Consider the following 144179-nt stretch of genomic DNA (forward strand, 5'->3'; position numbering starts at 1 on the left):
TTGTGACGATAGGGGGTTGTACTTGTAGGTTAGAAGGTTCCCCCTCGATTCTGAGGCGTGACAGTTACCTCATTCGTATTGTTGTGTTCATTGCTAGGAGTAGGATAGAGCCCCCCAGTGCCGGTGTTTGGACTTGAGGTTGACGTAACCAAGCCAGCCTTCTGAATGAGAGTTGTGTGGGGACCGAGTTTGTCTGTCATGACTAACTCAGTGGTGTCCCATGAGGCAATTGCCTGGGCTGTTTTCACGTCATTGGGTGCTTGGGTCCCATGGATAATCACCTGAATTGTGCCTGCTTCTGCAGGTGCCTGCCCAAAGAGTCCAGTAAGTTTTTGTTCTTGGTCCGGGACAGAATGGGTTGGATTATTTCTTGTGTGGAAGATTAGGGAGGCTGCCAGGTTATGAGCCTGAATTAGATTTTTTTGCGGCCCTTCCTTTTTTGTGCTGTTTTATATTTGGACTCCCCATCAGTTGATAGATGTTCCCTGCTGGATTCCTGAGTACTTATTGATGAGGCTGGTGTATCCCGTGGGTCAGTTAGTATAGTCTGCACATACTGGTGGTTGCCTTCAGTGGAGCTGCACCTCAGATTTCCATGCTGCAGGTCCTCGACCTCATCTATGGTTGCCTCAATTATAACATCTCTGTGCCCTACCTGGTTTGCGTGTTTGGCATCAGTTACCTCTTGCGATCATCCTATGTCCTTTTGGGACCGCAGATAGACCACTTCCTTCAGGTCACCTAGTAACTTGGACATCATTTCTGGGAGTGTTATTAACTTGTCGTTTTCCCGGGAACAGTTGCACCCCAAACCTGGCCCTTGTAAATCCTCCTGTACTCAATTTATCAAGTTGTTATGGTTGACAATCTTTTCATCGATACCTGCTACGTACACTGCTAAAGTGTTCAGGCGGCTGATCTGTATGTCCATTACCTTGGCATGGAAGTTCATTGCCTCCACTGAGCTCTGCAGGATTTTGAGCATGATTGACCAGAGCAGCTCTTGGGGCCCTCTGGGTTCCTTTTTGCCATTTATGATGGGGCTGGAGTTTGTTGGTGCTACATTGGAGTATGAAGCCAGCATGTTCTCTCATTCCTTGGTGTGGAGATATGAAAGGTCTTTCAAGAGGGATTGTGAGTCTTCCTCGGTTGGGGCAATTTGATTAGCTGTGTTTTCCTATGATTTCTTACTCTCTATATGATCTTTTTCCATGGATAGCGGAGTTGCTCCCAAGGAGGCCCTTTGCATACCCGGGCTGGTCCCGCTGAGTCACGCAGTGTAGGCCGGGGTAACCCCAGCCCAGGTGGATTGCACTTTTTTCCTTTCTTCTCCTCCCAGTGATGAACTGAGCTGAGACTGCATCAAGTTTGCTACTCCAAAAGGTTTGAGGTTTGGCTCTGTGGCTGTTTCCTCAAGCATCTCTAATTTCTCTTGGGGTAGATGACTGAGAACGTTACTTGAACAAGTTTTAATAGCCACCTCCACATCCCTGCCCTGAAAGGCATTGTCACATCCTTTGGCTGAGTGGCCTTGATTGACTTCAAGACTCTTAGGCTCCTGGCAGCAGTATCCTGGGCTCCCTTCCTGCTGAGGGGGATTCATAGCCCTTGAGCATATAACCACAGTGGGGCTTAAGGGGACAGTGAGCCCCTTGATGTTGCTTTTGCTAGAACAAATGGCTGCCCCTGCATCCTTTAGCAAGTTCAATTCAGTTGTGATTCTTGGTTGAAAGTGGCTTGTGTTTGAGCCTCTTAGAGGGCAGGTCTCGGCCACGGATGAGACTGTTGCTGGCTGCAGTGCAGTTGTTGAGGTTGGTGGTAGGATCTGGTCAGGAAGGGCAGAATAAACTGGTTGGTCTGTCCCCTTTCTTCTTCTCTTTTGGACCGCTACTGGTCCTTGGGGTTTGCCAGATTGCCTGACGATCAGTGCATCTCAGTGTTAACACTTTAAGTGGTCTGAAATTAACGGATGTGCGTGAAGTAGAAGGCTTCTGGGTAATTACAAGCCATACCATACTAACTCCGGCCGCTTCTGAGCCTTCCCCCATGGACACCAAGGGCAACCAAAAAACCAATAACATATTGTCCAGGCCAGTGCTTTAGTTACAAGAACACACTTTAATCTCACACTAAACAAAATATTACACTCTTCAGTGGAGTAAGAGTTACAGGCTAGTGACCTCACATGTGGGTCTAGTGAAAAGTTACACCCACTGCAGTTCCCTCTCCCCACCCTTGGAAGCTATCCAATGTCTATGGTAACTTATGCAAAAGTACTGAAAAGGGCTTAGATTAGACACAGGTGCAGATCACAAGCAATTATCACACTGGATATTAGCAGTTCAGTTCAATAGTTCTTCAGGGAAAAGCAAACTGAAGTGTCAATATTTAGCACTCTAACAACAGGTTCCCCTATGCACAATTGAAACACCGTCTTTTAGTTGTTATGAGTTCAGGGCTTGTGCTACCAGCTCAACAAAAAAATGTGTCCCATGTGGCACTCAATGACGCAGGTGGGGATCTCTCACCTTCAGTCTCAGCTCCAGCGATGCAAGACCAGGGCTGGTGGCCTGGCTGCTCATTCAGTCACCTGGGTAACAAACACAGCAGACATTCTTAGCAGCGAGCCGGGTGCAGATGGATACTCGTCTTGTAGTTGTGGCCTCCACGCTCACTGTAGATGGTTGGTTGTCTTTTGCAGTTACGTTTTGGAGGTGATAATAGCTCCTTACATCTACCAGTGGCAGCTACATCCCTTAGGCTTTCTTCAGAGGAGCCACATAGCACAAAGTCATTCTGGCTAATTGCTTCTTTATATAGGTCACTGAACAATCTGCACTGAGAACCCGGAAGACCCCTCAAGACTCGTTTCACTGGCTTCACTCCCACTGATAGTCAGCTACTTCTTGGTGCTCTACATGCCCAGGACAATATAGACTTATCCTTCTGGATAGTCTCTTTTCCTGTAGAACCAAGCAATCTCCTTTCCACTCCAAACAGTCAAACAGGCTGTATTTTAGGAACTAGGCAGATCCTCAACTTCTCCAGCAAGTTGTGCAGACTTCAAGAGATGTTTCCTTACCGTGAAAGACTGGCTCCTCATGCGAATACCAACCCTTGTAAGACATCAACCCATGGAACTGGCACAAAATTGGATGGTTTGGTCTCAGTTTTACCCTTATTTTCAAGACAGGCCATGTAGATCCACTGGCTCAGGTCCCAGTTGCAGAGGAGACAGTCTCACTGCAATATGTTTACCCATTCACTATCCAACACTTACCCTACTGTTGCACCCCCCTGGAGTTAGAATAGTAATTTTTACCCCTACACTATCCAATACTTACCATACATGCAATGTAATGGTATGCGTTGTAATGGTATGCGTTGTAAATGTAGTATGCGTTGTAATGGAATGCGTTGTAAAGGTAGTTTTAAAAAATTCATCAGGTAACGATGACGCTAGCTACATGAATACGTTTTCTAAAAGATAAGGACAATGAAATGTGAAGCCTCTGCTCTGTATCTGGTTTTCTTAAGCTTTATTGAGGTAGCCATCAAGGAGAGACAAAAGGACAGGTCCTGCCTAAAGATGTCACCCACCTTCATTAATTTAAACTGCTAACTCACCATTCACTCCCCTACAATCCACCAAAGACTCAGGAAAACCTAATCCGTAATCTCTTCCTAAAAGGTCCTCATAAAATCCGTAAGGATTGCTCTGTCTCCATCCTCCCTCACTTGAGGGTCTGGGTCTCCACCAGAGGAATTACAAAAATGCACTTGAAAGCCTGGGTAAGCTGTATCTATCCGCCGTCTTTTGCATTATCAAACCTGGGGCATCCAAAATGGATCTTACTGGTCCCAGCAAAAGTACTCTCATTGCAAACCAAATCTTGTTGTCATATATACCCAAACACACACTAAGCACTCACACACTCAACGTGGACAAGGAATGTCAGCAAAGGGTCTGGGTGCCTAATTGAAGTGGATATTTTACTGAGTCGGAAGGTAGGTGTTAGATTTGGGGGTCTCCAGTTGGCACAGGTAGGTACTTGTGACAAATAGGGTCCCTTGCCTCTAGTCTGGGTAAGGGGTACACTCCTAAAATAACCCCTGCTCACCTCCTTGGTAGCTTGGCACAAGCAGACAGGCTTATCTCAGAGGCAATGTGTAAAGCATTTGTGACCACATACAGTAACCCAGTGACAACGCTACAGATGGACACCACACAAGGTTTTATATAAAAAATAAGTATACTTTATATAGATTTACCACAAGACCATAAATGACAAAAATACACAATACTGTTACTTTAAGATGGTAGTTTTAGCTTAGTTCAGTTCTTAAGATGCAACACGTTGCATCAATGTACCTTACGATGTGTTGCGCTTACATGACAAGCAATGTTGCCGCGATGGAAATGCGGCAAAGTTCCGGTGCAAAGAAATAAAGACGTGAAGATCTTCCAGATGTGGTACACTTCTCTGGGGATAACAGAAATTCTCAGTTCAATGCCTGGACTGCAGCGGCAACACCCTTGTTCAGAAGTGCAACGGCAAAAGCTTCAGCTGCGACACTCTTCTCCCGGTTTGCGTGAAGCTTCCGTCTGTATTCCCTGAAACTTCAGCAGGAGGCAAGCTCTTTTCCAAGCCCTTGGAAATCCTTCACAAGTTGAAAGTACAGCATACAAAGTTCTTTCTCCTCTCCTTGGCAGTCAGGCAACCACTGCAGGCAAATCCCCTAAGCAGCACTTCAGCTTAGGAAGAGTCTCTCCTCAGTTTCTTCAGGTTCCTCTCCTCAGCAGCGGTTTCTTCTTGTAGTCCAATGGTGATCTAAATTCTAGGGATCAGGGTCCCAATACTTATACCCCAAAATCCATTGTTCTCTGAGGGGAGAGGGGCCTTTGCCCAGTCCAAACCAGTTCTGGAGCACTCAGTTTACATGCTCCTTCTTTCCTCTCACAGTGCAGACCAGAAACATCAGACGTCCCACAGGAGGTGGAGCCAGCATTCTGGAGGGAAAGCACAGCCCTGGAGCACTTTGTTGACATGATTCCTTCTCTCCTTTCACAGTGTAGGGCAGAGAAATCAGACGCAGCACAGGGGGTGGAGCCAGCACTGTGGGGGGCAGGCACTGTCCTAGTCAGGTCCCAGGTGCAACTCCTCCCTCCCATCTAGATGCAAATCTCTCTATTCACCACTGGGCAGACTCACTCTGTCCCCTGGAATCCCCCAGCCCTGTCACTCAAACTGCAGACAAGGAAAACACAACCTAGCAGAGGCAGGTATGGATAAGTTAGACAATAAAATACCTACTTTCTAAAAGTGGTATTTTCAAACACAGAATGTTAAAACCAACTTTACTAAAAGATGTATTTTATCATTCTGAGTTCAGGCATACTAAACTCGAATTTCTGCCATGTTACCTGAGTCAGTTAGGATTATAAAATATTATAATCTAACTGCCCATTCTGGCCTATAGAGAACAGATAGCCTTGCAATAGTGAAAAACGAAAATGGCTGTAATTCACTATTAGGACATGCCACACACACCAGGGCATGTCCCACCTTATTTTTACAGTGCACCCTGCCCTTGGGTCTACCATAGGGGTGTCTGATATGAAGAAAAGGGAAGGTTTAGGGACTGGCAAGTGGGTGCACTTGCCAAGTCAGCACAGCAGTACCAGACTACGCACAGGCTCTGCAATGGCAGACCTTAGACACACTTTTACAGGCTGCTTCTGTGGGTGGCACAACCAGTGCTGCAAGCCCACTAGCAGCATTTGGTTTACAAGCCCTGGTCACTCCTGGTGCACTGTACTAGGGTCTGACAGGTAAACCAAACCAGCCAATCATGGAATCACTAATTAGGGAGAGCATATGCACTTTAGCGCTGATCAGCAGTGGTGAAGTGCCCAGAGTCATAAAACAGCCATCAAAAGGTCAGAAAAAATAGAGGAGGAAGGCAAAAAGTTCAGGGATGAACCTGTAAAAAGGGCCAAGTCCAACAGTAGGCCACTATCATCTCTGACACAGAAAAAGATCTGTTCAGGACTATTAATTTAAAAATCTGTACACTGTCACCACTGTGTCAAATCCGCAACCAAGGACTTGGAAACTAGTCCTGTGTTTGACAAAAGAGAGCTCACTTGGTGCCGCCATCACGGCCCATATACCATGCAGGGGGCATCCCAGTAGCAAAACAACCTGATTCTAAGTTGTGCAGACTACTGGTTGTAAATACTGCACCCAGAAATTAATGCTAATCAGAAATGGGTAATTTATCGGGTGACATAATTGCCTCCTCTTCTGAGTTTGCCACCTCCGAAAGAGGCCTAATATGTGTACTATATGGTTTACAACACTTATCACCACGGTTTGCTCTTCTTAGCATTTTCCCCAATAGATTTTGCCAGGTTTTTCCTATTAAAATATAGCAGAGGAAAATTGTGGAGTTTGGTAATTGGTACAAAACTCATAATTCCATCAGTGCTCAAACTTCCATTTGTGCATGAATTGGAATTTAAAACATAACTTGGAATCAAGGGATGAAGGTTAGAGAAGACAGAGACACATTCTGTTATAGAGAATTGCCTAGCTCTGTGTTGCCATTATTATGGCCTCACAATGCCCTTGGGTCTGAATGCGTTGTGTTGCAGTTGTACTAAAGCCTCTTACTCCTAAAGAGGTGCCAAAGCAGATTTCAAGGTGGGTAACATACTACTAAAGGGGAGTAACATGAATGGAAGGATTTGTGTTTTGCCATGAGATTCATGTGGTTTGTGTTATAACAGGTCGCTCAAGCATCAGTTGTTTAGGTGGATTTAAGCATGTGAATGCTGTGTGGTCTATATTGGAAGTGTTTTAGTGTTGTGTATGACTGAAACGCTGTCAGTATCCTGGAATTCCTTGTGAATGTGTCAAAAGTCAGAAATTTACTCCACTGGAGGGGCAATACCACAGGAGTCGATTTCTGACTTTCCCAGCTTTGAGTTTATGCAGGACCTTAGCCCACACATATGTAATAACCAGACTGCCACCATCTTGTTATAACATTGTTTTGCTACTACTAGACTGATTATTACCTGGGGCATTGACTTATGACAGGCTGGGACTTTAAACAAGTGTAGTCTTTAGTGAAACTGGAAGGAAGGCATATCTGTGTCTCGAGAAATCAAACCTCCATGCATGATAATCGTCAAAAGAACCTACCTAGCTACCTAGTATGTTTGTTTGCATAGGCTTAATTTAGGGATGTAATATTTTAAGCTTGTACTGAAATTAATGTTCGTAGAGCGCCTTTTTGCAGCAGCCTCTTAACTGCTTTTTCATTAACCCCTTCCACGCTCATGACGAGCTGGGCTCGTCATGGCGTAGCCTCCTCGCACGCTGATGACGAGCCCAGCTCGTCACGTAAAGTGCGGTTTTAAAAAACTCAGCACAGGAGCGGAATTGCGCTAGCGCGCCTGCGGTTAAGAAGAATGGATTTCAGAAAAAGATTCATGAGCATCATTTACTTTATGTTATGCAAGGAAGAAAATTTATGGGCATATGATCAAGAACGGCTTTAAAATTATCACCGCTTTAGCGGCAGGAAACTGCCGCTAAAGCGGAGATAATGAGCTTGATAATATGCCCTTGTGAATTCCCATAGAAGCCCAGGTTCACACCAGAACCCGGGCTTCTATGGGAATTCACAAGGGCATATTATCAAGCCTCTTATCGGCACTTTAGCAGCAGTTTCCTGCCGCTAAAGCGGGACAATTTTAACGTCGTTCTGCCCCAAAATGTGTTGACAGGTGTCGCAGGCGCCAAAAACTTTGAACCTTATTTTGCACCTGGAGTATATGTCAATGGGGCATATATTTTCAAGAACGGCATTAAAATTATCACCGCTTTAGCCGCAGAAAACTGCCGCTAAAGCAGCAATAATGGGCTTGATAATATGCCCTTGCGAATTCCCATAGAAGCCCAGGTTCTGGTGTGAACCTGGGCTTCTATGGGAATTCACAAGGGCATATTATCAAGCCCATTATCACCACTTTAACAGCAATTTCCTGCCGCTAAAGTGGCGATAATTTTAACGCCGTTCTTGAAAATATACCCCAATATCCTTTAAAGGGCTTCCTCCCATGTTCAGTATCATTGTCATATTTATGAATGGAATTATTCAGGTGAGTGGGCAAATTTAAGGCAGAGGGGCTAATAGGAAAGATCAACTGAAGGACCTGTGAGGTGTTGCATTTAGAGCATGGGTGTGACAGGGTGGAGCTTAAATTGGCATGAGTTTAAAATGGTCTAATCTGTAACCTACGTCCTCTGTTGGCTGTGTCTGTGCATTTGCGCGCGGTCAACTTTTTCACTGCGCCCATTAATCCTTTGAAAGCATGCGTGCCGCCTCAAGCACTGAAAGACTTTTCAGCATCTTGAAAATAAAACCAGATGTGGGGCTGAAATGTCTCCTTTGGAGCAAGGTGAGAATATTCACAGATCTGCACGTCCGTGGACTATGTCACGCAGGCAGAGTAAGTTAGCCGAACTACTCCCGAAGGGTAAATAGCGTTGCCACAACAGCTCTTCAGATGCGTGTACATTATAATGTCCCACCTCTGCGATTCTTAGTATTCAGCTCTTCAACTGCAATGATTTGTGAAATAAAAAAAAGAATGCCGGGCATCAGCTGATTTCCAGGTAATCACTATTTATTTTTGTGGAGAAATACTTTCTCTCAGTAGGTGTCCAGGAGTCTACACAGTTGGACAAGCAAACCATTATAGGAAACAAAGAAAATAAGTTGGCCACCAAAAATAGAAAGGTTTTCGGAAGTAAATTTGCATGACCCTACCAAACATAAGGAAAGTGCAGGAAATTGTGTTACTTATTGATGGTTGAACCCTACTCAAGCAGCAAACACAATCCTTGACAGGGTGAAGTCACAAGCAAACCCTAAATGAACTTGTGCTCAACCCTCTGGTTACTTGGCAGAGAGCAATCATCCTTAATTTGGAGGCAACATGTAATGTATTTGTGCAACACTTTAACACCCACATGCATCATTGTTACATTTTGCGATTTCTTCATTGTGAAAATTAAGGAATGGCAATTAAGAAATCGCAAAATGCTATGCATTAAGAAATCACAATATTTTTTGTGATTCCTTAATTTTCCTTAATTGCGATTCACAATTTGTGAAACACAATTAAGGTATACCTTCCCATTGATTCCTATGGGCCTAGAGGCCCATAGGAATGAATGGGAAGCCATTCTCATTTTGCGATTCGCAATTAAGGAATCGCAAAATGAGAATGCTATTTCAAGGGTGCAGGGGGGGTCCCAAGGTCCCCCCCCTGCACCCCTGAAATTTAACTTTAAGAAAAATTTTCACACACACATGCCCCAATGGGCATGTGTGTGTGTAAAATGAAACTTTCAAAAATGCACTTTTGTGCATTTTTGAAAGTTTTAGGTAATTTACCTCTTCCTATTTGCGAATTCGGGAAAAAAAATATTCATGCATTGCATTTAAGAAATCACAAATTGCGATTTCTTAAATGCAATCGCAATTTAAAAAATGGCAACATAATTGGGATTCCTTAAATTGCGAAAAAATAAAAAAACATGATGCATCCCAAAAAAGGAAATTGCATTCGCAAACGGCCGAATTTTGCGATTCGCACCGTTTGCAAATGCAATTTACCTTGATGCATGTGGGCATATATGTTCATAATGTAAAAACATAACAATAAAACACCCACATAAAATTAGAGAAGTAAAGTACATTTTATTAAATAAATCAAGATCAAAACAACAAAAATACAATCAGTAGAACCAGAGAAAAGCAATTTAAAATATTTACATGAAAACAGCACCAAAAAGCACAAAGGGCCAACTGTGGTTATCTGGTGTGCCGGGTTGGACAAAGTCATGAGTTCAGGCCCACTGCGATGGAGAGCAGGCCAGCTTCAGGGACACGGTTAGGGCCGCTGAACAAGAGTACCTTAAGTCCTGGTTGCTGATAGATGTGGAGTCCTATGTCAAAGATGTATCATGCAGCAGAGAAGATGGGAGGTCGGGCGTGGAGATGCATCACACATCAACAGTTCCTGTGAGCTCCGAAGTGTGAGGCGATGACCGTGTGCGAAGAAGTGTCATGTAGTGGCAGTTCTGAAGTGCTGCATTGTGCTCAGAGATGTCCTGGTGTGGAGAAGCGCTGGCTCCAATGGGTTGCCATTGGCTGCAATGGACAATGCAAAGTCCTTACGTTGCGTCATTTCCTAGGGTGAAGCGTTGAAGTTCAAAGGCGATGCCCTGATTCTGGAGAGATGCACCATGGAGGTGATGCATTGATTCCGCTAGATCCACAGATGGTCTTGCAGAGCACCCTCAGGCCCACTTTCTAGAATCCAGGACTGGGGTGGCAGCACGTGTGACAGCAGGACTCACAAATGCGGGAGTCCAGGAGCAGGGTACAAGGTTGTTGGAAGCCGTTATGTCCCTGAGGCTTCTTTTTTTTTTTTTTTTAAATTTTTTATTGAACATAGCAATGGATAATCAATGGTACAATGCATCTTTACAGTTTTAAATAAATAAGTAAAGAAGAAAGACATCTATATACATATATATATCAGACATGAGAATTAGGAAAAGGGGAAGAGATTCATCGAGCACAGCAAAAAAGGAATACAACTAACGATTTAATCTAGAAGGGTCTGTGCAAAATCCGCAATTTATAAAGTGTCATTGCAAAAAGGTGCAAAAACCTGCAATAAAGTGCTACTGCATGTGCAAAAAAACTATGATACAGCGATATCCAAAAAAAGTGCTAGTGCTTTTAATTGCATTAACCCTTTCTTTATCTTTATCCTTCTTTTGCTGCTCATCCCTCCTTCAGTTGTTCCAAATCCCCAAAATATTTCCAATTCCTTTCAAATCTCTTAATAGAACCTACTCTACCCGCATATGCTTTTTCAAAAAGACAGGTTCTCCTCATCTTATTAAACCATTTTATAAGTGATGGAATTTCCCTTGATTTCCAGTTTTGTAATATTAAAGAGCGAGCGATCGCACATGATATAAATATAAATACCTCCTCCGATTTGTTGATATTGCTTCTATCCTTGCTTATGCCAAACAAGGCTACTTCTACCGTAGGCGGAAATGGTTTTCCAATGGCCAATTCAATTTGCGTAAATATCTCTTTCCAGAAAGACTCCAACATCGGGCAGGCAAAAAAAATATGATACCATCCTCCCTGGCCATGTGCTGAGCATCTAAAACACTTATTTTCTGTTCCAGGAAACATTCTTTCCATAGCCTCAGGCGTATAATAGGCTAGCCAACGAGACAGAAAGGCCATCCTCTTGTAGTTGGCAGCACGCAAGGATTTGTTTCCCAGTAGACAGAGAGCCTCCCAATCTTTCAGAAAAAAGCACTGGGTCGAGAGACTTACTTTATTCAGATGTTTAACAATGAGTGGGGATTGGCCAGAGCTATGGAGCAACTTATACCACTGTCCTATCCCGCTGCTCTTTCTACCATAAAGGTTATTTAGTAAATTGTTAGGGGTATTCAGCAAACCACTTCCTTCCTTTTTAATAAAATGAGTGATCTGAAGATATTCAAAGAAGGACAGTCGCCTTAAAACGTTGGTTCTAGTTATCACCTCTTGCCAACTAATAACCCTATTTTGGACTAGCAGGTCTCTCAATTCCCGAAACCCACACAATTCCCATTTTTTAATCTTCGAGAAACTTAACGGAAGTCCTATTTTACTACATTCAATCAAACTTAGATATTGGGAGCCATCAGAACCATGTTTTTTAAACAGCAGCAATATGCGCGTAGTATATTCTTTCAGCGTCTTATACCTCGATTTTTTGGGGAGTTTTGCGGTCTTTAAAAAAATTGGGATTTGAGAGCCTGCTTCTTGGACCATCTTCTCCAAAAAAAAATTGTCTCTTGTCTGATACACCCTCAAAAGACCTGCCACTATATCAAAAAATGCAGCTTCGTAGTATGTTTTTAAGTGGGGTAACGCTAACCCTCCTTGATCTATTGAGAGTTGCACCACCGGGAGTTTAACTCTAGGAGTTTTATTACCCCAGATAAATCCTCTTAACATTGTTTCTAATTCTTTAAAAAAAGACAAGTTAATTTTTAACGGTACATTAGTAAACAAAAATATAATTAAAGGCAGAACTGACATTTTAACCATTGACACCCTACCAATCACTGTCGGGGGTAGCAAGAGCCATTTATCTAACATATGCTTGATTTTATTTTTCATTCTCATATAATTTAGTTCTAAAAGCATATCATACTCTGCAGTTACAAAAATACCCAGATATCTTATTGGATCTTTTTTTGCGGCTTGAACTTGCAAGAAAGTAGGGAGAAATCCTGTATCTGTATTTAAAGCAAGAACTTCAGTTTTTTTAGCATTTATCTTATATCCCCCAATCTTTTCATAGGCTTTAAACTCTTTCAATAAGTTCTCAACCACCTCCTTTTCAGGAGCAAGATAAAGAATAATGTCGTCAGCAAAAAGTTTTAGTTTTGACATGCCAAAGATGGGGGGCGTGATAGCTGCATTATCCCTGATCCTTGCCACCAAGGGCTCAATAAAAAAAGTAAAAAGCAAGGGAGATAAGGGGCAGCCCTGCCTAGTGCCCCTGGTTACATTGATCCTGCCGACCTGTTGTGCATTAATTATTACCTGAGCAGAGGCTCCAGAATATATATTATGTAACATCTTAATTATCTGAACCGGGAATCCAAATTGTCCAAGGGAATAAAATAGGGCGTCCCAGTTTACCAATTCGAATGCCTTTTCGGCATCGACCATTAAAATACAAGCTGGCAGCGAATTGGTGTTGAGATAGTCCAATGCCTGAATTAGGTATTCCGTATTTGTGGCCATATAACGTCCTGCAATAAACCTGGTCTGGTCATAATGGATTACTTCCTGAGCTGCCAGAACAAATCTTTCTGCCCATATTTTCATAAGTATTTTATAATCGGAGTTCAAAAGGCTAATTGGCCTGTATGAATTTACATCATCCTTTTTTTAATCTTTTTTTAAAAAGCATATAATTGTCGATTCTTTGAAAGCCCCTGGAACGGTACCTCCTGATTTAATATGGTTAAATAATTTTAATAGAGGTTGTTCTAATTCTGCCAGAAATATTTTATAAAACTCTATAGGGTACCCATCCTGGCCACAAGCCTTTCCCCCAGAGGTTGCCTTAACACTTGTACGAATTTCTGAAACAGTTAATTCCCTGTCTATTTGTATCTTCCGAAATTCCGAGATTTTAGGAATCTCTAAATTCACAAAATACTCATGAATCTTTTCTTCCTCTACCTGGTAGTTTGTGGAATAGATTCTCTTAAAGTGGTCTAGGAAAACCCCAGAGATCTTCTCATTTTCCACCACTTCGATCCCACTCAGAGGATCCTGGATTTTGAGTATATGAGAAGACTCCTGTTTTTTTTTTGCAGAATTGGCTAGTAATTTCCCAACCAGCTGACTGTCTTCATAAATTTTTTGCTGGAAAGTTTTTGAGTTGTTTATTTCTTCGAGAATAAAAAAATCCCTTAAACATGCCTTAGCTTGCTCCAAGTGGTTTGGTTGAGACTGGAGCTGTAATAAATACTGCTCCTCGACAGTAGATTGTAATTTAGCTATTTGTAGTTTCCTTTCCTTCGCCTGAGCGCTTGTGAACGCAATTATCTTACCCCGTGCTGCTGCTTTAAACCCACCCCAGACTGAGAACGGTTCAGCTGAGTCTTGGTTTATTTCAAAATATTCCACAATCCATGATCTAAATCCAGATACCCAGGTTTGGTCCTGAAGCAAAGTACGATCTAACTGCCATCTTGGGCGCTCTCTAGCGGTCCCTCCCAGAACAAGATCCAATTCGATTCTGCCATGGTCGGAGAAAGGATTGCATCCAATCAGATTATTTGAGATCTGCAAAGATCTTGATATCAAGAAAAAATCTATTCTGGATGCAGTCCGGAAACGATGAGAATAGCATGTGAACAGCTCCCTCTCTACATTCTTGGAGTGCCAGGGATCCCGAAATTGGTATTCATCTAAGAATGTTTCGAGAGAGCCTTTAGTTCTGGGCTTCAACTGTTTTTTATTTTTATTTGAAGTGTCCCTTTTCAGATCTTGGATAAAGTTAAAATCCCCTCCACAAATAATTTGTCCTGGGGCTCCTCTTAATACCTCATGAATTTCTTTCAAAGCAGAAACATCATCAAGAATTGGGCCGTAGTAGTTGACAAAATTTAGGGCCTTCCCGTGAAGTTTAGCTGTAACCCAAAGCCACCTTCCTTTGGAGTCCCTTCTGGTCTGAATAAACTCCCAGTGTAGATTCCTAGAGAAATACATTGCTACCCCTCTCTGGGCAACCCCCGCAGATGAAAAAACAGCTTGACTAAAGTATCTCGGAATAAATAAGTTAGGGTCGTTCGTTTTCAGATGTGTCTCTTGAAAGTATACTACTTGAGGATTTAGTGAGATTACCCACTTTAAGAGAGCCCCATACTTTTGTTTGTTCAACATACCATTAGCATTGATTGACAGTATCTTACATATATCATGATTCATTTAAAATGCAGTGTCTTATCCTTGTTAAGTACCATATACTGAGAAAATAACTATTACATCCATTGCTTATGTATCTTTTTACTGCGTTTCTCACCCCCTGCTCCCCCCCACCCCAGGAATGTGGCAACACCCTGCACTTCTACGCTGACCACATTCCTCCCTCCCTTGCTTCTCAACTGGGTGTCTTCTTCCTACACCCTGGGTGACCCGACTGACTGGACCCACCCTGTTTTTTACCCAAAAAATGTGTTTTCTCTTTTAAAGAACGCTAGCTCACCCTTTGCCTCTTCCTTCCCTACACGAAGCCCACAGGATTCCAGGAGAAGACGAAGAGAGAGAAAAACCATTGGGCTAAGAGGGGAAAGGAAAAAGAAGAAAAAGAACGCCAAAGAAAAGAAAAGAAAAAAAAAGAAAGAAAATTCCTCTCGCTCCGTTTCACTCCCTACCCCCTGATATCTCTTTCAAGAGAGACTGTGCCTCATCTAGATCTGAAAATAAGAAGAACTTCCCCCTGACCAAAACTTTCAGCTTTGATTGCTGAGCAATCGAGGCTTGAGCACCATTTGCTTTGAATAACTGTAGAAGTTTTACAAATTCTTTCCTTCTTTTTTGCAGCTGCCACTGTCATATCGGAAAATATCCTACATTTTGTAGTCTCAGTCACTGCAAATTGATGTTGCTGATAGGCCTTCGAAAGAATCCTTTCCTTGATCCTGTAATCTGCAAAGTTCAGTAGAATAGTTCTTTGAAATGGAGAGTTTGCAAACCTCTGTGCTGGAACTCGATGGGCCCTGGTTATGGTCAGGTCCCCTTCAAAATCGGGTAGAACTGATTTCTGGATGAATGAGTTGACCCACTGGACAGTGTCAGAGCCTTCTGTTCCTTCCGGAACCCCCACAATTCTTAAATTTGATCTTCGAGAGTGATTTTCAAGCTCCTCCAGCTTGTTCTCCATGATGATCCTCTTCTTTACTGCTTCCTTGGCACCCTCTGAGGCTAGGTTCATACGATCCTCGAGGACAGAAATCCTCCCCTCTGCCTCTTGAATCCTACTCGGGAGCACCATGTATAGCTCTTCAAATTTATCCATCCTAGCATGGAGAGCAGCTATCTCGGTTTGCTGGTTGTTCTTTATTTCCCGAATTTCATCTAGGATCAGATTTAACATTTCACGGATATCTAACTGATATCTTACTTCCGTGGGTATACTAGCAACTTCTGCCTCTTCTGCTCCAGATGTTTCATTCTGTCGGGTCTCCCCTTCCATGGCTGGCTCCTCCCTTGCCAAGTGGGGGGTTTGGGGGGTTTGGGGTCCAGATGTCAAAAAAGCTTCAGAGCTTTGGCTCCCCCCCTCCATTAGAACAGAGTCTCTAGGATCAGCAATGTCAGTAGAGACAATAGAAGATTGTGGAGGAGGTGGTGGCACTAGAGATTTCGGGGAAACTTTCTTGGCAAATAGAGGGAAGTGTCTCAGTTCCTTTGCTCCATTATCAATCTTCCTTATTTCCTCCGTTATCTGGGATGGTGTTGAGACTGAGATTAAGGCCTGGGTAGGGGTAGGAGTGGGGTTCTGTTCTTGACCCCCTGCCTGGGGTTGATCCAGAGAACCCAGACTTTTACACCCCTCTACAGCTATTCTCGTGTGACCTTCAATGTGCTCGAGTTTTCCCATCTGATAGCTAAAGAAAACAATACTGCTCCATAGACCAGCCACAGTCCATCCAATACACGGGGTGAGAGGAAAAGAAAAAGCTGCAGCAGCAACTTTATTTATTTTTTTTTCCTCTCCTCTAACCTCCTCCTAGTCCCCAAAGCGTATTTGCTGTTCAATTACTCTGTCTGACCTTAACTGGGAGCTCCGGTCGAGGACGCGTGATGACAGATGACTGGAGGCTGGAGACTGGACCGGGGCTTTTTCTCTGCGTTTTTACACTTATCCTTCACCCATGTCCGATGTCTTCCGATGTCAAGCATAGCAAAACGCCTCTGCCTGGATTACAAACGGATTTGAGCGGGGGAGCTCCGGACAAGATCAGCTAGCATCCCGTCCCGCTAACGCGATCGCCATCGCCATTGAGGGGGGTGGAGTCCAGACTTCGGGTCACGGGAGACTACGCAGAGGCTTCTGATCAGGAGGCAAGCCAACTATCCCCTAGAGTCACTCTGGGTTCTTGGGTTTAGAGATGCAGGTCTAGTCTTTCTCAGCCAGAAAAGAGGGCAGCAGATCAGAACAGGGCAGCAGTCCTTCAGAGCAGCAGTGCAGCAGGGTGGTAGTCCTTTCAGCAGCACAGCAGTCCTTCTTCCTGCCAGAATCCACAGGCCCAGAATCATACTGAAGGGTTGGGGTCGGAGGTCCAATATTTATACCTAGTGCTCACTTTGAAGTTGGGGAAGCTTCTAGAGGTGTCAGGCATTCCCTTACTCACTGTCCTGGCCCTAGCTTGTATGGGCTCACAGTAGATTAGTGTCAAGGCCTTTTTGAGTGTGCTCAGGCAGAGCCTTTGTGATGTGCAAGTGTGGTAGGTGACAGCTACTCCCTCTCCTTAACACAAATTGGCCCATCCAGCCAACAACTATGTTCCCTTTGTCTCACTGTCTGGGAGCAATACACAAAGACAAACTGCCTGCTACACTTAGTCATGTGACCCAGGATCAGACTGCAGACACAAAAATAGGGCAAGAAAATGCCAACTTTCTAAAAGTGATTAGATGAATGGGTTTAGTCCACAGACGACTGGGTAGGGCCTTACAACTTTTTAAACAACAAAGAACCTAGCCGTCATTTAGAAAGCTGCTTTTTACTTTAAAAGACTCAAGCCATTCTATTAATTAAATGGTCTGCAGTATTTATATACTTCTCATTGACTCTTTTCAATATTCATATCATTTTTCAAACATGTCCTTCTGCAAGACAGACCTCCTACTTCTATTTCTAAACATACATGTGGATAAAGATTTTGCGGTAAACATAAAAATCACAATACAATACATACAATGCAGAATGTGAAGAGAATTACAATCGTCATAAATCCAGTCAATATTCAAAATTAAACAACAGCCGATATCTTACTTAATTTTCCAGTTAATCTTTTGTTTGTCTAGAAGGCTGCTGACAACCAAGGACACCTTTGCACCCCGTCGTGGCAGGATTATGCACCAAACCGCACCCTATGGGAAAGTGTGACTAAGTACGTGTGTCCCTCCAGTGGAGATTAATGAGTACGCGTTTCGAGCCCCATGGCGGTTATCGGGGTTCTGGACTGGATAGGACCTGAAATGAAAGGCCCAGAAATGTTTAATTGTAGCTTTCAGTACTCTCCTATTATGTTATGTCAGGCTCTACAATTTCTCTTTTAAGGTGTTAAATAGTTAACAACAGGGTACCTGTTGCAGTTCACTGTGTGCCTAAATGTCCTGTGTTTTTGTTAATGATAAAGGAATATTCCTGTCAAGTTAAGGATCTCCGTCTGCAAGTGAAATGGGAACCAGATTGAATATATACGCCAAAGTAAAAGGCAAACTGAGTGGCATTCATTGTAAAGTTATGCCAGAACGTGACTTACTTTCTTTTCTTTTTAGTTGGTGTTGTCTTTATAACAAATGTGCATGATCGTTAGTTGCAGCTTGTGGGTTGCTGCTGTCTCATCAACAGGTGGTGAACGTCAAATTCGGGCCGAATTAATTGAGTGGCACGTACATTTTGATGGGATGCTGAAATGGATCGGAAATATTTAATGAATTTTACAAAGTATCCCCGTAGACTGAGATTCTTCACACATCACTTGCGGTAGCGTTACACTCACTTACTTTCTCAGTCTCTTGTCTTCATCGTCATTTTCTATGCTTCCAAACTGACAAGTACGGAGTTTCCGTTTTCGGTGTATTTGACCTCTCATCTCCGTGAATTATCAAGGAATGCATTCTGGGAGTTATGGTTTCCAGGATGTGAAGTCGGATGTGCGGTGGATAATTCAACCTTATGCACAGTACAGCTTGGTCGCCAGAGGCACAGTCTTTAGTTGCTTCTGGGAATTAGGAGTTTAGTCCTACCAATTTCTGACATCTCATTTAGGCCATTCACAGTGCTCTTAAATTTGAGTATCAAATAAGCTTCTTTCTTTAGCAATGATGTCTCAGTATCTCCTCCTCTGGGATTGGGTTTTATAATGCACAGTATAGTCGATTTGAAATCCATTTCGCTGTTGTTCTTTTCAATGAAGTGGCTAACCATCGGGAGGGGACTACTTTTGTTTTTATCCTTGATCGGTGTTGCACAAGTTGTTGTCTTATTTCTTGGATCGTCTTCCCTATGTACAATTTTTGGTATGGTCTTTCCACTTCATATATTACTTTTTTTGTTTTGCAGTTCGAGAATTCTTTCTGCATCAACTTGATGTTGTGGTGTACAAATTCATTGCCCATGAAAGTTGTATCGCATACTGAGCAATTGCCACACTTCTGGTGACCCACAATGAGTTTGAGGTTCCACTGAGCTATGAGATCCCTTGTTCTTGTTGTCGGAGAGATCTCTGTACTATTTGTTGGCCTATACTGGTATTCTTTTTCATGGTGAACAGTGGTGGTTGTAAGGGACGTTCCAGATTCTGTAACAAATGCCAGTTCTTAAGTATGATTAGACAAAATGTATTTGTGTGAGGTCCAAATGTGGAGACGCAAACCAATTTATCTTCATGTTGTTTGGCCCTTCTTGCTAGTAGACATTTTCTGGCCAGGTACCAGGCTCTTTTCACTGCATGTTTAAGCAGCTTCCTTGGGTATCCTCAAGCTTTCAATTGGTCATAGAGGGCTCCTGCATGTATTGAATAGTCGTCTTTACGGGTGCAGTTCAATCTGATTCTTAATAGTTGCCCATAAGGAAAATTATCCTTGAGACTTCTGCGGTGAAAACTCCTTTAGTTAAAGTAGAGTGTTCTTGTCTATGGGTTTCTTGTGCATGGTAGTAATCAATTCATTTAGAATCGGTTTAACTTCAACGTCAAGGAATGTTAAACTGTTTTTGCTTTTGGTAAGAGTGAATTGAATATTGGGGTGTATGCAGTTCGGTCATTCAAAGAAGATGTCCAAATCATTTTCCGTACTGTTCCACACACATCAGAGATCTTCTGTGTAACAGTATAACTGTTTCAAGTGTTCTGAGTGGGGGTTGTCGTAAAAAATGTATTTTTCCTCGAATCGTGCCACGTACAGTATGGCCATCTCCGATGCGAAGGGAAAATCCATTGTGGACCCCTTGGTTTTACATAAAAGGTTTCTTCGAATTAGAAATAATTCTTCTGGAGTGCTGCTGCTGCTAGTTTCAAAATTAACTCAGTGGGTACACGGTGATGGTGAATTCTTGATTCCAGATAGCATTCTATATTCTCTAGTGCTTCATCCTTCGGAATTCGTGCGTACAGGTTTATCACATCCAGGGATACTAACCATTTCTGTGAAGGATCAAAGTACGTGCCTTCTATCTTGTTTATGAAGTCCATGGTGTCTCTTAAGTATGATTGTTCTTCCTGGAGGAAAGGTTTCAGGAAGGTATCCACACATTTCGAAATTGTATCCATAAACATTCTAAAAGTGGTATTTTCAGAGTTGTGACAAAAATTCAGCTTTTCCATTAAAGGCGGATTTTACTTAAAATTTGTTAGACATCAAACTTGCCTTGTCTAATTGGAAGTTAGAGCTTATTAAATGTAATAAGGTAACTCTGATGTTGTTCTATGGAAGAGGTAGGCCTTGTGTAATGAAAAACAAATGTAAAAGTTTTTCACTACAACAACATGTAAAACTTACATAAATGTCCTACTTTTTAAATACACTGCACCCTGCCCTCCCAGCTGTTCATAGCCTACCCTAAGGGTAGCTTATATGTACTACTTGCAGGATGAGAGGTGTAAGGACACTAAGGACCTTCTGGAATTGAAGGCATGTTTTAGTCTCCCACAGATGTTCAATGTTCCCACACATAGCGCAGGACAGACCTTGGGTAGAATACTCTCCAATGATCCACGACTGAAGCTTAGTGAAACCCTGCCGCTTAGTTGGTCATACCACTATGCAGTTGGTTTCTCACTTTCCTGGCCTGCTAAGCAAGTAGACCTGAAGAGTGATAACAATAGGGCATGTAGAAGTTGAAAGGGTCTATCATAAGAGTCTCTCTCAACGGCACTTAGTACCATCAAGAGGACTGAATATGAGGAGGTGGAACCGGCCGCTGTGGAGTTCTCATCCTGGCCACAACTGCGCAGTGGATGTGATGGCCCGTCTCAAGAAAACCCAGATGCACAGGAAAGTGCCATCAGCTCCCTGGTTTACCGAGTGGCTCAGAGTACTGAGGCATTCTTACCGACGACAAGAATGCGCATGGAAAATGAACTATGACAGCCTGGAGAAAGACACATGCAATACTTTTATTTGGGACTATAAAGCTGCAATCAGTGAAGAGAAGGCAAACGTCTACACTAATAAGATTAACTTGGGCAAATCTATGAGGGAACTTTTCAAGGCCATAAACCTTCTAGCTGCCTACAAAAACCCTACTAACGCAGCGGGATCCTAGGACTTTTGCAACAAACTGGCAGACTATTTTCAATCCAATCTTCTTACAATTTACAGGGAATTTGATCTCCTCTCTAAGGAAATAAGGATGGATTCCCAGCTGGTACTACCAACCAAGACTAAAGTTTCAGGGCTCAGAGATGAAATAGGGACACATACAGCTGTTGTAACATCGTTAACATCATAATAGTGGGAAAAAAGGAGCATTATATTCATGGTTTAAAGTCAGGGTCACCTTTTGAACCTTGGCCTCCTAATATAATGCATCTAGTAGTGAATACTATTGCTCCCACCTTGACTTCTATTATGAAAAAAGTCATGAGAACAGGATGCTGTCCAAATACATGGAAAAAAGTGACAGTCAAGTCCTTACGGAAAAAGCTGAATCTGGATCCCAGTGACTTAAAAAAACTACCATCCCATCTCCCTGTACTGGAAAAAATCTTGGAAAAGGATACAAATGTACAGCTTATGTCTCATATTAAACAACACAATAGGCTAGATGTTTCTCAGTTTGGATTTAGGAGCAATCATGGCACAGAAACAGCACTGGTTGCTGCTGTGAACAGTATTAGATCCATGGCTGATATGAGTCCGTCTTTAGTACTAGTCCTTTTGGACCTGTCTGCTGCCTTCAATGCCATCTCCCCCTCCATCATAATACGTTGACTACAAAGGTCAAAGGTCCTACACTAGACCTACTAAGATCCTTTCTCACAGATACATTGCAGATGATGACAATCAACTATTTCAAGCCGGAATCTTTCACTCTGCCAAATGGTGTTCCCAAAGGATCTTACCTGAGTCAAACTTTATTTAATATGATTGTTCCCCACTAGCAAAACTGATCCATAAATTTGGATTACAGGCACTATTATACACCTATATAATATACACAAATAACTGTCTCTGTCACTAAAGGCAATGAGTCCATCTAAGCCAACTTCAACAACTGTATGAAGACGTGGGTAAGTGAGAGTTAATTACTTAAAACTAAATGAAGACAAGACGGAGGTCCTAAAGATGTGAATGTGTGAATATCTGTGTATATACAATAGTGCTAAAATGGGGCGTCTAAATCCATGTGTTTAGGTAGTAAATGCAGATTATTGTATAAAACAAGTTGACAACCAGATGAACAAATCATTCTATTGTTAATAAAACTAGATGGGTTTACAGTTGTGGCAGAAATAATTTGTTTGGAAGTCAATACCTAATTTGATTTCAGGTAAAACTACAGTTAAATCCTAGCAAACGTGTGTTTTAGTACCCTTTAAACGTATCAGAAACAGCCACAGGATATTTTCTTTCAAGTCAAGTCAAAGATCTTTATTCGGATTAAACATCCATAAAAGTACATAAAATCCCAACATCGTACAAAACACATAATCCAAATGATCTTCTTGATTTTAAAAAGAACTAAAAAAATCACATAATAAAATCATCTAATTCATCATAATGTGTATTTACAAATAACTGCAAGGGTAGAAATATCAGCAGATTTTGAGTACACATTAAAATACACTACAATTGACGACTCTTCAAGATAATTTCTATAGTATGTACAATGGGCAACTACTTGTGCAAAATGAGCAATGTGCAAACTAAGCAATTCAAAGTGCAAAACTTTTCAAGCCATGTTCAATGACGCTCTTGAGCGGACAGCAGATTTGAGAAAACAAATGACTAAAAATTACTTCATCAGAGCTCAGCCTCAGCAAATCGCCGAAAGCTAAATTAAAATCAGGCTGGACAGTTTTACGAAAATATGGCATTAAAAAATGTTTAGGGTATTTAACATAAAAGCCACAAAAAAAGCGTAAAGTGTAAAAGGCTTTGTTTGCCACCATGGACACAGGGACAGTTTAGGTTTTCCAAATTTTTGTTAAATCCTATTGGGAAGCATAATAGATTTTTAATGCTCCCGTCCCTGAACCGAAACAGCAGGCTTCTGTTCCATTTACTCATCTTTCTACACAGGTAGCCTTCAGGTAAGTTAAAAGGCCTGTCACTAGATATCAGGAGGGTTAAGTACCTTATGATGGCCGGTTTTATAAGATCTATCTTTTCCCTCTCGCAGTTGTAGAGGTTGTACAAGGCCCTTTTTACTAGATTCTTGTGTGAGCAGTCTATTATGTGGGGAGATCTAAATAAATGCCCCTGCTCCACACTCACTAGACTTTTTTCCACCGCCCGAGCCATGGTATGTGGCTGGCCCTGTCACATTTTAGACAGTCCATAATGATGTCACGGGTCAGTGACGTGGCTTGGTTCATCCATATTTTCAACCAAAACAGAGCAGGTCTAGATCTTATAAAATCCTCTGTGTACTTAAGGCTCAGTTTCTCGGTGGCACAAAAAAGTTGGGGCAGAGATAACCCCCCCCCAAATATTCCTGCAAAACCTGTTCTCCACTGTCTGTATATTGGTACAATTCGTATAACCCCATACCTCAGCGCCATAGGTTCCTGTGGGTAAGCATTGGGTCTTATAGATTTGTAACATTGATATAATGACCTCAGCATTTTGGGGTTGACGAAGAGAGGTAACTTACCTGAAGGCTACCTGTGTAGAAAGATGAGTAAATGGAACGGGAGCCTGCTGTTTCGGATATTTTCTTTCATTAGATGTGCTCAGTACATTGATTGGTAGTTTTATTCGGAAATCATGAATGTTTGTGTCTCGGCAGTCCTTGTACTACAGTGGGTACAGAAGTTACAAAATCGGTGTGAGAATTAAGAAAAGCAAAAGTGCATAATGGATTTCCCCCAGTTTGCAAGGTGAGCATTATGTTCAAAGCTTTGTGCCTTGTTCACAAGGCGCTGCACAATTCGGTCCCTGAATTAATGAGGACTATGTTCCACTGGTATGTCCCCACTAGACATCTTCAATCAGCAAATCAAAGTTTGGTAGTTATCCCCAAAGTTCAAAAGGCAAAATGGATGGGTAGAGTGACCCTTTTCACAGTTGCTACAGCCAAGTTATAGAACTCTCTCCCTCAGCAAGTCTATACCTTGGAAACCCATGCTTCCTTTAGAAAACCACTGAAAACTTGGCTTTTCACTTTGTAATCTTCAGACATAGCACATAAAATTCATACTTGTGCATTTCTCATCTGAATTATCTATCCTTTAGTCCCTTGACAACCTCGACTATATGTGCACTTTGATAAATCTCATGTATTTATTCAGTCATTACAAAGGAAGGTTTGAGCTTCACAAAAAGTTTATTTTGCCAGGTCAGAAAGGCAGTTTTAGAACTGTTCACACAAGCTGTAATGGAAAGCCGGAGACATGTTTAAATGGCTACTTAAAGTGAATGGTAAAGTCAGTTCTTTTGGCCCACTAGTAGCATTTAATTTAATGACCCTGGGCACATGTAGTACCAATTTATCAGGGACTTTCAAGTACATTAAATGTGCCTATTGAGTGTGAGCCAACTTCTACCATGGTTTAAAGGAGAGCGCACAAGCACTGGTGAGCAGTGGTAGAGTGTGCAGAGTCCTTAAGAAAGCAAAGCTAAAGTCAGCAAACAGGAGGCTTGGAGGCAAAGGGTTAGGGGTGAACCTCACTAAGGATGAACAAATCATTCTAGTGTTAATAAAACTAGATGGGTATATAGTTGTGGCAGAAACAGTTTGTTTGGAAGTCAATACTGAATTTGATACCTGCTAAAGTTACAGATGAAACAAAGCATGCATGTGTTTTCTTGAGGAAATACCCCTTAACCCAATCAGAAACAGCCACAGGACTTTTGCTTTCATTATATGTGTTTAGTACATTGATGGGTAGTTGTATTTGGACATCATGAATGTTTGTGTCTTGACAGTCTCTGTACTACATTGGATGAAGAAGTTTAAAAATCTGGGTGACAATTAAGAAAAGCAAAAGTGCATAATGGACTTTCCCCAGCTTGCAAGGTTAGCCAAAGCCATGGCATCAATAGTGCTTCTACCTTTATCAAATGTATGAATGTACAACCAAACCAGAAACAGCACAACCCAACACACACTAGAAAGTGTGTGTGACGCACCTCCCTATAGGAGTATGAAAGCACACTTTTTTCCTAGCCTCCTCAAGTATCGTTGAAAGTCAAGCCTTTCGCTCTCTCGGTGTGCAACCCCACTGCCCCTGCCGTTCCCAAGGGGCGATCCAAATGATCAATGTAAGCTTTTACCCACTGTAGGTTGCACCTCCTAAATTCAAGTTTTAAACAAACAGTCATTTATGATGTCCATCCAGTAATCAACAATGTTCAAGTTTCTTTATTCTTCTTTTGTATTTGCGACAAAGCACCGGGCAGCCAACGCGTTTCATTGTTTTTAGAAAGAACTTCATCAGGGCAATAGATTTGCTAGTAGATGTTTTTATTTTGAAGACGCATATCGTAGGTTGATTCAATTACGGGCCCTCCTGGCATCACTACCTTGATTCCAACATCACAAAATACATGTAACGGCTCTCGTGCCTACTGTATTGAAGTGCCTGGTATAATTATTTTCCTCCTGACAGTGTCTTATTACTTGGCTGTTGTGCCAGCGGCATAGTGTGTGGAGTAGCAGATAATCAGTTCACTCAGGTGCTCAAGGGATGAATGTGTCCACACCAGGTAGCGGTCAGGCTCCACTGGCAATGTGGCTGATGGGGCAGTTGATCTGGTGATTTCATGGACTTCAAAATCAGATAAAAAACCTAACAGAGCACACTATGTCAATATAATCTCTAGACACTATCCTTCACCCCATAGACAACACTTTTTTATGAAAAGCTGCGAGAAAAACAGGCTATACCCTTAATATTTCCTGTTTCTCTTTGGATTGTACTTTGGTTAATGAGTGGGGTGGCTAAGTGAGCTAAAGAACGATGATGGATTCAACCCAGATCTGTGACTGGGGGTGAGTGTCTAAAAAGCTTCAGCACTCTGTCCATCATCTCCTTTTTACTTGGTTTAGGCGTAGCATGAAGAAACCTTCATACACTGCACTTGATAAATTCAGCACAGCTAAAAATAGACAACTGAAAAGAGAATGGGCATTCATCTTTTACCCTCAGATAGTAGCCAAGATTCAAATGAAACTCAATTGACATGTGCCCACTACATAGATGGATGGTGAGCCGTAGGCCACAAAGACTGTCCACATTTCTCTTGCACTGAGTACTGCTCCATACATCAGGAGAGAGACGTCACCAACGGCTTGTTTAAAAAACAAGCATTTTCAATGCAATAGGCCTTGCATTTGAGAGAGTATAAGATATTGGCATTGTAAATGACAATGCCTTTTATTGATGTGTTTGTAAAAGTAAAACATAAAGAAAGGCATTGTCATTTCTAATGCTGATAGCTCAAATTCTCTTGCAAATGTGAGACCACTTTCATAGTAGCCACGCCCCTTTCTTTAGACGCTGCTCGCCATATTCAGGTTGCCGTGATCAGCTTCTAAAGAAAGGGGCGTGGTCAACATTAAAGTTAAAGCACAGTATTAGACGCTTTCACTTAAAAAAGAAAAGCACGTTTCTGTAAGGTAGCTGCTAAAAGTGAAAGCGGACCGCGCTGCAAATTAATTAAATAAAGAAGTGCGGCCACAAAAGTGAAAGCAGACTGCACTGCAAATGTAAAAATAAATACAGTAATAATAACAATGTAAAATCGGGCAGCGAGTTGCAACATCGTTGTGGAATAGGGGAAGACCATTAAAGAAAATAGTACTCCCCAACTAGATGAAACAGACTGTGTAACACCATAAGTAAAAAGTCCAGTCGTTATGGGAGGTTACAAATGCAGGCAAGGCGGAACCAAGGAGGGACTAGTAAGCCTATTCACAAATGAAAAGCGACCATTTTGAAATGACTGTAACAGGAGCCAATTGAAAAGATGTGCGGGAAATGGGAAGAGCTTTTATTCAATACTTCAATACAGCATGCCTCGCAGAACAGTGCATGCGCTGCCCATGCTAAACCCAAAAATGAGTGTACGAAAACTAGTCTTTTGGCCACCTGCTACATGATTAGTTTTTGTGCCTTTTCTTATGCTGGAGGAAACAGGAGCACTCACAACTAGTGGACAGGAGATATGATGATGGAAGCAGCTGACTCTATCCAGCACTGCTTGCTCCAAAAATGTTTGTGCTGTCCAGCAGTGTTGTCATGGGGCCAACACACATGGGAGGTAAGTTTTCAGTTTCGCTTGGAATGACAGTCCATAGTTTCTATTTGCTTACATTGTATTGTATCATATTATGGCATTTGTTTAGCACTTACAACCTCTCTGTGGGATTCTGGCTCACTTATCGACCCAGGTAGCATGCTACAGTGTGTGGGGTGTGGTTGGAGGTGGTTTGCCATTTTTTGAAAGGTATGTGGCAAATGTATCCATTTTTTGGGTGATGACCTTTGAGGTTTGGTTATTGTGGTGCAGGGTGCAGTGCCTAGTGGTGCACTGAACAAGGAATTATGAGGGATAGACGCACATTTTTATATTTATGGTATACTGGCATGCAACTGTGATTATCTTTGCAAATCCCTTGATCCTGTTGGTAGTATTTCTTCTATGTTCTCAATCTCTGCTGATGGTGACAGAAGGTTGTCCGCTCTGAGATCTTATGGATCTGGGATAGGTAAGAGGTGTAGTGAAAAAGTGAGGGGAATCAGTGATCTGCTTGAGCAGACTGTGCTACATTCCTCCTTTACGTAGTTGCCATTATCAGAAGTCAGATAAGGAGAATTTGGTAAGGTGCACCACATTATAATCATCCTTTGTAGTTAATAACTTTGTTGGTGCTGAGAATCTGCAACCATTTTGGACATGCAGGGTGGAGTTGGTTACTTACTTCCGGTGACCAGCAATATGTGGCAGATCGCTTCAGAGTTCGCAGGCCTGGCCTGATTTCATGTCAGAATCAGAGAGTGACACTTTCTCCCTCACTTCTACTAGTCTAAAGTTAAACATGCAGAATTAATCAAATGACACTTAAGTACTTGCTTGAACCCAACTAATTATGAAAGGAAGGAATCATTATGAATCCTTTGACCACGCGGAAAAACCTTGCACACACATTGCCATGTTGGTTTGTCAAAAATGAGACAAGAACAATTGGATAGACATGATCCACAAAAGTGTCTTTTACATGCATCAGAAAAGCTCAAATGCACTTTTTGCTTTCATAACATACAAATCTTGTAAGTAGCAACAACCATTGTTTATGGTTGCTTGCAAAGCGAGTTGCCGCTTGTCTTTGGTGCACATAACCTTGTTTGCATGGCACAGACTCCCTTCATTGCTGCTCATAGGTATAAGTAATTAGAGGGAAATTTGACTGCAACAGTTGGCATTTTGGAAGGTAATGTTTGCCTGTGTTTCTTTCTTGTTCCTGTTTTTATCACCGCACTCCACGAAAATAGAGTTCACATTGACCTCGAAGGGCTGAAACAAAGCTTATTAGACTGACATGTTTGACATAGAGATTACACACAGCCCTCGACGGCGGATACATTAAGCCACTGTCCTCTCTCGTTATGATGGGAACATGTGGGCAGTAAAGTGCCTGCAAGTCGTCTTTGAAGAGGGTCCATTATCCACTGAGATGTTTTACTGGAGTTTGAACCTGTGACCTGCAGACGACTCATACCTCTCTGTAGTCAGTTGATTAACTCACTGACCTATACCAAGAATCCCAACAAGGGGCCTCAATTTACATACAGTTGTTTAGTATAAAAAAAGATTAAAACAATTACAACATATTAACAATAATATATTAATCATTGCTGGATGCTTATATAATAAACCAGCTGTTTAAAAAAGCATTGGCATAGCCTATCAGTCTCGCTTTGTGATTGTGAGCATATGAATAAATGTGCGTTTTGAATGCCCAACTATTTGAGAAGTATAGAAAATACTTTACAATACTTCCAAGATAAATGTCAAATTGCTGTGTTGTATCTTTATGTCTCATCACTTAACATAGTAATCATTTTGAAAGTGTTTGCATGTGAAGCAATTCAGTGGCCATCACGAAAGTATACAAAACATTATTTTCTATAAGTACTGGATTGCTGCAGCATTGCATGATGTGACAGGATGATGCAACTCATGCTGCGTCAGGCAATGACTCGCATGGGCTGAAAATTCGTTCCGCTCACGGAATTTGCGGATTTTCCGCGATTTCGTGATCCGTGAATCTTGCGAAATCGCGGTAAAATCCGCGAATCAGCGGGACGAATTTTCAGCCAAGCACTTACAGGGTTACAGCAGCAGGTGCAAACGTTGAAGCTAATTTTTTGTAACCTTTTACAAAAGGGTTACAAAGAAATTAACTTCAACTTGGGCACCTGCTGCTGTAAGCCTGTAAGCGCTTCCTGGTGCCTCGTTGCCTACTTGCAACTATTCTCTGACCCTGCTCTGACCCTTGAAGCAGGGTCAGAGAATAGTTTCAAGTAGGAAATGAGGCGCCTGTCACGAAAATTAAACCTTAACAGGAAGCACTGACAGATATAAAAACAAGCATTTGCAATGCAATAGGTCTCGCATTAGGAAAGTTTGAGCTATTGGTCTTGTAAATGACAATTTTTTTTATTTATGTGTTGGTTTTGAAAATAGCTAAATTAATAGCTTTGTCATTTACAATGCCAATAGTTATAACTTTCACAAATGTGACACCTATAGCATTTGTAATGCAACATGTTTTGTATTTACGTGACTTAGATGTATTGATATTACAAATTACAATGGCTTTTAATTTTTTTAAATAATTAATACTTAAATAAAAGTGATTTTAATTTATAATGGCAATAGCTTAAACTTTTGTAAATAACTTTTGTGAAGATTATGTTCAGTGTATTTTATTGTGCCGAAAATCCAATAACAGAAGTGAAATATTAACATCTTTTTGTGACATTTGTAATAAAGCTTGAAACATTGAGCGAACATATTTGAACCAGTTGTTGTTGAATGGTTGCGCAGATTGATGCTGGGGTGGCGCTGAGTGGTGCTGTGGTGGTGCTGAGTGGTGCTGTGGTGATGCTGAGTGGTGCTGTGGTGGTGCTGAGTGATACTGGGATGGTGCTGAGTGATGCTGGGGTGGTGCTGAGTGATGCTGGGGTGGTGCTGAGTGATGCTGTGGTGGTGCTGAGTGGTGCTGTGGTAGTGCTGAGTGGTGCTGTGGTGGTGCTGAGTGGTGCTGTGGTGGTGCTGAGTGATGCTGTGGTCGTGCTGAGTGATGCTGTGGTGGCGCTGAGTGATGCTGTGGTGGCGCTGAGTGATGCTGTTGTGGCGCTGAATGGTGCTGTGGTGGTGCCGAGTTGTGCTGTGGTGGTGCTGAGTGATGCTGTGGTGGTGCTGAGTGGTGCAGTGGTGGTGGTGAGTGATGCTGTGGTGGTGCTGAGTGATGCTGTGGTGGTGCTGAGTGGTGCTGTGGTGGTGCTGAGTGATAATGTGGTGGTGCTGAGTGATAATGTGGTGGTCCTGAGTAATGCTATGGTGGTGCTGAGTGGTGCAGTGGTGGTGCAGAGTGATATTGTGGTGGTGCTGAGTGGTGCTGTGGTGGTGCTGAGTGATAATGTGGTGGTGCTGAGTGATAATGTGGTGGTCCTGAGTAATGCTGTGGTGGTGCTGAGTGGTGCAGTGGTGGTGCTGAGTGATGCTGTGGTGGTGCTGAGTGGTGCTGTGGTGGTGCTGAGTGATAATGTGGTGGTGCTGAGTGATAAAGTGGTGGTCCTGAGTAATGCTGTGGTGGTGCTGAGTGGTGCTGTGGTGGTGCTGAGTGATAATGTGGTGGTGCTGAGTGATAATGTGGTGGTGCTGAGTGATGCTGGGGTAGCGCTGAGTGATGATGTGGTGATGCAGAGGGCAGAAAGGCACAAAACCAGTCTAACAGAAGACAGAAGGGCAGAAAAACAAGGGAAAAACAAGTCTAACAGAGGGCTGAAGGGCACAAAAAACGAGTCTAACAGGGGCAGAAAGGCACAAAAACGAGTCTACCAGAGGGCAGAAGGGCACAAAAAACGTGTCTAACAGAGGGCAGAAGCGCAGAAAACAAGGGAATAACAGAGGGCAGAAGGGCACAAAAATCGAGTATAACAGAGGGCGGAAGGGCAGAAAAACAAGGGAAAAATGAGTCTAACAGAGGGCAGAAGGGCACAAAAAATGAGTCTAACAGGGGGCGGAATTATTCCCGCCCTGCGTGTTTGTCCACGAAGATGCCACCATTTTGTGCAATACCTCTACTCAACTGGAGTACTTTCTACTGTCTAATCAGTAAGTGCTCCCTCGTTGGCTAAATGTATAGGGGCAGATTTACACTAACTGGTGCATCCCCAGGGATGCGCCAGTTATTGTGCGCCGCAGCTCCGCCACCCATGGTCCGCCGCATTTACAATGCGGTGCACCATGTGGCAAAAACGGCACAGATGCGTCACGCATCTGTGCCGTAAAAGCAGCGCATTGCTGGAACTGCGTCGCAAGTGCAACGCAGCTCCAGCAATGCTCTGGGGGGCCCTATCTCCCCAATGCTGCATCAAGCCTTGCGCCTGCTTCAAGCAGGCGCAGGGTTTTGACACAGCAGATTTCACTCAGCCACTTTTAGGAGGCCTTCCTGCGCAGGAACGCCCTCCCCTGCGCCGGAACGCCTCCTGATGGCGCAGGGCTTTACAACGTGATGCATCTCTCAGATGCGTCACGTTGTTAATACCCAGCACCATGACGCATCTTTTGTGCTGCCGCTGCGTCACAAAAGTGACTTGTAAATCTGCCCCCTAGTGCTTTTACTACACTGTAGCTGCGTAAAGGGCCAGAAGATGTGTCTCCAGTGACCATGTGTGCCTGTGCCTGTGTTACAGGCACACATGGTCACTGGAGACACATCTTCTGGCCCTTTACGCAGCTGCAGTGTAGTAAAAACACTATACATTTACCCAATGAGGGAGCACTTACTGGATTAGCCAGTAGAAAGTACTCCAGGGCAAATTGCAGAAAAATCCACGATTTCGTGGGAAAATTCGCTGATTTTTTTGCGATTTCGCGGGGAAATACGGGAATTAGCGGAACGCGAATTCGCAAATTTCGCCCACGCTTAGCAATGAGGAGGCCATTTTGAAAGTACAGAGAACAATGTTTTTTTTTTTGTTCTTTGGACATGGCTTGTCTCTGTTCTTGGCCTTGCCAATGCTTTTAGATTTTAAAAGCCTCTGGCACTGGCAAAGCGAAAAGTGGCAACCTCTATGAAGTGAGAGAGGGGAATCCAGGGAGAGTTGAAAAGCTCAAAACAATAAAAAAATATCAAATGAGTTCAATTACATCAGCAGTGAAATGATACGTAAGACAGCAATCAACAATACTGTTGAAAGAGCTATGCTCCATTGGTGAAACAACAACAGAATACGGAAGAAAGCAGCCAGTCCAAAGCACAACATTAAAATAGGCAAGAGAGCCATTAAATGAGAGTCAAAAGTACATCCAAAGTATAGAATCGAGTGCTGTCTGCAACAGACGGCAAAAGTTGACCGAAGTGAGATCACAAAAGATAGAGAGAAACAATAATTTTTTTTATCATCACAATTATATGATGTTGGAAAACGAGGCAGTATCTGTGAGACCTGCGCAAATAACGTGTCACATTTGTCCTTCACTGGGAACCAAACACCCTAGTGTAGCGCCTGACTCTCAAAGGGTAGCGTTGCAAAGCAGTCTAAGGCTTATTCAAGGGAGGTGGTGTGGGCTAGTAATCACCATTACTGGTGCGCAGAAATAACACTCAATAATTGATTGTCAAGTCTGTACTTTGCTTTATAAAAGTAAGAGTACATTTATTAAACACACACACTACTTAATACTATGCACCAATATAGAAATATACATAAGCTGTTGGAATTACTTTGTGACATTGTATAACATCTCCACCCCTCCCTCAGGGGGGGTGGGGTCTAGTACCACCATTTCCATGTATGCACATCATCTTGCCCCGTAACGCAGTGGGTTGAGACAACCTGGAGCAAGGGCCCTGCCAACGGGATCCATCCCAGTGGCTATCCATCCCATCATCTCAACAAGCATTACAAAATAGGTACAGCTGCTCTGGGGACACATAACCCTGACTGAGCCTTGTATACTGACCATACAGTATGCACCTCTACTTCTAAGTAGCTAACAGTCTGGGTTGTTCCTCCCCTGACGCCGTAGCAAGAATACATGTTTGGGCATTACTTTAAATGAAGTACTCATCATAGTTGATAACAATTATAATGCATTGTGTTGGACTTGGCCTTTTCCCCAAAATTTTTCGCTTTTTGCCCCCCTAATTTGAATGCCTCCCTCATGGTATTAAACATATAAGGACCATGTGTGGTAAGAGTTGCCCTGTTGTAAAATTAAATGTGTTTAGATGGTGTGCCGAAAATATTCCCCCATGTTAAAAATGCACCTGACTGAAATGTACTGTGTTTTTAAAATGGATGCCCTGGCCCTGGGTTTTGCCACCTGACTGCGTTAGGTTGGCGGTCTAGTTATTAATACCCAGCCACTCCTAGCTTTTGGAGGGAAGCCTGGCACCCAGGGTGCTCAACCCCTCCCCTTGAGCCAGTGTGAACCAGTTTTCCCCAACATTCCGGAAGGTGCTGGCTCTGTGAGGGAGGAGGGTATAAGTAGGGAGAAGTGCCACCAGAAAGTCAGACAGAGCTGGGACAGGGACGTGAGGGGACCTGCGGCAAGGAGTCACCGCCACATGGGCCTGTGAGCTGGGCCCTGCATCCATTCTATCCTGCCTCCACTGTCCCCTAGGGCTTGCCAGCCCCACTTCAGGAGATCAAGGCTGTTGTGTGGGAGGAGGGCCACGCTGCAGTGGGGATGGTGCAAGCCTGCCACCCTGCCTTGATGACGCCCCCACCACCTGCTGACCTGGCCCAGTAGTGTGATTGCTTTGTCCCCCAGGGCCCCTGACAAAAGGAGAGCCCCCTAGGTCCCTGACGCTGTGGGACCTTGGACTACGCCAGCGCTGAGGGAACGAGGCGCCCAGAAGAGGAGGAATGCTGTGGGCTTGAACCCCCCAGGAGGTGAGGAGTGAGCCCCTGGGGCTGGCTGTGGAACTGTTCGACCCCCCCTCCGTGAGGTGTGCCTGTCAAGCGCTGTTTTGGGAAGGTTGGTGCCCCCAGGAAGCTGTGGCCCCTTTAGAAATGCTGCTGCTGCCTAGCCCCTTAAGCGCTGGACTGGGAGGAGCTGCGTGTGCCTAGAAGCCTGTACTGCCTACCCAGCGCTGTGGGAAGAAAAGCGCTGTGTGGCCGGAAGATGCAAATGGCCTTAATAGCGCTGACGGAGCCTACCCCTCGTTGTGGCGCGCGTCCCGCGTGAGGAGTGACTGACCAGAAGGGAGCCTATCCCTTATTGCTGCCCCGCGCCATTGCGCTGACCCCATGAAGTAAATAAATAATTACAATGGAGCCTATCCCTCATTTCAGCCGCAAATCACCGCCGCGGCCCGGTGCCAGCGTGGAGGGATCCCCGCCGTGTTTATGGTCGTCGCGGCGACCCCCGGTGCCAGGAGGGGGCCACCGATGAGGAGAAGAGGGCCGCGATAGGCCCTGAAGCCAGCGCGTCCAGCATCACGTGGCTGGGGCGCCGGTGACGTCTTCGCCGCGCCCCCAGCCACGCCGCGTAGGGATTGGCTGCCGGCCGGGCAGCCTAGAGTGAGCCGGAGGAAGAAGCTCCGGCCCGGAGGAAGGAGGGAAGACGGAGGAAGGCCGGAGCGGGAGCCTACCCCGCCGGTCTGCGCCCGAGGATAGAAGTGGCGGAGGAGGCGGGGCCGGGGCACACTATCGGTGCCAGCCCCGCCGCCACAAGAGAAGCACCGCCGCCAGACCGGGAGCCTGAAGTGGCGCTGCGGGGCCCCCAGTGAGCTGAGGGAAGCCTCGCACATCGGCTCAGAGAAGCCCGGGCCCCCGCGAGGAAGAGGAGGGGCCCGCGTGAAGAAGGCAGGGGGCCGCGAGGCACTCTGTCGGTGCCTGCCCTACCCCATGGAGGCCCTGGACTGCTGGTGAGTGGGGGCAGCGTTAGACTGAGAAGGGTGGAGAGGGCAGCGGGACACAGGGTCGGTGTCCGCCCCCCCCCCCCCTGGTTAACTGGCAAGGGCCTAAGTGTCCAGGAAATAAGTAGAAACCACAAGAGACTACTAGGGGGATAGTTCTTTACAGACTACCGCTAGGCCCCATTAAATGAAAGGTATTTCATCTGAGACAGGGTTTACATTCAAGGACATGTTTCACAGTAAAGGGAACGTTATGTCCTCATCTAATGCACCGCTGATTCCCTCTGAAGGAAATTGGCTATTCTGGCATAAGTCGTTTTAGTGCTGCCCAGTGTTTCCATGTTACCTGTCAAGGTGTGGTGCGCTTCTGTGCCTAGTTTGAATTGTAGGCTGATTACCCTGCTAATGTGAATATGCTAATGTTATGCCTACACTAAGGTTATTGAGGTCCAGGTATACTGTTGTTTTACACTTGATGGGTGTTTGTATGCTTTTGTGCCCTTTTATTGCAGGTGTGTCCCTATGCTGGCCTGATGAGTTATTTCAGGCCCCTGTTTATGCCCCAGGTTTATGAGCTGCTGTACTGATCTATTCCAGGTGTTCCTGTATATTGTATACGGTGATAACCTGTTGTATTCCCTTACAGGGGTGGGGGATTGGTGTATAACGCATGTGATGTATGTGCGCTAATGTGGGATTTTGAAATTACAGCCACCCCCTAAGGAAGAGAGCCTGAGTTGGCCCCGCCAGATTGGCCCCAGGTCTACTGAAAACTTAATCACAATTTTCTTCATTTCAGCTATGGACTATGGACTCAACCCTTTTGTCCCATGTAAATAATTCCCCCTGATGTACTTGGCTCTGGCGCCAGTTGGCGCCTTATTGTGATTACCACTATTTTGTTCCTTTTTACCTTGCAGGTTGGAGATATCACTAAATTTATTCTTTTTCCAACCAAAGCTGGTGTCGTGACTCTTTTGTAGTGTGATTGGTGTGTCGTCTGTGGATACTGCGTGAGTGCTTCACATGTCCTCGAAGTTTGGCCTGCCCACTTTGTGCCATGCTACCCCCTTGGAGATTTGGGTAACCCCCATTTCTTACACATTGCAATCGCACCCTCTAAAAGGCATTACAGGTAAAATTACAGGATTACGCAAATACAGCCAGACACCCTAGCAGGGATGTCCAGCAACATAACCCCATTTGGCTTATGACATCACCGTACACAGGTACTTCACATTACACATTTGCCTTTCTGTCCCTCTAAAAAGAAATAACATGGCTAAATTCATTGGTGGTGCAATTACATCTCTTCAGCTCCAGGGGATGCCCTTCTCCAGACATCCCCAACTCAGCACTTCATACCATGAGACAGTCCCTAAGGCACCCCCAGCTGTAGAACAAAAGTTCACACAATGGGAATGCTGATGACGCCTAGCTGAGCCCTTGAGGGTTATTCTTTGTAAGTCCCCAAAGACTTAGGGAGGGATGTACCATTCTTGTGCAGGGGGAGACTACTTTGCTCCTGCAGCTCCCCCTGCACCTTCCAGCCAATGGGGTGACCCCCTCCTCTGGGGGCCAACAGACGCAAAAAACAGTAGATTTCCCCATGTCTTGCAAGGTATTATGGGGGGGCTCTGTGTTCTTTGCCGTGCATATTATAGCAGCGGCTCCCCCGCTGCTCCCGGGAGAGCTGCGCTGCCCCAGGCGGCCCTACACTGCGTCTTGGCTTGGTTGCAGGACCCCCAGGTGAGTCCTGCAACTCAGGGAGCCTACCCCCGGCTGCTCCAGCTGTTTTTAGGAGCCCGGTCCAACCAGCTCCCTTCGCTCCTCACCCTATTTTTGGCGGGGGCACAGTCTTACTGGGGCACCCCCTCGCTCCTCCGCTGTGGGGAGCCACCTGGGGAGCTCATTCCCGGTAGCTCCCACTGGCTCCCTGCCTCAGCCCACAACCTCTGGTGCGGCCGTGGGAGCTGGAGAGTCAGTTTCGGTCTGCTCGCTCCGGCGGCCAGACGTGGAGTCTTCCGCCAGTCGGGCGGGACTTTGGGGGAAGGTGTGGCGGCACTCCCCGTCCTCCCCATCAAATCGGGGCTCGGGGATGAGGTCCCAGGCCCCCAGGGGCCATACTAACCTGGGAGCGCAATGGCCCTCCCCCACTTGGTTTTCAGCATCAGGTCCGGCATTGGTGTCCCAGGCTCCTCAAGAGCCTTCACGGGGAGCGCGATGGGGCTTCCCAGCGTTGCTTCGTGTGTGAGGGGGGTTGCGCGACAGTGCGCCCCCTCCTCTCCAGCACCATCACCGGGGCCCGGAGTTGGGTTCCCGGGCCCCCAAACCTTCTTTCAGGGGGGGCATGGCAGCGGACCCCCTCTCTGCATGACACCAGGGACCAGGGTTGGCTCCTGGCACCCCACCTGGGCAGATTCACGGGGAGCGCGACGACGCTCCCCGGCTTTACTTCTACCGGGGGCAGCCCCCGAGACCTGACCCACCCCGGGGGCACATCCTGGACCGGCAGCGGAGCCCCACACGCTTTGTCGTCGGTCCTAGCAAAGGTTTTAGGTCGCCTACCTTCTGGGGGGCATATCTCAGCCCCAAGGGGACCGATCTTCGCGATTGTGGCCTCTTCTTGCTCCTGGCGGTGCACCCCAGCCACTGGGAGCACTTTCCTTTGCGCTCCTGGTTTCACGGAGGGTGGATTCAGCAGGGAGCTGTCTTCACTGGCTCCCTGCACCAGCCTTTCGCCTGGCTCTCCTCCTGGGAATCTCTTCTCCCTGCACTGAGGCCCAGGCTTCTGCGCACTGGTCCCGGACTCTCCTCCTGGCGCAATTCAGGATCCTGGGACAGTTAGGGGGTTCTTCCTTCCAACTGCCCATGGTGCCAGGCTCCAACACAGTCTTCCTCAGCAGACCACACCCCAGAGAGAGGTCCTCTTCCTGTGCAAACTCTTTTCAAGAATTGGGGAGGGGGCTGGCAGGAAGTCTTTGTTTGCTCTATCACACAGCGACACATCACTTCTCTGCCCCTGCTCCCTCCTTCCTGCTCAGGCCTCTAGGTTTGTTAAAAATGGCGTCGTCCAGGGGTCTCATGGGACATGGTCTCTGAGAGCCCCTTCTCGCCTCACTGCCTTCTCCCCCGAGCAGCTTGGTGCCTGGCACAAGGTGACAGCTGCTGATGGATGAACCTGTAGCTCCACCCATCTACTCTTCTTGGAGTGGACGCCTTCGCCCTTGGAATGCTTGTTGTGCATGGCTGGACCTCTGAGGCTACAGCTTGGTGAGGAAGGTCATTAATTCAGCCTGGCAGGATCAGCCCCAGCCATGCCCTGGTTATGAGCTGACTCAGAGAAATATGACATTTCTGGATGACCCAAAAGCCGTACAAATATGACTTTGGACTCTGCAGAATACTACTTCTCACATATGTTACAGGGAACTTTGGTGTGTGTCTGGAATTTGTAGGCCCTAAGAAAGTAAAACTAGCCCATGTGCTCCCCATCCTCATAGGAAAATAATGGAATAAAAACAGTAAATCACACTGACTTTCCCTCAAATCTTTCTTCCCATTGTAGAAAGCCTATTCCCTGTCACCACCCAGTTCTGCATAAGTCCTGCCGCACCATTCACTTTGTAGCTGCTCCTGGAATCTCTCCTGCGCAGCCCTTACACTTGTGCACATGCATATAACCACGTGTCTGCATGTAACCAGCCTGGTGCCCCTTACTCTGGCAGCAGCGCAATGGCCTACTTGCGCCACGGGGACCCTGGTAAAATACACATGCAGTCCCTTTCAACATCAGTTCACCGTGGTTCAATCCTAACTTATGAGGCTCTCCCACAGTAAAAGCTCAACAAATAGGTGTTTAAAAAGCGAAAAATCCGGGTGGCTCAGATGGTCAGAACCACCTTCTAACACACAAGTACATTCAAATGTTTGTCTTGTCACTTTCAGGCTCACTAGTGCTTCCCTGAGCAGTTACCTGCAGATTAATGTATTTGCAACAGGTTCATTAATGCCCTATGGCAGGGGTACTCATAGTACGGCCCGCGGGCCAGTGGCGGCCCGGCAAGCCTTCCCTGGCGGCCCGCGGACCTTTCAGACATCATACCCGAGTTTTTTTTTTTTAATTAAAGGCTGTCTGCAACCAGAGCTCGACTCAGAGACTCTGCTGCCTGTGGGGCCGGGCCATTTCCGCCGTAGTCAGAGTGGGGCTGCAGGGGCCTGAGAGGTGAAAATAGCCTCATTTACATGCAAATGGTCTTACTAAAGACCTGTGAAATGCTTTGATGCGGCTGTGTGAGCGTGCCTGGAAGCTGTCAAAGCCCGGGAGGGGAGGGCACACAGGCAGGGTCACCCTTTTGGCCATGTCAGAGCAGTGGAGCACTGCGCAGTTCTTGACGCCTTTGGCCCCGTCAGTGCTCGGATTACTTAATCGGACAGAATCCCTCCGTGAATTAAACACTCGCGATTGAGACATGCAGTGATCTGCAGGTCACAAATTCGAATCCTCGCAAGGCTGCCTGGGACTTCTAACCTTCTGGTGTCGTTCAATGCAGTTCTGTGACTTTAAATAATAGAAACATCTTTTAATCACGGCACTTACAAAGAATAGATGTGTGGCTTGATTTGCTGTATACAGGTCTTTCAAAGACCATTTGCATGTAAATGAGGCTATTTTCACCTCTCAGGCCCCTGCAGCCCCACTCTGACTACGGCGGAAATGGCCCGGCCCCACAGGCAGCAGAGTCTCTGAGTCGAGCTCTGGTTGCAGACACGCTTTAAAAAAAAAAAAAAAAGGAGGGAGACGGAGGGAGGGAGGGAAAGCGAGGGAGTGGAGGAGAGTGAGGGGGGAGGGAGAGCGAGGGAGGGAAGGAGAGCGAGGGAGGGAAGGAGAGCGAGGGAGGGAAAGAGAGCGAGGGAGGGAAGGAGAGCGAGGAAGAGCGAGGGAGGGAGGGAGAGCGAGGGAGGGAAGGAGAGCGAGGAAGAGCGAGGGAGGGAAGGAGAGCGAGGAAGAGCGAGGGAGGGAAGGAGAGCGAGGGAGGGAAGGAGAGCGAGGAAGAGCGAGGGAGGGAAGGAGAGCGAGGAAGAGCGAGGGAGGGAAGGAGAGCGAGGGAGGGAAGGAGAGCGAGGAAGAGCGAGGGAGGGAAGGAGAGCGAGGGAGGGAAGGAGAGCGAGGGAGGGAAGGAGAGCGAGGAAGAGCGAGGGAGGGAAGGAGAGCGAGGAAGAGCAAGGGAGGGGAGGAGAGCGAGGAAGAGCAAGGGAGGGGAGGAGAGCGAGGGAGGGAAGGAGAGCGAGGGAGGGAAGGAGAGCGAGGAAGAGCGAGGGAGGGAAGGAGAGCGAGGGAGGGAAGGAGAGCGAGGAAGAGCGAGGGAGGGAAGGAGAGCGAGGGAGGGAAGGAGAGCGAGGAAGAGCGAGGGAGGGAAGGAGAGCGAGGGAGGGAAGGAGAGCGAGGGAGGGAAGGAGAGCGAGGAAGAGCGAGGGAGGGAAGGAGAGCGAGGAAGAGCAAGGGAGGGAAGGAGAGCGAGGAAGAGCAAGGGAGGGGAGGAGAGCGAGGGAGGGAAGGAGAGCGAGGGAGGGAAGGAGAGCGAGGGAGGGAAGGAGAGCGAGGGAGGGAAATCGCCCGGCCCCACAGGCAGCAGAGTCTCTGAGTCGAGCTCTGGTTGCAGACATTCTTAAAAAAAAAAAAAAGGAGGGAGACGTAGGGAGGGAGGGAGGGAAAGCGAGGGAGGGAAGGAGAGCGAGGAAGAGCGAGGGAGGGAAGGAGAGCGAGGGAGGGAAGGAGAGCGAGGGAGGGAAGGAGAGCGAGGGAGGGAAGGAGAGCGAGGGTGGGAGGGAGAGGGAGGGAGGGAAAGGAAGGCAGACAGAGGGAAAGGAAGGCAGACAGAGGGAGCGAGACAGGGAAGGGAAGGAGAGCGAGGAAGAGCGAGGGAGGGAAGGAGAGCGAGGGAGGGAAGGAGAGCGAGGGAGGGAAGGAGAGCGAGGGAGGGAAGGAGAGCGAGGGAGGGAAGGAGAGCGAGGAAGAGCGAGGGAGGGAAGGAGAGCGAGGGAGGGAAGGAGAGCGAGGGAGGGAAGGAGAGCGAAGGAGTGAGGGAAAGCGAGGGAGGGAGGGAAAGGAAGGCAGACAGAGGGAGGGAAAGGGAGGACAAGGGAGAGCGAAGGAGAGTGAGGGAGGGGGAGGGAGGGAGACAGAGAGAGGGAGGGAAACGGAGGGAGTGAGAGAGTAAGAGTGAGTGAGACAGAGGGAGAGATGGAGACAGAGGGAGAGATGGAGACAGAGGGAGGGAGTGAGAGAGTAAGAGTGAGTGAGACAGAGGGAGAGATGGAGACAGAGGGAGAGATGGAGACAGAGGGAGAGATGGAGACAGAGGGAGAGATGGAGGGATGGAGACAGAGGGGGAGAGGGAGACAGCGGGAGTGAGAGGAAGTGAGGGAGTGAGAGAGTGAGAGGGAGTGAGAGAGTGAGAGGGAGTGAGAGAGTGAGAGGGAGTGAGAGGGAGTGAGAGAGTGAGAGGGAGTGAGAGAGTGAGAGGGAGTGAGAGAGTGAGAGAGTGAGAGGGAGTGAGATAGTGAGAGGGAGTGAGAGAGTGAGAGGGAGACAGAGAGTGAGAGGGAGAGTGAGAGGGAGTGTGAGAGGGAGAGTGAGAGGGAGAGTGAGAGGGAGAGTGAGAGGGAGAGTGAGAGGGAGAGTGAGAGGGAGAGCGAGAGGGAGAGTCAGAGGGAGAGGGAGAGAGAGAGATGTGTGTATGCCGGGTCTGGTGGCTCAGTGGACGAAGGCATCCGCTGCAGGGACCTATGATCAACCTCATGGTCACAGTTTTTTTTGTTGCTCTAGCCCCGCCCCTTCCCCACTGACCCCGCCCCCACCGGTGCGGCCCTCGGACACAAGCCACACTGTAAATTTGGCCCCCGAGAGAAAGTTTGTGAGTACCCATGCCCTATGGTATCTAGTTTGGAGGTTAATCTACAACAAACAGTTCCTCCTCATTTTTCTATTCTTATCTTTCTTTTTTCCTATCATTCTGACACCTCTTTTCAGGCTTAAGTTTCTTTTTTCTACAATTCATTGTTTTTCACCTTGCTTAATATGTACCTTAATTTATTATGTCTTTAATTTCATTATTCCTATTGCTCTGATATTTTTCACTTGTCTGGTTCTGTTCCCTTTGTTTTCCATGTACAGTCTCCTTTCATCTAGCAATCTTTGTGGGCTTTCCTGCTATTTTCTTAATAGTCGTGTTGCTTTCTCATTTCTTTACTTTTCCACACCCTTTTTCAAGTCATTTATTTTTTGTGTTTTTTAAATATGTTTTTCTCCCTTTTGCATTTTCTGCCATTGTTTCCAGTTCTGCCATTACTTGCTGATTGTTCTTGAATTCTCTCCTTCTCTGCCAATTTCATGCTCTGCCCTCTTTTTCTAGGTTTTTACTGTTGCTATTTCTTCCAGCTGCTTCATGGTGTGCAAGAGGTCTCATCATGTGCAAGAGTGCTCATGTGAAAAGCAGTAAATTATCTTAACTGAACAACTAATTCCAAGTAGAGCCGTGCAACGATTTGAATTTTTTTCACAGAACCTTCAGAAAGGTCTAGGAAAATATCCGCTTTTTCATAAAATTGCAAAGTTTTAAGCTTCCCCCAATTTTGCCTACAATTTTGACTTTTGCAACAATTTGTGTTGCAAAAGTTTACATTGCAGTGAAAAAAAATTATGCATTCAATTGCCATTGTGCATAAAAAGCTCTTCAGAAAGTAAACATGAAGAGAAAAATCATCCATGCAGTTTTCATATTGGCCAAGTTTGACTAACAGGAAAAGTATTTCATCATAGGGTGAAAATGATATCGAAAACTTTGCACAGGAAAAATTTGCTCCGAGGGACCGGGCACCTTGTCAAAAGCAAAAAATCTGAAACTTTTGTATTCTGAAAATAGGGGTAAGTTTGCAGATACTTAACTCTGAGCTTGTAAACTTCGCTGTACAAAGCACTGAACCGGCTGCTGAGACGATCACGAGCTGCTAGGAGCTGAGAGCAGCCACCCTGGCCATAAAGTCCAGTGGACTTTATGGGAAATCCGCCTATGATTCACATATTATAAGTATAAACAATATTACATTAGGATCTACCCCCGTTTACTGCCTCCCTTCACAGCAAAAACATTATTTCTGGGGAAGATGCCGGCCTTAACATTTATTTCACAATTCCATCATTTTTATAGCTGCTCGTAGTTGACTTGTCCGTTTTATGGCGGCCGTGTAACTGAGACGCCTGTGCTCTGCCGCCGAGCCACTTACAATATGTTTCACGATCAGTCCATGCTAATAAACCGACGTGGCAGCAGCATCGTTCATTTTCTTTGCTGATTCTAAGCCAAGAAGGGAGCGCTTCTTTCCTGTCATGACAGTAAATTATTCTCTTTGGAGAAACCGCGAAGAGGCATTTTTAACGGCTCTCTCGCTTCATTCATGATTTGCAAACGAGTGGGTGTCATGGTGTCTGCAGTCTTTGCTGCTGTTTGTTCTCTGAAACAACATCCGCTGTGACGCATACTGATATAGAGCAACCAAGAAAACATGAACAGCTATATAAATGCATACCTTGATTTTATGAGATTTAGAGGGGGTACAGGGATTCCTTTTTATTATGTTAAGGTGTGAATTCTATACCTATGAATTCATTCCAATACAATTTGTGCAGAACTTCGATTATTCTGGGGGGCTTATTTACAATCCCCATTTTCCCCACGTTAAAAATGACGCAAATGTGGCGTAAGCGGTTTGCAAATAACCCCCTGGGTGTTTTAAGTAAGAGATAATTTCTAAATTATGTGAAATTTGTAACAACTACACTTTGCAAACCTAATAGGTTTCGTCTTTCAGTAGGTTACCCGACCTTTTGTGTTTGCTAATTTCAGTCAGTGCAGTCGGCATCAGCCAAACGAAAATAAAACCCTGCTTCTCATGAGCAACAGCACGGCGAAACAAAAAAACAAGCATTGGAAATGCAATAGGTCTCGCATTAGGAAAGTTTGAGCGATTGGTATTGTAAATGACACTTTTTTTATTTATGTGTTGGTTTTGAAAATAGCAAAATTAATAGCTTTGTCAGTTACAATGTCAATAGTATTAACTTTCGCAAATGTGACACCTATAGCATTTGTAATGCAATGTGTGTTGTATTTACGTGACTTAGATGTATTGATATTACAAATAACAATGGCTTTTAATTTTGTAAATAATTAATACTTAAATAAAAGTTATTGTAATTTATAATGGCAATAGCTTAAATGTTTGTAAATAACTTTTCTGAAGATTATGTTCAGTGTATTTTATTGTGACGAAAATCCAAGAACATTGCATTTGCACCTACACACACACAGAGGCACACACACACACATAGATGTGGTGGTGGTGGATCTGGGGGATATGGTGGTGGATGTGGTGGTGGATGTGGTGGTGGATGTGGTGTTGGTGGATGTGGTGGTGTTGGTGGATGTGGTGGTGTTGGTGGATGTGGTGGTGGTGGATGCGGTGGTGGATGTGGTGGTGGTGGATGCGGTGGTGGATGTGGTGGTGGTGGATGCGGTGGTGGTGGATGCGGTGGTGGTGGATGCGGTGGTGGATGCGGTGGTGGTGATGGATGTGTTGGATGTGGTGTTGGATGTGGTGGTGGTGGATGTGGTGGTGGATGTGGTGGTGGATGTGGTGGTGGATGTGGTGGTGGTGGATGCGGTGGTGGTGGATGCGGTGGTGGTGGGTGTGGTGAAACTGGTGGTGGATGTGGTGGTGTATGTGGTGGTGGTGGATGCGGTGGTGGATGTGGTGGTGGATGTGGTGGTGATTTGGTGTTGGTGGATGCGGTGGTGGTGGTGGATGCGGTGGTGGTGGTGGATGTGGTGGTGGTGGAAGTGGTGGTGGATGTGTTGGATGTGGTGGTGGATGTGGTGGTGGATGTGGTGGTGTTGGTGGATGTGGTGGTGGTGGATGTGGTGGTGGATGTGGTGGATGTGGTGGTGGATGTGGTGGTGGATGTGGTGGTGGATGTGATGGTGGATGTGGTGGTGGATGCGGTGGATGTGGTGGTGGATGTGGTGGTGGTGGGTGTGGTGGTGGTGGTGGTGGATGTGGTGGTGGTGGATGTGGTGGTGGTGGATGCGGTGGATGTGGATGTGGTGGTGGATGTGATGGATGTGGTGGTGATGGTGGATGCGGTGGTGGATGTGGTGGATGCGGTGGTGGATGCAGTGGTGGATGTGGTGGTGGATGGGGTGGTGGATGTAGTGGTGGTGGATGCGGTGGATGTGGAAGTGGTGGTGGATGTGTTGGATGTGGTGGTGGATGTGGTGGTGGTGGGTGTGGTGGTGGGTGTGGTGGTGGGTGTGGTGGTGGATGTGGTGGTGGTGGATGCGGTGTTGGTGGATGCGGTGGTGGTGGTGGATGTGGTGGTGGTGGTGGTGGATGTGGTGGTGGTGGTGGTGGATGTGGTGGATGTGGTGGTGGATGTGGCGGTGGATGTCATGTCTAGCGCTTGGACGCCTCCGGGCAGCAATTCGCGCTGTATAAATTCACATCCTATCCTATCCTATCCTATGTTGGATGTGGAGGTGATGGTGGATGTGGTGGTGGATATGGTGGTGATGGTGGATGTGGTGGTGGATGCGGTGGATGTGGTGGTGGTGGATGCGGTGGTGGTGGATGAGGTGGTGGTGGTGGTGGATGGGGTTGTGGATGTAGTGGTGGTGGGTGTGGTGGATGTAGTGGTGGTGGGTGTGGTGGATGTGGTGGTGGTGGGTGTGGTTAAAGTGTTGGTGGATGTGGTGGTGGATGTGGTGGTGTATGTGGTGGTGTATGTGGTGGTGGATGTGGTGGTGGATGTGGTGGTGGATGTGGTGGTGGTGGTGGATGTGGTGGTGGTGGTGGTGGATGTGGTGGTGGTGGATGTGGTGCAAGTGGTGGTGGTGGATGTGGCGGTAGATGTCATGGTGGATGTGGAGGTGATGGTGGATGTGGTGGTGGATGTGGTGGATGTGGTGGTGGTGGTGGATGCAGTGGTGGTGGTGGATGGGGTGGTGGTGGTGGTGGATGTAGTGGTGGTGGGTGTGGTGGATGTGGTGTTGGTGGGTGTGGTTAAAGTGTTGGTGGATGTGGTGGTGGCGGATGCGGTGGTGGATGTGGTGGTGGTGGATGCAGTGGTGGTGGTGGATGCGGTGGTGGATGTGGTGGTGGTGGAAGTGTTGGTGGACGTGTTAGATGTGGTGGTGGATGTGGTGAAAGTGGTGGTGGATGTGGTGGTGGATGTGGTGGTGGTGGTGGATGCGATGGATGTGGATGTGGTAGATGTGGTGGTGGATGTGGCGGTGTATGTCATGGTGGATGTGGATGTGGTGGTGGATGTGGTGGTGATGGTGGATGTGGTGGTGGATGCGGTGGATGTGGTGGTGGTGGATGCGGTGGTGGTGGTGGATGCAGTGGTGGTGGTGGATGGGGTGGTGGTGGATGTAGTGGTGATGGGTGTGGGTGTGGTGAAAGTGGTGGTGGATGTGGTGGTGGATGTGGTGGTGTATGTGGTGGTGGTGGATGTGGTGGTGGATGTGGTGTTGGTGGTGGATGTGGTGGTGGTGGTGGTGGATGTGGTGGTGGTGGTGGATGTGGTGGATGTGGTGGTGGATGTGGCGGCGGATGTCATGTCTAGCGCTTGGACGCCTCCAGGCAGCAATTCGCGCTGTATAAATTCACATCCTATCCTATCCTATCCTATGTTGGATGTGGAGGTGATGGTGGATGTGGTGGTGGATGTGGTGGTGATGGATGCGGTGGTGGTGGATGGGGTGGTGGTGGTGGTGGATGGGGTTGTGGATGTAGTGGTGGTGGGTGTGGTGGATGTAGTGGTGGTGGGTGTGGTGGATGTGGTGGTGGTGGGTGTGGTTAAAGTGTTGGTGGATGTGGTGGTGTATGTGGTGGTGTATGTGGTGGTGGATGTGGTGGTGGATGTGGTGGTGGATGTGGTGGTGGATGTGGTGGTGGTGGTGGACGTGGTGGTGGTGGTGGTGGATGTGGTGGTGGTGGATGTGGTGCAAGTGGTGGTGGTGGATGTGGCGGTAGATGTCATGGTGGATGTGGAGGTGATGGTGGATGTGGTGGTGGATGTGGTGGATGTGGTGGTGGTGGTGGATGCAGTGGTGGTGGTGGATGGGGTGGTGGTGGTGGTGGATGTAGTGGTGGTGGGTGTGGTGGATGTGGTGTTGGTGGGTGTGGTTAAAGTGTTGGTGGATGTGGTGGTGGCGGATGCGGTGGTGGATGTGGTGGTGGATGTGGTGGTGGTGGATGCGGTGGTGGTGGTGGATGCGGTGGTGGATGTGGTGGTGGTGGAAGTGTTGGTGGACGTGTTAGATGTGGTGGTGGTGGATGTGGTGAAAGTGGTGGTGGATGTGGTGGTGGATGTGGTGGTGGTGGTGGATGCGATGGATGTGGATGTGGTGGATGTGGTGGTGGATGTGGCGGTGTATGTCATGGTGGATGTGGATGTGGTGGTGGATGTGGTGGTGATGGTGGATGTGGTGGTGGATGCGGTGGATGTGGTGGTGGTGGATGCGGTGGTGGTGGTGGATGCAGTGGTGGTGGTGGATGGGGTGGTGGTGGATGTAGTGGTGATGGGTGTGGGTGTGGTGAAAGTGGTGGTGGATGTGGTGGTGGATGTGGTGGTGTATGTGGTGGTGGTGGATGTGGTGGTGGATGTGGTGTTGGTGGACACTTACCTCGAAAGAAACAAGAGGGAGGGCATTGCTGAGGGGAGGGGGGAGGAGAAATGTGACACGGCCGCAGCAGGGGGCGGAGCAGGGAGAGCGGCCTTTGAAGTGCACTTTACACGGCCGGCCGGCAGTGAAACTGAAAGCACGGCTGGCCAGCTGTGAAAGCCTTTGATGTACAGTCTAATGTACTGTGTTCTTGCAGTGTGGACTGCTTGTCAGTTTCTCAGATTTACAGTACAGTTGCAGTTGATTTTCCGCATAAACCTTTTAAGTAAAATGTGGCAAATCGATATATAGTAAATGGTTTCTGAAACGTGTGGCTAAGCTCTGGATATGACCCATCAATGCAATATACACTCTGCCATTGTAAGTGAGAGCCTGAGCCTGCTGATGGCTAAAACTGGCTTTTTTGCTTCTTTGGGGCATGCAATCAGGCATGCAACCGGGAATGCAGTCGATGAACAAAAGTCCACGGATGATGCAAATGCAAGGACAGCCTGCGTACATGCACCCGTCTGGCATGATGGCAGGAATGGGCCCTGGACAGATGGGTCCTGGAGGCATGCCACCCTCTCAAATGATGCCTGGCCAGATGCCGCTTATGCAGCCGGTGAGTGCTTCTTTGTGTGCTGAATTGAGATTATTTTATTTTCTCCAGCTCACAAAATGTTTATCCATGTACTTGCCAGCCTAGTTAGAGTATTTCGTTTGCAATCACTATCTACATGGCCATCTTTTATTTGTATATCTTGGAATTAGAATAGTTTGAGCATTACATGCCATGAAAGTTGTTATTTTCTTGGGTCGAGGATGAAAGAGATGCTCGCTAATATTGAGGTAGGGAGTTTCCTGTTTTGGGCTGCATGCTTTTCTCTTTGCTCCTTACCGTCTACAGATTAATGCATTTGTCTCATGTCGAGCACTTACAGGGGGCGGAGCAGGGAGAGCGGCCTTTGAAGTGCACTTTACACGGCCGGCCGGCACTAGCACGTGGGTTTTCCAATCAACTAATGACGGAGGGGTGGATTTTAACAATAATGGAGTTCAGTGGAGTGCCAGTATGGCTTAAAAGGAACAAAATGGAATCTTAAGACCAACCTCCATATACTTGTATGATGCCTGAAAAATATTCGAGGGCTACAACTTCCACAATGCTATGTACTTTTGTACTTATGACTAGTCACAACAGCCCGTGAAAATGCTTTAACTGTTTAGGCCACTGTGACCATTTGGCTGAAGAAGCAAGGAGAACGGTTCAGCACCTATACACTGTACACAAACATTGTTAATTCTAAAAAATGTAAAGCATGCTCAGAAAATCGGAAACGAAGTGAACGCTCATGAAACAGATTTAACTGGGACAGGAGAAACCTATATCTGAAATGCGCATGGCTAACTTTGAACAAGTATAGTGTGTACATGTAGCTGGCAAATTTTTAAGACTAAAACAAAAGACATTGGCAAAGTCAATAAGTTTTGCCTCCGTGAGACCTATTAAGTGTAAGGTACCGTAATTTTGTATTATGCATGATTAATTAAAACCATTGCATATACATTTTGCATATAGTGAACAGGATTTATACAAAGTTATAAATAAAATTCAAAATCCTTATTTAGTCTATAATAACAGATTACGAGAGATTTGAGCTTAAAACCAAAGGACAGCGTCTCTGGATTCAGATTCTCAATTTCATCCAGTGGTTTTATTTTGGCTACGAAGGAAACCTTCAAAAATGTCTTGTGCAAGTTACCACAGTGCAAAATAGGCTTTCTAAAAGTGTAGGACCAAGTTCCCCCATGACTGTCTTGCGCCCACTGTCCTTGTCCTATTGGCTCGAGGTTTGCAGTTCAGCTCTTTTTGCTGTAATTAATGGTGTTGTGTATTGTGCAAATTATCTGATGTGCACAGCTGGCAAAATGATGCAATAAAAGGTTGCGGGTGGCTCATACTTATCAAGCTTGTATAGTCTTATGTTTGTGAGACCTACTGGTGTTGGCAATGCTTTTTAATGATGTTGCACAGCAGCGCCGGCAACATTTACTGCTCCATAGCGCTGTTTATGTTTACTTTAATCCATGTTGCATAGCAGTACGAGCTGTGTAACATGTAAATAAAAACCAAGAATTCCAAAACCTTCAGGTTGATTTTGCGCTATATAAATGTGAAAAAAACCCAGCAAGAGGCTGGGAAACAAAGAACGTGTAGCTGGAGGGGGCGGAATGGATTACAGAGAAGGACGACGGGTGGGAGAAATGTTCGAAAAAAGAATGGAAACCAGTGGAGAGGAGGTTTAAAAGACCAGAGGAGCGGGGATTTCAGGGGTGAAGGAGATTGAGAGCAGAGGCATGCACTTTCTAAAAGTGTGTGCTGAAGAGTAAAACAAGAGCACTTACAGGGGGCGGAGCAGGGAGAGCGGCCTTTGAAGTGTACTTTACACGGCCGGCGCACAGCAGGCGAGCCCTAAAAAATGAGCCGTAGCCGGCATCGGGCCAAGATCACAGTCTGAGAAGGGGGGGGGGGAGGAGAAATGCGACACGGTGGGCAGGGGAGGGGGCGGAGCGGGTAAAAAAAAAATCAAGACGGAGGGAAGGCAGAGAAGGGGAGGGGGGAGGAGAAATGCGACACGGCGGGTGCGGCTGAGGGAACAGACGGCGATTTGGTGATGTGCACGCGCATTTTAGGTCAATGCGCTTGCGCATTGACCTAAAAGCCACGGGCACAGCACCAAATCGCCCAGTTAGTTAAACTTTGTTTAAAGCCCTATATCCTCGCAAGCTCGATGCGTGCACATCGAATAGCGAGACCTAAAAAGCCACCACAGCATAACAACGCATAGGCGCTTAACTCTCACATGGCCATGGATGGTGGATATTTGCCATGACGTATAATTCCATCATTTCAAGATATGTGCAATTCAATCGTGGGGCCCCACACAAAAAATACTACGAGAAAACGCATTTCAAAGATAAATGAGAGACTCAATTGCAAACAGCAGCTGCTGGGCCCTCCTAAAAAAAAAACTTTTTTGTTTAACCCCTCCCACGCTCATGACGAGCTCAGCTCGTCATGAGCCATGGTTCTCATGTGCACATGACAAGCTCAGCTCGTCATGACCGTTAGAACGCTCACCCGCCGGGCTAATTCCCCTGCTGTTCTGGGTGTTCTAAGGAACGGGCGTGGTCGTGACGAGCTCAGCTCGTCATGAGCACACGAGAACCGTGGCTCATGACGAGCTGAGCTCATCATGAGCATTGGGGCGCTGTACGAGCACCCTCCCCCCAGCACAGCGGGGGAATCGGCCCCGCAGTGAAGGGGTTAAATAAGAATGCAACAACAGAGTAACTAAGAAGGAGTGGGTGGGGATGTGCAAGTCAACTCTGTGTCAAGAGCAACGTGGTTGGCGGGGGGGGGGGCCCATAGAGGCAACTGAAGTGTTTGTGAAGAGTTTAATAAAAATACCAGAGAGGGAAATTAATGAATTAGGGAGGCAGGGGAAGAACACATGGAGAGTGCTGGGAGGAAGGGAGGCAACGAAACATAGACACTACCATGGCTATGGGTTGCTGACAGCAAAACTAGCTCCCTGATGCGAGACCACGGAAGGAAAATAAGCCATTAATTCAAAAGGATGGTGAAGAATATGCTCCAAGGGATACACAGAAGAAGAGGACCGCTATGTCTACAAGTTCGATTCTAGCAAACCAAGCAGAACACGTTCTGTACTCCAGGCTTGCACCATATATCATCAGACCACCTTATCAAAAGAAACCCATAGGAAGCACTGCTTTCTCAGTACAAGACATCAAGCTTTAAAACCTAATATCAGTCATCATTAGAAGCACTCAGGAGCATATACACTTCTGAAGACAGTTAACAAAGTGGCTGTTTCCTAGAGGCCTGCAGCACCCGGATCCCACCCGGAGAGCCCAGAAAATAAGTGCACCCTCAAGCGCAATCCTCAGCTTTGCAACCCACGAATTGCAAACAACTCAACCAGCAAACTGCTTCGTTATGCAGGTAAAGCAAAAGGACTGACCTATGGTTTGCTGTGGCATTATATAATTATATGTTTTCATATATAATAGTACAGCTCACAATAATACTAAAAGCATAATATGTAGCAGTCAGCAACAAACTGTGACTGATACCTCTTAAATTCACACAAGACATATCTGCTATGAGGCTTGTCAATCACCAGAACTGTATCGCCAAAAACACAAACATCACCAAATGAAAAGACGTGGAATAACTGATGAGCTCTGTCACCCGTTACTTGATAATTTGGAGGACTTTCTTATAGTCTGTTCACTGCAGGACCCAAATATCTATGCAATTTGACCGCTTCTTTATATTTTGCAAAGACACTCCGATATCGGATACTAATAAAAAATGTCCAATTCAACAGATCTCCCTGCTTTTCTCTCCCTCCAACCATGCCAGCTTAGGACCACAACTATATTTAAAATCTCAGATTGAGCAACCCAGCACAGTAACCAGCTATGTAGCCTATGTTTTGGAAAATACCACAAAGGTACCCGCAAAGGAGTTCAAAGCTACCAGCATACTGAAAACCATAAAACTGCACATCTGTCTCTTACACTTCATTATCCAACACACTGCTACATATTGCCTCTCATAACATGATAACCTTGCCTTGGTAGTCATCACACATGACATAGAAACACTTTCCAACTAGGATCAAAACAAAAACAGCACCCTTCCAACCCCACACCACACATGGTGTAGCATGAATCCAATGTTTGCAAGCATTTCAGTGCCACTCATAGGGGTAGTAAGTGCTATATAATCACTGCAATAGAGTACAATAAAAGAGAAAGGAAAGACAGTGAATAACATATAGCAAATTAGACTGACAAGAAAAACTAAACAAAGTCAGCATTAGGCTGATCCAAGGCTCATCGTATGGACATGGTGCTGTCCACAATAGATCTTCAACAACAGACAACAAAAAAAGCAGTCTTTTGACCAAGACCTCAAAGCACTCATTGACCAAATCAATAGCCCAGGATTTCTTAATAGACATGCTTTTTCACCCTCAACAAGGCACCGAAGGCCAAGAAGGAGCTGTCACTCTTAAAACCGAAGCAAAGACCAAGGCTTTCAAAGCTAAAAAGGCTGTTCTAAAGGGGGTACATAATCACAAAAAGAAGAAATTGTGGACAGCCCCCACTTTCAGGAGGCCAGGGTTCTTGAGGTTAAGGAGGCAACCAAAGTATCCCAAGAAGAGTGCTCCTCTTAGGAACACACTTGACCATTATTCTATCATTAATTTCCCACTTAACATGGAACCTGAAATCTGCCATGAAGAAGACAGGACTAGTCTTCATGATTGATCTGGGAGAGTTCACTACTCTGACTCAGAGAACAATATCTTGCCTCTGAGCCCAGCAAAGGTCTATGGGCAGTAACTGCTGACCACTTAGCAGGCAGGCATTAGCTATCTGGGAGCGGACAGAAACAGTTGTCAGAACTGATAGATTGTAATTTTCCTGTTACAGAATGTCCTAATGATGTTGTGAATATGTTAGCCTAATGTGTCTAACCCATATGCAGTTACAGCTTATTATTCCTGTGCTGCAACCCACTGAGCTATTTTTGTAATATGCAAGCTTCAGTTGGATAGAATTGTTTCTGTAATGTGTAAGCTTTTGTCTTATTATTGCCTTCTAAGTTAGAAAACCTGATGTGGTACATTGCTTTCCCTTGGTTAGGTTCCCATTATTGATATTTATGTATACTTTCCTATAAGAGAGAGAAGCTTGTCTATGGCAGACAGACTTCTGATGCTGACATTTGCTCTGCAGCTCCAATGTCTCATGGTACAGTTTTCCCCCTCCCTTATGAGCAGAAAATCCCTGTTTCAGCATTTCTTGCCTTGAGTTAGTTTTGCAGAAATGTTTCCATGCCCTGGAGTAGCAGAGCCTCGGCTCTGTGGCCTTGAGGGGAGATAACAGTGTTGCCTTCGCAGGTGCAGATGCCTCATATATGAGTTAATTGTTCACCCTCTGCTGAGCCCAGTACTTTTCCAGTCTGGGCGTGGTTTTACTCTGCCATGCTATGTTATAATGTATTGCTGTGATGAGATGAGGCAGTCCTCTCGGTGCACTCCCTGGGGTGTAGACCTGACGGGGCCCATCTGCAGATGAATATTATGTCCTAATAAATATATTTCTAATTCTTCTCCACTGCCTGGCTGGCTTATTATATGAGAATGATAGATGAGTGAGGTAAGTCGCTCAGGTGGATTTGAGCCACGCTTATCAGATGGCGCCCGAATAGGTACCCCGCGATAAGGATCTTTCTCACCCGTAAGTGGGTAGCAGAAGGCCGGGGACCCGCTGGTCGGCACGGTGGGTTCGGGTACCCACTTTGATGCCGAGCTTGGTTCTCGCAGCGCTGCCCCACCCTGCTGATCAGGAGAGGTCCCGGCTCATGATCCTGCGCCGGGGTCCAGAAGGCGGAACTTTGGAGCTGACCGTGTTGGTCCCAGCAGCCGGCGGTGGAGAACAGTGGATGTCGGGTTCCGCGAACAGGAGGTGAGTGGTCTGACTGGTGATTGAAGGAGCTAGGGTGCTCCAGAGACCGGTGTGTCTCCAGTGATTAAGAGGCGGGTGTGTCTCCGAGACCGGTGTGTCTCCAGTGGTAAAGGAGCCGGTGCGCTCCTGGGGCTAGTGTTCTCCGGGGAACTCAGAGTGCGAGTGGTGCTCTGACAGACTTAACGGAGGTTGGGAGGACGTTTGTTTGTGGTCATCCGACCGGGTGGTACTGTGGTGGAGGCGTGGCTCATTGCGGGTAGGCTCCGGAACTCACCCCGAACCCCTAGGGTGGCGGTTCGGCAGGAGTGGGTCCTAGGTCTCCTGTGGTAAAGTGCGCAGCGATCTGTAGTGCCGCCCGGGTGGCGGATGTGTCCTCCAACCTCAGAACGGTTAGTGTACTGTTCGGTCTGCGGTAGGGTCCAGGTTCTCCAGGACTTGGTCGACGGGCCTTGTCCCATTATGGTAACACGTGTTTGGCAGGGACTCAATGCATAGGAGGTGCGTGTGCGTGTGTAAGTGGTTGGGTGTGGAGATAGTTGCTTGGTTCTTTTGTGTCTGGGTATGTGTGGGTTCTTTGGCGGTATCTGATTGAGTGAGTTTGGTGGTGTTTGATTGAGTGTGGAAGATGCTGTGTTTCAGTAAGTTGCTATGTTTTTATGTGTTGCTACAGTTCAACTGATGTCAGATTGGCCGAGAGCCAACCCGCTCCTGTGGAAGACTCTTTTAATTTTGAGATGTATGTGAATATGGATTTATCCTGATTTTGTTTAATATTTTTGATGCAGCTAAGATAGATTACTTGCAGGAGAGATTGTTTGCTAGGCACAGCTGTCAGAGCATGTTTCATTCCCTAAGGTTGTGGCAGAAAGAGGTACAGCAAAGACAGATAAGAGGATAGCCCAGAGTATGGACAGATCAAAAGTTTAGTTTTAAAAGAAGACAAAATGTGTACATTTGGAATTTGCAGGTTGTTCCCATTTAAAGTAGCTTTTAATGGCTCAGGGAGCCAATGTGAGCAATGATTAAGAGGATGGGGTATGCATTTCATGTAATATGTTTGATTTGGTTATAATTGGTTTGGTTTGAGAGCAGTCTGTGGGTTGCCTTTTGTTTGTGTAAATGTTTGTTTGAATGAAGTGAGTGTGTCTTATTGCATGAGTTAGATTGTCTGGTCCTTGTGAGCTACCTGAGATGGTTGTGCCTGGCTATCAGTGTGTTTTTCATAGAGTTTAAAAGTGCATGCAGGGCTGTGCTCTATGGAAAAGAATTTGGTTTCTTTCATCCCCTTAATTTGTGAACAGTAGAAGATGAAGAAAAGAATAATGATTTGATTACCAGTATTTAGAATGTATATTAATAGAATGTAAAAAGAGTGTAAAGCTAGAAAGAAGTGAAAAAAAAGAGAAACGTATTTTATTAAAATAGGGTTAATTATTGCATGTTAGAAAGAGTTAGGAAGGCTTATTGGCTTTGTCAGCGCCAGAACGACGAGCGCAGAGTGCGAGGCAGATTTGGCCTTGGTGATGAATGCCAGGGGGGCCAGGAAGGCTGGCTAGCAGCCCAGAATTCGTAGCTCTTGGAAGACTGCGAGAGATACATTTCTGAACGGCAAAAGAGGGCCTCAAAAGGGGGTGGAGAGCTGGAGTTGTTTAGTTAGTTTTAAAAATGACCTGTTGAGTGGATGTGTTTCAGCCACAATAAAATAAAAAAGGGTTGTAGAGCTCTGGGCTGGTAAGGTTTAGAATAACAGTCTGTGAAAGAGCAGAGCAGTTGTGACCTTGATGTGACAACAGCATTCCAATGGATTCGCAGAGCACAGAGAGCAAGAGAAGAGACAGACAGAAGATTGTGAAGTGAGTGCAAACTGCTGCTGGTTTAGACTAAAGTATAATGCAGTTGTTCAGAACACATGTGATTTAGTATTAGGAACAAAAATTATGAATAACTTTCAACAGGTTATTGCATTTGGACATAGAGAATTACACTTTAAAATGGCCTAGTCTGCGAAAAGAAGGATTGTTTTGAGAAACATTTATTTACTAAATAAGTTAGTGAGTGTTTCAGATGCAATAGTTTAAGCACATGTTACTACTATTATTTGAATTGTATTCGGAATAGGTGATTGATTTGTGTGCAGTTTAAAGGCAAGAAGAAAAAGAGATTTATTGGTTGTCTGTTGTGTCCATTTTTGTTGTTGAATTTGTTTTGTTTCACTGTTGGTCCATGTCATAGTATAAACGTTTTCTATTTAAATAAATATTGAGTTGGGGGGTCTCTGATTGGCATACTGATTAGTGACTTTGCTAGTGGATCCCTAGTGGAGGGTACTGATCATGCGAGGGTAGGTAAATACATAGCCCCTAGTAGGTAAATAATATCGATTGTGTTGCTCATAAGAGTGGTCTGGTGGGAATGTATATATGTGTGTATATATATTGGATTTGTATAACAGTCTTTGTATGCAGTTTGTCCATGGGACACCATTGCAGTGGGCCCAGTGCCCCACCCGCTGAGTGGAGGTGCAGAGTGTGTGTTTTGTGCAAATGTCTGCTAGTGTGCACTGGAGTATTTAGTATGTTCTGGGGGTGAGAATATACTTTTGGCAACAGGATTAAAATGTGTATGATTCATAAGTTTGAAAAGTTAACATAACACAGTTAGAGCTGTGATTTTACCCAGAAGTAAGATGCCCCTTTTTGTTTAAAGATGAGAAAGTGCATTGGTTATAAAACGACCCATTTAGACAGGGAAAGATGTCCGTGCAGAAATAGATTTGGTACCTTTAATAACAAGAATAAAATGTTTACGCACAATATGGAAATTACTGGCTCATGGCAAGTGAAAGATGTGAAAGTAAATGTATATCATTACAAGATTGTCATGTGATTCTCAATGCTGCTAAATGTTTTGCCTTTTAGCTGAGTGTTTAGCCTGCTTTAAGTTTTTCATAAGGTTATAGATAAATGATAGCTCAAAATTTGCTTAAATTAGTTAGAAATAACTGTGGAGTTTTAAAAATAAAATAAAATGCAGGGTTTTGGCTGAAGGTTAAAAGAGGTTAGGTCTGTTTCTTGTCTGTACAGCAGACAATGTTTCAGAACAGAAAGTGACAGTTAGAAGAGAACTTGTTTTTTTTTACATTTAAAGGATGCTATTTTTTTCCTTTAGGATTGGGATAAGTATATATAGGGTGATGATAGATAATATAGATGAACAGGTGTGAATGAACTCCAAGCATAGGTTTTAAGGTAAGTATTTGTAGAAGGTATTTTTACTAGTGGTTGCCTTTTTGTCCAATATTTTGTGTGTTGTTGTTTTTTTGTGGTTTGATTTGTTTCGTTTCAGTGCAATGGGAAATATTTGTATCTGTGTGTTACGGTGAGTATTGATGCAGCTTTGTGCTAGACAGATTAAGTGTGCACTGACACCGCATGATGTATGACATGCATGAGAAAAATATAATCCTTTGAGAAACAAATATTGTGTTTTCCTTTGTGGCCTTTGTGTTTGGTATATGTATTATTGCGTATTATTTTATGTTATACGCATTTACCTATATTGTGTGTTTTATATTTTCTTTGGCTTATTGTGCATTGCTTGTTCTGTTCTGCGTGGATGGTATGCTGATCGATCTTAAGCCTGACAAATTAAGTAGGCCAGCATGCTGGGTTTTGGGCCGCAGGCTTACTGTGCATGAAATGCATGGCATCTTGTTGTGTGTCACAGCTCATTTGCATGTGTTACTGTGTGTTGTCTATGCTTTCTGTGCTTAGCACAGCAAGTATACCTGCTGGCTTGGTATGCTTGTTTTTATTTTATGTATGTTTCTGTTTTGTATTATTTTTACAATTCTATTTTTGATACTAGTACAAGCTCCTCTGTGGGGAATTTGTTCTGGTCCCTAAATTTCACAAATAACACTTCAGCAGTGTATGTCCATTTGGTCAAATGATATAGAAGAAAAAAAAAACAAGAGTTCTACGGTGTACTCATGGTGTTGTGTCACAAGTCTGACCATCACCTAAGTAATTTTTGTTCCTTTATAGATTTCCCTTTTGCCGCCATTTCCCTAATGAATGTCGCATAGTGCCTAGTTATGGGGGATTTTAGCTGTGTCCCAGTCCCATTTCCTTTTCCTTACTCCTTCATGGGAATAAAAGGCCTCAAAAGAAGTAGTGTGTTTTGTAATAAATAAATAATTATAATGAATTTTCCTTAGTTACATTGTATTAGATATTAATAGGCACACACACATCATTTTGTGGCAATGACATTTGTACATGTGCTAAAAGGCTTTCTAGCCCTCTCAAAAGTGCTATGTATTTCTTAGAATTTTGTTTTATGCCCGGTGCTACACCCGGGGGATGATGGTATTGACCGAAGTGAAATATGTTTCAGATTTCCTTCTGTTAAAACCGGGGGAGGAAGCTAGCTCCCTGCTAGCTCTCCTATAAATTAGGACTAGGTAACATGTATATTGCTCCCTCCTCTTCTCAAATTTTTATTAGCCTGTCCTGCTTTGATCTAAAAGGGGAATTAGATGTGGGTAGTTTTGTTCTACAAGTGTTGGGTAATAACACCATTATTGTAGTTCGAGTACATTGCTAGTTCTTTATTAGCTAGTCTGTGAAAATGAACTGATAGTCTTTATTAGAGAAATATTTTAATTGAAGAGGGATGAAAGGTATGAAAAGACCCGCTCAGACGCCCCAGACTAGTGTTTCCTTATTTGACCTTTGAAGGGAACAATAGTTCTGTACTTTTTTTTCACATTCCTAGGTAACGACATCATTATTGTGCAGCACTAAGTAAAGGTGCACAGGTATCACAAGTCTCTTATCAGTTAGCCTGTATAGTTGAGCTGACAATCCCTATTAGAGCTGGTGAACAGGTTTTCCCCTAAAAAAAATGTTACATGGTCTAAATAGTGAGAAAGGTGAAAGATGCTTGTGTGATCCTCAGCAAAATATTTTTTTCTGTTGAAATTATAGCTTTGTAGAAGTTAGTTTCCTGCTGCTTCTATAATATGTGAGCATGGTCATGAGCAAAATATAGTTGTTTGCGTCATAAAAAAAGGATATTTGAATTGTTTGAAGTTTTGCACAACAGTGAAGGTTCACAAAGTAGACGCTGTGTGCATGCTATAGGAATAGCGGTTTGAAATTCCCTTTTTGAGGGTTCTCAAGTGAAAATGCAGGAATACAACATGTCTGTTTTGTTTTATTTTTTCTCTTCTCTTAGAATTCAGTGAATGTATACGTCCGTCCACAGGTAATGCAGTGGAAAAAGTCAGATATGTAATGCATTACCTATTGTCAGCACAAATTTATTGATAGGCCTGAGATGTTTTCACATTCAGATTCACACCGCCCAGCAAATGTTTGGGGTGTTCCGAGACCAAATTGTTTTGCTGATATTGAGTACCCTTTGTTGACAGACTATTTGTATGCTTTGACTAAAGATCTTCGTTCCCTTCATCAGCAGGTAGCAGACACACTGAAGCCGCAACCGGAGGGGCCTGGACCTTGCTCTAGGACCTGGAGGGGCCTGGACCTAGCTCTAGGACACCCCCGCGCCGCACGGCCACCAGCTGCTGCGAGTGCCTCCCCTGCCTGACTGCCTCGCTGCTGCCTGCCGCCGCGTGACCACGCCCCCTGCCCCCGAGCGGCGTGGTCCGTGCTCGGCTGACCTGCCCCTGCTGTTTTTGCCGTATTTTGTTTTTTTTTGTCGTTCAGTATTGCTTGTTTCTTTGTTATTGTATTTCCCTGCCCCTGCCATTTTTTGCCGTCTTTTAGATAGTTTTTGTCGTTTAGTATTGCTTGTTTATTTGTAAATTGTATTTACCTCCTGTTATTTGCCGCCGTTCGCCCTCCCTCCCCGCTTCCCGCCACCACCGCTAACCCCGCCCCTTTTGCCTTCTGTACCTTCCCCGCTCCCGCCTCCCAGCTGCTCCGCCCCCCGCGCACTTGGCCATATATGGCGACCGTGCGGCGCAGGTGAGTGTGACCTAGCTCTAGGACACCCCCGCGCCGCACGGCCACCAGCTGCTGCGAGTGCCTCCCCTGCCTGACTGCCTCGCTGCTGCCTGCCGCCGCGTGACCACGCCCCCTGCCCCCGAGCGGCGTGGTCCGTGCTCGGCTGACCTGCCCCTGCTGTTTTTGCCGTATTTTGTTTGTTTTTGTCGTTCAGTATTGCTTGTTTCTTTGTTATTGTATTTCCCTGCCCCTGCCGTTTTTTGCCGTCTTTTAGATAGTTTTTGTCGTTTAGTATTGCTTGTTTATTTGTAAATTGTATTTCCCTCCTGTTATTTGCCGCCGTTCGCCCTCCCTCCCCGCTTCCCGCCACCGCCGCTAACCCCACCCCTTTTGCCTTCTGTACCCTCCCCGCTACCGCCTCACAGCTGCTCCGCCCCCCGGTGCACTTGGCCATATATGGCGACCGTGCGGCGCAGGTGAGTGTGACCTAGCTCTAGGACACCCCCGCGCCGCACGGCCACCAGCTGCTGCGAGTGCCTCCCCTGCCTGACTGCCTCGCTGCTGCCTGCCGCCGCGTGACCACGCCCCCTGCCCCGAGCGGTGTGGTCCGTGCTCGGCTGACCTGCCCCTGCTGTTTTTGCCGTATTTTGTTTGTTTTTGTCGTTCAGTATTGCTTGTTTCTTTGTTATTGTATTTCCCTGCCCCTGCCGTTTTTTGCCGTCTTTTAGATAGTTTTTGTCGTTTAGTATTGCTTGTTTATTTGTAAATTGCATTTCCCTCCTGTTATTTGCCGCCGTTCGCCCTCCCTCCCCGCTTCCCGCCACCGCCGCTAACCCCGCCCCTTTTGCCTTCTGTACCCTCCCCGCTCCCGCCTCCCAGCTGCTCCGCCCCCGCGCACTTCACCATATATGGCGACCGTGCGAACGCGCAGCGGTCACGCGCAGCGGGCGCGGTCCAGGCGCGAAGGCGCGCCAAAGGTAAGCCCGTCTGCGCCCGTCCGCGCCTGGACCGCGTCCAGTGCCAGGACCCCTGGCCCTCGAAGACCCAGGCCGACCCGCCTGACGTACACCGCCGCCAACCTCAACGCACTCAACACCGGTCGACTCCCAGGATGCTACCAAGCCACACCACGACGCTCCCACGGACCCTTCAGCTGCCACGCCTGCAAGTTCACCTGCATCCGGACCTGCCTCGCACCAGCACTCGCCAAGCCGAACACCAGCAGCACCCACCTCAAGTGCATCCTGCTCAACACCCGCTCCGTCCACAGACACGCCATCGAACTCTGGAACCTCCTCGACACCACAGCCCCTGACGTTGCCTTCCTCACGGAGACCTGGATGAACGCCTCTTCAGCACCCGACATCGCCATCGCTATCCCAGAGGGCTACAAGATCACCCGGAGGGATCGCACCGCCAACCAGATGGGAGGAGGCATCGCCATCATCCACAGGAACACCATCCGCATCACGACCAGCACCGACAACACCCTTACCACCGCCGAACACCTGCATTTCCAGATCCACACCGACCCGAAGACCACCCTCAGAGGCACCCTGATCTACCGACCTCCGGGACCACGCACCCAATTCAGCGAGGACATCGCCGACTTCGTCAGCCCGCATGCCCTCCCCTCCGCTGACTACATCCTCCTGGGGGACCTCAACTTCCACCTGGAGAACAACAACGACCGCAACACCAGCACCCTGCTCGACAACCTCGCCAATCTTGGACTCAAGCAGCTGGTGTCCACCCCCACCCACCTCGCCGGACACACACTCGACGCAGTCTTCTCATCCAGCACAGACATCGCCTTCAGCCACTCCACAGAGCTTCATTGGACGGACCACAGCTGTATCCACTTCACCTTCAAAAGAACGACGACCCACCACCACCAGCAACAGGTTGCCCGCAGAAGCTGGAACAAGATCACAGCCGACCAGCTCGCCACCTCCTTGAGCCAGCACCCTCCTGCCAGCTCAGCGAACCCCAGCCAGGCCGCCGACAACCTCACGAAGTGGATCAGCAACTGCGCGGACGAACTCGCCCCGCTGAGGACCCCGCCCAGCAGACCCGGCAGCAAGAAATCCCCATGGTTCACCGACGAACTCAAGAGCTCCAAGAAGAACTGCCGAGCCCTCGAGAAAGTCTGGAGAAGGGAACCAACACCGGACAACAGGACCACCTTCAAGCTTGCCACCCGGAAGCACAACCAGCTGATCCGCGCCGCCAAGAAAACTGCATTCAAGGACCGGCTGGACAACAACGCACACAACTGCAAGGAACTCTTCAACATCGTGAAAGAGCTCTCCAACCCCAGCGCAGGAAACAACGACATCACCCCATCACAAGACCTCTGCAACTCCCTCGCCTCATACTTCCACAACAAGGTCGCGGACATACACAACAGCTTCAACAACCAACCAACGCACACCACGACCGAACCACCACCCCCCACCACCACCCTCCGCGCCTGGACCCCGATCAGCACCGAAGACACCGTCCGCACGATGAACTCCATCCACTCAGGATCTCCGACCGACCCCTGCCCCCACCACGTCTTCAACAAGGCCGACGCTGTCATCGCACCCCACCTGCGAGACATCATCAACACCTCCTTCAACACCGCCACCTTCCCTGAGAGCTGGAAGCACGCCGAACTCAGCGCTCTACTCAAGGAACCCACAGCGGACCCCACCGAACTCAAGAATTACCGCCCCATCTCGCTCCTCCCATTTCCAGCCAAAGTCATCGAGAAGACCGTCAACAAGCAGCTGGCCGCCTTCCTTGAGACAAATGGATCCCTCGACCCCTCACAGTCTGGCTTCTGAGCCAACCACAGCACCGAGACCGCCCTCATCGCCGCCACCGATGACATCCGAGCCCTGATGGACAACGGAGAAACAGCGGCCCTCATCCTCCTAGACCTCTCCGCGGCATTCGACACTGTCTGCCACCGCACCCTAGTACAGCGCCTCAGCAACGTCGGAATCCAGGAGAAGGCTCTGGAATGGATCGTCTCCTTCCTCGACGGAAGAACACAGAGAGTCCGCCTACCACCGTACAAGTCAGAGGCCACCGAAGTCATCTGCGGCGTCCCTCAAGGATCCTCGCTGAGCCCCACCCTCTTCAACGTCTACATGAGCCCCCTCGCGGCCATCGCACGCCAACACAACCTCAACATAATCTCCTACGCCGACGACACCCAGCTGATCCTCTCCCTGACCAACGACCCCGCCGCCGCCAGAGCCAATCTGCACGAAGGGATGAAAGAGGTAGCCGAGTGGATGACGACCAGCCGCCTGAAACTGAACTCAGACAAGACGGAGGTCCTCATCCTAGGCTCCTCGCCCTCCGCCTGGGACGACTCCTGGTGGCCTCCCGCCCTGGGCACCGCACCCAAACCGACAGACCACGCACGCAACCTGGGCTTCATCCTGGACTCCTCTCTCTCCATGACCAGGCAAGTCAACACCGTCTCCTCGGCGTGCTTCAACATCCTACGCATGCTACGGAAGATCTTCTGGTGGATCCCCACCGAGACCAGGAAGACCGTCACCCAGGCCCTCGTCACTAGTCGACTGGACTACGGCAACGCCCTCTACGCCGGCACCACCGCCAAGCTCCAGAAGAGACTCCAGCGGATCCAGAACGCCTCGGCCAGACTCATCCTCGACATCCCACGAACCAGCCACATCTCCGGACATCTCAGAGACCTGCATTGGCTCCCCGTCAACAAAAGAATCACCTTCCGCCTCCTCACCCACGCACACAAAGCCCTACACGACCAAGGCCCGAGCTACCTCAACAACCGAATCAACTTCTACGCGCCCAAACGCCACCTCTGATCAGCCAACCACGCCCTCGCCGCCGTCCCCCGCATTCGAAGAGCGACAACAGGAGGAAGATCCTTCTCCTACCTGGCCGCCAAGACCTGGAACTCCCTCCCGACCGACCTGCGCCTGACCCAAGACCACCTCTCCTTCAGGAAGAAGCTGAAGACCTGGCTGTTCGAGCAGTAACGGCACCCCCCCTCCCCCCAGCTCCTTGAGACCCTACGGGTAAGTAGTGCGCTCTATGAATGTCTTTGATTGATTGATTGATTGATTGGACACACCATCCAACATGGGGACTGAGTCATCATCCAAAGATACCAGCGGAAGTCTGGCTTGGAGCCGAGGTGAAGAGAGCTGAGGCAGGTGCTGCTTGCCACCCGAACCGCACTCAGTATCCAGGGCCATAAGTCGTGGACCCACGTAAGCCACGTAAAGAGGGCCCCGCTTCTGTTGCACTATGATGAGTGGGTGAGAAAGGGCGCCGCCGAGCCAGATAAAAGAGCGAAGAGGCCAGTTCTGATTGCTCTCTTGACTACAGTGATTCAATATCAGCGGATAAGTCCCCTGCCATTGAGCCACCCATTCTGTTCACAGATCCAGAGGTGCGAGGGAGCACTCAATACAATCTGTGGCCCAGGAAAGGAGAGCAGGGCACCGGAAGAAGGGCTGACTAAGGGAAGTAGGGAAGGACTAAAGAAAGTGTTAGGGACGGACTGTTGGAAGAGCCCTGGTGCACTGTCGAGACATTGTCAGGTGGGACACTAGGATTGCGCCTGGGCCCAGATTAAGTGCTCCTCTGAGTCGTGAAGCTGTGCGACTCCGTCGTGGGAGTTAGGAAATGAACAATAGAAGTCTGCCTGTGAGGCTTTAACTGACACAGGGAGAAGATCCCTTGAAGGGAGAAGATCCCCTCTGGTTGGCCTCAGTGTGAACTGTTTTTCCCCTAGTTTACTTTGGACTTTTAGCAAGGAAAATGAGTCCTTTTTAATGTTCCTATTCCTCAGGAGGAGCGGCTTTTGCGGCTCCTTGTCCAGATGACCCTGATCTCATTTGGTTCTCATGGTCTACAAATTTAATATTGTGTTTGTTTGTATCCTAACTATTGCTTTCCTATTTCTCTTTAGAGAATTAGTTTCTTGTTGCTTGGCGCATACCCTCATGAGTACTATTCCAACACCACATGAGAGTGACCCTAGTTCCTCACGAGGAGGAGCACTGGGAAGTTCATTAGGATGATGTAGTATTCAATTGCTGCAGATTATTGGGTGTGTGGGTCATTGCCTTCATACACACACAAGGGTTAAAAACATTTGCTTGTATTCTTGCCCTATGGAAGTAGCTGTGAGGGTTAGTATACTTTGAATAGTTTAGTAAAAAAACATTTCTCAGCCCGATAAAGATCTACTTCATGGATGTTAGATATAGGTCCTTGCTGATAATGCAAGTGAACACTCAGTATATAATTCATTAGGGTGTTTTCCCTGATAATGACAGTTTGATATTATTTGCATTAATTCCTGCTCATGACTTGAACAGTGATGTATTTATAAGTTGTCCGATCATGACATAGTGTTATAGAGAAATGGTACCCCGAGAACATATGTTTAGATTAGTCAAAAAAGGAGGGTGCCTCACACCCAGAGAATAATTATTATTTCAGTAGGTATTGCAGGGGTTGTTCTTTTACTTGTTGCCTCTGCACTTCCTGTCCTATAGTATGCTGCACTACTTCTATAATCATGCTCATCCTAGTATTTCATTTCCTGATACCAGATATCTTTTGTGATGACATATTATTGGTTATTCTTGTTTTCTTTGCTTCCTTTGATTGATGAGTGATGCCGTCCCCGTTCTCTCCTTTAGAATTGTACAGTCCCTCCTTTAAGCAATAAAGGCTGCACTTATGTTAGCCACATTAGGCTAAAAGGAGGATCTGATAGATTGTAATTTTCCTGTTACAGAATGTCCTAATGATGTTGTGAATATGTTAACCTAATGTGTCTAACCCATATGCAGTTACAGCTTATTATTCATGTGCTGCAACCCACTGAGCTATTTTGGTAATATGCAAGCTTCAGTTGGATAGAATTGTTTCTGTAATGTGTAAGCTTTTGTCTTATTATTGCCTTCTAAGTTAGAAAACCTGATGTGGTACACTGCTTTCCCTTGGTTAGGTTCCCATTATTGATATTTATGTATATTTTCCTATAAGAGAGGGAAGCTTGTCTATGGCAGACAGACTTCTGATGCTGACATTTGCTCTGCAGCTCCAATGTCTCATGGTACAGTTTTCCCCCCTCCCTTATGAGCAGAAAATCCCTGTTTCAGCATTTCTTGCCTTGAGTTAGTTTTGCAGAAATGTTTTCATGCCCTGGAGTAGCAGAGCCTCGGCTCTGTGGCCTTGAGGGGAGATAACAGTGTTGCCTTCGCAGGTGCAGATGCCTCATGTATGAGTTCATTGTTCACCTTCTGCTGAGCCCAGTACTTTTCCAGTCTGGGCGTGGTTTTACTCTGCCATGCTATGTTATAATGTATTGCTGTGATGAGATGAGGCAGTCCTCTCGGTGCACTCCCTGGGGTGTAGACCTGACTGGGCCCATCTGCAGATGAATATTATGTCCTAATAAATATATTTCTAATTCTTCTCCACTGCCTGGCTGGCTTATTATATGAGAACGATAGATGAGTGAGGTAAGTCGCTCAGGTGGATTTGAGCCACGCTTATCAGAACCAAGGGCTCACTTTAGTACTACCTCTTTTTACGTAGAGATAACAAGGAGAGCTTCATCTATTCAACCTCAAGATTCTTCTAGACAGATAGTCTCTAGCCACAGTAGGAGGGGCAACCAGTTTTGATGATGTCTGGTAGGGGAGCGGCCAAGAAGTTGAAGACAGGAATACATGCTGGCAGCTGGATCTTGCCATCTTGAACCAGATGCACCTGGGTACTTTTACATCATGGCAAAGAGGTAGTGCTACAAAAAAGAGGCTATAAAACAATTGTTAGAGCTGGCTGTAGAATTCCTCCAATCACTGGCTAGTGTACAAGATGAATCTAGTGTCTCCAAGACCACCTCCTGGGAACATTTCAGGACCTGGTAAGACTCCATGCTAAGAAGGCAACCCTGCTGTAAGAAGAATCCTGACTATTGAATCCTAGCTCCTGCTGGAAAAAGAGGAATTCACACATGGACTAAAAGACTGCTGCACCCTGAATCCTGATAGCACCCAGGGACTGGGGGTGCTCTTCAAAGGTCAAGTAGTTGTCCTCCTGTTACCGACTTCAAGGATACAAAAAACAAAAGATTCTTGACTACAAGATGGCCCAGCGGACTAAAGAGGAATAGACCCTTTGGGAGACCTGGATGGAGAGAGACATGGTGCCCGGAACCTAACCTGAGGGGTAGAAGTAGCCTTCCCAGCAGTTGCTTACTAAATCTGAAGGTAAAACCTTTGACAGGGACAACCTACTTGGTGTATCCGACCCCTGCTGTATCCTCTTCATCCTGATATCGTGCCTAGGTAGCGGTCCACTGCCAACTGTTGCTTTCCCCTAGAGTCAGATTTATTTCTAAGCACTCTTTTGCTTTACAACTTTTAAAATTCATATCCCTACTACCCCTTTAACCTGTTTTGATGATCTTAGTATCTTTTTGCTTATTAAATTTGTTTTCTATAATTGTAAATGGGTTTGGGAATTTTATTGTGTTGTGTTCTTTATTTTAACATTGTTGGTGCTTCTTGAACTTGAAACTCACTTCTCGGTAGATTGCTGCTGCTTGTGCCATAGCTACAAAGAGTTGATCAGAGATTCTTTCAGAACTGTGCTTCGACTTAACCAGAGTGGATTTATTGAGTTGTTAAGGGTATTCCCCGCTTAAACTAATAACCTAATTTCTGACACCTGGCTTGGCACCTCATGAAAGGACTTAATTAAATGCGTGCCTTTTCAGAGTCTTTGGCTTTTTAGCAAATTTATTTGGACATTGTGATTTAAAATGCACGGTTATTCTTCACTGCACCATTTTCTTCAAATTTTCCCGGATGGTGATCCACGTGAATTCTCCTTAGAAGAGGTCAGGCTCTCTTGCTTTCTAACTACAATTCAGGGCAAGTATAATGCCCCACCATTTTCAAAGATCGCCAATCATCACATCAGAAGGTACACTGTGTCTTAATTAGTACAGTTGACCTTTTGAAGCTTTCACAGGGACCAGGACAATATAATTTATGTTTCATAAAATACATACATTCAGAATACATACATACATACATAAATTCAGCAGTGCAATGTGCAAGTTTCTGGTTAAATAATAATGAAACAGAAGTTGTTGCCAAGTATTCATTACTCTAAATACATGAAAAATGATGTGATGTGCATGAACACACCCATCATCTCTCTGTTTCACGCAAATGATAGTGCCTGACTAATCATAAATTAAAATCCATTAACAAAATAGAATAATACATTAGGACAGAAAGTTACAACCTGCCTTTTAAAGCTAGACCCGCTGCATTTTCTGAAATAAAATTACCAGGTCATCCAGTAACGCTTTGACGACTCAGATTGCACACCTGAGCTGCACATTGCCAGCCCTATTCTCAATATTATTGATAATTACTACCTAATGAATATTGACATTTTTGAATTTTGAAACGTACACAGATCTGATGCCCATCATCTGATCTTGTGTATATGTGATAACCGTTCAGTAAAACACAGTAGAGGCTTCTACTGCCCAGGGCTGGTGGGAGGGGGGACTGGCGGACAGACAGATCGAGGGAGGGGGAATAATAAAAAAAGCAGATAGCTTTTTACAGCTGACCGCTGCCTCTTCTTTCTCTCTCCTCCTCTCTGTACAGCAGGAAGCACACTGCCTCCCAGAATTCGCTGGCCAATCACAACGCTGCCTTAGCAGTGTTGTGATTGGTTTGAACACTGTGGTTCAGCACTCATACAGGGGCTGGCATGCAGTGCATGTTCCCCACCCAGGCTGTAATGCAGGTTGGGTGCAGAACATGCAGAGTGCACATGACGCTTTGGCTGGCCCGAACCAGCCAGCCAAAGTGTCATGCACACTTTGGATGCTCCCACCTGTCCTCCCTCTCTGACGAGCAGGGAGCCTTGCGTTCGTGGCTTCAGCTGCAACATGATTACAAAAAACAAAACGATAATAACAAGCCTTATGATCATTTTATTTTTTGTGTTTAGCTTGCAGCTGAAGCAGTGGGGCGATGCTCCTCTGCCTTAGCGGAGGAGCCGCCACTGGTAAAACAAATAAACTCCATTTGTGTAGTTGATGAGGATTGGCTAATTGATGCAAAGTTGTGTCACTACAAAGTGGCAAAGTTAAGAAAAACTTTCTATTTTATTAATTAATCTCTTTTATAGAAAAATAAAGGAAATGTAATAAAAGAGCCGCTGAAGTCTATCAACATACCAAGCCCACCGTCACTGGAAAATATATAAGACGTGTCAAAATGTTTACATTTAACATAAAAAAGAAGCCTAGAAAATGCCTTATGCTCACAACCATACAATGTTTAGTGACAAGATTGTACAAGTAAAAAAAAAACATGAGTCTTAGACCTGATTCAAATTTTGGTGGTCAACGCATCTTCCACCAGGGTGACAGAGTAGTTGGCGATGGCCAAATTTAGAAATGCCCATCAGCCCAGCTGACATTTTCAGCAATGTACAGGAACTACCATACTACAAATACAAACTTTATTTTTTCAAAAAGAAAATCCCACTTTTTTCAAAAATAAAATTACAAAGTGGGATTTTCTTTTAAAAAATCAGAAAACAATGCCCCCCTCACCACTAGAGTTTCCTCTCATGGTGAAAGTGGCATCAAATACTTTTCAATGCCCCTTACTGCCAGGTTTTTCTTGGTGGTTTTGGGCATTGGAAAACAGCTACACATCTGCCCAACCAAACTAGGAGGGTGAACGTATAGCCAAACCTCCAATAGCCCTTACTTTGTCGGGTAATCGCACACATTATATCACAGTGGAGGCAGACACAGCTCAGGTGTCTGAAAACTATTGTCCACCTGCATTTAAATCAAGTGAGCAGACCATAGTCTTGGAGTGAATGAACTCTATCTCCATTGAGACAAAGTTTCATCCCCAACACTAATTAAATCAGGCCCTTGATATCCTATTTTCCCAAAGGCTTCTGTTGCCACTCAGCTCATTTTTGTTAACACGTTTTGGCTGAGAACCAGGCTGTGTTTTCCTACCAACTTTGTTGGAAACGGAAACAGGTGCTCCTGCATCTCAACATTCATCTGTATGAGAGCCGACAGCAGTGGTGGTGGGGGTGTGGGGTGGTGTAAGAGTTTATTGTGACAGACAGCTAACAGGATGCTTAAGTGAAAGCTACACGTCTTAACTGCAGTTGTGCAGACCTTACCTATGGTGCATGGTACAGTGCCAATGTTTTCAGCAGGGTTGCTGTACTAGTAATGTGATGGGACAGCACTTCTCAGCAAAGATGGTATACTTGTGGGACAGGTCCAATACTGCTCAAGTAGACCATTGTACTTGCTCCATTCATCACAAGTGGTACCCTAGAGATGTGTAGTACCAGCAGCTCAAGGTTAGAGCTGGAATACTTGCAGTGAATCAGTTCTTAGCAGCACTTCTTCACAGGTCTGGTATGAATCAATGAGGATAGTAGTGACATCATTATCTGCAGGCCGGCCATGCTTTACAATTACGTTCACTAACAGAACACGATGCAGAGGAGCAGGATTTTTTTTATATATATGTTTACGGGTGGGGCCAGCAGCCCTCCTCCCAGACACTTTGGAGGGCTCCCAGGTCGATTTTCATATTTTTGAGGGAGGGAGACCATGGGGAATGTTATCAAAGGCCATATCGCCGCTTTATTGGCTTTAAAAGCCAAAACATCAGCGAGATATTAATCGCACTATTAACAAGCTCACGCTAACCCTTGTTAGCGCTTGTTTTCGCTCGATGGCTGCCGTTTTTTTATCGCCCTGCATGCTATGGCTAATGACATGCAAAGTAGGCGTTCCTGAGTAAAACAGCATGGGAGAACTCACTAACACGGCTTCGCGATATTATCAAACTAGCAGCAGACCCGTGAAACGATGATAATAATCGCGCTAAGCCCCCTTTATAGCAGGAATTTCCCTCCTGCTATAAAATTGACTTAGCCATCTTCATAATGGGAAGTGGATTGCAAGGCTAAGGCCACAGGGGAGTATCAGCGAGGTTTTCATTATCTCTCAAAAAAATATCGCAGCATTTCCTGCGCTATTCCTGCATTTAGCTGCTATCGCTGGATTTCTTATCGCCTTTGATATAAGCGTTGATAATACCGTGCTAACTCTGCGATTAAATCCGGCGATAGAAAAAAACGCGCTAAGCGCACTCTACGATATTTCGCAGTTTGTTGATAATATCCCCCTATATTTTTGCAGCACAAAGTTTACGTCCACAATATTCTGGGACTACGTGATGAAATCATTGTGTATTCATCATAGTCTTAAACAGAACGTGTGGCTCTTTATTCAGCTCTGGAGAGAGCTTGGATGTATCCCCTGAAGGCACACGAGCAAGATCCTAACTTTTTAGTTTAGTATTTGAATAATCAATAAGGAAATAAAGAGTAAATCCTTCCATTAAAACACCTCAATATGCATATTTAAATGGGGGAAAAGGAGACCAGCCAAATCTGTCTTCCAACCCTCTGCCTTTTCTGCCAGGAGCAGTATTATCACAGCTCCACTTGCTGGCCCCAGGCCTACTGTACATTAGACTGAACTATGCTATCAAGTGTTGGACCACCTGCCAGTTCATTGCATCAGCCTACCCCTGTTTCCCAAACCTGGTGCCGTTCACCATTTCCCTCCACAGTAGTTCATTTGTTTGCCCATTATCCCTCCCGTTCATTCTGAGATGCCTTGCAGCCCTGGGGCCGCCCCCACGCACACAGTGGGAGCATGCGCAGTGATGGATGGTCCCTAACGAGCTTTGGCTGATTAACAGCTGCGAGTGGGAGCAGGGAAAGATCTTCACACACCATTCCACAGATCCCGCCCACACTGCTACAGGGATCCCCAAGGTGATAGGCTTTACTTGTGCAGCCTTTACCATCACAGGCTGTTCCTTTGACTAAAATAATGATAAGCTGTAGAAGTAGTTGTTTATTCGATCAATAAATGATCATTCACAAACGGAGACAAACAGCTCGGATCAAACATTAAAAACGTTAAAATGAAATATAATTGAATTTACATTATAAAAACATCATATATTACAGACTCAGTTAAAAAAAATATGACGTATGATCTATATCAAGCTAAAATTTCTATAACATCAAATTCATGGAAAATCATAAAATATTCATTTAAAATCCTCCAAAGGGATCACCAACTCAGTTACAGTCCGGTACTTGCATTATTTCCAAGATGTTAAACGGGGGACCATTCCTCTCTGCAATTGTTTCACAGTATAAATATGCATTGACAAACCTGATCCGTTTGTATTTTGTGTTTTTGATGCTCACTGAAGCACACAATACACGGTTCACTTGCACAGACAGTTACTGATAGCTTGTTCGCAAAGTCAAAAAGACATGCAGGTGCCCTGACCGGCAAACATACACACAAGAAAGAACAGACCTAGGCTCTGATTTACATACGTTTGGCGCTGTGTTTGTGTAAAATAAGTGAAGCAAACAGCACATTTTTTTTTATTAACTTGTCACTGCAAAACCTCTTTTGCTTTGAAAAGTTGACTAAAAGTAATGCAAAACAGGGCGAAGAAATAACAAATAGAAATGCCAGTGCTGCCACTTATTTTTAACTTTATTTCACCGGAAAGACAGAATAGAACAAGTCTTTCTCAACCACTATTTCCGTTTGAGTTAATCTATTTTATTTTCAATTTTCTCAAAATTCTTTTACATAGAACAATTCCGACACAACTTCAATCCATCAAAAAAAGATTTTTTCTCCCCAACACGAAAAGTTAAATACATCTTATGAATGTTACCCCATTATAAACTCTCTTCATCATTCTCCCTGTCATACATACCAATAGTGTCACATTTATACTTGTGTGTGTGCATTCTCACATTCCTACAGTCATTCCTTCTCATTGACACTCATACTCTCCCTAGAAAACTAAACAAAATATTCACTACTAGAAATTGTTTTGCAATAACTCCCAAAAAACTTTGTTTGTATAATAGGCCATCCAAAGATTTACAAGACAGTGAAAATTTCAAAGAAATTGACTTTGCTGAATTGGCCTAAAATATTGTGGTTGACGCGTTTCGAATCCCTTTCTTCAAGAAATTCTCCTCAGGACCAAAGATGTTCTGTAAAGTAATGATAAACAATGTCTTACTACATGCTTGCTCTATACTACAATCCAACCAATGTCCAGGACTACAGATTAAGTTATTTTACCTTCATAGACAGACCAATCGACTTATATTGAGCTTTCTTGTAACTTATCTGAAATCATAAAGTGGATTCATGCATAATCACCACTTTCTCTCAACCGTCTTATATGCCATTATAATAGCGATAAAGTTTGCTACTTACTTGAAAGTTGTAGGCGTGGAGAGCCTGTGCGGGGACACTCCCCCATATTTTAGATATGTTGAGACTATTCTGTAAAACAAGGTCATGTTCTTGTCAAATATCACATTGTTGGTTACTTAGCGTCAAGGGTTGTTACATGAGTGGCACATAGGTATTCTCATACAACTAGCCGTGCTTTTTGATGAAAAACCTTATGTACTAACATTAGTAGACAATGGTTTGCACCAAAAATAGCATCATTTTAAATCAGCCGTTAAAAGGAGAAAGGCTTTTATTTCTCCTAATGCTTGCATGTGCGCTGTACTATACAACACACATGGGGAACATTTTAGAGTTACTCTATGCATAGTGGTACCATTCCAATGCAAAACCTACGCTAGACTCATGAGCACACCCTTGTACTATGACGCAAAGATGTGTGTGTGGCGCTTGGCAGCCTGATTGTGTGCCGGCGCTTGGGTGACGAGAGGAGAGTGCCATATCTTTGTAGATGTGTCACTTTCCTGCTCTCTCCCTCTTGCGCAAAGTAGAGCAGCATTTTTGGGTGCTGTGCAGCATTGTGTGTAAGTTTTGTAAATCTGGGCCATAGAGGCTTACATAGGCCCATGGAGGGGGGCAAAAAGTGATACACCCTAGGGGAGCCAAAAGTGAAACACTTACGGGTATATTCACAAGAATGTGTGATAACTACCGCAAGAGTAGCATAACGCAACTTTCGGGATCGCAGCTTATTGTGGGAAAATAACCCTGTGTCAACGTGGATTCACAACCAAGCGGTAGCATGCGATAGTCGGACGAAACCACGGGCAATGTCCACAATACAACCACCTAGATGGAGACAAAAACACAAACCACAACACCAAACCACCTGCGATGGGCCAAAGCGCGATGAGGGAATCAGCGATAAGCAGCGCCAGGCCTGCAACACACACCTGGCAGCTGGGAACAATCACCATAAAAGTAGAAAATACATCAATAAACACAAACTGACCAACACCCAAGCACCATGGAGGCAGCCGGAGCAGGCGCAGTGGATGAGCGCAACCCCACAAGCACCCTAGACGACCAGCCCGGGACCTCAGGGACAGGGAAGGGCAAGGACAAGAAGACAAAGTTGAGTCCATAGGTGAACATGATCCGAGTCACGGAGGTGATGGAGCACCATCAACAACTGTTCATCACCGCCAACGTGTCATTGTGAACCAAAATGGAATATGGCGGGACATTGTGGACAAGGTGAATTCCATCGGAGAGCAGAAGAGGACAATGGACAAGGTCAACAGGCAATGGAATGACATTGAGAATCAAAAATGGAATATGGCGTGACATCGTGGACAAGGTGAATGCCGTCGGAGAGCAGAAGTGGACAATGGACGTGGTCAAGAGGCGATGGAAGACATCAAACGGAGGACCAAAGAGAAGCTCTCTGCCAACCAGAAGGCAGCAACACAGACTGTAGGTGGGGGCCCAGCGCCACAGCTCGAGCTGGATGACATGGAGGAGCTAGTGTTGACAGTCGTCAGTGTGGAGACTGTGGCCGGAGTCGGGGGTTCGGACACTGCTCGACAGGACACAACACAACCGCAACAGGGTGAGTGACCACCAGGTGCTGGCGGGTGGGTGGAGAGGGGCACAATGGCACACATGCACAGTCAAGCAGTGCACAGTGCACACCCACAATGACTCTGGGTCCTCGCCCAGATCTACCGACTATCACAATGTACAATGCCATGCTGTGGGAATGGTGACATGTACCATGCGGCTACATACATGTGGACACATTGTAATACACCCTCTTCCCTTCACATTGCAGGGGCACCATTAACACCTCCTGCAGAGCAGTCCCAGCTACTCTTCACTGATGACGAGGAGGACAACACCAACATCGACACCCAAACCATCCATGACATCATTGACCTCATCCGCCACTCAGCTCCAGGATCAGGGCAGCCCATCTATATCGAAGAAACCCCACCCACTACCCAAAGCACCAAGCAGGAGGCACCCACAGCCCGGCACTCCCCCAAGACCCCCTGGAACAACACATGGCCATCCACTGCCGTGTGATGGGGTGCCAGAGGGAGACTGCAGAGCAGGTGCAGTTGGGCTCCGGCATCATGGCAACCAAACTTGATGCCAACCTTGGGAATATAGGCCCGCTCCATGGTCTCCAACAAGCCCTGACTGACATCGCTGGAGTCATGATGCAGAAAGAACACCTGTCTGCTCAGAGTGGCTCCAGTGATACCAGCCATGAGCTGGCACACATGCGGAGGCTCATGGAGGACATGGTGTGGGTGGAGGCGGAAAGAATGGCAGCCACCACTGCACATCAGTGAAATGCAGCTGGGATCTACCATGCCCTGCAGATCCTCATCATGGCATTGCTGCCACAAGGCATGGTGTTGATGAATGCTGCTGCCCCCACACCATCCACATCTCCGCCCCTAGTGAGTCTCTGCCTTCCAGTGCAGCAGGCCTTACCACTCTAGCACCTGATATGTGTCAGTGGGACACAGTGCGGCCGACAATCCACCTCCGGCCCCTGATGTGTCTGTAGCACACAGTGCCGCAGCCGGTACAGAAACACCCACAGGTGGGGCAGAGCACTTAGCCGGGGATGAGGACGTGGATGGACCTGTGATCAGAAGGACTCAGTAGCATTCATTTCTGCCACCTGGCCTGTCTCTGCTTGGTCCCGCACATGGCCTCATGACCTTCCACTGACCCGCGATTCACTCAGATGCACTCACCTTGGACAACAACATGGACTGCCACATCCTGTTTGATGACCAATGACACAGCGACCAGACTGCAGACTGTACCCTTCCTCTTCCGCAGTACTTGTCATCTCTGGAGGGACTCTGGCTGGCCCTCCACGGGCCCATATTGTGTAGTGTGCTCTGCATTGCCCTGTACAGCTCCCGCTGCAGAACTGCACTGGATGTGCAATAACCATCCAGTGACGCACTGCTTCGTCATGTCTTTCATCATTCATGTATGTATGTGTGGATGAATATAGGGACAGTGATTTCCCTTGCGTCAATGATGCTCTTCCTGTGCGATGCCAGTTAGAGGGTGCTACATAACAATTTGTGTAACGGTCCAATGGACACCACAACAGGAACACATGCATAATCCACTTCCTTCTCCGGACATGGACTGAACCACTTCCCATGCCCACGAGTAATTTTTGCAAGCCCTGCACTGTTCTGGCGTACAGCAGGCCAGACCACTCCTCTAATGCTCTGAGGAGGGGTCCTCCTTGCTACCCATCGCAGGCGTACTCGCTGGTGGTGTGCGGGTCACTGGTCTAGTTGTCAGCATGTCACAGCTACTCCCTGCGGGTAGGTTTGCACGCACACCACACTCATGCGGCACAGGCGTCACAGGCCAGGTGACCCTGCAAATATAAGGAGACAACAACATCACATACCCCACTGCCGGTGGTGACTGAATGATGAACTCGAGGCCTTGAGGCCTGCATGGGTCTACCACCACTGACTGGGGTTGAACAGGGTTTGTGGCACACGCTGCATTGCGGCTGGTACAGGCACCCCGCCACAGAACTGTGACTTTGGGTGCACTGAGTCATTGGCACCTCAAGTGGCTGAGCGGGTGTGCAGATTGCGATGATGTCCCTTCCCAGCGGTCCAGACTGCTCAGGATTTGTGTGCCTTGCTGGACCGCATTGTAGGCCGAGCCAGCAGGCTGCGTGGGCCTACTGCCACGCTGCCTCGCTTCCGGGATCACAGAGTTAGTGGCACCCATTGGGCTGACCGGGTTTGCAACCTGCGATGGTGCTGGGTGCCCTTGTATGTCCTATGCCATGGAGTAATCAAAACCCAGCACCTGACGTGAGACCTGGTGGCCTGCGCAGCATGGCTGCATGGTGTGGAGGGTGCCATGTCCACGGGCCCTGGGCTTTCGGCTTGCAGGGGCAAGGCCGTCTGGGCCCGTCCAGGCCCGGCCGGCCCCAGGCCCAGTCGCTCTGCCCAATTCTCCCAAAAGCCGACTTACCTATACCCAAGGTAGGCTCATCGCACTCAACCCTATAAAAAATGTAAATTGTACCTACACCTTTACAGGAGAAAAACCCTTTGTTAACTTTGACCTCTGCAACCCGGCCCCTACCGACGCAGATTGCCACGGCCTACAGCTCGGCCTCCTTAATTGTAGGTCCCTCCCTAAACACTCCCTTGAGATAAACCTCCTTATTCAAGACCTCGCCATCGACATTCTGTTCCTTACGGATACTTCGCTCACCCCGTACACCGATGCCGATATCGTTAATGCTCTACCACCTGGATACCAATTCCACTCTCAGAACGGACCCCTCTGCAGAGGAGGTGGCCTGGCAATAATATACAGAGAGCATTTCGCCTGCAGAACTAATAACGGCAATATTGATGACTGCGAAAGTTGCCATTTCACATTACAGATCTCACCTGCAATCTCCCTCTCAGGTCTACTGATATATCGCCCACCAGGAGCCCCTGCCAAGTTCTCCAGCGCTCTCGTTGACACTGTCACTCTTATGGCAACGACATCTTCTAACTTTTTAATCCTGGGTGACCTCAATCTCCATCTATTAGACCCTAAGGACCTAACCGCCTCGGAACTTCTCCTTGATCTCACTTCTTATGATTTACGACTAGTGAACTCAGAGCCGACTCATGACAAAGGGCACCTTCTGGACCCTATTTTCACTAACATCCACCACCTCAAAACCTGTACTCCCCTTCCACTACCATGGACTGACCACTTCTTGATTCCTATCGACTGGCATCTCCATGTCCCGCCACCCCAACTGCCCAAAACCCGGGTCATCGAGAGACGCTGGCACAAACTCTCGGCTGAAGAATGGGCCTCCAGGCTCATGGAATCTCCCTCCCCCCCCCCCCCCCCCCCAGCTCCAGATCCAGTCATCGCCGATATGCAGTTCAACTCTTGGCTCACTCAATCACTGGATGGCCTACTTCCCAAAACAAGTACCGTGAAATGAGCCAAAAGAGTGAACCCGGCCCCCTGGTATACCCCAGAGCTCAACATATTACATAAGGAGTGCAAAAGGACAGAGCGCATCTGGAGGAAGGACAAAACCACAGTCAAAAAAGACGCCTTCCGTGCCTCCATAAGAACCTATAAATTCGCGCTACGTAATACCAAAAGCCACTTCTATGACGAAAGAATAAAGAACTCCTCCTGTTCGGCCAGAGAAACATTTATCATCTTGAAAGAACTACTCAAAGTCCCGGACCCTCTGCCAGAGAAACTCCCTGCTCCTAACACCTCTGAGGATAAATGCCATAAATTGGCCAAATACTTTGACGAGAAAATTCAGAAAATTCTCGCCACCCTACCCCCAGTTGAACACAGTACCAACTAGGAGGGTCGCCTCAAATCCGACCCTACCTCTAGCCCTCCCCCGGACCTCCCCGCCATCCACCTAGACACCTTTGACCCGGTAACCATTGAAGAGGTCTTGACCACGCTCGCCACAATCAAAAGTGGTTCCCCTAGCGACTGGGTGCCTATGTGCATCCTCAAAAAAGTGGCTCCCACTATTGCCCCCCCTCTAACAGACCTTATCAATTCTTCATTACTTCAGGGAAAGGTCCCCCCAGCTGGAAAGCGGCTGTTGTCAAGGCCCTTCTTAAAAAACCTCTTCTAGATCCTCTGGATCTGGCCAACTACAGGCCAATCTCCCTCCTCCCCGGAGTTAGTAAAATCACTGAAAAAATAGTGAATAAAAAACTCTCCCAGTTTCTAGAGTCTAACAACTTGCTTAGGAGCTCGCAGACTGGATTCCGCCCTGGGCAGGGCACGGACACCGCCCTCCTGGCCGCAGTGGAAGAGACCAGGTGCATTCTGGGCGCAGGAGGATCACTGGCAGTGATCCTCCTGGACCTCAGTGCGGCCTTTGACACTGTCAACCACCGGGTCTTTATCCAGCGACTCAGAAACGTCGGGGTGAAGGGTACTGCCCTAGCTTAGTTTTCGTCATTCATAAACCACCGCTCCTTCCAGGTCTGGGAAAACGACACCCGCTCCCCAGCAGTCCCTCTCCAGTGTGGAGTACCGCAGGGCTCTTCGTTAAGCCCGACATTATTTAATGTCTATATGTCCCCACTGGAGGAGGTAGTCACCCCGTTCGGAGTGAAAATCATTAGCTACGCTGATGACACCCAGCTTGTGGTGTCTCTATCCCATCCCAACCAAGAACTATCTAATCTCCATAGCTGCCTTTCCAAAATCCAGGGGTGGATGAATAACTCAGCGTTGAAACTCAACGGGTCCAAGACATAAATCCTGCTTCTTGGTCATAAAGGGCTTTCCCTTCCCCCTAACATCTGGCCCCCCTGTCTGGGTGAACCCCCGGCCCCCAAAACAGAGATTAAGAGCCTGGGAATCTGGCTAGAGAAAGATCTGTCCTTCAAAACCCAAGCCAAAAAAAATGCTGGGATTTGTTTTGGGCTTCTTAGATCAGTCAGGAAAATCCTGCCCTTGCTCCCTCACATCTCCCGAAAACTACTTATCCAAGGCCTTATTCTATCTTGGCTGGATTACAGTAATGCCATCTACCTGGGAGCACCTGAAGCCACCTTCAACAAATTACAAAGAATCCAGAATGCCGCTGCCTGGCTTCTCACCAACACCGCGGCCAGATCCTCCGCCAAACCAGCTTTGAATCTCCTTCATTGGCTTCCAGTAAGAGAAAGAGTTAAATTTAAGGCTCTCTGCCTGGCTCATAAACTCTTACAGGATAAAGGTCCCCCTATTCTCAAAAACTTTATCACGCCCTACAAGGCTACAAGATCCCTCCGTTCGGATCACGAACGCCTCATCACAGTTCACTTAGTGAAAAAGGCTCGAACAGGTGGACGGCGATTCTCAGTGAACACGGCCAGCCTATGGAACACCCTCCCCCATAAACTGAGGATGGAATCAGATCACCTCCGTTTCAGGAAACTACTGAAAACGCACCTCTTTCCCTGATCCCCCCTTTCCCCCTTTCACTCTGGCTCGCCACTCTCTCGACTGTCTTGGTTTCAGCGCTGGGATGCTTACGGGTTACTATGCGCTCTACAAAACCCTAATAATAATAATAATAATATTAATGCTCTGATGGGCTGGGGTGCCTCTGCCTGGGTGCGCATGGGCAGGCGGGCAATGTTGTCTTGTGCAAGTGTGTGTACTGTGCCAGTCATGTATCTGGACTCTGTTTCAGATGACGGCTCTGACTCTGATATGTGACCTGGTGTACTGCTATACATACTGGCAAGTGGTTGGAGACACACAGGTGGCAGCAGGTGAGCAGTGTGGATTGGGTGCGCAGGGCGGCACTCTCTCTCCCCCTCTCTTCTTCTCTTCCTCCCCCTCTATTCTTCTCTCTCTCTCCCCTCTCTTCTTCTCTCTCTCTCCCTCTCTTCTTCTCTCTCTCCCTCTCCCTCTCTCTTCTTCTCTCTCTCACCCTCTCTTCTTCTCTCTCTCTCCCCACTCATCTTCTCTCTCTCTCTCCCCCTCTCATCTTCTCTCTCTCCCCCTCTCTTCTTCTCTCTCACTCTCCCCTTCTCTTCTTCTCTCTCTCTCCCCCCTCTCTTCTTCTCTCTTTCTCTATCACCCCCTCTCTTCTTCTCTCTCTCTCCTTCGCTCTCTCTCCGTCCTTTGATGTGCACAGGGGTATGCAGCGTTTAGAACGCAAGCATTACCACGGAATACCTTTACAACGCGGGCGTAACAACGAAAGTTGTTACCACGCATTGCACTGGGGGGCGCTCAAGGATAGTAAATGATTTAATTTACTATCCCAACACCTTCCCTACTATCCACGGGGACTGGTGTTAGAATAGTAAATTAAATTAATCAATTTTGCGCCCCCCAGCGCAATGCGTGGTAACAACTTTCGTTGTTACGAACGCGTTGTAAAGGTACGCGTTGTCAATGTATGCGTTCTAACGTCATACATCCGTGCACAGGACACACCATCTCATCATGTTTTTTGTCTTGCAGGCTGTGACCTATGAATTGTGTCGAAGGGAGCGACCATGTGTATTCATTTTAGTGTTCATTTGAATAAAGTTTTATTGGTTGCTTCGAAAGTGAATGTGTGATGCTCATTTCTGTGACAACACATGCATGTCACCAGTTGTGATTGTACAACATCAGGCGGATTATTTCGTACATGTTTAGGTGTAGCTGATGTGGCATGTCTATGGTCGGGGGGTGCCAGGGAGGGTCATCCTGGGTGTGGTGTTGGTGGGTGTTGTGGCACTCTTGTGTGTCTTTGTTGCATGTTCAGTTGCTCCATGGCATCTGTTTGTCTTCAGGTGTGGCTCTGGGCTGTGCTCCCTTTTGTGGTGCAGACTGTGGTCCGACTTTACACCAGGTCAGAGCAGGTGTTAATATCCTGCTGCTAATGGGCCTTACTGCGCGTTTAGTGCTCCTATTGCCGATCTGGCTGGTCATTGTGAATGTTGAGGTGTCGTGTTGTCGCAGCTTTTGGCACGAGAACGCCTACACTGCATCTCATTAGTGATAGTTGCTGGGGTCCTCTGTGGCGATTTATTTTGCGGCTGCTATTGTGGGTAAACTGGTGCTGTGGGCTGTTAGCAAGAGCTTGTGAATGGGGTGGTAAATTTATCATGACTTTGGCTACGATAAACTGCCATTAATTCGGAGATAGCTCCTTTTGAATATGCCCCATAGAGTGTGCATCAGCATGGCACCCAGTCATGTGCATGCTGTGTGCACTGAATATAATGCATCAATAGAGAACTAGGTTATGTACAGTTCAGGAGCACAGGGCTGTGTGTATTATAAAGCCAACGGGTAAGGCATAGCAGAGTGAATGGGTGATTTACAATAGGGTCCATGAAAGTATACTACAGCATCTACGGCTATCTACAGATTATCCTGCCAAGTGCTGTGAGCGTTTTGAGCGTGAAGAAAACCTCTCTGCCTACCTGCCTGCTCAGCCGGTGCCTCTGCCGGAGATAACTCAACGACTTGCCGCTCCCGCTGTGCGGGAGCCGCTTCGTGCTGCTCAGCCCCCACCTGCCTGGAAAAGATCACCTGACCAGCTGCCGTGGTGCTGAGAGGCTGCAGGGGTGTGGCGCTGCAGGGACTCACTGTTCCAGGAGTCCCTGCGAGACCTGACGACATCCGGTCAGCTCCCCCTGCCTGCCCCGCCCACGGCTGGCTGATCAAAGAAAAGGGGCTTGCGCTGGCAATTCAGCGATTATCCTGCCAAGTGCTGTGAGCGTTTTGAGCGTGAAGAAAACCTCTCTGCCTACCTGCCTGCTCAGCCGGTGCCTCTGCCGGAGATAACTCAACGACTTGCCGCTCCCGCTGCGCGGGAGCCGCTTCGTGCTGCTCAGCCCCCACCTGCCTGGAAAAGATCACCTGACCAGCTGCTGCGGTGCTGAGAGGCTGCAGGGGTGTGGCGCTGCAGGGACTAACTGTTCCAGGAGTCCCTACGAGACCTGATGACATCCGGTCAGCGACCCCTGCCTGCCCCGCCCACGGCTGGCTGATCAAAGAAAAGGGGCTTGCACTGGCAATTCAGCGATTATCCTGCCAAGTGCTGTGAGCGTTTTGAGCGTGAAGAAAACCTCTCTGCCTACCTGCCTGCTCAGCCGGTGCCTCTGCCGGAGATAACTCAACGACTTGCCGCTCCCGCTGCGCGGGAGCAGCTTCGTGCTGCTCAGCCCCCACCTGCCTGGAAAAGATCACCTGACCAGCTGCCGCGGTGCTGAGAGGCTGCAGGGGTGTGGCGCTGCAGGGACTCACTGTTCCAGGAGTCCCTGCGAGACCTGACGACATCCGGTCAGCGCCCCCTGCCTGCCCCGCCCACGGCTGGCTGATCAAAAAAAAGGGGCTTGCGCTGGCAATTCAGCGATTATCCTGCCAAGTGCTGTGAGCGTTTTGAGCATGAAGAAAACCTCTCTGCCTACCTGCCTGCTCAGCCGATGCCTCTGCCGGAGATAACTCAACGACTTGCCGCTCCCGCTGTGCGGGAGCCGCTTCGTGCTGCTCAGCCCCCACCTGCCTGGAAAAGATCACCTGACCAGCTGCCGCGGTGCTGAGAGGCTGCAGGGGTGTGGCGCTGCAGGGACTCACTGTTCCAGGAGTCCCTGCAAGACCTGACGACATCCGGTCAGCGCCCCCTGCCTGCCCCGCCCACGGCCGCCCTCCCAAGTATAAACATAGTAAAAGGTCCGTCTCGCGGGACGCCGGGCGAAGCCCGGGCAAAGGGCGGGCCGTCTGTGGCCGTCCGGGGACGTACAAGGACGGGACGGGCCACCTTATTAACATCTATGTCCATAAACTTCATATACCGGGCAATTCTGTGAAAAGGAACACATCCGAATGCCAGTGTGGAAAGTACAACAATAAAGATACTGAGACTAAGTCAAAGGGAGACGGTGAATCAAGCCGAAGTCATAATATCAATCATATCTGAATTACCAGAGAAAGCATTTACACTAATTACCATCAGGCCTACCTCAGGAAAGTATAATGGGATTTAAAAAACTAAGATCTCGCACAATATTTATGAAGCGAATGGGCACAGAGGAAGCAGTCAGGAAATCCTCTGACAAAGCAATAAAATACGGCCGGATAACTCGGACCCCGGCAATCAGTAATTACTTCTCTGCCTTATCACCAAAAAGGGAATCACTTGCCCATGTTCCGGAAATAGAACAAAATCATGATCCTCTTGGAAAAATGGAGGAAAAATTGCTTTCTTCCATGAACCATCAACCGACCCAAAACCTAAGTGAACTTGAACTTGAACTGAACAAAAAGATAAACTGTTCTTTACAGGATCTACAATCCCTGGACCACGAGGCAATACTTTTAAAATCCTCAACTCCAATAAAACGCTTTGGGAGCCCATATCACATCGAGGATCCTCATGGAATCAATTTGAAGTCAGTGGAAAGTAAATCAGAATTAAAGTCAAACTCAGACAAGTTTTCCAATAGTTTTTCAAAAAAAACATCACAACAAGATCTAGTACTTGATCCTACTCTGGATCCTTTTTCTCTTAAAAATATTAATTTGGCAAACTCCGTAACACCAATGTCAAAGGCTCTTTTCTCTCTACAGGAAATTTTGGAATCAGTCCTTTCTTTTCTAGGACATATTCTAGAAAATTCGGACCAAACTTTAGATGTACAAATTGGAATACTAAAGTTTTTAGTAGAAGAAAAAAGGAAAAAAGAATCTGCCGAAGCAGCGAAAAAACAACAAATATCAGATACGACGCAATCGCAAAAGAATAACTCAATTAATATCAACAAGAGTAAACAGATGCAAACAAAACGTGATTCTAGTACTCAGACATCAGAAATAGTAAAAACAGAAAAACAAAAAAAGGAAAAGCCAAAAACCCATAACGAATCCATTACATACTCCTTAAAAAAACTTTTCAGAGAAGAACCTCTAAAAACCGCTAAACAGTACTCTATTTTTTCGAAACCTACCAAAAAAACTGATCTGCACAAAAACTATCGCAACAAGGATGATCAGGAAAACAGCACTAAAAACATACTTAATGCTGAAAAAGGAGAAATAATCTCTACAAAAACCGAAATCGAGGAAGTAGGAAGGAAAAAAAGGAGGAAAAAACCTTTAAGAAGGATACACAAAAAGAAAACTCGCAAGCTCAAATTTCAAAAACCAATTACACCCCAAAAAACCCGTGAGGGACAAGATGAAATTACAATCCCCAATACTACTAAAACAGTGGCAACCAGTGAGAGAAAAATCACACAGAATGTACAATCACTGAACCCAAGAGCTGATGAATACCATCCGACCAAACTATTTTCAAAAATAGGGCATAGAAACAAAGGAACAGGTGAAGATGATGATAAGATCTCCTTATGTGGCGAAGTGACACCGTCCAAATTATTACAATTCGAAGAACTTTTTCCCATCGATAACGTACCACTCAATCGAGGAAGGATCATCAATCTTCTCCAACATATATTGCCTCTACACTCGTTGACCAGTAAAGAAATAGACCTAGTGATTTTCCCCAAAAAAGACAATAGCAAAATAGCGATGGTATTATTCTGGTCATCAGTTCTTCCTGGGATTATTCTTAATGAAAAGGAGATACTCCATAAATGCGGCTATGACGTAATTGAAAGATCTGAACCAAAGGAAAACAAAACCAATAAAAGATCCAACGATCCTTTTGGCCTAAGCTTCAGCACGCAATCCAAAAATCATTACAAAAACACTCTTGAATCAGAAGATTCAGGGAAGGATACCCTGAAAATTCATGTGAATAATGGTGAAAGGGCAGTTTGGTACCAAGACTTAGAAGCAAAGGAGGTCAAAAAAACCCTAAAGTCTTGGGCATGGGTTTCGGAGACATTAAATAGCAACAAAATCATCAATTGCCAACAACATACTGTTTAACAATGGCTTGAAGATTACCTCGTGGAATATGGCTGGAAAAACTAAGAATAAAATGATTGAAGCCACCATTAATCAACCAGACATCTTGATTCTACAGGAAACTTGGGCAACAAAATCCTTCTTCCAGAAAGGCTACTACGTATATGATATTCCTGCAAAATTAACTAACCGAGGCCATGCAAAGGGTGGTCTGGCAATCCAACTGAGGGAAGAATATTTATGGTCTCAAGAGATCGTCGAGACCAACTCAGATAATCTCCAGTGCATTAAGGTATCTCTAAAAACACACATCACAGCCCCACAAAAGGTAATCCTGCTCTTTAATGTATATGCCCCTCAAGGCACAAAACCAAGATGCCCTATTCGCGGATATCATGGAAACCATCTCTCAGACAATAGAAGATCGATTATATCCGTCATATATAATCATGGGTGATCTCAATGGTAAAATCTCTAATGCCGAAATCAGAAAGTGGATAAACCTATATAGAGAAGAATCACTGGAAATATCCATTCCAAAATTTCCCAAAGGAATAAGCTCAGATAAAAAAGGTACATTTTTACTAACTCTATTACCTAATCTAAACGGGATAATCTTGAATGGCAATGTGGAAGGAGATACACCGGCATCGTATACCAGACGTGGAAATGGAACCTTTTCAATTATTGACTATATAATCTGCGGTATGGAATTATTGGAGACAGTTACGTATTTGCATTCCAATTTCATCGATGAGAGTGATCACGCACTTATACATCTTTTCACTAATTGGTTGGCCAACCCTTCTACTACAAGCCAGATCATATTCTATAATAGTACAATTCTGGTAAAAGCTGATCAGAAGCGCATTTTTTGGAATTCATCAACCTTGGACAAAATATCCGCACTGATTACCCACACTCAATTCCTGACAAAATCATATACAGATGATCCTATATCAAATTTTGAATACATAATCAATAAACTTAAAAGTGCTCTTCTAGACAAGTTACAACAGGCCTCATTAATAAATAACAAGAAGAACAACAAAAACAAAAGCTGGAATACAAATACTGCGAAAATGCTCAATAAACTCATACGAGCTCAATACTTGAATTTTTCCCCTACAATTCAGACAGAAATTAATAAACTAAAAAATCAATTAAGAAGAGAGAAGCACAGTTATAAAAGAACATTGCAAGACCGTAATTGGGTTGATATCCAAATAGCCGCAAAAAAATACAATCAGCGAAAATATTGGTCCCTAATTGCTAAAATAACTGGAACAAAAAAGAAACTTCAAGCCATTCCGGTTCCACCTCATGATTGGGAAATTTACTTCACTGATTTATATAAGGCAAATCCAACCAATTCTGATGAAAAGGTAGACGATAAAACCATGGAAAAGAATAATTCCCCGATTACAAAAACCTCGGCATTCTCTGTAGAAATGCATATTCGAAAAGCAAGAAGTACCGGTGCCTCAGGCCCTGACCAAATACCCATTAAGGTCTTGCAAGCAGACCCCAAGGAGGAGTCAGATGCTTTCACCCCTCTTTAATTACATCTTTAAAACCCGGAAAATGCCAAAGTCATGGCAGGGGAGCATCATCATCCCTATTCATAAAAAGGGGAACAAAAACATAGCCAGCAATTACCGTCAAATAGCACTGATGGATGCTATAGGGAAAATTTTTGCCGCAGAGGTATTGGATCGATTGAAAGACTGGGCTTTTTCGCAGGGTCTAATACCCATGTTTCAAGCAGGTTTTAGACCTAACCATTCTGTCACTGATAATATATCAATTCTTCAGACCATTCTCGACAAATACGTAGTACGTAAATCTCAGTTTGTATACGCAGCATTTATAGACTATTCTACCGCTTTTGATCGCGTTGACAGACCAACATTATGGAACAAACTAAGGAGACTAGGAATACCGGAACAACTGCTGCAGATTATAGTTAATCTTCATACCAACACTTGGTGCCAAGTGCAAATGGGGGGTGAAAAAGGTCTGACGAAAACAATTAAAACAGCTAATGGACTCAAACAAGGGTGCCTTTTAGCGCCGATTCTATTCTCATTATACCTTAGTGACCTGCCATATCATCTACAACAAGGTTCAAGTCTGCCTCCAAAAATCGCTGCACAAACTATACACGCACTGCTATAAGCTGACGACATTGTGATGTTGGATCTTACTCCTTTTGGATTACAAAAACTCCTAGATATTCTACACAAATATTCAAAGGATAACTTCCTAATTCCAAATCTAATGAAAACAAAAATTGTCTCCTTTTCAGGTAGGAAACAAAGTGCTAAGTACTGCTGGAGGCTCGGCGGAGGAAAAGTAGAAGAGGTTGATGAATACACCTATCTCGGTAGGATCCTCTCAAATAATCTAAAAAATACGAAGCAGATAAACAACTTAAAAAGGAAATCTGAACTACATGCCGGGGCCCTCTCTAGACTCTATTCTGCTACAGGGAACAGGCATTTTTCTTCACTGCTAAAAATATATAGAGTAAAGATCCCCCCTGTTTTATCATACGCTACGGAGCATATCCCTATAAAACAGTGGGCTTATATGGATCAAAAAGAAGGAAAAATCCTGAAAACAATCATGAAGGTCTCAGATTCCACTCCGGTCCAGGCTCTACAATTAGAATTTTCAATCACAAGCTCCTATGCTACAGCTGTTGCTAATATTATCAGGTGGGCCTATAATCTTCTCCACGCAAAAGAAGGAACACTAAGATCCCTGCTTAAAATCAAAACTTTCGAATTAGATGCTTCAAAGCAAACATTCTTCGGGAATATGACTGCTGTATTCCAAATGGCCAAAATTAATACGGACATTTTGCTCACCTGGTCAGCCTCGCAATTGAAACTTTTCTTAAAATGTTTTACCCCTAAACTGATTTTTGAACTTGATTTTGCACACTGTAACAAATTATCTACTTACAAACTCTTCGTACAATCATTGGAGTACAAGCATATACAGCCATATATAGGGTTTTCTCTTACACATGGTGCAAGGAGGGCGATTACAATGCTGAGATTAGGCATTCTACCTGTGTTAACCTTTACATCAAGATGGTCACCCAGTGGATCCCCTTTATGTACTTTTTGTCAAGGGGGTGACCAGAACATCGAGCACCTATTATTTGCATGCCCTAGCTCTAAAGTAGTAATTGCACGGTCAAGATATCTTGATCCCATATACCGTAAATGCAGAATTTTATCGGTAAATGAACTATTATCAGTGTGCAAACATCCACCTAATGAACTTGTATGTTATAATTTCTATAAATTTTTAAAATCCTTTTTAACATTATTTTAATTCGTGATGAAACTTTTTTCTTTATAAACTGTTTTATGTTATATTTGTGGTCCTCAGTCGAGTACCGAAACAAATAAAAACTTTTTGACTTTCACTTTTTGTGTACTACAGCAGCTTCACATTGTTATGAAGACGGTGGACTCCAATTGTCCTTCCCTGGTAAGAATAACTCACCCAGTTCTGTTTTTGTGACTTGTGGTATCTTACCCATGCTTCATGCAGGGCTCTAAGTCACATTCTGCAAAAATAAAATATATCTGAACTAGGTAAACTACGGACAGTCTGAAAGGCAGAGATGGGAATTTCAGAAATCTTTCTAATGCATTATAGAGATTTCATTTTACAGGCAAGGTGCTCTTTGACATCAAACACCACATTTAAAATGAATTATCTTCTACGGGTATCCGTGTGCACAGCTACACACACTAGGTCATAAATACTAACATACAAAACTTCCAGAGGCTCAAATGTAATCAAGGTTACCTGCAAGAACCCGAGTGTCAAAAACTAAATTACAAGTCCTAAGTTTGAACTTGATATTGTTAAAACACTTGAACTGGCTCATGGTACGGCCTCATCACTTGAGGCACTTAGGGCCTGATTTAGATCTCGTGGACAGATTACTCCATCACAATGGTAACGAAAATCCCTCTTGCTGAAATATAAACCCCATTATCTCCAATGCAATTTATAACTCTGTAGACGGGATATCCATCACAGTTGTGACAGAGCAACCCATCTGCCAAGATCTAAATCAGTGACACTTCCAAAAGGTACAACGCATGCGCACCTAGCTGCTGCACTGCGAAAATGAGGGCAAATTTTCCTCTTGAAGTAGAACATATTTTTCAAAGTACACCACATTAATCCATTTTATACCAAACAATGTTCAAATATCGAGTAATCCATATGTTCAAGGTTTGTAAAATCACTCGGGAGACAGACAAGTTGAGCCAGACATCTTTATTCCGCATTTTCAATTGCCCTGTGCTGCCAATCCAGGCTTTTTACACAGGCACGTGCTGTCAACCATCCCTCGAGCTGATAAGTTAAAAACCAAATGCATTTCGAATTTTAATAATTCTTCATCAGAGGTAGCTGTAACAAATCAGAAAGAGCCCCGTAAAGGCTGTCATTGCAGAACCTGTGTGTGCAGTTTACACTGCCATGTTAACGTATCATTGAAAACCCCTTTTACCAAGGCTTAAAATCTCCTTTTATTACATATGTCACCCCTAAGTGTTGATTCTTGAACCAAATTGAGACTTATGGATTCTGATGGACGCATCTACCTGCAGATTACTCATATCACGAATCTTTCCAAGCTCCAGACTGAAAGCAGAAAATGTAGCATAGCTCTCCTGTTCCCGGAGGTGACACTATGCCTCCCACCTGATGTCAGAACTTTCCTGGATGTGACATCACAGACCTGTATGACGACAACCCGGATGCACTGATGTAGGTTCCACCCTTTGGCATGGTTCTGAAGTTGCTGTTTTGTGTTTTAAAATTGAATCTGTTGTTTTGCAGTGCTTTAGGTACAGTGTCCCAGAGAAAGAATTCAGGCTGCATTATCTGCTGCTCCTCTCTTTGCTGATGTTCCTCTTTGAGCTCAATAGGTGCCGGCCCATGGTGTTTACATTCTATGCATGTCTCGAGGCCCAATGCCTGTTGTGACTGTTCGCTTTCACTATGTGTCAAGGGCCAGGTGAGAACTTCTTGTGTGTCTGGAGGCCACGACGATGGAGGTGGATGAGCTGCAGTAACCTCAAACCAGAAGCCTGGCTCTGGCAGAGTGTGAGGTCCTGTTGGAACCTCAAGCCCACAACGAGCCAAGCTTTCAAGTGGCTTCTGACTGCCACCTAACCTCTATCCAGTGATTGCTGACTGTAGAACCAGGGAACCAGGTTCAAATCTCAGTGCTAACTCAGCGTCCTGTGATTCTGGGCAAACCACTTAATATCCACATGATGTTAAAAAATGAATGTGACTTGGTGTAATGTCATTGGTGCCCATGTAAAGCGCTCCAATACCGCTGGGTCGAATTTGCTCTATATGAAAACTGCAGGAAATGCACAAAGATTCTATTTAGTGGCTGATTTTTACAAAGTAAGACCAGGAAACTAGGATAAATCGTGGATTAACTCTAAAATTGTGTGATCTTAGGCCAATCATTAATTTCAGTAAAACTCCTTTTTCTTTATTACCGTTAAAAAGCACTTTCAAATATGTGAGTTGAGAATATCAGTTGTACAAAACCTATTTTGTTTGATTTAGTAGATTGAAATTTTCCTCTATAATAATCTGGATTTACATGATAACGGTCTTGACTCTTAGTACACTAATGGTTTATGTTTAAAGGCGTATCATATCTTACGTGATGACTTATCTCATGAACAGGCACTAAGACCTGAGCCAGACCCTTGGCTCTTACGCTTGCATTCTGGCGACCAGTAGAGAGTGGTTCTTGTGATGGAGTCTTGTTCTCATCTGTTGATGCGCCCTATCCATCTCCATCTTTTTCTCATCATGAGAGAAAGATGGAAGGCGTGTCAAAGGCTTGACTCAAAACCAAATATTCTGTAACTTTTTTCAGTCTTTTACCTTCAGATAGCTACATATAAAGTAAGGCATAGCATCAATAAAAAACAAATGCAAGTTGAAATAATCAATGGAAAATCAACTATTATCTATTATTAAACCCCTGTAAGTTGATGCACTGCTGAGGTCTGTGCGTGCAACCAGAGAGCCACAGAATTGAAACCTGGTCGGTGCAGAGGATAGAAGCGATGTGTATGTTTAGATACCACTCAAAGAAATGTGTGTCATAAGGAAGCTTCAATTGATTCTATTAATTAAAGCCAACGGTGGCTTCCAAACATCCTTTACATTTGCAGATTGAGCAGTTGCGCATCTTTAAATTTTTAGGTCAAGCCTGGGCAGTGCATGCGCTGCTGCGAGGCATGCAATAGTGAAGTATGGACTTGAAGCCAGACCCACTCTCGCCCCATATTTGTAATTGGCTTGTTTCATTGTCCTTCGTAAATGCTGGCTTCTTATTCATTATTCGGCTTGTTAGTCCCTCCTTGTACTGCCTTGTCTGCATTTGTTACCCGCCATAATGACTGGACCTTTTACTTGACCTGTTACACGGTCTGCTTTATCTTGGCTCTCAGCACTATTTAATTTAATAGCCCACTACCTTGCAGCACTCCGCTTTTATTTACAAATGGCTGTCTGCTTTACCTATAGCGGCTGCGCTTTTTAATGTATTTATTTTAAAATTGCAGTCCGCTTTCAATATAGTGGCCGCGACTACTTATTTGTTTATTTTTTTTCTAGCGCCCGTGCGGTGCATCCACATTCATATAGGCCGCGCCCCTTTCTTTACACAAACTGAGTTTTAAGATAGGTTTGTGTCCAACATGAAAGTTAAAGTGCGGCAAAAAAAACCATCTGTTTGTCAACTTGACAAACAGATGCTTTCTTTTTTGCCAAAAGCGGTACAAAAGGGGGTGGTGATGGACGGAGCATCTGAATCAATCAAACACTATTTTGCCAAAGCACCAATGCCGCGGTTTCACTTTAATGTCAGACACAGCCCTTTTCTTTAGACGCGTCTTGTCTAAAGAAAGGGGTGAGGCCTTCATGAATGTGAAAGTGCCGCATGGGCGCTAGTAATTTGCAATGCAATAGGTCTCGCATTTGCGAGAGTTTAGGCAATTGCATTGCCAGTAGCTCAAACTCTCGTAAATGTGAGCCCTATTGCTTTGCAAATGCTTGTTCACTTAGTGGTAGAAAAGTTCACCTATCTTGACTGAACTTAAAAAGAGCTTTTCGTGAATAGAAGACGCTGCAAGTTCCTGTAAACACGTAAAAGAAAGAAAACAAATATATGTAGATGTAATTCCCGATTCAGTAGCTTTACCAGAGCATTTCCGAAAAAGTTGAAAGCATTGATTCAGGGGATAAAAATACAGCTTAGAAGCCTTATTATCTACTGTTTGAGGGGGATAAAATGCTATTGACATACCGGGGCCGAGGTGAGAATGAAAAGTGGCACCTTGAAACCATTTTAATTGCTTGTCAGTCATTGCTCTGACAGGCAAAGTCACCTTTGAGACTCTTAACAAAAATACTCTTAATGAACAAAGCCATAGATGGGTGACTTTTAGGAAAATGTGTATGTGTTCTTCGAGCATCCAGAAGCATATGGATATATTTTGTTTCACAATTGTCTACTGGCTTGTTTTTTCTTATTGTAGGATGCTGTCTCCAGGGGTTTAAACTTTTCTTTTTTTCAACATTTATTGTTTTATTAAAGTCATTTGTCCTTGAGTTTTGCAAAACATCTTCAAACATGCCATACTCCTGAGAAAGAAACAAATGCTAGCCATATGTTCAGTGTTATCAACATAAGTGCAGTGAAAATGTATAATCTAATGTAAACCTTTTCCCTAGAGTTATAAGCCTCGAGGCCTGACATAGCATGAGATATTGAGCTAGTATGTAATAGGAATAGAGGAGGAAACATTGCCTGAAGTTGCTATGCTTGCGATTTCTGATAAAAACATAAAATCAGCTCCTCCTCCAGGATATATGAGATTTTTCACTAATTCAAATAATCCACCTCTTCGTTATCTTCTATCTAATTACAGGTCACATTTCATCCTTGACGTGTTTCCCTCAAATCAAATTATATCGCTTTATAATTTGTTTACAAAATGCACAGTCATTAAAACTAATTCATCGCTACATGCCCTATGCAGAGGTTGACTTGAGGTGGTTGAAGCCTCCTCTGTCACTCCTTTTCAAGGTCTGCCTTTTTGGGTAATGTCACGGTGGATCTAGGCCCCAATTGAATTAAAACACTAGCGACCCCCAAAAAATCCAGGGGGCCACCTGAGTCTTGGAATTGGTCACGGTACCAAAGGGTGAATATTTCAAATTTCCTTGTGTCTAGTTTATGGAGGCTCCTGGGAAAACAGCAGCCAAGGAGCCTGGTACAAAAGGCACAGCCATGGGCAGGAGGCCAGTGAAGGAGAGTACTGGCCTCTCAGGCATGATTTGGAGAATGGGTGATGGATTACTCCCTCACAAACATGACAGATACCTCGTCCACTGTATTACAAGTGAATTGGGTTACAATGCAAGTGCACTTATAGGACATAATGCACATAAAGCGGATGAGATATCAGACAGTCAGAAGCTAGCTTCCGAAAACCCCTAAAAACACACTTTTTCTAAGCCCAGCACTAGCCTAAAATTCATTACCGTTTTCCAGCTTTACAAAAATATTAGAATTATTAGTAATATTTGTGGTGGTATAACCTGCGTGCCAAACTCTAGATCGTGTCCTCAGTCTTTAAAAGAGGACACCGTGCAGGTTGCTAGCACCCACAAAGGCATCCCCTAGTGGTAGCAATGATGAGGGGCTCACACCTCAAAAAGGGCTTGTACAACCAAGACTTTTAGTTAGTGGGGGCACACTAGGGATCGCAGAAACCACTGAAGCAAAGTAGGAAATGGTATTTAGGGTAAAAAATAGATAGGAAAGCTCTTCTCAGTTGCACAGGGTGTACACACTTATGTAACAGATGCTTGGAATTTAATGCATGTGAAAACAATCCATATGTAAAACTTAAGAAAATATAACAACTAATACGTGCATGGGTAAGCATCAGGGCTGTGCTCGCTGTAGCAGGCACCGGAGTTTCCCCGGTGAGCCAACGGGGTGGGGGGGTGGCAGTTTCGGAGCCCTGGGGGCCCTTTTAGTTACCAGGGGGCTGGTTTTGCAGCGTAGCTGCAATATCGATCCACTGTAACAAAAGCAGCTGCAGTACTCCCCCAACCCCTTTACCCGCCCACCGTGGTCGGTCCGACTCAATTGCCAGGGCCGGTTTACGTTCCCAGTCCGGCCCTGGCAAGCATATGATATGATCGCATTTTAAAGCTAACGTAAACTTGCTGGATGCTATAATTCTTGATACATATCCTACTGCTACTGTCCAACACTATTGCATGTTAACAATTCACATTATGAGCTTTCAATCTCTAAAACACTGCTGCAGGCTAAGAACATAAAATCAGGATTATGCATAAAACACCAAATACCTCATTTAGAATTTGGTGGAATGGAAGAAGTGTCATTTATATGCAGTGCTCCCACCCTGCCCAACATGAGAGATGCCCTCTTCCTTCATAGTAGGGGGGCTGCAGGCGTAAGAGAGTGGAACCTCAGCTGACTTAGCCTTAGGAAACCTGTCCCCAATTGATCTGCCTGCCACTCGGCTACCAGTTCACAGTGATGGTACCCATGCTCTATGTCGGCCATGACTGTTTTTCACTACTGAGGTCCACCATGCAAGTCTCGGCTGACCCAGGCAGGGAAAACAAATATTGGCCTAAACAGGGACGGATTGAACTCCTTGCTTGTCAGGATCATTGCTATTTTGTTTTTCACCAACAAAATTCCACTTTGAGAGCAGCAAAATATGTGGAGTGGCCACTTGGTCTTCAATTGGGCTTTACATGCATCCGTTCCACTGGCAGATGTGCTTAAGTCTCAGAGATTCTCAATAGGAAGGTGAGGATATTTATGTAAAGTGACTGATTACCTCTGGTAGGAGGGTAGAGGTGGAGCCTCTTTTGACTCAGTGAGCCTGGCGCTCCACATTTTGCACTCCAAATGAGCGCCTAAAGCACTGCCGTAACAAAACTTGAGGGTGCCCCCTGCAAGGGAGCTTGGGGGCCCCCCTGCACTGCGGGGGCTGAGGGGGCCTCTGTTACGCCACTGCCCTAAAGCTCTTATACCTTGCTAAGGACCTTATCATATACATTCTACAGAAGACTAGTGTTAGTGCCATTCAGTCTGTCATAGTATTAGATTTCTTCTGCCTTGTTGTACACTCTGATGAATCTCAAGTATAGTCATCACTCACAGATGAGGTATGAACCATTGGGCTACATTTAAAGATCACCAGGAATTAGAATTGCTATTACTGCATTAAGAAATCCTTTATTAACTCATCACTGCAGTGGCAATCCATCCAATTCTACACGTTTAAAGGCAAACAATGCAGAAACACAATTTTAAAGCTTTACATTTGTGGTACTAGCATGATCATCGGCTTTGAAAACCCCCTTCCTGGTATTAACACAAATGTCTGAAACACTCTAAATGAGGCCTCTGTGTATTTATAAGTAAAAGTCACTGATGACTTCCAAAAAACTTTCCATACATCCTGTTGGTTCTCCCCAAAACTACATTAGATAGTGTGATCCCTCATCAAGTTTAACATGCTGTTCAGATCTGAAAGTCATTGGTGCTAATCTAGCATGGTTGACCTTGTTTTTGTGGCGGCAAAAAATTAAGGACATTAGATTTGATAATAATGGAGATTTTCCAACATTGAAGACACCGCCTAGGCCAACTTCTTGCTATTAGGGCTGGTGGGACTTGCATTTCTGTATATGTATGTATTTGTTTTTTCTACTGCAAACCTAGTAAAATGATGCAGAGCGCTATACAAGGTCAACGCTAGGCAAAAATGTCAGCGGGCCAAGGGAGAGGTACTTGTTTGTGGACTGTTAATGCATTTTGATTTAGTATTCCTTAAAGAGGTGCTTCTTCAATTATTTCCTAAAGTGGAGCAACATTGGGGCGATCCTGATGAATGCAGGGATGCTCTTCTAGATCCTGGGTGCATAGATTAAAAAGGCCTGCAGCCTTCTATGTCTCATGTGAAATAGCCCAATAAAGATTACTGAAACATAAAACAAAATGTATAAGAAGAACAATAGTTATGTACAGATTATTGAAATGCAAAATCGAAAATACTATGAAAAAGCTGTATATAATACTTTTATAATCATAATGTTAGCTCACTTTCTTGTGAAATACTAACCTGCGTTTCACATCAATGCAAATTTAGCAAGGCACTGCTAGTTTCAGTCCAGATGGATTTGCTCACAGCAACAGTTTTTTCAGGCTATGGTCCTAATTCAAACATTGGGGACCTCATTTTTGAAAAGTGTTGCATCGCTGCTTGAAACCGCGATGTAACTCTTTTCAGTGCACCCTCCTTGTGACACGATGGATGCGCCATATTTATTGTACGGCTCACCATGTGATGCGTCAAGAATCCTGACATATCTGTTGGCGCAAACCCATGCATTGCTGGAGTTGTGTCGTAAGCTTAACGCAACTCCAACAATGCATGGGGAGGCCTATTTCCATTGCACTGCATCACCCTTATGCCTGCTGTGAGGCAGGCGTAAGGTTTTGACCAAGTAGTGTCCTAGCGTCTACAAGGCTTTTTCATGGGGGAACACCCACCTTGCATACATTATACCTGATGCAGGTATAATGTAGCGCCAGCATTTACAAAGTGATGCATCTACTTGGATACGTCAGTTTGTAAAAATGGCGCAACATGGCACATTATTTACACCGCCGCTGTGTCATGAAAAGAGATGCAATTGCAGCGTAAAAGTGTTGCAAGCCTTCATAAATAAGGTCTTTGCTTTTTTATGATCTAAGAGCAAGCTTGTATTTTCATCTGAATCAGGGTTACAAATCAGGATCCATATCATGATCTAGTCTAGCACAGAAGGCGTCGGCGTTACTTTTTAGCATCTTTTGTGCATGTATTCATAAAACTATCTTCAAGTTACTGTACGTTTAGCTGACCACAAAGCTCTGTAATTCAGGGAATTGATAGACTCTTTGAGTTTCCAAGCTATGCTGTCAGAAAAATATATATTAAGTCAGCCTTTCGAATGAGCAGATCACCAGAAAGCAGTTAGCAACTACAGCGCCCTGAGACCCTCACTGATGATTTGCTGAGCTTTATAAATCCATGATTGATTGATTGATGGAGAGACATTCAAGTTAATGTATGCGCTCATTATACCAAAAATAAGCACACAGATCCCTTATGCACCAGCACGTTGCTGAAAACGGGATTAGATTGTGGCCCGAGGTGCAAATTGTTCACAGCAGGGTTTTGGCCCTTACAATTCCTTCCAGGTAAAACCGATGCAAATGATGTGGACAAATAGACGACATATTTGCTGTGCAGCTCCTAATGGAAATATCACATCCTAAAAGCGCCTTATCGCAGTTCCATAGTGCATACATTGTTACCGGGAGCAACTTGTGTACCATATAAATGCCACACAATGTGCAATTGATATTTTCTCGATGCCCAATTTAGGCCCAGGTGTACGTCATTCAGACTGAGGAATAAATCCTGCCAATTAGAGTAAATCCCACATACCCTTACATTTCTCTTCCCGTTAAAATGTACTTGGTTAGAATTTGATTTGAGCATATTGTTGCAAAGATGAATTGTAAGAACTTCAGACGTAGCCATGAGGTATAATTTAAGTAGAGGTTTATTTAAGATTAGGTGCATGATGGTAGTTAAGATATTTCACGGCCCCACCAGGAGCAGCATCCTTGATGCTCAGCCCACAGTCTCCAACTCTCTCTCTCTCACACAACCAGGCACTCCAACATTCTGCTCTCTCATCAACATTCTAACATTCCACATCACATTCATACTGGCTGAGCAGCAGGGAAAGGAAATCAAGGTACAACACATATGTTTACTGTATTCATGTGCATAAGCTCCTAAGCCTTGTGGGACACGCCTTCGTTACTGCGACCTCTTTCCGCAAGAGTTTTCAGAATTCATGTTGAATAATCTCCAATATGAAACAATAATGAAATGGCATAAATATAGAAAATGATCCCATATGTTTAGACAATAACCTCCATGACATTCATAATATCTAACAAAGTTTTATGTTTTTTATCCTCCAGAGAGCCCACAGCGGGACAAGGCACTTCCTTCCACCAGTGCTTATTTTATGCTGTTGTGTTCTGGTACTCTGCACGGAACTGTTTATAAACTCTAGCGCATAACTATAACAGTATATAAATAACAACAAAGCCTGTAGGTCAAAATGGTGCTGAGGTACGACTATTGACACTGGTATAATTGTACAAGAGTGAGACTAACAAAAGACTATCAACTGTAGCTGATTAAGTCCTATCAGCCCACCCGATGGCGGAGCCTCATCATGTAGGACTCCAATACCGAGGTAAGTATGCAGTCGCCCAGTTGTGATTTAGCGACGCAGTACTAAACCATGGTATAGTCACCACAGTTGTTAGACTAGAGAGTGAGGCTGATATGTGCAGTGCAAGAAAATAAAATAAAGTGATGTGTGCTAAAATGGCTATCAAGGCAAACAAAGACCTTTATTAGCGTCTGCCTGGACGTCAGGTTAAAAATAGTGAAACAACAGTTTGAAAAAATCACTGTTTGACTTGCTTGGTAGAAAACTAAGTAAGATATAAGAGGGCCAACATGTTTCTGCCTTAAATGTGAAGGATCACTGGCATTCATCAGGGCCGAATTAATATCTGCTACTGCAAGGCACTATAATATGTGCTGGACAAAACAAAATATAAAGAAGTGAACAAAACAGAACCATCCTACCACATCTTCTCAGTGTTGTTCTGGTGATGCGATAGGTCTTTCCTGTAGAGGCACAAGAAGATGAGGGAGAACAATGTAAACATTGCATTCCGACCTTGCTCAAAAAAATTACATGTACACCAACTATGCTCTAGTGGATGATGTACCGTGCCAAACCCAGTGAAAACTCTCATGCCTCAGACAAGGACCATCACTCGTTAGTAATAGTCACGTATAAAGTGCATTATAATACGTCACCCAATGGTTGAAATAATGTACACAAATTTTAACACTTACCCAGCTGTGTGTGGGAAGTGGACCTCACCTCACCCGGCAACTGCTCGGACGGATAAGGCACCGCTCTAAATATACAAAGACAATGTCTATGAAAGATACATGTCTAGAGGATACGACCTCTGTATATTATTAATAAAACCCACATACTCTCTCAACTGTCTGTCACATGTACCCCACCAGTGTCCAAGGTGGCCACATCTAACGACTGAGGCAACTGTCCCTCCAGTGTATTCAAGGGGATGCTCAACAATTGTACTAATGCAACTGTTATTTCTCAGCAAAACTACTGAATAATAAGGTTTAATGCTACTGCTTAGAACCAGTGGGGAAATATCCCCCTCATCTTTACCTACAAACGTTCATCTCAACAGCATAGTAAAGGTGTTAATTAATGCTGTCCTGGACTTAGTGAAAAGTGAGCTCTCCTGTTCTTCTCTATTGGCTGAGTGGAGGAATCAGAAATGATACTGAACTCCTTGACCTACCCAGTATAAGTAACCCAGTCCCTGCTTACCTGTCCGTCGGTACCTTGAGGCTGAATGGCGAGCCGAAGGGGAGGCACCGAACGGACAGGCTAACGTCTATTTTTAGCGCTACTCAATTGATCATTAGGCTCAGCTGAGTAACGATGTGTTCGCGCTGCCCTTGCGCGATACACAACTCACTTCACCCGCGCGCATGCGCACACCAATGTAAACAGATCACGCGCATGCGCGAGCCCAAGTACGCCTATTCACACGTACCGCGCATGCGCGAACACAATCACGCTTGTTCATCCCGGCACGTAGCGAGACGCTGATTACAAGCAGCCGTCTTGCGCTTGCGTTTTTACGGCCCCTAACCAGCTCTATTTATAGCGTGTTGTAAAAAAAGGGGGGAGGCGATTATGCTACAGGAAATACCACGTCTCGTTATTTAACCTAGCGGACGGAGCATAACTATAACAGTCCACAACATGGTGGTGCTGCCTGTCTGTTTTTTAAGACTAGCAAAGTGTTTCACAATTCCATACAGATCAGAGGTTTGTCTAGTGAAGGTTTTGACTCATGGTAAGGTAGCGCAGAGGGTTAATATGCCTGCTCAATAGAACGTGTACCATCCAGATAACAAAATGCATATAATGTAAATAGGTCAGTGGGTTGCTGCTTTTGTCTGAGAGATCCTTTGTTACTTGCATTTTGTAAATTATAATCCTAACACAGAACAGTGAGCTATTAACTATCTTCAAAGATTGCATGCAAACTACAAGGTATACATTTGAGCATTATATATTCCCAAATCTCTCATGAATCTAATGTTGCAAGAAGGGTTCATTTAAATAGAAGTCAATTCTGATTATTAATGAGAACCCCCAACCATGGTGTTACGTTTTAAATTCTTCGTTTGTGCTTCTGCAGACCAGGCACTCTTAAACTATCCTGTCTACCAGTATGGATGACATGTGATTCCTACACCGTGTAGCTCTCTGTCTTGTGTACCATTTCCAATACACTGATTTACACACCTATGAATGGTTTTCTACTGTGTGGTTTGTGTGTGAGTTGTAAAGTGCTCTGACGTCCTACACTGGTATGTGCGAAGGCGGAGCTATAAAACTAATTAAGTGCAACCGAGAGAGAGCGGTTATGGAGACTTGAGGGCACTGTTAAAGGGTGATAGTGAGTGAATCCAAAGAGGTTACTGGGAGGTGCCAACAAACATTGACGCACTGGTCACCACCAGTGCTAAAGCCAGCCCTGTGGCCTCTTACCCAACAAGTAAGGCCCCGGGCACGTACTTTTTTTTTTTTTTTAATTAACCACTGCCCTTTCCTCTGCTTAACACACTCCCCCACCCACCCCACCCCACTGCCCTCTATCAGACACCCAGAGCTGCAATGCCTAATCCGTTTGTTGCATGCTTCTACACACTGCATCTGCTGCAGAACACAGTCAATCCCAGATCATTGTTATGCTGACAGAAATGTCTTTTTTCCAACATTAAAACACAGTGTTCGTGTCTCTCTGTGTTAAAACACTTGTTCATGGGCACTCGCTCTGAATCTGAATTTGAGGCTGATGGCATAAATGTGCCTAAAATATAGCAATATGCAAGAGCTACCTGGTGACAGCCCCACACAGCATCCTGATCACACAAATGAAGCAAACAATTCACGCGATCTCCACACTATTTGTCAACATGTCACCCAGAGGGCACCTAACAAGAAAGTAATATATATATAAATATATATTGAGACAAATTAGAGCATCGACAAACATGTTCAAATATTTACTTGTCTTCTCCGACCAGTTTGTTTGCTTCTAAACTACACCATCCCTAGGGGCAGCGATACACAACCCTATGTAGTGATGTGTGTACGTGCCTGTGCAGGTAGTCCTATTCATTAGCTGCACAAATGAGGTCGTGACCTCAATTCTACCTTGTCAACACGCATATGCAACTAATCAACACCGCGCTTGTACACGTTGCTGACAGCTGTATTATTGCACCCACAGACGTCACACGCTGCCAGCAGAGTGGAACTGAGCCATGCTAAGGGCCGCCATCTTTGCGCTAATTCAGGCTCATAATTAGCCAGGAATTCTGGAATGGATGAATTATTTAGGCAAATTCAGGAGAAAAATTGGCATACACAGGAACAATACATCAATACACATAAATGTGACAAGTTACATTGAAGCTGCCATCTGTCTTTATCTTGCAGCTGCCCCAGAAATGTCAGGTTTTACGAATCGCTGATTGTGCCATGGAAGTGGATAAAATGGTATAACGTTTAAATATTGGTGTTATTCGTGGTGCAGTGTTTTTTTCCTGGACTTTGCATTAGGATTCAACTATTTTGGGGTCAAACAGGAGAACAGCAATATGGGCTATAAAAAAATCCGGAAAGGAACAGGTAAATATTAAGGATTATGCACCAGCAAGGAATGGTGTAAGTGAAGGAGTATTGCAAAAAGATAAGGGAAAAGAGTAAAATTACAGGAAGGGATGATTTACCACTGTGACCTACAAAAAACAGCAGTCGAATAAATTAAAGGATAAGGGCAAATAAAATAATAATGCAGGGGTAAACAAAGGAAAGGAATGGATTTGCGGGTTTTCTTGTCAAAAATAAAGCTAAACAAACTAGAGAATTATCTATGGTTCCCCTTACAACTGGGATTATTGATTAAAATAATGCTAAAAATAAGAGTCTGAGATTATTTTCTCCCATGTTAATCAGTGATAAATATACCCCCAAAAATGTGTGGGTCTCGCATTTATTTGATCAAAACCTGGATGAGGAGTAACAGAACGCTATACTATGGGGAAGGGAACAGGCTTTAGAGAGGAGGCTGGTGGAGCCTCTTCTAGACTGGGTGCTTTGGTCTGTGTGAGGTCGATGGGCTCTTTTCAGTGTCAGATGAGGCGCTCTTTGAGGCAATATGTCTTCAGCTCTTTTTTCAACTGCAAGAGTGATGACCAAGTCATGAGAGCATTTCTTCCCATTGGGTATATCTTTGAAATAGCTGAGTTATGGTTTTGAAACTATGGATAGTTTCAACCAATTTTTTAAGCAGCCACTCACTCATTGTCAGGGGCATTATTTCCACTGCAGTGAATGACCGCTATAGACAGCATGGTAACCCACTACAGAAAAAGGGTACCTTTAAGTCAGAGACTGGGGCAAAGCTGAATGTTATGGCCGACCGCAATGGGGCGCCTGTTGGATGTACGTGGTTGATTGGGGTTTCTACTTAAGTTCAGAATTAGAAGAAATGTTATTTCCGCAATGGTTGGTACCAAGCCCAGCTGAGAAAGGAGGGGGGTTATGCATGGGGCTAGCTATCCCATCATGTATAAAAATCCTAGCCACAGAAACATCAACCAAAAGACTGTTTGATGGCCCATAACCCCTCCAGTCACTTTTTCTTAGCAGTGACTATTGGTCAAAGCGTTGTGTGGACGCTAGCGTCAATCCAAAAAACAGTTTTTTGGATCTCCCTTTGAAAATTGCCGCCACTAGGCTGGATTGACCTTGATCTGTTGATCAGTGACAGCTCCATTATTGAGACAAGCGGTGTGAGCTGTATCTCCACGTACAGGATTTTATTGTGTTGAGTCCACTTAGTCAGAAAAGGGTTCTTCCTCAAATGCAATATCTACTGTCCTGAAGATGGTCTCATGGATTGACGCCTTTTAAGACCGAAACGTTGACTCCACCATCTATTACCAAAACATTCAATGTATTCAAGCGACCATTATTTTCATTACAAGATGTGTCATTTGTGGTCTCATTGGAATAGATGTTTTATTCATGAAGTGTGGGACAAATTGGATTTCATCTCAATCATGACTATTGCTGTATTAATTGTTCATTTATACTCCTTTTTTAACTTGGCTTATATATATAAATATTTTTGTATATTCAACAAAAGATAATCCCATGTTTGTGCTTTCCTTACTCATTTACTGGTTTTGTCAATTGAAAGTTGGGCCTGTGTTCTAATTAGATTCATCCGTAGAAAAATTCCTATATAAATAATTACAGAATCTTCTTGAAACAAAATCCCTTGTAGGCACTTTTACTTGTCATTGTTTGAGCTGCCCAAGCCTCCAAGGGTATATTGAGTTTCCCCTGTTTCTACGTTGTTTCCCTTTAATGTTAAGGCACGATCCAGGCGAATGCCCACTTTTTTGACTAGCGTTTTGGGGTTTGGGAATGGGCCAAGGGCTGCCGGCCACCAATCTGTGGACTAGAGAAGAGGGGCATCTCCAAAAAGCATTATCTCAGTTTTTCCTGTGTTAAGTTGTAGAAAATTACTTTTCATCCAATCTTCAATAGCAGTCATTCCTTCAGAGAAGGTGGACAAAGCTGATGAGGAAGAATTGTTGAAGGAGAAAAGAAGCTGGATGTCATCAGCATAGGAAATGGGCCGGAAACCACAGGACCTGAGAAGATTGGCTAAGGAGACAATGTAGAGGTTGAACAATGTAGGGCTCAAACAAGAGCCCTGAGGGACCCCTCAGTCAGTTCCATCGTCTTAGACCGAAAGGGTCCTAGATTGACGGTCTGAGTGCGGAAGGACAGGAAGCTGGTCAGCCACTCTAAGGCAATTCCACTAAGTCCAATCTCCTTCAGTCTCCTGAGCATAATCTGGTGTGACACAGTGTTGAACGCTGCAGAGAGGTCCAACAGCACAAGGATGGTGGATTGGCCACTGTCTAGGGTCATTCTGATGTTCTCCGTGACCTCTAGTGGGGCCAAATCCATACTGTAGTTGGGCCTAAAACCAGATTGAGAGAGAATTCCAGACAGTTATTGTTTTTGACATGGGTGGATAGATGTTGATTAATGTATTTTTCCAAGATTTTGCTTAAGAGCGGTAAGAGGGAGATGGGTCGGAGATTGGAAAGTTCTTCAATGGAAGCCTTGGGATTTTTCCGAATAGGAATGATCTGTGCCGCCTTCTAGGCCTGTGGAAGATGACCCTCTTTCATGGAATGGTTGAGGATAGTGCCTACAGAAGTAGAGAGTTCATTAGAGATGGAGGAGGCTAGTTTTGCTGGGAAAGCATCCAAGGGAGAGCCAGATGTAAACGAACGGAGTATGGTGGCTGCCACCTCATTTGACATAGAAGGAAAGCTATCAAGCAATTGTGGAGTGGTGAAAGCGGGTAGGGAAGGAAGGTATGTGATCAATAGTTGACTCCCAGAGGAAGCGCTCTGATCATAGATAAGGTCAATTTTTTTTGTGAAGTACTGGGCGATGTCGTCACAAAGGGCTTTAGAAGAAGACTCAGGATTTTCGCAGGCCTTAGGGCTGGTGAAGGATTTCAGTATCTGAAATAGGGTTTTTTGCGCGTTCTCTGCTTTATTTAACTGATGAGAGATGAACGTTTTCCGAGCTCCTTTTATATTTTTGTGATAAGAGGAGACAGCGATCTTAAAATGAACTTTGTCCCCTGCTTCTTGGGACCTTCGCCAGCATCTCTCCAGGTTTTTGCATTTCAGTTTTTCAGCACGCAGTTCAGGAGAGTACCATGCTGATTGAGGGAGGCTGGCTGTATTTGAAAATGTTTTGAGAAGCACATACAGGAGAGACTACGCATACAGGTGGACAAAGACAGCAGAGATGTGACTTAAAGGAGATAAGATACGATTTGCCTGGGTCTTTGTGTCCCGGCCGTGTGGTTGCATTGGGGTGAGAGAGTAGTTTGATGGTCAGGCTTAAGGCTAGCTATGAGTAAGTTAGGAATAGCAACTATTAATCTCTGAGGTTTAAATGATGATAGAAAAAGGTGGAGAATTGCATCAGAGCTTTAATTGTTAAAGTTGATATTATCTGTCTTCAAGATACTCACATTGAGGGATCACAATGACAGCTGCTTGACTCTCTTGGTTGGGGGGACATTAGACGGGACAGGCACTTGTGGAGTTGCAACATTAGCTCCCAATACATGTGATCATTTTAAACAAGTATGGATAGATAAGCATGGTAGGTGGGTCACAGCAGAATTTCTGTCTTCTAAGAAAGGATTCATTATATGTTATGCTTATGGTTGCATTACCGATGATCCTGGGTTAGTTGATTGGCTCTCCAATGAACTGGTACTTTGACCCTTACCTATTATCCTATGCAGGGATTTGAATATTAATCTTCCCATGAATTGGTCTCTAGAGGGTCACTCTGTATACACTGGGAGGAAGCCTAAAGTGTTTCAGTCTTTAAGGGGGCTCTGTATAGACCACAGATTAATAGAGTTGGCAGGTTAAGAGACCTCCAAGTATGGGTTTATATCCTTCTCTGTAGCACATCAATCCCATGCCCGCTTAGATTTTTTATATGTTTCCCATGCTCTTACACAAGAATGTGATATTGAAAGCTAACCATGGGCCATGTCTGATCATAACCTCTTGGTACTGGAAATAAAGACTGAAAGATTTGGTAGAATCCATTGGTGCTTTGAATGTGCTCTATTAATTAATGAAGAATGCTGTGCACATATGAATAAATAGACATCTATTTTTTTGAAAAAGAAATATAGGGAGTGCCCTACTAGGGGTGGTTTGGGACACATTGAAAGCAGGGATACGGGAGAGACTCTGCAGTTCACTCTGAACCGAGGGAAGAAGGAGAAAAAAGATTGGGTGATCTGTGTGCAGCACTAGCTGTAGCGGAAGGGAAATTAGTAATGGCTATGCAGCAGAGGAGATAATGCAGCAGAAGTGCAATTGGGGCCAGCTATCGCCAAAGGTGCGATTGAGCAAAAGTAGCAGCAGACAAACTCACATTGTTTGGAGGGAAAAAGCATACAAATGTAGTGAACAGATAGGACATTGTTTGGGTACCGGAACAAGATTGAAAAATATGCAATTTGAAGTGCGGCAAACAAGAGATCTGATATTAGAGATGGTTTCTGATCCTGTAGGCATCAGGACAACATTTCAAAGATATCATCAAGATCTTTATACAGATAGTACCAAGGGAGCTGAAATGAATATATTCCACTATTTAAATACAGCTCTATCATAAAAATGTAGTGAACAGGAGTAAGAAATCTTGGAAGGGCCCCCATCGTGGCAAGAAATTCTTCTCGCTTTTGTTAGTCTTCCCCGTGGGAAAGCTGCAGGTACAGATAGCATACCCACCGAGTTTATAAAATATTCACTCCCAAGTTTAAATACTGTTTAACTAACTTGTTTGTGCAAATTTACAATAGAACTAGTCCTCTGAGCTCTTGTTCTTTGGCAAAAATAACTGTTTTCCCCAAGAAAAATAAGTTGACACTAGAACTTGGCTCCTATTGACCAATCACTCTGATCAATGGGGACTCTAAGGTTTATTCTAAAATCTTAGCTACTCGTCTGTCTCAGGTAATAAGCAAGGCGGTTTCTAGATGGCTTATTTCTGGGAGAGGCACAACAGATTACATGCAAAGTGTAATTACCCTTGTTGATGGTGCTCGTGACAGGGGACCCTATGGCTTTGATTCTGTTGGATGCAGAAAAAGCCTTCGATTGGGTCTCCTGGCAATATCTGGGGGTAGCAATGCAAATAATGGGCATTGGAACATGATATTGCCAAGCAGTCAAGGCTTTGTAAAATAAACCAGAAGCCTGAGTGTTTGTAGCAGGGGGCTTGTCTGAGCCATTTAAGATCTCAAGGGGGACAAGGCAAGGGTGTCCTTGTTTGCCATTATTGCTTGCGATATATATTGACCCCCTTATATGTAGATTTGGGGAATACCATTTCAATCTATCCCATGCAGTTTCAGGAGTGGGACACTAAAACCTTGGCATATGCTGGCGATATTGCACTTGTGACCCCTGATCCAATAGGTGCACTTATATTGGTAGAGGAGGAGGCCTTTAAAATCGGGAATATCTCTGGATATTCACTGAATGAGGATAAGACATTATTTTTTATTAATGATAGGATTTCGCTATCAGATAATTACTTTGTAGAGAGTACAGTGTATCTAGGAGTAAGTATATCATCAGACACAGATGAAATAGTAAAAGAAAATCTTGATCCCTTAGTTATGGCAGGGAAAAGGTAACTTTCTAAAAGTATCTTTCCAAAATATTTGTTAAATAGCCCTGTAACAGTGAGAATAGCTTTTGGGTCTTTTTCACTGTAAGGGCACTTGTAACATTAAACTTGTGCATGCACTATTTTTAAATATCATGCAATCTTCCTTATGGGCAATACGACCTACGCAGGGGTGGCCCATTAATATTTAAAAGGAATGTTTTGACATGTCAAGAGGGGTAATTTTGAAAGGCTGAGTATGCAGTTTAAAACTGCACAGCCAGTCTACAATGGTAGGCCTGCAGACTTGTGTGCACTGGTATGGCAGTGGTTGGCTCAATGCGTGCTGCATTCTGCTAGTGGTTTTTAACTTACAGGCCCTGTGTAACCTTTGTATAATGTACTAGTGAGTTATAATTAAGTGAACTATACAAATAAGGTTTATGCCAATTTCATCCTGTTGTAAGGGGGAGCAAAGCACTTTAAAAAGTTTAGCAAGGATAAAGTGCTCAGAGTGCTACAGTCAGCAAAAGCAGTCACAAAGGCAAGAAATCTGGGGGTAGACAAGGTAAAATATGGTGAAGTCAACATTCCACAACAGTGGTTAAGTTGAAAAAACAGAAGTGTTAGAGCCCAACTTATGCACCATTCACTGCCCTTGCTGGAAATGCCAAATGACAGTTTCAGTGTTTACTACTAACCATCACACTGATAAAAGCGTGACATTTTGCACTATTCCAAGCCACTTTAAGTTGTAAGACTGGACTTAACGGGCAAGTTCATCTTGTGTTTTTTAACTATAATGGAAATATTAAACACTTTGCTAGTCTTTAAAGATTCGGGCAACATCACCATGTGGTGGACTGTCAAAACAAAGTGCAGGTGTCTGCAAAAATGTGCCAGTGCTCTGCACCAGCAAACACTGGCACACATTATGCTCCACAGGCTGCAATTGGGTAGTTCTCTGAGGTACTGTGGTTTTTGGAGTGATATTTGGACTCTGGACAATATGCAATATTCATGTGGGTCTATTGACAAATATCCTTCTATGTGTCAAATTGTGAGTTTGCACAGTTGCATTAGTCGTTAGCAGGTCATCACTTGTATGTGCTATTTAATGTAGCGCATTGTGACATGTAGTTAATATGTATGACAGTATTTGGCGCAAGATGTATCACGTACAGTGAAAACTGAGAAAGCTGAGTTAAGACACAGTTTTGGGCTGACTGGTGTTTTAAGTAGTTGAGCCACAGCAGCGTAAAGTAAAGAGCTTAACACTGTAGTACATACAAAGCAACATAACAACACAATTAAAGCTTAACAGTGTACATACAACAAAAAATCCAAAATGGAACACAACACAGCGACTGCAGTACATACAACAAAATCACATTGCAGTAGGAATACACGACAACAAAGAAACCATCAAAACTCGTCACCACTACAGCCAAATGCCCATATCTAATATGCACAAAGGTTTTCGTCCCACACTTCCACCTCTAATATAGTGGTAAAATAGGGTTAAACCAAGCACTACCTGAAGTTACTACCAAGTTCTTCACCAACGCCAGTCACAATGTTGTCTGACGGCTAGTTTGTCAACTCAGGAGCTGGGAAACAAAGGTTCGAGCCTCCAGTTCCCGTCCGCATCCTGTGATTCTGGACAAATCACTAAGGGGCATATTATCAAGGCAGGCGAAATGAGATTATCGCCGCTTTAGCGGCCGTTTTCGGCCGCAAAGCGGTGATAATTTTATCGCCCTATTAGCAAGCTGTCGCTAACAGCAGTTAGTGACAGCTTGTAGGCGATAGCGAGCGGTTTGGGGCCCGCTTTGCATGTTAGCGATATTTATCGCTAATGACATGCAAAGTGGGTGTACCCAACCTGTTAGCGACTGAAAGCAGTCGCTAACATCGCTATCGCCTATTATCAATGCAGGCGTAGCGATGAAAAAATTCACGCTAAACACGAATATCGCCAAAACCTAACGCCTGCTCAGACCACTTCTTAGGCTGTATATCCAATGGGAGGTGGATATTCAGGGTAAGTCCCTACTAGCGATAATACGTGAATATTGCTGTATTTCCAGCGATATTCACACATTTCGCCGCTTTCGCTGGATATTTGATCGCATTGGAGATAAACGTTGCTAATAGCACGTTATCTCTACGATAAAATCCGGCGATGCGCGGCGATAAAAAAATATTCGCTAAGCTTATTAAGCGATAAATATCGCTAGTTGTTAATAATATGCCCCTAAATCTCCCAGTGCCATCCAAAATAAAAAATGAATGTGCCCTTGTGTAATGTAACCGCTGCTCTTGTAAAGCGCTCCGATACCTTCGGGACAAGTTCGCGCTATATACAACTGCAACTTTTTTTTTTGTAATCAGCCCCCGTATTGTGAAACTTCGTGACAAAATTGTCAAGTGTTGGGTCCAGATTTTCCTGCTGCTAACTTCGTAATTTATCCCTCGTACATAATGAAATTGTATGAGCTCCGCTCCTTCAAACCTATACTGAAACAACAACTTTTGCAATCCGGTGTCCTCTCATTGGCTGCCCCGCAGTGCAATGTTGTCCTGGCTCATTTCCACATTCGTAGATGAAATCCAAACTTTTTCAAAAAAGTTTTTTGATTCAAAGCAAGAGAACATTCAACCTCTTTCGAAAACTGTGCTGAAAAACAGCAAAACGGGTGTTGATGGGAAGCCAGAAAAATAAGGAAAGTGCAATGCTGCGGCTGAACTACTGTGATTATACATTAAAAAAGAATCAACTACCCATTTGAGAGCTAGGATTTCATTTGTCATTTTTCATTTGATTTAATATTTTTAATTTGCGCATTGCGCATAATTCGCTTCATTAGTACCCTGGCAATACCTTACAGTTGCTTGTCGCACAAAGCATTCCAACTCCAGCACAGATCTGTCGATGTTTGTTATTGATTCCTCCAGGGCAGAGGCGCTCACTGTGTGATTGTCTTTCGTCTTCAGCTGTGTGCCACCAGTGTGTTCCGCACTCAAAAGCGAGGCTCGGCTGCCAACGGGGAAATCTATCCAAGCAAAAGTTACATAATGCGCATTTATTCCATTGTTTCCACTCCATGATATTCAATGTTCTTTCTTTGCAGTGCGAACTCTTTCTCAATGCATTTCGGATCTCCGGAACCTTTGTCAGGGCATAGTTCAGTTTCACATATGTTCATGTCGTTGGGAAATGAGTTACATTTTTAGACATCTAGGGTCAGATGTACCACTAATTTTAGCATGCGCAAACGAGTTAGCAACCAATTTGCACACGCTAAAATTGGACTGGCCATGTACAAACACAATTTTGCGAGTCGGAAGTGAATTGCGACTGGCAAAAAAGTGTTTAGAGACTCTCTATTTGGAAGGGGCGTTCCCTTCCAAATAGCGACTCTTTAACCCATGTACGAATGTTTTGCGACGGCAATTGCGGTCACAAAACACTCGCAAATTACCACCCTCTTCAAGAGGGTGGTAATTGAGTCGCAAATGGGAAGGAGTCCCCAGGGGACCCCTTCCCCTTTGTGACAGGTTCTGAAAATATTTTTTACGGGCAGGCAGTGGTTACAGGGACCACTACCTGCCCTTAAAAATGAAAAGAAAACTTTTTTTTTTTTTTTTTTAAATGTATTCTGTTTTCCTTTATGGAAAACTGGCTGTATTAAAAAATAAAACTGCTTTATTTAAAAGCAGTCCCAGACATGGTGGTCTGCTGAGTTCAGCAGGCCACCATACCAGGGAAGGCATGCCATTAACAATGGGCTCGCAAATTGCGAGAGTCTCATTAATATTAATGAGCCTCGCAATTTGCAACCCCATTGGGAATCGCAAACAGCGTTAAACACACTGTTGCACATGGGAAATTGCGCCTCACAAACTGCGACTCACAAAATAGTTGTCATTTGTTAGATGCAATTTTGTTGGCCGTACATCTGGCCCTAACTTTCCAGCCCAAAAATGTATAGAGTCATGAAACAGATCCACATGTATTTCCAGGCCACACCTTCATGTTTATTATGATCTGTTCCCTATTGCCTGTAGAAAAACGCATGTAAATTAATATCTCATAAACAATAAAACATCAAAAACAATTCTTTTTTGTTAACCAAACTAAGGTTATGTATGAATCATATCTGTGCACTAGATTTGCTTACCAAGGGCCAGGTGTACGACATTGTGTGTCTCCAATTCCCGAGTAGCGGATTTTAGCAACTCGCTATTAGGAAATCACAAACTGAGATGTTTGACACTGTTAGCGATTCACAGTGGCTCGCATGTGGTCCTGCCTCATCAGGAGGCAGGTCTCAGTTTGTGACCCATTATGAATGGCCACGATCACAGGGATGGTGGCCTGCTGGGGTGAGGAGACCACCATGTCTGTGATAGCTTTTTAATAAACCAATATATTTTTAGGTAAAGCAGTCCATTTTCCTTCAAGGAAAACAGGCTACATTTCAAAAATAAAAATGAAAAGCTACCTTTTCATGTTTTCAAGAGTAGGCAGTGGTCTATGGGACCACTGCCTGCTCTTAAAAAATGTTGGCGCCCACATTCACAAAGGGGAAGGGGTCCATGGAGGACCCCTTCCCATTTGCGAATGGGTTACCACCAACTTGAAATTGGTGGTAACTGCGAATGGTTTGCAATCACATTCTCAGTCGCAAAACATTTCTACATACCAGTGCGACTCGCTAATAGGAAGGGATGGCACTAACGCACCCCTTCCAAACAACAACTCGCAAACCCTATATTTGTGAGTCGGCAATATGTTACTGACTCTCAAAATAACGTTTGTACATGGCAAAAAGAATTTAACCTGTCGCAAACGGCCCCAGTGGTAAAAGGCTTCGTACATCTGGCCCTAACTGCTCTCAGTATTCTATCAATCAATACATTTGTAGAGCGCGCTACTCACCCGTGAGGGTCTCAAGGCGCTGTAGGGAGGGGGGGGGGTGCCGCTATTGCTCTAATAACCAGGTCTTGAGATGTTTCCTGAAGGTGAGATGGTCCTGGGTCAGTCGTAGGTGTGCGGGAAGGGAGTTCCATGTCTTGGCTGCCAGGTAGGAGAACGATCTTCCTCCAGTGGTAGTTCTGCGAATCCGTGGGACGGTGGCAAGGGTGAGGCTGGTGGAGCTGAGCTGGCAGGTGGGGGTGTAGAACGAGAGGCGGTTGTTGAGGTATTCGGGGCCCATGTTGTGGAGCGCTTTGTGTGCGTGGGTGAGCAGTCTGAACGTGATCCTCTTGCTGACGGGGAGCCAGTGCAGGTTTCTCAGGTGGGCAGATATGTGGCTGTGGTGAGGGATGTCGAGGATGAGTCGTGCGGAGGCGTTCTGTATGCGCTGAAGGCGTTTCTGAAGTTTGGCTGTGGTTTCTGCGTATAGGGCGTTCCCGTGGTCCAGTCGGCTGGTGACAAGGGCCTTGGTGACTGTCTTTCTGGTTTCGGTGGGGATCCACTGGAAGATCTTTCGGAGCATGTGCAGGGTGTTAAAACATGAGGACAAGACTGCGTTGACTTGCTTGGTCATCGTGAGGGAGGAGTCCAGGATAAATCCCAGGTTGCGTGCGTGGTCCGTGGGTGTCGGTGCGGTGCCCAGCATCATGGGTCACCAGGAGTCGTCCCAGGTGGATGGGGATTGTCCGAGGATGAGGACCTCCGTCTTGTCTGAGTTGAGCTTCAGACGGCTGTGCTTCATCCATTCTGCGACATCTTTCATTCCGTCCTGGAAGTTGGTTTTGGAGGTGAATGGGTCTTTGGTGAGGGAGAGTATCTGTTGAGTGTCGTCAGCGTAGGAGATGATGTTGATGTTGTGTTTGCGTGCGATGGTGGCGAGGGGGCTCATGTAGATATTGAAGAGGGTTGGGCTGAGTGAGGAGCCTTTGGGTACGCCGCAGATGATCTTGGTGGCCTCCTTCTAGCTATATTTGCAAGGGAAGAAACTTGTTTTTTTCATTTTAAGTATCTATATATTGAGCATTTCAAGGCATGAAAAACAGTGCAACAATAAGAAATAGCTTCATCCCCAAAGATAATGCAATCAATAACATGAAGTTCATTTGATGGTGGTATTCTTAAATAGCAGAATAGGCAATTATTATATATTAACACATTAGTTCACATTGAAAGTGCAAGGCCCAATAAAATGCTCTACAATAGAAGTAGATTAATAATTACATTAACAAGTTGAAGGGGTATCTGTCGAAGTAGGAGATGAGGCAGCGTCTGCATCAACAAATACTGCTGATAGGGCTCCCAAATGCAGCAGCCCAACCTGCCAGCTTTGAGCTTAAAAATACAATGATTTTATGCACATTTTTTTTTAGCTAAGGAGCGCCGCAGTTGCCAGCCTGCCTCCAAGCCAAGAGGGTGTGTCCTGAATTTCCTCTGCTGTGATTGACAGAAGGAGAACTGGATTAGTGGTGGCTACACTCTTCAAAGTGCGCATGCCTGCTGGCCAAATGACAAACGCTATTTGAAGCTCTCCTCCACCTAGACAGCTGGGTGGAGACCAAGCACAGGCCTCTAGGACCTGAAGGAGCATTGGCCAACCCGCTTCCTCCTATCCTGGCGCGGCTGTCATGCAGCATGAGAGCAGCTTCTGTATTGGTTATGGAGGTTCTTCATTTCACAGATTTTGGAAGGACTTCGAGGAGGACAGGGAGCATGTGGTAACATACATTTTTACTTAATTAATATAATGTGCAATTATTTAGTCTTTGTTTTATTATTGAGGGAGCGGTTGTTTTTATTTGGGCTTTTGAGTTTTTTTTTTTTTAAATATGGGCTTTTGTAGAGAGGGAAAAAGTGTTTTTTTTTGGGCGGTAATGGGGCACTTCCCTCGCCCCACTTCTTTGAAAGGTCTCCAGCCGCTCTTGCCCAAACGTTTCTGGGCCTGCTAGCAGAATGAAGCATGGAATAGTTTAATGTTAATTGCCCTTGACAATAAGCCATGTCTAATAACCACTCGCTGTAGTGGGGACACTTCCCCGACCCCATGCGCAGGCCACCATATGCTTGGCCTGCAGCAACGTCAAGGTCAAGACAAGAACTTTCTTATGGTCATCTGACATTTCTGTCGGGAGACATAGCAGCGCCACACGGGGGGAGGGGTGGAGTGGTACATGCAAGATGTTAGAGAGGGTAGTAAAAATTACAGCCCAGTAGGCCTAGATTGCGGGAGGCAGTATCAGGCCAGGTGCATGAAGTTCCACCCCACTCCCATGGCAACAAGCCTACTCATCAGTAGTGATAGGTTTCACTTTTCGATGCCCCACCCATCACTATTTACATATGCAAGTTAGCATCATGTGTCTAACTGAATGAAGTATACACTTAAGCTTTTATTATATGTTTACTCCTTATGTGATGATTCATTTATATGTGTGATGATATCTGGTTTTCTTAGCTTAGCTCGTGTGCCTCCATTTTGTGTATTTCCCTGTGCCTGCGAGTCGCACTCGCTCATTCACCCCTCCCGTAGGAATAGAAAAATCACTAATGCAGCAGTTTTCGTTTCTCGGCTAACTGTGGCCGAAACTAACAAGTTTCTTATCAGTAGTGTTCTCATGCCCCAGAGACGCTGAGGCTCGGCTCCGCGGCCTTGGGCAAAGATAGCAAATGTATCCCTCGCAGGTGCAGATGCCTCTTGTATGATGCCATTGTTCCTCTGTCTGGGGTTCAGTAATTTTCCTGAAGGGGCGTATCCTAATTCACTGTACCATGTTATAATGTATTGCTGTGATGATATGAGTTAGTCCTCTCGGCGCACTCTTAGGGGTGAGGTCAGACAGGGCCCTCTCATATGGGAGTTTGTGGCCTAATAAATCTACCTTGTTTATTCTTCTCCACTGTCCGGCTGACTTCTTACTGAGTAACTATAGGTGAGTGTGGTAAGCCACTCGGGTGGATTTGAGCCACGCTTATCAGATGGCACCCGAACAGGGACCCCGCGATAAGGATCTTTCTCACCCGTAGGTGGGTAGCAGAAGACCGGGGACCTACTGGTGGGCACGGTGGGTCCGGGTACCCATTTGATGCCGAGCTTGGTTCTCGCAGCGTTGCCCCACCCTGCTGATCGGGAGAGGTCCCGGTTCAGATCCTATGCCGGGGTCCAGAAGACGGAACCTGGAGCTGACCGTGTTGGTCCTGGCAGCCAGAGGTGGAGAACGGTAGAGGTCGGTACCGCATACGGAAGGTGAGTGGTCCGCCTGTTGTTGTTTGCAGGAGCTGGAGTGCTCCGGGAGACTAGGGTGTCTCTAATGGTTTGAGGAGCCAGTGCGCTCCTGGGCTAGTGTGCTCCGGGGAACTCAGAGTACGAGTGGTGCTCTGACAGACTTAACGGAGGTTGGGAGAACATTTTTTGTATCCTGTTTGTAGTCATCCGACCGGGTGGTACTGTGGTGAAGGCGTGGCTCATTACGGGTAAACTCCGGAACTCACCCCGAACACCTCGAGTGGTGGTTCGGTGGAAGTGGGTCCTGGGTCTCCTGTGGTAAAGTGCGAAGTGATCCGTAGTGCCGCTCGGGTGGCGGATGCGTTCTCCATCCCCAGAACAGTTAGTGTACTGTTCAGTCTGCGGTAGGGTCCAGGTTCCCCAGGACTCGGTCGACGGGCCTTGTCCCATTTTGGTAACACGTGCTTGGTAGGATCTAAATGTGTAGGATGCGTATATGTGTGTGTTGATTCCCAATGTATACTATATGTGTGTGAGTGAGTTAGGAGTTAGTGGACAGAGGTAACGAACTTTGTGAGAAGGTGTGATTGCATCAAGGTAGAGATGCCGTGCTTTAGTAAGTTGCGGTGTTTCGGATGCTGCTGTCGTGTATCGGATTCTAGACTGGCTGAAAGCCAACCTGCCCCTCTGGAGGGCACCCCAAATTTTGACATGTATATAAAGCACGGATTGCCCCCAATTTTGTTTGGTACTCTGTGGCACCGATACACTAGTGATAATGTAGATTTGCAGTGGCCCCTGACAGGTTCCTTTGAGACAGCTAAATTGGATTATTTACAAGATAAATTATTTGCTAGGTGCAGTCGTCAGAACATGTTTGATTCCTTAAGGATGTGGCAGAAGGAAGTTAGAGAACGTAAATTGAGAGAGGAGAAGGCGGCACAGAAAAAGGCAGCACAGACAATGGCACAGAAAGTGAGAGAACACACGAAGAACGAGAATGAGCAACGCTTGGAGCGCGCAGATAGGCTTTGCAGGTTGAAAGAAAACAAAAGTTACGTAGTACGTGAGGATGAACAGGATGAGATGGAGGACATTTTGAATACCCGACCCCCTCCCCCTTATGCCCCGCAGCCGCTGTATCCTACCCTGCCAGTTCCGACCTCCCCTGATGGGGTTTCGGATTCACAAGCGAGTGCCCCACACCCGTCCGGCGCAGTGCTTTCTACCTCCCCGTCATCGTTGGCACCTCTTGTTTCCTTACTCCCGGCAAGTTCACCCGCTCCCTCCCAGTTTTCCCTAGCACTCCCTACTGTCTCTGCTAGCACTACCCCTAGTCAGGAGTTGTTGACACCGAGTAGAGGCGCAGGTAGTGGGTTGTTTTCTCAGGTGCGAAAATTGCTTACGCGTTCTACAGTTGGTTTAGACGAGAAAACAGTGGTGGCCAATCAGGCCTGCCAGTGGGCTAGGAACAACATTTATTCGTTTGAAGATATTTGGTCCACGATGAAAGATTTTGAGCCTTTGATGCAGCAGCATGCTTTATGGCACATGTCGAATACATTGATAACATTATGGGAGCAGGGGTACGGAGGTGTGGCTCCAGCGACTTTACGGGATATAAAAAATGGAGCCTATAGAGCTAACACTGGGGTACGGGAGGTGATGCGCAGCTTACAGTCCATATTACAGTATAGAAATGAATTACCCTCTGCAGGTTCACCTCACTTTCCTGGAATACATCCAATGCGCGAGGTGCACCCTATTTTTCACCCTGAGGCCTCCGAGGTGGTAGATCCAGTAACGAATGCCGTCACAAGGGCTCGTGTAGACGCTCATTTTCAGGAGCAGTGGGTATATACACCATGGAAGAGAAGTGAGGTTTTAGCTTTGAAGGCTCAGCTACCAGACTCTAGAAAGAATCCGACTGCCTATTATAAAGAACTAACGGAAGCCGCATCTTCAACTGTGATGACTTTAGCTGATATTGAATTGTTTTTTGGACTTTTGGTCCCAGTGGACGTGTGGCGGCAAGTGAAGGGTACAGATCATGCAGAGGAATTAGGTGGTACGTGGACAGAATTGCAGGATTGGGACAAAGAACGTAAGCCAGGGGAGAAGCCAAAAGCCGAGATTTTGGCATTACCGGGGCGAATTATTAAGTATATGCACACCCTCATTCCCCCGAAAAAAGTGGACTGGGATAAGTTGACTGCATGTAGACAGAAGAAGGATGAAGCGGCCTCTGACTTCTTTACGAGGTTTGAGGAGACGTTTATGGATTTCAGTGGACAGGATATGTCACAGGACGGAGGGTTATGACTTTTCGTTAATAGGTTTGTAATGAACTTGTTACCGGAAATATCAGCAAGGTTGCAGGCGTCGGAGAGTACGTGGACGACGTCCACTCCCTCTGGCATTCTTAGCATGGCTCAGTATTATGAACATAGAGAAAATGAGAGTAAGGACAAGCAGGAAAAGAAGGCCAAAGATTTGAAGACAAGGGTTTTGTTGCAGCAGGTATCTAAAGGTCGAGGAAGAGGTGCTTCGCCTGCGGCAGCGAGACGAGGAGGCGGTGGTTATGGCAGGGGTGACAATAGAGAGCGATTGGGACCGAATCAATGTGCAAAATGTAAACAGGAGGGGCATTGGTGGAGAGATTGCCCTCTGTTTCAGTCGAATGCTGGCCACGGCAGAGGACGGCGAAGAGGTGATTCCCGGAGACAGAATGGACAGTCTGACGGTGGTGGGAGACCAGGAGGGAATTGTTTCGACAATAGCACAGACAGACAGCATTTTCAGAGGGGTGGCGGTCAGTATTACAATGATGACTATGCCATGGATGATTTGACAGGATTCTCTCATAATTAGGACAGCGTAGGACAGAGCGAGGGACCAGTTTCTGTGGAAGTTGATCAAAGGGGACCCTATGTAACAGTGGATTTATCGGGGTCTCAACAGAAATTTTTAGTAGATACGGGTGCGATGAAAAGTTCTGTGGCTCGTTCTCGGGTCCCAGGGGCGGCTCTGTCTGGCAAGAACAATATCTCTGTGGGTTTCTCAGGTACCCCGGTGATTAGCCCCATTTCTAAACCACTTACTCTTACGATTAGTCCTTTCACTGTTGATTCACCTTTTTTAATGACTTCTAATTGTGGCGAAAATTTGCTGGGTTTAGACCTATTGAAGAGGTTGCATGCCACCATTTATTGTTCTCCGGACGGTGTGTACATTACGCTGGGTCCTACTGTTGCACGTGCGCAACAATGTTTCTCAAAAGATGACCCACTACCACCTGAATTCGAAGGGATTCCTGAGAGTTTATGGGCCAACAGTGATACAAATGTGGGAAGGATGGATATTGCCCCAGTGACAATAAAGGTTAAGGTGGGAGCCCAATTGCCCAGAATACCACAATACAGGATATCTAGGGAGGGAGAGAAAGCCCTGTTACAGATAATACAGGATCTGATCCGGTCAGGAGTAGTGGAGGAGACGGATTCTAATATGTGTAACAGCCCCATACTCCCGATCCTTAAAAGACGGTCACCCGATGCTAAAGATGATACACCTGATGTTTATAGGTTTGTGATTGACTTGCGCCATGTTAATAAGGTAGTGGAGCCCCAATATCCGGTGGTGTCTGACATCACTATGATACTGACAATGATTCCCCCATCTGCTAAATATTTTTCTGTTTTGGATCTGAAGAATGCTTTCTTCAGTATTCCCGTGCATGAAGATAGCCGTTATCTCTTCGGATTCTCATTGGCTGGTCGAAGTTTTAGATTTATAAGAATTCCCCAAGGTTATACAGAGAGTCCTAGTATATATAGTCAAGCACTCAAAGCACAATTTGATGATTTAGGACTCCCCACAGGCAATGTTATGTTGCAGTATGTGGACGATATCCTTATCGCATCGGACACTAAGGAAGGTTGTCGAGATGCTACGGTTAAATTGCTGCATCATTTGGCGCATAAGGGGCACAAGGTGTCCCTTCCAAAATTCCAATATTGTCGAACGGAGGTAACCTACTTAGGTCATCTCCTTTCGAAGGAGGGGAGGAGGTTGACACCGGAGCGCATAAAGGCGATAACTAACATGGCTGTACCTAACACGCAGCGAGAGGTGCGCGCATTTTTGGGCATAACATCGTATTGTCGCCAGTGGATACCCAACTATGCATTACTAACAAAACCCCTATTGTATCTGACTACTAAAGAAGTGCGCGAACCCTTACCCTGGACTCCCGCATGTCAGGAAGCTTTCGAGTCACTAAAAACTGCTTTATGTTCTGCACCTTGCAATTTGCATTGGTGCAATTTTGCGGGAGTGTAGTATGAATGGTGAAGAAATTGAAAATAGAGAAGAAAGAGCCTACCAGTGGGGGAAATATATTTCATCAACCCCCACACAGAGGCACACTTCTTATAGGATATAGTTTTGTCCAAGGCCAGCTCCCTAACTGACCTTGGCAGGTCGAGAGCCCTGAATCATCTGCGCAGATGCATACAGGTGAGATAGGAGGTGCAGATGAGACAGCACCCTCAAACGAAGGGTGAATATGGCATGTTGTGCTGGAGCTGTGGGAAATCCGTGTAGCATTCTTGAAGCTTTTCTCAAATGCAATAGAAGGTAAAAAGATCGCGCATGTCCAGCAGTTCGTCAGCATTGGAATCCAGCCTTTCACAAAATTAGCCATCAGGGAAAAGGTCGCCCATCTTCAGCACAGCCCAGCGTCTAACTCTCTAATGGGTTGACGTTTCTTGAAGAATACCATGCAATGGGGATTGGACAGTCAACTGTTTCAGGGAGTATTTATCTAATGTCACAGTTTGCAAGTGAGCCCAGGACTGCTCCGTACACATGACTGCATAATTTTCCATATGGGACTGCTTTGAGGCCTGTCTGATCAAAGCTGACAGGGAGGGTGGTGGTATGCATTTGGTCATGTTAAAACGCAAAGTGTGTCTGGTAAAGGAGAGATCTGAGCTAATAATAAGCAAAGGAATCCTGGGCACAAAGATAATTAAGCTTTAAATCAGGTGCCGCAAGGCTACCCCAGTCATAGGGCATAGTCAGGGTTTCCCAGCTGAGGTGGTATTGGCCACCTGCCCAGACAAGGCCAAGCATTAGAGTTTGCAAGGTATGGACAAAATGACGAGGTGGAAGAATGGTTATGTTCAGGAAATGGTAAAGAAGTTTAGGGAGGACAACTATTTTCATTAGGTATATGCGTCCCATTAATTAAAGGGAGTAATTTATTCCATTCCTTGATCTGGTCTCCCAGCTTGGATAGTGCAACACCGTCATTTTCAAAGATAACTTTGAGCTTACTAGCACTGACATGAATTCCCAAATATATTAAGGAGTCAGTGATCCAGTAGAGAGGGAACAAGAGGGGATGAATGATGGTGGCCGGGGTAAAGGGAAATATGAAGGACTTGGACCAAATGATCACCATACCCGACACTACTCTAGATAATGAGAATTCTCGGATCACCTGGTTGAGATTTACTGCAGAGCTGTTCAGATATAGAGTGATGTCATCTGTATAGCGCAATATGACAATATTTCATAGGGAGAAAGGTAAACCCCTTTGCCCATGGAGTTGGTGAAAGGTTGACGAACGCAAATGCATACAACAACAGTGACCGAGGGCAACCTTGATGGGTGCCTCTGCAGATGGGAATAGGATCTGATAACAATCCCTTTATTCATATCTGCAACAGGGGAGCTGTATAAAGGAGTAGTTTTTACTGGAAGAAAGTGTCGGCAATCCTGAGGCAGCGCAGAACTGCAAATAGGTATGGCCACTCAAGAGAATCAAAAGCTTTAGTGGTATCAAGGAAGACAGCAACCACTACTTCACCTGAGCGCAGTTTGCGTAGCAAAGTGAACAAGGTTTGTTGATTATAGGAGATAATGAGGCAGAGAATAAAGCTGGACTGATCAGACGGGACGAGGTTTGGGAGCAAAAGAGTTAGCCTATTTGCCAGCACTTTAGCAAGGATTTTTGCATTGGTATTTAATAATGGGAGGGGGTGATAGGAGTCAGCGCACTAAGAGGACTTGTCCGGTTTTAGGAGCATTATGCGGACACTCACGTAGAGAGGGCGTTAGGATGCCACTGCATAGGGCACCTCCGTAAAACAGAAAAAGGGCAAGGCGAGGAGGGGTGGGAAAGATTTATAGAATTTGCCGGGGAGAACATCGCTCCCTGTGGATTTACAGGTGGGTAGTCCCCCTAATGCTGCAGTAATCTCCTCCAAGTTCATGGGCTCTGCCAGGAATGCTCCATAAGGACCCTCTAGCCAAGCCAAAGTAGGGCAGTCGAGATAGGTATCATAATCTGCTGCATCAGATGGATGCCGGGGGAGTATAGGTGAGTATAATAACCCACAAACTCTTGCATGATAGCATAAGCATCAAAAGCAGTATTACCATTGTCACAAATCAGGTGAGGAATAACTGCAGGTCCTCGCCTATGCATCAATATTTGGCAAGCTTTCAGCCAGGCCAATCACCCGCCCCATAAGCGTGCTCAATAAGATATTTATTTTATTGCAGATGTTCAATGGTTGCAAGTTCAGAATTTTCTGTTAAAGCTGCTTGAATATCCGCCACCAAGTGCAGCTTGTAGGTAGCCTCTAGGTCGCATCCTATTTGACATGGGTGGATCTACAAGTGTTTCACCTACTGCTGCAGAGTCTTCTGGTTAGGAATTGGGTTTCTGGTTAACAGAGGTTTGTACCCCGTTGTTAGACCTGACATCATTCGCTTGAGTCTCTCCTCCATTTTTTCTGTATGCCTCCACTGTTTTACGATGTTTTGCTGGTATATGCTTTGGGCGCTGAGCCACTGCTGATCAGTGCCACAGCGCAAGTGCTCCCGATGTTAAATTGATGTATCGATTGTATTCCATGTTTGGCTTATTTGGTTTACTGTCAGTCCCTAGTCTAGTGCACCAGGAGTGCCGGGGCTTGTAAATACAAATGCCGCTCGTGGGCTTGCAGCACGTGTTGTGCCACCCACAAGAGCGGCCTCGTAAAAGAATGTCTACGGGTCGGTCATTGCGAGACCCACGTGCAGTCTGGTACTGTCACGCTGACTGCGCAAGTACACCTACTTGCCAGTCCCTAAACCTTCCCTTGACTTCATGTTAGTCACCCCTATGGTAGGCCCGCGGGCAGGGTGCATTGTAAGTATAAGGTAGGACACGCCTGACCAAGTTGGCATGTCCTAATAGTGAATTACAGCCATCTTCGTTTTCACTATTGCGAGGTAACCTGCTCTCCATTTGTTAGAATGGGCCGCCGGGATTATTAATGCTATGATCCTAGCTGGCTCAGGGAGCATGGTGCAATGTTGAGTTTGGTATCCCTGAACTCGGGGTTTAATTACGCATCCGTTGGTGTGAATGGTTTTTGGACTCTGGGTTTGAAAATAGCACTTTTAGAAAGTGTCTATTTTCTTGTCTAACCATTTCTGGTTTCTGCTGGTCTTGCGTGTGTGTGACAGGAGCTGGGTGGCTCCAGAGGTCTGAGTGAGTCAGTGTGGGATGAGTGGGACATTTGCGTTGAGAGTAGGGGGAGAGTAGTTGCTGATAGCCTGCCCTGCCGGATACAATGCTGGCTCCACCTCCTGCCAAGCGGCTGATGGCTTGGTGCCTGCCATGGACGATCCGAGCCCCACCTCCTACCAGGAGGCCGATAGCTCTGCTCCTGCCAGTGACAATGCTGGCTCCACCTCCTGCTGGGCGTCTGGGGACCCTGCCCTGCTCAGTGAATAGGCCAGGTGCTGCTGCCTGGCTCCACCCACAACAGACCCAGGATGTTGGGAAATTCCCCTGCATGGACAAAGGGATCAAAGCCGAAAAGGGGTATAAGAGAAGGACCCCTGAACCAAGAAATCAGATCACTTCTGACAAGGAACCCTGAAACCAAGGACAAGAAGCCTGCTGATCCAAGGACTTGCCTACCCCTTCTGCCAGTGTGCTGTTTGCTGGGGGGAATCCTGCAGTGCTTCTTTATTTTTGCCAAGGAACCAGGAGAGAGGAACTGTGTGTGTACTCTCACGCTTGATAAGAAAATCTCCAAGGACTGGAAGAGGGCCAGTCTCCTGCAGAAGTCACAGGGCTAAAGGACTTCATCTGCTTAAAGTGTTATTTGCTGGAACCTGTGAATCCAGCACATCTGAAAGAACCAAGCAATCTCGACGCCGACGGACGTCGCCGAATCCAGCTCGACACCGTGAGTGACGGCTCAAGTGTCCCGCTTCCTCGACGCCGGCCGCCGGGCCCGATCAACGCCAGCAGCAACGCCAGTGAGTAGTGAGTTCGGCTCCAGCTCCAAGGGACCTCGTGTCTGCACCGCTGCTGATCGCATCGACTTCGTGCCCTCTCAACGCTGTGAGCGGTGCTCACTCTTTGCAACATCATCATCGACATCGACGACTACTGAGGCCTGATCAACACCGAAGACGCGACGCCGGATTGCTCGACGCCGCTGATCATCGTGTACTTCATTTTCCAAGGTACTGTGTTGTTGGGGGTCTGTGTGACTCCGGGCTCGAAGTAGCGCTCCCCGCAGTCGACGCCGAACCTTTGGATTAACTTTGCCTCGACGTCGTGTAACTCCCGTGTGGGTTACATTGTTGCTAAGAACTGTGTTTCCAGGAAGAAGAGTTGCTTTGATACGAAAAGACTTTGTGCTAAAGAAGAAACTACACTTGAACTATTATTTTCCCTTCCAAGAGTATTTATTAAGATTGTGTATATTTTTGTCGTTATTTGGTCTTGTGCTAAGCCTTATATAAAAATACTTATTTTTATAATACTACTGTGTCGTGTCCATTTGTAGTGTATTCACTTTATTACTGTATGTGGTCATAAATGCTTAACGCACAGCCTCTGAGATAAGCCTGTCTGCTCTGCCAAGCTACCAAGGGGGTGAGCAGGGGTTATCAAAGGGTGTGATCCCCTTGCCCTGACTAGAAAAGGTGTGTCCCTATTTGTCAGAAGTGTATACCTCTGCCAACTAGAGACAGCCGGTTCTAACATTGGTGGGTCAGCGGTGAGGATTTGAACTTTGCATTTATGTGCAGTGATTAGTGTGCGCTACATAGTCAAAGCAGACCATAGCGCAGCCACAATCTAATTTGGAAGGATCCATTTTTGGTTCTCCGCTTTTCCGAAACTTGATTTTTTGAAAACTGCCAGTTTTGACCATGAGTGACACGGGAGTCACTACCCCTGTTGTTGTTGTGGAGGAATTCGACAGAGCGAAGATAAACGATTACGGCTTGAAGGAGCAGAAATCCTTTTGCAAGCAGTTGAAAGTGCCTACCAAAGTCATCTCAAGAAAAGAGGAATATCTCAAAGCATTGCAGGCCTGGTTGGAGGCCAGAGATCCCTCTGATGTGGTGGTGGTACCGCCAGGGGAAGGGGATGAGGAGGCTCCAGTGAATGGACCTGAGTCCTCTCCCGGAAGCAGTGTTTCCTCCAAAGGTCTTTCCCCTGAAGAACGAGAAGAAAGGGCGAAGGAGCGTGCATACAACATGGAAATGGCAAGGCTAAAGATAAATGGGCAGTTGGAATTAGAAAATGCAAGAGGTAGGAGAGAAGCTGATTTGGAGACCAAAAGGTTGGAGTTTGAGAGAGAAAAGTTAGCTTTGGAGTGTGATACCAAGTTGAGGGAGTTGGACATCCAAGCTAAGAAGTTAGAATTTAATCCCTCTGGTGGCAGCATCCCATCTGGGCCTGCAGAAAGTAGGTTTTATTTCCTGAAAGATGTGATAAAAGATTATCATAGGAACAAAGATATTGGTCAGTGGTTTAAAGCATATGAGTTAGCATTGTTGACCCACCGGGTCCCTGAGAAAAATTGGGGAGCGGGGTTGTGGGGTCGCTTTGTGAATGAGGGAAGAGATACCCTGTTAGACATGCCTGTTGAGGATAGGATGTCGTATGGCCTAACCCCTGAGAAGTACAGACAAGCTTTTAGAGAATGTAAGAAATTGCCTGGTACGACGTGGGTTGAATATGTGTCTTATTTTTGCAGAGCCATGGATGGTTGGGTGAAGGGCAGCATAGTGGAAAGTTACGAAGCTCTTTATGATTTGTTTGCTTGGGAGCATTTGTCTAATAACTGTTTTCCAGAGCTACGCCAGCACCTTATTGATAGCAAGATATCTAACCCTAGAAAACTTGCTGTGGAGGCGGACCGCTGGGTCAGTACCAGGGTCCACAAGGGTCCAGTGGGAGAACCTGCCAAAGGTGGGCAGGGTCCCCAGCAGAAGAGTGGGGGTGACAAGGGTAAACAGAAGGAGTCCCAGAAAGCGCCCCAAAGTAATCCCCAAGGGAACCAAGGGAAAGGTTCCCAGCCTCCCCCTGAGAAGAAGCCAGGGGCCCCGACGGGTAAACCTGTTCATAGGGGCCCCCTAACCTGCTACGTTTGTGGGCAGGTGAGACACCGGTATATGACCCCCAGTGTCCCATGAAGAATTTGAATGCACCGCCGCGTGCACCCCCCCGTCAGTTGGCGAGTGTAGCCCTGGGAGGGGAGGAGATGGTTGTCCCTGGTGGGAGGGGTCCCGCAGAAATGTCCCTGGTCTCGCTAGGAGACATGCAAATGGTCCCTCCACCCCCTCTGCCTAGTAACATTAGTAAATATAGGCAGTGGGTGACCATTAATGGCCATAGAGTGGAAGCTCTCAGAGACACCGGAGCGAGTGTGACAGCTGTCAAGTGTCACTTGGTGTACAGAGAGCAGGTGGTTCCCCACGCATTCTACCCCGTGATAGCTGCTGACAACTCCCAGAAAGAGTGTGAGGTAGCTCAAGTTTCCTTTGAATGGGGGGGGGGGAGTTTCAGGTACTCTTCAGGTTGCTGTGAGGCCCGCAATGCCTGTCGATTGTCTCCTGGGCAATGATCTAGAAGACTCCCCTTGGGCTAAGGTGGAGAGGGAGACGCACTTGAAAATATTGGGCGTGCCAGAGTGGGTGTGTGCAACCACTCGATCAATGACAGCAAGTAAGGGTGTTGATGGGGTCCCGGAGCCTGAAAGTACAGCCCAGGACCCACCTGTGAAGAGAAGAGGCAGGAGGCACGGGAAACCGCCCCACGTAGTTCCCGTGGTCCAGGAGGAGGTAGACCCTGAGGGGGATGCCCTGGAGCCCACAGGGGAACAAATTGCCGAACTGGGAGACCCGCCCGAGCTGACCCATTGGCAGCAGGATGGTGGTCCCTCCAGGGAGGAATTCTGTGCCGAACAGAAAGTGTGCCCTTCTCTTGTGGGTATGAGGCAGCTGGCCTCATCCCAATCCTCAGGTGATCAGTCAGGGTCACATTTTGTGTACTGGGAGAACGACCTCCTGTATAGCGAGCCTAAGGCTGCTGAGCCTGGGTCAGCCCATGTGCTGGTGGTACCCCAGCGCTTTAGAGCCTTCCTACTGGGTTTTGCTCATGACGTTCCGTTAGCTGGACATCTGGGGCAGGACAAGACCTATGACAGGCTTGTCACCCATTTTTATTAGCCTCAGATTCGCAGGGATGTAGACATCCATTGTAAGACTTGTCACACTTGCCAGGCAAGTGGGAAAAGCGGAAGGAAGCAGAAGGCTCCCCTCCAACCTTTTCCAGTGGTCAGTACCCCCTTTGACCGGGTGGGTATTGACATTGTTGGGCCCCTGGACCCCAAGACAGCCCTGGGCAACAGGTTCATCCTGGTCTTGGTGGACCATGCCACACGGGACCCGGAAGCCATCCCTCTCCGAACAGTGATGGCCCTCGTGGTGGGACGGGCACTGATGGGTGTTTTCTCCCGGATGGGGTTCCCCAGAGAGGTGGTGTCAGACCGGGGCACCAACTTCATTTCCAATTACATGAAGTCTCTGTGGAAGGAGTGTGGGGTAACCTATAAGTTCACCACTCCTTACCACCCTCAAGGAAATGGGCTGGTTGAGAGATTCAACCGGACCCTTAAAGGCATGATCATGGGTCTTGAAGAACCAATGAGGCGGAAATGGGACGTCCTCTTGCCATGCCTGTTGTTTGCTTACCGAGAGGTGCCGCAAAAGTCTCTAGGGTTCAGCCCCTTTGAGCTTTTGTACGGTCACTCGGTAAGAGGGCCTTTGAGTCTGGTCAAAGAAGGCTGGGAGCAATCTCCCAGGAAACCTCCCCAGGATGTATACAGTTACATGCTGGCCTTTCGGAACCAGACTCGGCGCTTCAGAGAACTTGCTCAGGCAAATCTGGAGGCCAGCCAGGAGGAGATGAAGCATTGGTACGACCGGAATGCCACTCCGGTAGAGCTTCAGCCTGGTCAAGAAGTGTGGGTCATGTCCCCTGTGGAACCTTGTGCGCTCAAGGACAGGTGGACTGGACCGTTTAAGGTTGTGGAGAAGAAGAGCGATGTCACCTACCTGGTGGACTTGAAGTCTCCCAGGAACCCCTTGCGGGTCCTTTATGTCAACCGTTTGAAGCCCCACTTAGAAAGGTCCGAAGTGGGCATGCTCCTAGCTACAGATGCTGGAATGGAGGAGGAGAGTGAGCCTCTTCCTGACCTCCTGTGTGCTAAAGAGCAAGACGGGTCAGTGGATGGTGTTGTCCTCTCTTACACACTGACCCTTGAGCAGAAACAGGATTGTCGCCAACTGTTGGGTCAATTCCCTGATCTGTTTTCCTTGGTTCCGGGTGTCACTCATTGGTGTGTCCATGACGTTGACACCGGAGACAGCCCTCCTGTGAAGCACAAGGCTTACAGGGTGACTGACAAGGTCCGAGCATACATTAAGGAGGAGGTCTCCAAAATGTTTGCGTTAGGGGTGGTTGAGTCCTCTAGCAGTCCTTGGGCCAGCCCAGTGGTCTTGGTCCCGAAGGCTGCAGCGCCTTGTGCTTCACCGGAACTTCGGTTCTGTGTGGATTACCGAGGACTCAATTCAGTCACGAAGACTGACGCGCACCCCATCCCCAGAGCTGATGAGCTCATCGATCGGTTGGGGGCTGCCCGGTACCTTAGCACGTTTGATCTAACGTCTGGGTACTGGCAGATCGCCTTGACTGATGGGGCAAAGGAGAGGTCTGGATTCTCCACACCAGATGGGCTCTACCAGTTCCGGATGATGCCCTTTGGAATGAAGAATGCCCCTGCCACCTTCCAGAGGTTGGTCAACCAGGTCTTGGCTGGACTGGAGGATTTCAGTGCCGCCTACCTGGACGACATCGCAGTGTTCAGCGCCAGCTGGGAGGAACACTTGCGCCACCTCCAGGAAGTGTTGTTGGCCCTGCGCAGAGCAGGCCTCACAATCAAAGCCAGTAAGTGCCAGATTGGGCAGGGTTCTGTGGTGTACTTGGGGCACCAAGTAGGGAGCGGCAAGGTTGCCCCCCTGCAACCCAAGATTGATACCATCCTGGCTTGGGCGCCGCCCAAAACCCAAACTCAGGTGAGAGCCTTCTTAGGACTCACAGGTTATTACAGGAGGTTTGTCAAGGATTACGGTAACATTGTGCACCCCTTGACTTCGCTGACTTCCAGGAATCAGCCACGAAATGTGATCTGGACTGATGCCTGTCAAACGGCCTTCGACACCCTGAAAACTGCAATGTGCACAGCACCTATGCTCCTGGCACCCGACTTCTCGAAAGAATTTATTGTCCAGACGGACGCTTCAGAGCATGGCATGGGGGCTGTTCTAGCTCAGGTGAATGAAGAGGGCCGAGACTTGCCTGTAGCCTTCATCAGTCGGAGGTTACTTCCCAGGGAAACGAGGTGGAGTGCGATAGAGAGAGAAGCATTTGCTCTGGTCTGGGCGCTGAAGAAGCTAAGACCCTACCTGTTTGGGACTCACTTCCGGGTTCAGACAGACCACAGGCCCCTCAGATGGTTGATGCAGATGAGGGGTGAGAATCCGAAACTGTTGAGGTGGTCCATTTCCCTACAGGGGATGAACTTCACGGTGGAACACCGCCCTGGTACAAATCACGCCAATGCTGATGGTCTGTCCAGATTTTTCCGCCTTAGTGAAGAGGACTCCCTAGGTCAAGGGTAGTTCTCCCCACATTTCAGCTGGAGGGGACACGTGTTAGACCTGACATCATTGGCTTGAGTCTCTCCTCCATTTTTTCTGTTTGCCTCCACTGTTTTACTATGTTTTGCTGGTATATGCTTTGGGCGCTGTGCCACTGCTGATCAGTGCCACAGCGCAAGTGCTCCCGATGTGAAATTGATGTATCGATTGTATTCCATGTTTGGCTTATTTGGTTTACTGTCAGTCCCTAGTCTAGTGCACCAGGAGTGCCAGGGCTTGAAAATACAAATGCCGCTCGTGGGCTTGCAGCACGTGTTGTGCCACCCACAAGAGCGGCCTCGTAAAAGAATGTCTACGGGTCGGTCATTACTTGACCCACGTGCAGTCTGGTACTGTCACGCTGACTGCGCAAGTACACCTACTTGCCAGTCCCTAAACCTTCCCTTGACTTCATGTTAGTCACCCCTATGGTAGGCCCGCGGGCAGGGTGCATTGTAAGTATAAGGTAGGACACGCCTGACCAAGTTGGCATGTCCTAATAGTGAATTACAGCCATCTTCGTTTTCACTATTGCAAGGTAACCGGCTCTCATTAGTTAGAATGGGCCGCCGGGATTATTAATGCTATGATCCTAGCTGGCTCGGGGAGCATGGTGCAATGTCGAGTTTGGTATCCCTGAACTCGGGGTTTAATTACGCATCCGTTGGTGTAGATGGTTTTTGGACTCTGGGTTTGAAAATAGCACTTTTAGAAAGTGTCTATTTTCTTGTCTAACCATTTCTGGTTTCTGCTGGTCTTGCGTGTGTGTGACAGGAGCTGGGTGGCTCCAGAGGTCTGAGTGAGTCAGTGTGGGATGAGTGGGACATTTGCGTTGAGAGTAGTTGCTGATAGCCTGCCCTGCCGGATACAATGCTGGCTCCACCTCCTGACAAGTGGCTGATGGCTCGGTGCCTGCCATGGACGATCCTAGCCCCACCTCCTACCAGGAGGCCGATAGCTCTGCTCCTGCCAGTGACAATGCTGGCTCCACCTCCTGCTGGGCGTCTGAGTACCCAGCCCTGCTCAGTGAATAGGCCAGGTGTTGCTGCCTGGCTCCATCCACAACAGACCCAGGATGTTGGGAAATTCCCCTGCATGGACAAAGGGATCAAAGCCGAAAAGGGGTATAAGAGAAGGACCCCTGAACCAAGAAATCAGATCACTTCTGACAAGGAACCCTGAAACCAAGGACAAGAAGCCTGCTGATCCAAGGACTTGCCTACCCCTTCTGCCAGTGTGCTGTTTGCTGGGGGGAATCCTGCAGTGCTTCTTTATTTTTGCCAAGGAACCAGGAGAGAGGAACTGTGTGTGTACTCTCACGCTTGCTAAGAAAATCTCCAAGGACTGGAAGAGGGCCAGTCTCCTGCTGAAGTCACAGGGCTAAAGGACTTCATCTGCTTACAGTGCTATTTGCTGGAACCTGTGAATCCAGCACCTCTGAAAGAACCAAGCTATGTCGACGCCGACGGACGTCGCCGAATCCAGCTCGACACCGTGAGTGACGGCTCAAGTGTCCCGCTTCCTCGATGCCGGCCGCCGGGCCCGATCGACGCCAGCAGCAACGCCAGTGAGTAGTGAGTTCGGCTCCAGCTCCAAGGGACCTCGTGTCTGCACCGCTGCTGATCGCATCGACTTCGTGCCCTCTCGACGCCGTGAGCGCTGCTCACTCTTTGCAACATCATCATCGACATCGACGACTACTGAAGCCTGATCAACACCGAAGACACGACGACGGATTGCTCAACGCCGCTGATCATCGTGTGCTTCATTTTCCAAGGTACTGTGTTGTTGGGGGTCCGTGTGACTCCGGGCTCGACGTAGCGCTCCCCGCGGTCGACGCCGAACCTTTGGATTAACTTTGCCTCGACGTCGTGTAACTCCCGTGTGGGTTACATTGTTGCTAAGAACTGTGTTTCCAGGAAGAAGAGTTGCTTTGATACGAAAAGACTTTGTGCTAAAGAAGAAACTACACTTGAACTATTATTTTCCATTCCAAGAGTATTTATTAAGATTGTGTATATTTTTGTCGTTATTTGGTCTTGTGCTAAGCCTTATATAAAAATACTTATTTTTATAATACTACTGTGTCGTGTCCATTTGTAGTGTATTCACTTTATTACTGTATGTGGTCATAAATGCTTAACGCACAGCCTCTGAGATAAGCCTGTCTGCTCTGCCAAGCTACCAAGGGGGTGAGCAGGGGTTATCAAAGGGTGTGATCCCCTTGCCCTGACTAGAAAAGGTGTGTCCCTATTTGTCAGAAGTGTATACCTCTGCCAACTAGAGACAGCCGGTTCTAACATTGGTGGGTCAGCGGTGAGGATTTGAACTTTGCATTTATGACCCATGTGCAGTGATTAGTGTGCGCTACATAGTGAAAGCAGACCATAGCGCAGCCACAACCTAATTTGGAAGGATCCATTTTTGGTTCTCCGCTTTTCCGAAACTTGATTTTTTGAACACTGCCAGTTTTGACCATGAGTGACACCGGAGTCACTACCCCTGTTGTTGTTGTGGAGGAATTCGACAGAGCGAAGATAAACGACTACGGCTTGAAGGAGCTGAAATCCTTTTGCAAGCAGTTGAAAGTGCCTACCAAAGGCATCTCAAGAAAGGAGGTATATCTCAAAGCATTGCAGGCCTGGTTGGAGGCCAGAGATCCCTCTGATGTGGTGGTGGTACCGCCAGGGGAAGGGGATGATGAGGCGCCAGTGAATGGACCTGAGTCCTCTCCCGGAAGCAGTGTTTCCTCCAAAGGTCTTTCCCCTGAAGAACGAGAAGAAAGGGCGAAGGAGCGTGCATACAACATGGAAATGGCAAGGCTAAAGATAAATGGGCAGTTGGAATTAGAAAATGCAAGAGGTAGGAGAGAAGCTGATTTGGAGACCAAAAGGTTGGAGTTTGAGAGAGAAAAGTTAGCTTTGGAGCGTGATACCAAGTTGAGGGAGTTGGACATCCAAGCTAAGAAGTTAGAATTGAATCCCTCTGGTGGCAGCATCCCATCTGGGCCTGCAGAAAGTAGGTTTTATTTCCCGAGAGATGTGATAAAAGATTATCATAGGAACGAAGATATTGGTCAGTGGTTTAAAGCATATGAGTTAGCATTGTTGGCCCACCGGGTCCCTGAGAAAGATTGGGGAGCGGGGTTGTGGGGTCGCTTTGTGAATGAGGGAAGAGATACCCTGTTAGACATGCCTGTTGAGGATAGGATGTCGTATGCTCATATGAAGAATGCTTTAATGTTACGGTATGGCCTAACCCCTGAGAAGTACAGACAAGCTTTTAGAGAATGTAAGAAATTGCCTGGTACGACGTGGGTTGAAAATGTGTCTTATTTTTGCAGAGCCATGGATGGTTGGGTGAAGGGCAGCAAAGTGGAAAGTTACGAAGCTCTTTATGATTTGTTTGCTTGAGAGCATTTGTCTAATAACTGTTTTCCAGAGCTGCGCCAGCACCTTATTGATAGCAAGATATCTAACCCTAGAAAACTTGTGCTGAGGAGGCGGACCGCTGGGTCAGTACCAGGGTCCACAAGGGTCCAGTGGGAGACCCAGCCAAAGGTGGGCAGGGTCCCCAGCAGAAGAGTCGGGGGGACAAGGGTAAACAGAAGGAGTCCCAGAAAGGGCCCCAAAGTAATCCCCAAGGGAACCAAGGGAAAGGTTCCCAGCCTCCCCCTGAGAAGAAGCCAGGGGCCCCAACGGGTATACCTGTTCATAGGGGCCCCTAACCTGCTACGTTTGTGGGCAGGTGGGACACCGGTATTATGACCCCCAGTGTCCCATGAAGAATTCGAATGCACCGCCGCGTGCACCCCCCGTCAGTTGGCGAGTGTAGCCATGGGAGGGGAGGAGATGGTTGTCCCTGGTGGGAGGGGTCCCGCAGAAATGTCCCTGGTCCCGCTAGGAGACATGCAAATGGTCCCTCCACCCCCTCTGCCTAGTAACATTAGTAAATATAGGCAGTGGGTGACCATTAATGGCCATAGAGTGGAAGCTCTCAGAGACACCGGAGCAAGTGTGACAGCTGTCAAGGGTCACTTGGTGTCCAGAGAGCAGGTGGTTCCCCACGCATTCTACCCCGTGATAGCTGCTGACAACTCCCAGAAAGAGTGTGAGGTAGCTCAAGTTTCCTTTGAATGGGGGGGAGTTTCAGGTACTCTTCAGGTTGCTGTGAGGCCAGCCATGCCTGTCGATTGTCTCCTGGGCAATGATCTAGAAGACTCCCCTTGGGCTAAGGTGGAGAGGGAGACGCACTTGAAAATGTTGGGCGTGCCAGTGTGGGTGTGTGCAACCACTCGATCAATGACAGCAAGTAAGGGTGTTGATGGGGTCCCGGAGCCTGAAAGTACGGCCCAGGACCCAGCTGTGAAGAGAAGAGGTAGGAGGCGCAGGAAACCGCCCCGTAGTTCCCGTGGTCCAGGAGGAGGTAGACCCTGAGGGGGATGCCCTGGGGCCCACAGGGGAACAAATTGCCGAACTGGGAGACCTGCCCAAGCTGACCCATTGGCAGCAGGATGGTGGTCCCTCCAGGGAGGAATTCTGTGCCGAACAGAAAGTGTGCCCTTCTCTTGTGGGTATGAGGCAGCAGGCCTCAGCCCAATCCTCAGGTGATCAGTCAGGGTTACATTTTGTGTACTGGGACAACGACCTCCTGTATAGCGAGCCTAAGGCTGCTGAGCCTGGGTCAGCCCGTGTGCTGGTGGTACCCCAGAGCTTTAGAGCCTTCCTACTGGGTTTGGCTCATGACGTTCCGTTAGCTGGACATCTGGGGCAGGACAAGACCTATGACAGGCTTGTCACCCATTTTTATTGGCCTCAGATGCGCAGGGATGTAGACATCCATTGTAAGACTTGTCACATTTGCCAGGCAAGTGGGAAAAGCGGAAGGAAGCAGAAGGCTCCCCTCCAACCTTTTCCAGTGGTCAGTACCCCCTTTGACCGGGTGGGTATTGACATTGTTCGGCCCCTGGACCCCAAGACAGCCCTGGGCAACAGGTTCATCCTGGTCTTGGTGGACCATGCCACACGGTACCCGGAAGCCATCCCTCTCCGAACAGTGACGGCCCCCGTGGTGGGACGGGCACTGATGGGTGTTTTCTCCCGAATGGGGTTCTCCAGAGAGGTGGTGTCAGACCGGGGCACCAACTTCATTTCCAATTACATGAAGTCTCTGTGGAAGGAGTGTGGGGTAACCTACAAGTTCACCACTCCTTGCCACCCTCAAGGAAATGGGCTGGTTGAGAGATTCAACCGGACCCCTAAAGGCATGATCATGGGTCTTGAAGAACCAATGAGGCGGAAATGGGACGTCCTCTTGCCATGCCTGTTGTTTGCTTACCGAGAGGTGCCGCAAAAGTCTCTAGGGTTCAGCCCCTTTGAGCTTTTGTACGGTCACCCGGTAAGAGGGCCTTTGAGTCTGGTCAAAGAAGGCTGGGAGCAATCTCCCAGGAAACCTCCCCAGGATGTATACAGTTACATGCAGGCCTTTCGGAACCAGACTCGGCGCTTCAGGGAACTTGCTCAGGCAAATCTGGAGGCCAGCCAGGAGGAGATGAAGCGTTGGTACGACCGGAATGCCACTCCGGTAAAGCTTCAGCCTGGTCAAGAAGTGTGGGTCATGTCCCCTGTGGAACCTTGTGCGCTCAAGGACAGGTGGACTGGACCGTTTAAGGTTGTGGAGAAGAAGAGCGATGTCACCTACCTGGTGGACTTGAAATCTCCCAGGAACCCCTTGCGGGTCCTGCATGTCAACCGTTTGAATCCCCACTTAGAAAGGTCCGAAGTGGGCATGCTCCTAGCTACAGATGCTGGAATGGAGGAGGAGAGTGAGCCTCTTCCTGACCTCCTGTGTGCTAAAGAGCAAGACGGGTCAGTGGATGGTGTTGTCCTCTCTGACACACTGACCCTTGAGCAGAAACAGGATTGTCGCCAACTGTTGGGACAATTCCCTGATCTGTTTTCCTTGGTTCTGGGTGTCACTCATTGGTGTGTCCATGACGTTGACACCGGAGACAGCCCTCCTGTGAAGCACAAGGCTTACAGGGTGACTGACAAGGTCCGAGCATACATTAAGGAGGAGGTCTCCAAAATGATTGCTTTAGGGGTGGTTGAGTCCTCTAGCAGTCCTTGGGCCAGCCCACTGGTCTTGGTCCCGAAGGCTGCAGCGCCTAGTGCTTCACCAGAACTTCGGTTCTGTGTGGATTACCGAGGACTCAATTCAGTCACGAAGACAGACGCGCACCCCATCCCCAGAGCTGATGAGCTCATCGATCGGTTGGGGGCTGCCCGGTACCTTAGCACGTTTGATCTCATGTCTGGGTACTGGCAGATCGCCTTGACTGATGGGGCAAAGGAGAGGTCAGCATTCTCCACACCAGATGGGCTCTACCAGTTCCGGGTGATGCCCTTTGGAATGATGAATGCCCCTGCCACCTTCCAGAGGTTGGTCAACCAGGTCTTGGCTGGACTGGAGGATTTCAGTGCCGCCTACCTGGACGACATCGCAGTGTTCAGCGCCAGCTGGGAGGAACACTTGCGCCACCTCCAGGAAGTGTTGTTGGCCCTGCGCAGAGCAGGCCTCACAATCAAAGCCAGTAAGTGCCAGATTGGGCAGGGTTCTGTGGTGTACTTGGGGCACCAAGAAGGGAGCGGCAAGGTTGCCTCCCTGCAACCCAAGATTGATACCATCCTGGCTTGGGCGCCGCCCAAAACCCAAACTCAGGTGAGAGCCTTCTTAGGACTCACCGGTTATAACAGGAGGTTTGTCAAGGATTACGGTAACATTGTGCACCCCTTGACTTCGCTGACTTCCAGGAAGCAGCCACGAAATGTGATCTGGACTGATGCCTGTCAAACGGCCTTCGACACCCTGAAAACTGCAATGTGCACAGCACCTATACTCCAGGCACCCGACTTCTCGAAAGAATTTATTGTCCAGACGGACGCTTCAGAGCATGGCGTGGGGGCTGTTCTAGCTCAGGTAAATGAAGAGGGCAGAGACTTGCCTGTAGCCTTCATCAGTCGGAGGTTACTTCCCAGGGAAACGAGGTGGAGTGCGATAAAGAGAGAAGCATTTGCTGTGGTCTGGGCGCTGAAGAAGCTAAGACCCTACCTGTTTGGGACTCACTTCCGGGTTCAGACAAACCACAGGCCCCTCATATGGTTGATGCAGATGAGGGGTGAGAATCCAAAACTGTTGAGGTGGTCCATTTCCCTACAGGGGATGGACTTCACGGTGGAACACCACCCTGGTACAGATCACGCCAATGCTGATGGTCCGTCCAGATTTTTCCGCCTTAGTGAAGAGGACTCCCTAGGTCAAGGGTAGTTCTCCCCACATTTCAGCTGGAGGGGACACGTGTTAGACCTGACATCATTGGCTTGAGTCTCTCCTCCATTTTTTCTGTTTGCCTCCACTGTTTTACGATGTTTTGCTGGTATATGCTTTGGGTGCTGTGCCACTGCTGATCAGTGCCACAGCACAAGTGCTCCCGATGTTAAATTGATGTATCGATTGTATTCCATGTTTGGCTTATTTGGTTTACTGTCAGTCCCTAGTCTAGTGCACCAGGAGTGCCGGGGCTTGTAAATACAAATGCCGCTCGTGGGCTTGCAGCACGTGTTGTGCCACCCACAAGAGCGGCCTCGTAAAAGAATGTCTACGGGTCGGTCATTGCGAGACCCACGTGCAGTCTGCTACTGTCACGCTGACTGCGCAAGTACACCTACTTGCCAGTCCCTAAACCTTCCCTTGACTTCATGTTAGTCACCCCTATGGTAGGCCCGCGGGCAGGGTGCATTGTAAGTATAAGGTAGGACACGCCTGACCAAGTTGGCATGTCCTAATAGTGAATTACAGCCATCTTTGTTTTCACTATTGCGAGGTAACCTGTTCTCCATTAGTTAGAATGGGCCGCCGGGATTATTAATGCTATGATCCTAGCTGGCTCGGTGAGCATGGTGCAATGTCGATTTTGGTATCCCTGAACTCGGGGTTTAATTACGCATCAGTTGGTTTGGATGGTTTTTGGACTCTGGGTTTGAAAATAGCACTTTTAGAAAGTGTCTATTTTCTTGTCTAACCATTTCTGGTTTCTGCTGGTCTTGCGTGTGTGTGACAGGAGCTGGGTGGCTCCAGAGGTCTGAGTGAGTCAGTGTGGGATGAGTGGGACATTTGCATTGTAAGTAGGGGGAGAGTAGTTGCTGATAGCCTGCCCTGCCGGATACAATGCTGGCTCCACCTCCTGCCAAGCGGCTGATGGCTCGGTGCCTGCCATGGACGATCCCAGCCCCACCTCCTACCAGGAGGCCGATAGCTCTGCTCCTGCAAGTGACAATGCTGGCTCCACCTCCTGCTGGGTGTCTGAGGACCCAGCCCTGCTCAGTGAATAGGCCAGGTGCTGCTGCCTGGCTCCACCCACAACAGACCCAGGATGTTGGGAAATTCCCCTGCATGGACAAAGGGATCAAAGCCAAAAAGGGGTATAAGAGAAGGACCCCATAACCAAGAAATCAGATCACTTCTGACAAGGAACCCTGAAACCAAGGACAAGAAGCCCGCTGATCCAAGGACTTGCCTACCCCTTCTGCCAGTGTGCTGTTTGCTGGGGGGAATCCTGCAGTGCTTCTTTATTTTTGCCAAGGAACCAGGAGAGAGCAACTGTGTGTGTACTCTCACGCTTGCTAAGAAAATCTCCAAGGACTGGAAGAGGGCCAGTCTCCTGCTGAAATCACAGGGCTAAAGGACTTCATCTGCTTAAAGTGTTATTTGCTGGAACCTGTGAATCCAGCACCTCTGAAAGAACCAAGCAATCTCGACGCCGACGGACGTCTCCGAATCCAGCTCGACACCGTAAGTGACGGCTCAAGTGTCCCGCTTCCTCGACGCCGGCCGCCGGGCCCGATCGACGCCAGCAGCAACGCCAGTGAGTAGTGAGTTCGGCTCCAGCTCCAAGGGACCTCGTGTCTGCACCGCTGCTGATTGCATCGACTTCGTGCCCTCTCGACGCTGTGAGCGCTGCTCACCCTTTGCAACATCATCATCGACATTGACGACTACTGAGGCCTGATCAACACCGAAGACGCGACGCCGGATTGCTTGACGCCGCTGATCATCGTGTGCTTCATTTTCCAAGGTACTGTGTTGTTGGGGGTCCGTGTGACTCCGGGCTCAACGTAGCGCTCCCCGCGGTCGACGCCGAACCTTTGGATTAACTTTGCCTCGACGTAGTGTAACTCCCGTGTGGGTTACATTGTTGCTAAGAACTGTGTTTCCAGGAAGAAGAGTTGCTTTGATACGAAAAGACTTTGTGCTAAAGAAGAAACTACACTTGAACTATTATTTTCCCTTCCAAGAGTATTTATTAAGATTGTGTATATTTTTGTCGTTATTTGGTCTTGTGCTAAGCCTTATATAAAAATACTTATTTTTATAATACTACTGTGTCGTGTCCATTTGTAGTGTATTCACTTTATTACTGTATGTGGTCATAAATGCTTAACGCACAGCCTCTGAGATAAGCCTGTCTGCTCTGCCAAGCTAGCAAGGGGGTGAGCAGGGGTTATCAAAGGGTGTGATCCCCTTGCCCTGACTAGAAAAGGTGTGTCCCTATTTGTCAGAATTGTATACCTCTGCCAACTAGAGACAGCCGGTTCTAACACCCGTCCAAGTGGGAACCCCAATCCCAGTCAGGGTAAGTCACAACACCTAAATTAACCTGTGCTCACCGCCTGGTAGCTAGGCACACAAAGTCAGACTTAACTGAAGAGGCAATGTGTAAAGTATTTGTGCAGCACTTCTAACAGTAAAACAGTGAAACCCCACACAAAAAATACCACAGCTGGTTAGAAAAATAGAGCTTAATTCATGAACAAAACAAGACAAGAATAACAATAATTCAAACTGTAGAAGCGTGAAGTGAAATGTAGTGCTTAAAAGCATAAAGCACCAACCGGGGCTATGTGATCACGCTAGCCTGGGTCAAATCCAAAAGATTAGGCTGGCCGTATGTTGCAGGGGTTGAACACAGGTTCCAGCTTTGGCCTGCTGAAAAGCACTTTGGTTATGTTGTTGTAGTAGACAAGATATGGATCAGAGGAATAGCCATCGTCCGCAAGTCCACCCTCCAGGTCCACACCCTCGCAGACGACTCCCTCAACTCCCCCGAACACCTCCACTTCCGTATCCACACTGACCCCAACACCACCCTCAGAGGAACACTCATCTACAGACCCCCCGGACCCCGGACCCTCTTCAGCGACTCCGTCGCCGACCTCAGAAGCAACCACGCACTCGCCTCCACGGACTCCACCCTCCTATTGGACCTGAACTTCCACCTCGAGAACAACAACAATGCCAACTCCACCACCCTAATCACCAATCTCGCCAACCTCAGCCTCCGCCAACTCATCACCGAACCCACCCACACCACCAGCCACACATTCAACCCCGTCTTCTCCACAAGCACCCAGATCGCCTTCAACCACACCACCGAACTCCACTGGACTGACCACCAATGCATCCACTTCACCTTCAAGAAACCAGCCACGCACCACCGCACCCAACATCTGCCTCGCTGCTACTGGAGCAAAGTCACCAAGGACCAGTTAACCTCCACCCTCACCCAGAACCCACCCACCGACACAGACGCCGCTGCCCGAAACTTCAGACAGTGGATCGACGACTGCGCCAACACCCTTGCCTCATTCAAGAAACTCTCCATCAACCACCCCAGCAAGAAAGCCGCCTGGTTCACCGAAGAACTCCAGCTCTCCAAACGAACATGCTGGAACCTGGAGAAGAAATGGCTTCACGACCACGCACCAGACAGCCACGCAGCCCTCAAGGAAGCCATTCGCAGACATCAGCATCGACACAGCAACATTCCCAGAAAGCTGGAAGCACGCCAAAATGAACGCCCTTCTCAAGAAGCCCAAGGCGCCCCCCCAAAGACCTCAAGAACTTCTGGCCCAGCTCCCTGCTCCCCTTCTAGGCGAAGGTCATCGAGAAAATTGCCAACATGCAGCTGACCCGCCACCATGAGGACAACTCCATCCTAGACCCATCCCAGTCCAGATTCAGACACAACCACAGCACCGAAACTGCCTGCTAGACAATGGCAAAACTTCAGCCCTCATCCTCCTGGACCTGTCAGCCGCCTTTGACACGGTCTGCCATCGCACACTAAGAACACGCCTCCAAGAAGCCGGTATCCACGTCCTTCCTCTCCGGCAGAACCCAGAGAGTCCGCCTCCCGCCCTTCCGCTCCGAAGCCACAGACATTATCTGCGGCGTACCCAGGGCTCATCCCTCAGCCCGAACCTGTTCAACGTCTACATGGCCCACCTCACACAAGTGGCCCACCAACACGACCTAAACATCATCTCCTATACCGACAACACCCAGCTCATCCTCTCCCTCACCAAGGACCCGCACACCACCAGAACCAACCTCCATGAAGGGATGAAGGCCGTCGCCGAGTGGATGAGGAGCAGCCGCCTGAAACTGAACTCGGACAAGATGGTGGTCCTCATCCTAAGCCCCAACCCCTCTGCGTGGGACGACTCCTGGTGGCCGGCCACACTGGGAGCAGCTCCAACACCCATGGACCACGCACGCAACCTAGGGTTCATCCTCGTCTCCTCCCTCTCCATGTTGAAGCAGGTCAACGCCGTTGTCTCCTCCTGCTACAACACCCTCCGCATGCTTCGCAGGATCTACAAATGGATCCCGACCGAAAGCTGAAGAACGGTAACCCAAGCCCTTGTCAGCAGCAGGCTGGACTACGGCAACGCACTCTACGCAGGAATCCCGGCCAAGTACCTGCGTCGACTACAACGCATCCAGAGCGCCTCAACCCAACTGATACCCAACGTCCCCCGCGCAGCCACATCACCTCCCACCTCAGAGACCTTCACTGGCTCCCCGTCAACAAAAGGATCACCTTCAAACTCCTCACCCACACACAAAACACTCCACAACACCGGATCAGCCTACCTGAATGACAGACTCAACTTCTACACCCCCTACCGACAGCTCCGCTCCACCAGCCTCGCCCTCGCTGCCGTCCCGTGCATCCAACGAACGACCTACGGCGGCAGATCCTTCTCCTTCCTCGCCGTCAAGACCTGGAACACCCTCCCCACTCATCTACGGCAGACCCAAGACCTGCTCACCTTCAGAAGGCGCCTCAAGAGTCCTGGCTCTTTGAGCAGTAGCAGCACCCCCCCCCCCCCCCTCAGCTCCTTAAGACTCTAACGGGTAAGTAGCGCGTTCACTGATTTATTGATAGGAGGCAATAAGTCATTGTCAAAGATAAGATGCGAGTTGCAGGTGAGGCGATGTAACATCGGTCCACCAAGGAAAGTGATGCATCGGTTCCAAGCCACACAGCTGTGAGGATACATAGAGAATGGCGTTGATGCACTATGCCATAGGTGATACGTCAGAGTCTATCCTCACAATGGCAGCTATGCGTGTGCAGTGGAGAAAATGCACTGGTTCTCAGTCCTTTGCGTCGGTCGTGATGCATGGATTTTGTGCAGCAGCACTTTCAATCCACTTCCAAGTGTCCAGGACTGGATTAGTAGCACTTGGCAGAGGAGACTCACAAATGGCAGAGTTCCATTGCTGAGGCAGGTGAGCTGGATACATTTGATGTTCCTGAGACTTCAGAACAGGAGGCAAGACCTTGGATTCACTCTGGTTCTGGGTTCAAGTGATGTTGGTCCAGTCCTTTTCACCCAGGCAATAAGGGCAGCAGGCAGTAGGTTAGCATAGCTAGAAAGCAGTTCTTCCACAGTAGAAGTCCAGCAGGGTGGCAGTCCTTCAGCAGCACATAATTCCTTCCTGGCAGACTGTCCATAGGTCCAGAACTGCACTGAAGTGGTAGTGTCAGAATTCCAGTACTTACACCCAGTTTTGCCTTTGAGGTGGGGGTGACTTTAAAGAAGGGCTTTG

The sequence above is a fragment of the Lissotriton vulgaris genome, chromosome 10, assembly GCF_964263255.1.
Source record: "Lissotriton vulgaris chromosome 10, aLisVul1.2, whole genome shotgun sequence".
Lineage (NCBI taxonomy): Eukaryota > Metazoa > Chordata > Amphibia > Caudata > Salamandridae > Lissotriton > Lissotriton vulgaris.